Here is a 118156-nt window from a genome sequence, read left to right as displayed (position 1 = left end):
CTATACTATAAAGAGGTGTTCTAAACGTGTTCTAAATATTATATCGTCATCCATCAGATATTCTATAAGAACACGGGTTATAGGAAAAATAATAATAATTCAAACTAACCTCAATAAGCATGTTATCTCGTAAAACATGTTTTTCATGTATGCATTTCTACTATAAAACATGCATTTTAGAAGGGGTCCACTCACAGTACTTAGCCGCCAAAGAGCCATGCAAACTAGTGAACAAGAAAATGTCACCAATAATTGCCCCTAAGCACATAAAGGGTCCAATTAATAAAACTCTATTATATCAATTGAATTTGGAAAAACAGACATTGGAAACGGATTCAGTAAGTCGAATTACCCTAAGAAGGGTCATGGGTAAATTTCGTAAACGAAATTATTTTAAGGTGGTAGATTGTTACACCCCAGCCCTCATTTTTATTTAAAAATAGTTTTGGTTCTTATTTGGTGAGCCCAAGGGGCCCACCCTATGATTTTGTCCCCCATTTTCCCGTGCTATCTCTTCTCCTCCTCCTTTCCCGTACTCCTTCTCAGCTTTCTCACTCACTCATCTCTTTCTCTCGGACTCTTTCCGATCGACACACACACACACACCCAGTCACCCTCACACCCTAAGATCTTCCCTGGCAAGAACTCGAACCCAGGACAGATGTGTGGTACACCACAGTGGCGGAGACCACTGTTCTTTCCCTCTCTCGTCAACTCAGACCGCCCTTTTCAAGGTAATTTCCTGCCAAATCAGGAAGAGTTGTCCAGCGTGCAAGGTATCAATCTATTTGTCTCACTGAGTACTACAAATTTTCTTTTTGTTTCACCCAATTTCATGGAGTATTGAAGAAGTTATACTCATTTGAATCTTACCTAGTTTCCAGCGACCTTTGTGGCTTTCGAGGCATTTTCCGGCCAAACCACGGTGAGTTAGACGTCGTGCGAGGTACCATTCTCTTCGTCTCTTCGAGAACTATAACTTTCATTGTTTCCCTCGATTTCGTTGAGTATTGACAAAGTTATTGATGTTTAAAGGTTGCCCAGAAATTCTGGCGGAAAGCCCAGTTTTCCCGGCGAACCCGTACCTTCCAGGCCATTTTCCAGCCAACTCCGGCCACGATGATGGGAACCAAGGGTATATTTTGATTCCTTACCTTCGGGGCTTCAATTTGGTATATTGAATGACATGTTTTGGTTGAGTTTTGAGCTCCATCGGAGCTTGGGAATTCTCCGGCCGAAATCCGGCCTTCTCCTCCCTTCCGAGCCCAACCCACCCCTTTTCTTTTAATTTTTGTTTTTTTTTTAATTTAAAGGCCTTGGGCCTTACTTGTGAAGGCCCTAAACCCAAACCCAAGTTCCCATTTTAATTTCTTAGAGGCCTTTGGGCCATTTTCCTTTAGGGCCTTAAACTTTAGGCCATGCACTCAAAACCCTAAACCCTAGCCGGCCTGAACCTTTTATGTGGAATATTTCGTTAGGGAATATTCCATTAGAGAATATTCCGTCAGGGAATATTATCTGGAATATTCTATGGACGTTTACGAAATTTACCCGTGACCCTTCTTAGGGTAATTCGACTTATTGAATCCGTTTCCAACGTCCGTTTTCCCAAATTCAATTGATATAATAGATTTTTATTAATTGGACCCTTTATGTGCTTAGGGGCAATTATTGGTGACGTTTTCTTGTTCACTCGTTTGCGTGGCTCTTCGGCGGCTAAGTACTATGAGTGGACCCTTTCTAAAATGCATGTTTTATAGTAGAAATGCATACATGAAAAGCATGTTTTACAAGATAACATGCTTATTGAGGTTAGTTTGAATTATTACTATTTTTCCTATAACCCGTGTTCTTATAGAATATCTAATGGATGACGATATAATATTTAGAACACGTTTAGAACACCTCTTTATAGTATAGATGATGGATGACTTTATACTATGAAGTTGCTTTTCAAATATATATATATATATATATATATATATATATATATATATATATGTGTGTGTGTTCAATGGTTTTGTACTTACCTAGTGGTCCTTATTCTGCTATGGGACGTAGGGATAGATTCCAGTCCGTTCCGGGCGACGGTTTGGTGTTGGCATAGGGCCTGGAGTGTGTTTCCCTTGGCTATTTAGCACAGGGACGGGGAGTCGGCATGGAGCCTGTAGTGTGTTTTCCTTTGACTGTTTGCTCAGAGACGGGGAGCCGGCATGGGGCCTGAAGTGTTATATTGGACATTCACTAGTGATTATTATATATGAGTTATGATTTGAAACATTGCACGGCATGCTAGGTTTTGGAAAACCTATGTTTATTATGATATATGTGTTTTCATAAAACCTGAGGGTTAGTACGTTGATAACTGTTTTATTATATATATATATATATATGTATATCAAATTGGTTCACTCATATTTGTTTTGCGTCCCCTTCAGGACTTAGAATCGAGGCATACAATCTCGGCGTCAAGGCACTTCCGCATTGGTATCTTCGAGTCTTCTTGGTGTAGGACCCATTCCTTGTTTATTCAATTTTATATTATTTCTTTTAGTGTTCTAGTTAGTTGTATGCTCTGAACACGTTTCTTAAATGCATATTCTTTATTCTTTTATATTTATAAGTCTTATCTATCCCTTGTTTTCAGCATTTGCACTCAATAAATGGCTTTCGTCACCCTCAGATGTCGACCAACACCTGCTTATCCTGGTATTTGGGGAATATCAGGATCGGGTCGTGTCAGCAGGGGACTATGATGGTGATAGTGGAGGCATTGCCGATTCTGGGTTTTCGTCTGTTGGCATGGACCATGTCAGGGTTCATCCCAGGATTCTCCATTCAAGTGCCACCATCGTGGGCTTTGGGAGCTTTTGAGGGAGCTCCTAGACAATGCATTAAATGAGGTTTGTAATGGAGCCAATTATGTTTGTGTTGACAATGACATGGTGAGAAACAAGAAAGATGGTAATGAGATGTTGGTGGTTGAAGACAATTGTGGTGAGATGACTCCTGAAAAGATGCGACAATGCATGTCTCTTGGGTATTCTTCAAAAAGAATGGCACATATACCGTTGGTCAATATATTGTATATATGACGACGGGCCTAAGATGAGTACTATTTGATGCTTGGAGCAGACGTAATAGTGTTTCCTCGTTGTGAGGATGAGAGCTGTTATGAGGCACCGCATTCTTCTATTGAACCCCACCAAGATCCTGCTTCAGATGAAAAAGTCCCTCAAATGCTTACGCGTTCACAGTCAAAGACAGCCGCTACAAATGGAGTGGGGTAAGTTTCTACAGATTGCAATATGTTGAGTGTTCAACCAAGTCCAAAAACAATACAAAAAAACAAAAACTGGGCTTTGGGTACATCTGGGCGCTGATAGGAACGAACATTCCAAATCTATTAACTGTAATATTAACATCTGGCGCTGATCAAAATTGTTGATTTCTTTCGATTTAATTCAGAAAAATAAGACCGAATTCATGGAAACCTGAACTCTAAATTAACTGAGATGTTTGCATGCTGGTGGCTAAATAAAGATCGAATTATAGGGCTATATATAAATGTCATCAATTATCTAAACGTATAAAATACATGACCGGTGAATCATAAATATATTACCGGTTCATCTGTACATTTGAATGACTAAATGATCTCCGAATAAAATAATTTTTTGTGGGGGAGATCTTCAAATGAACATTCACGAATTGGAAGGTTACGGTTATTAAATTTGTATAGTCATACGTTATTAGCAAGGGGGAATGTAAGTATTATTCATATATATATATGGAGAGAGAAAGAAAATATACCTGATCTGGTAAATCAAGAATTCGATGATATATTAGAACCATAGGTGACGTAGATCAGGATCTCCAACCCCAGCACCATCATCCTCTTCGCTTTGGCATTCAGACGAGTCACAAACTTTCATCATTTCTCACTCTCACTCTCTAACTCTAAATCCTAATTAATGAGTAATCAGTCTGAACGTGTGGTAACTTTTATAGGCGAAAAGAAGGAGGGGTAGGTGGTAAACCAAACCAATGGGCGGAATACAAATGGGAAATTTGATTTGAATTCATATAATATCTTTCTACACCTAACTTAAATTTTAAATGTGAATTACCTTTTTTACCCTATTACATAATTACAATCAAGTACAAGATGAAATTAACTATAAAATTAAAATTTATCACTAAACCCACTCAATAATGAAACCCTATCATCACATCAAACCCTACCATCACACAATCTTTATCTTCATTCTAGCTAAAATTCTAAGATGCTTTCATAGAGAAAAACATACTATTCCTGACCGAAGGATAGTGATTTTCAAGTTTTGAATTCTCCAATTAAGGTATGAATCGATTTATGCAATTTTTTTTTCTTTTGATTTCAATTTTTTGGTATTTAGAAACAAAATTAGCGCATTCAATGTGACGCACGCCTAGAAGATAAACCTAAGTTAAAGTCGGTAATAAAATAAATGTTCAATTTATAGCCTAGACTAGAGATGTAATTTTTTTGGCCTTTTGGCTAACAACTATAGCATCCCCATAGATGTATGTACTTGTTTTTGGGAAAACGGTGACTTTATGATCAAATACAGTCTCGTATGGAGAGCACACAACAAACTATCTCTATGCTTTCTAAACTGCACGTTGCCTATTTTGTATAACTTAACCATTGATTCATTGAATATAATTTATAAACTCTAAATAATTAAGCTTGAACTTGGAAAATGTAGAGCAAGGATCGAACATTAGTATTGAGATGATACAATTTGTTAAACTTGACTCAATTGTATATCAGAGTGACCAGTATTGCACCATAACCAGTATCCACCAGGTCCTTGCCTTTGTATATCAGAGTAACAAATATGAAGCAAAAAAAGGATTAAGCACAAGACAAATGTGAGAGATATTGCTCTCTTTAAGCCTTGAATGAGTTGTATAACATTGATTTTGGGTTTTTATTTTTTGAATGGGTGCAAAGATAAATTTTATAAATTGAATTGAGTTTGTGAGGGTAATTTAGGTAGTGAGTTTAGGTTTAAAGAGATATTGATAGTTTAATTAAAAGTAATATGGATGTAGAGAGTAAGTTGGGTATAAAAAGAGGTTTTATGAGTTTGTTGACCCTAAAAACTACCAAACCTACGTGGTGCGCAGGCCAAGTTACTAATGAGCTAACTACATCCTTCGGTTATGTGCGGGGCGTGCCAACTGGTCGGCCGAGCTCGGTCAAGGAGTAAAATGTGTTGATGTCACGTTGAGCGCGCTGCTAACTTCTGCGTCTTGCGATTGCGGTCGAGGAAGGAACTCGTCTCGGCCTTTGGGTTCTAGAGCCTGAAGATAAGGCTGCTAGCTCTGCAAATTTCACGGATCGTTGGCGCCGAATTTGGTCACAGTGATTATATTCGAAGTAGATATAAGTCTTGATCGTGAAGGTGGTTCGGCCGTCAGAATGCCGAACTCTAAATCCCACTTGTGAGTATCTAATCATAAACAACTTGGCTTTCAATATGTCGAGTCCTAGTAGGCTTGTAACACCTCACTTCGCCGAGAAGGCTAATGAGATGACCCCTGCCAATAAGGATTCGAAAAACCTTCTCGGCCGAGACTTGGATAGATAATCAGTCGACCTCGATGCAGTGCTGTTTTCCAAACTGAAGGTGCTCCGCGGACGGCTGATTCTACGGCAACAGTGTTGTTTTCCAAACTGAAAGTGTCACCGGTTACCTTCACAATGCTGTATTCCAGACTGAAGATGTGTTGGTAGAAAAATAAAAATCTCAAGGTTGTTGAGAGAATTTGCGCAGGGCAGATTTGTGTGTTGAATTAGAGACTTTTTCCGTTGCCATTGCATCTGTATTTATAGGGTTAGATATTGTCCTCACGATCGAATTAAAACCATACTCGGATTGGGACTTCTTATTCTGATCCAAACTTATCTCGACCAATCCTACTTCCATTAGGACTTCGAATCCGACCCCCTTTTTAGGTTGTATTCATTTCCAGGCTTAAACGCCCTTACCCGACCGAATATCCTTACTGCATTAGAACTCCCCACCTATCCATCCATTTCGCAATAAGACTCACCTTCTTCCTACTCTTCTGGAATACTCTTTTTCTAATAGGACCTGGCCGACCTTGGTTAGGCGGCCCATAAACCGAACGGCTTATATCGATTCTTGAACAAGGCTTTTAGGTTGAGAATAATTATAAATTCGGCCCAAACCAGTAATTTTGGGCCTAAGCAGAGTTCAAATAAAATTTCCCAATACAAATTCAAGGGTTGGGGACTAGGGTTTTGAAATCAGAGATTTGTTCTTATCTGCAAATTTTGGAAATGCGTTTCTTGATACCATAAATGATTACATAGAGGTGTCCAAGTATTACTCGGGCCTTGGTGTTGTACCGACAGTCCATAAAGTTTGTTTTTGTTGTCATGCTTTCTGTCCAGTATGTTATTTTCTTCATCCTTGGATCCAATAGGTTAGTTTCCTTTTTTTCCCTCTCGCTTGCTCTCTCTCTCTCTCTCTTTCTCTCTCTCTCGTTTCTCTTTTATCGATGTCGTATCGAGATAAGAGTGATGTTCGATGTTGCTGGAGTTGGCTATGTCTCCGTATCTGTCTCTGTGAGACTACTTGGGTTAATATTGCATCAATATAATCCCAACATTCTAGCGACTTGACAACGACCTAAATTGGTACTTGTTGAGGAAAAACTTAGAGTACACAAGTAAACAAATTACTTGTATTACACACACAAAATATTACAACACTCAAAAGGACACAAAGACACACTTTAGAAGCAATGACACTCACTCACTTTCTAGAGACAAACTCTAGATCACTCACACTCCTCCTCACAAGACTACTCTTACTTCTCACTTTCACTTGGTTGCTTGCTTGCTTGCTTGATTACTTCTTTCTTGTTGGTTGATTGCTTTCACAACATCACACACCTATTTATAGGTGGTGTTTGCCGACTACAATTCCCCATTGCCTTTGGGCTTTGCATGGCAGCCACACAACTGTACAAGCTGCTAGAGCTTTCTAGCACATGATTATACACACACATCCACCGACTTAATAAGATAATGCTAGAATTATCTAGCATATTGACATGTCTGCATACTACACCGACTTTAGTACTTGGATTTGTGTGGAATGGGCTGGGGTTGGGCTCTTTTAACACTCCCCCTCAACACCAGCTCATTCTTTTCTCCATGCTGAGTTGACGACGAAACTTTTCAAACTTGCCAGTACTCAAACCTTTAGTGAACAAGTCCGCAACTTGGTCATCTGTATTGATTTGTCTCATCTCAATCTCTTCTTGCAAGACCTTCTCTCTAATGAAATGATAATGTACCTCCACATGTTTAGTTCTTGCATGAAATACTGGATTTTCCGCCAAGCGAATTGCCGATTGGTTATCACAGTACAATGGTACTGGATAATCTACTGGTTGATGTAGATCACTCATCAACTGTACCAGCCATGCATTCTCTTGAGCTGCCATTGCTGCTGCTCTATACTCAACTTCAGTGGTTGATAATGATATCGTCGGCTGTCTTTTGCTACACCAAGAAATTGTTTCGGAACCAAGCTTAAACACATACCCAGTTGTTAATCTCCTGGTGTCGTGATCTCCTGCATAGTTAGCATCACAGTAACCAACTAACTTGTAGTCTTCACCTTTCTTGTACAAAAGACCATAGTCAATTGTACTCTTCACATATCTCAGTATTCGTCGAACTGCTTCCAAGTGAGGCTTCTTTGGATTTTGCATGTACCGACTCATCACACCAACTGCATAAGAAATGTCAGGTCGAGTCAAGGTTAAGTAGATCAGACTACCTACCAATTGTCGATACATTGTTGCATCTTCCAAATCCTTTCCTTCATGTGCACACATTTTGGCATTTGGCTCTATCGGCGTCGAAATCAACTTGCATTCGAGCATTCTAAACCTCTTCAACAAATCTTTGGCATACTTCTGTTGACAGAGAAATATTCCTTCTTGTGTGCGATCAACCTCTAGACCAAGGAAGTGCTTGAGTTGACCAAGTTCCTTCATCTGGAAACGGACTGATAAATTCTCCTTCGTCTAAAGAATTTATGCCTCATCATCTCCGGTTATGATTAAGTCATCCACATACACTAGCATGATAGCTAGCTTTCCTTCATTGGCTTTGACAAACAGGCTGGAATCTGCAAGTGTTACTGAATAACCACTTTGTGTTAGAAATTCAGCAATCTTACCATACCACGCCCTGGGTGCTTGTTTCAATCCGTAGAGTGCTTTCCACAGCTTACACACATATTCAGGATGATCTTGGCTCTGAAATCCCATTGGTTGGATCATGTAGATCTCCCGATCCAGCTCTCCATGAAGAAAAGCATTATTCACATCCATCTGCCACAGATTCCAGTCTTTGTTGGTTGCAAGTGCAAGTAGGACTCATACTGTTGTAAGTTTCGCCACTGGACTAAATGTTTCATCATAATCTAGTCTGTACTGTTGAGAGAAACCACGAGCTACCAATCGTGCCTTGTACCTCTCGATTGACCCATCTGGACGGCGCTTTATCTTGTAAACCCACTTGCAGGATATGGGTTTCACATCTCTTGGCTTTGGCACGATATCCCAAGTCTGATTTTGCTGAAGTGCATCGATCTTTTTTTTCATAGCTGTTGTCTACTCAAAACTCTGCGATGCTTCTTTGAACGTCTTAGGCTCTGTTGCTTCTTCAATTATGGCTGCATTGGCGTATTTAGGATTTGGCCTTCGTGTTCTTGTTGACCTTCGGAGTTGAGATTGTGGAGTTGACTCTTCCATTTCACTAGGCCCACCTTCTTCGTTTGGTTGTTGATACACGTCAGTTTGCTAAGGATTCTGAGCCACTATTTGTTCAACATCATCGCCATTTGGATCTCATGCTTCATCTGAACTTGGTTAGAGTTAGATAGTATGCTCATCTATCTTCTATTGCAGGTTTTCTCCAAATTCTCTGGAGTCTGGTAGCACCTCCTTCTCTGAGGACCACCAAGAAGACGCTTCATCAAACATCACATTTCGTGAAGTGTAACATCTTCCACTTGTTGGATCGCAACATTTCCACCCCTTTCTTTGGCTGTCGTATCCCACAAAGATACATCTAACAGCTTTCTTGTCAAATTTGCTCCGTAAATGATTAGGAACAAATACATAACATACACAGCCAAATACTCGAAAGTAGCTAACTGTAAGTTTCATGTTCCATAGTTTCTCAAAGGGCGAAACAAATCCTAACCTCGGTTGAGGAAGTCTGTTGATCACAAAGACTGCAGTCCTCATTGCTTCAGCCCAAAACCTTCCCGGTACGTTCTTTGCATGTAGCATACTTTCACAAACTTCTGCAAGATGTCGGTTCTTTCTTTCATCTACACCATTTTGTTGCGGTGTGTTGGCACACGTGTATTGATGACGTATTCGGTATTCCCTTAGGTATTAAGAGAACTCACTTGAGCTATATTCTCCTCCATTATCTGTGCGCAGGCAACGGATCTTCTTTCCCACTTCTCTTTCGGCTGACTCTCTGAACTCTTTAAACTTTGAGAATGTGTCAGATTTTTCTTTCATAAAGAAGACCCAGACATACCTTGAGAAGTCATCAATGAATGTCACCATGTACCGCATACCACTAATTGACGGTTGCTTAACTGGTCCGAACATATCAGAGTGAACTAACTCTAATGGTTCTCTTGCTTTAAACTTCGATTCCTCATATAGCAATTGGTGTGCTTTACCATACTGGCATCCCGCACATACTGTGTCTGTTCGCACGTCAAGTTGAGGAAGCCCCTTAAGCATCAACTTTTTCACCATCACACTTAGCTTGGAATAGCTAACGTGACCTAACCGCATGTGCCATAGATCTGGTGTCTCATTTTTCCTTGTCCTATCTACATATGTAGATTCTGCTGACATTACGTAGATTGACTCTAATTGTCGCCCCTCCATTGTTGGTATTTCTGAGATTTTGAGGTTACGATACACCTTCACATCTTGTGGACCGAACAAGACATAGTGGCCTGATGATGTCAATTGAGCCGCAGATAGCAAATTTTTTTTCATTCTTGGAACATGATAAACATCTTGAAGTGGCACCTGGTTAGAATTATATTGACGCGTAATTATCGTCTTACCGATGTGAGCTATCGGTAACTTTGAGTTGTCGGCTGTCATTGACAACGGGCGACAGTTCGACAACAATAAGTTCAGGATGTTCTGCTCTAAGTTCAACATCAACTTATGTTTTGCCTCCCCAGCTCATCCCCAGTCTAATGGACAAGTTGAAGTCATCAACAAAATAATCAAGCGAATTTTGAAAACCAGCTTGGATAAGGCTAAAAGTTGTTGGCCAGAATTTGTACCCCAAGTTCTTTGGTCATACCGCACTTCGTATCAAACATCAATAGGAGAAACCTCATTCTCACTTGCCTTTGATATAGAGGCAGTTATCCCAGTTGAGCTTGAGCAAGCAACGTTCCGAGTCCAGAACTACATGCAAAGCGAAAATGACAAACAAGTTACCCTCAACTTAGATCTAGTCGAGGAACACAGAAACCAGGCTCACTTGAGGAATGTCGCCTACAAGCAGCGCATCTCCAACTACTATGACTCAAGGGTCAAACCTCATTCTTTCAAAGTAGAGGACTGGGTATTGAAGAAAATATTACTCTGCGACAAAGTCTCGAGTGAAGAACACTTAGTCCAAACTGGGATGGACCGTTTGAAGTTGTTGGCATCGGTCACCCTGGCTCCTACAAGCTTAGAAGCTCTGATGGCAAAACCCTTGGCCATCCATGGAACGCTGATCACTTGAAGTTCTGTTACAAGTAAACTCACATTGTACAAGTGTTAAGCTTCAACCGTTCGGCATCCTATGTAATGAATACTATTTGGCATGAATTCAATAAAGAAGTGATTTAGACAACTCGGTCCTAATCCTCTTACATACCTAGCAATGAAACACTCGGGTTCCAAGCTTCAACATGAATGCTTCCAACATGAAACAAAGTCTAAGTATATGTCAACAAGACTATACAAATAAACGAACAGCTTCACAGTATATTCGTTCAATCATACATTCCAACACATTCATACATAAGCTAACTGTGCTTTGAAAGGGTTCAACATACTTTGTGTCATTTGACACTTGCTACAATGTGCATAGACACCTTGCCCTTATTCTCACTAACCAGGTGATGAAATGTATAACCCGTACTCTCCTTCATGCCACCAACCAGGTGATGAAATGTACAACCCGTACTTTACTTCATGCCATCAACCAGGTGATGAAATGTACAACCCGTACTCTAATATCATTTGGCAACTGGCCACTCATGCCGCCAACCAAGTGAAAAAGGAACTCATCTTCATGCCACCAACCAGGTGATGAAATGTACAACCCGTACTCTCCTTCATGCCACCAACCAGGTGATGAAATGTACAACCCGTACTCTAATATCATTTGGCAACTTGCCATTCATGCCACCAACCAGGTGAAGAAGGAACTCATCCTCGTGCCACCAACCAGGTGATGAAATGTGATGAAAGGTGATGAAGGAACTCACTTTTGTACCACTAACCAAGTGATGAAAGCAACTCACCATTCATTCCACCTACCAGAAGACGAGTCGTCCAACTTGTACATATGAACTCCTAGCATTCACAAATAATCAAAAACCCTCAAGCTTGACAACTCAACTAGGGGAGCATTTACGCTCAACAAGAGTTATAGTCACCAACAAAGTCTTATTGCAAGCCAACAACAATTTCAATGCATGGCATACGAAGATCAAGCTATTCAGCCCTCTTGCATCTGCTTCAGACATTTCCCCTATGTAACAATGCAAACACTACAACTTGTAGAAAGCTTCACACACTCTTAATCAAGACAGTGTGAAGCAAAACCAATTTATGGTGCCAACAAGAGCTTCATCAAAAGAGTTCAACCACAATTCTCAAAAGCTTCACACACTCTTGATCAAGACAGTGTGAAGCAAAACCATTTTATGGTGCCAACAAAAGCTTCATCAATAGAGGGTAACTACAATTCTCAAACCTCCGAAGCAAATTCAATTTATATGGTTCATCCAAATCTTCGACTACTACAAGGTGTGGCTTGCATCACAATTTCTTGCTCAACAGTATGGAAGCAAAATTTGTATATGTTGTCTCTCCCACATTTTCAAATCTCTAGTTTCCCAAAAAAGAAAAAAAATCGAAAAAAAAATGGGAAATTCAACAAAGCTTCATTAATGGAGGACAACAACAAATTCTCAAAAGCTTCACACTATCTTGATCAAGATAGTGTGAAGCAAAATCAATTCATGGTACCCAACAAAAGCTTCAACTCCAAAGCTTTACCTACAAAGCTTCAACTCCAAAGCTTCACCTACAAATTCAAAGCTTCACCTACAAAGCTTCAACTCCAAAGCTTCACCTACAAAGCTTCAACTTCAAAGCTTCACCTACAAAGCTTCACACACTCTTGCTCCCTTTGATACTGCACAAACAGAAAATTACACATGATATTGTAAAATTGAATCACAATAATGGTGAACAATTTTAGGTAGGTTATTTCTTAATAGAAGGAAAGCCAATATTAACTTTTATAGGTATATAATAACCATTTACTACCCTAAACACTACCATGTACATCACGTGTTTTTATGTAAGTGGTGGGAAATTTTATTTTTTAACTTATTAACTTTTTAACACACATATCACACTATTTATATAACGACACGTGATGTACTATCCCGTGTGACGGTCACATTGAAAAATCTCTCCTACCACATGACCCTTTAATCACTCTTAGTTAACTGAAGCATCAAAGAATCTTTGGCTAGCCCCAAAATGTATTCTATTAAATGGTGTCAAGTAAGGGAGGGGCTTTTAAAAGATTATATTTTTAGACTTTTAAGAATTTTAATTAATTATGATATTACTAATTGCATATTTATTCGCAAAGATTACATTATACTACCCTCTTGCCACACGTATATGCGTGTGGCAATTGACATTTTTATATATCTTTTATTTAAATAATTAATTTACATATTTTTTGAAAAAATTATTTAAAAAAAAAAGAAGAAATGAATTAAAAATGTGAAACCACCCACTAATGTGGGAGGTTTTGTTTTTTTTTTTCTATAATTTTAAATATTAAATTCATTCAAAATAAAAATATGGTTAAATACTTTAGCTTCTTTTGGTTCAATTGTAATTTATGAAATTCTTAAAGGACAATTTATGGTATTTTGAATGTTTCACCATTTTAGGGTACTCACTTTATATATATAGATGAAGTTTTGTTACTTTAGAAGCTTGGCTACTAGCAAGACACCTCCTTGGTCAACTCCCTCGACCGGAGACTTGGGGGACTCCTACCATATGCTACTGCACCTTAATACTCGGAAGTCTCACAACCACTCAGTGACTTGGATTTTTTAAGTCTCCAACTGAGAAGTTTTCCTCACTCGGGAAATTAAGGAAACACTACCTCAAACTACATGCTTCACTCACAAAGCTTCAACATACAAGCTTCAACAAAAGAAAAAATTCAAAGAACTTTTCGAAGAAGGCTTTGGTGTATTTAACACAATACGTTGAAATGAAGCAAAGTTTATTTATTGATATCTCTGATAAGTTACAAATAGGTACATATACATGAGTCAAAATAAACAAACAAGATGGAGCCTTCACAAAGGTTGCTTAGGAGAAGTCTCAGCAGTCGGTAGAGCCCCAAAAAGAGAAGGCACCGGAGGGTGGTTATTTAGAGCCTCAGTACTGGACAGAACCTCAGAAAGAGGAGGCATTGGAGGTTGATCATTTGGAGCTTCATTACGCGGTACAGCCCCAGAAGACGAAGGCAATAAATGCCTTTGGAACAAACCCACAAACCTCTAATGATCAAGTAAAATCTGACCATCAGATTCCTGCATCTGGTCAAGCTTCCTCTTCATGTTTGTAGCATAGTCATGCGCGAGCCTGTGCAACTGTTTATTCTCATGCTTGAGCCCTTTAATCTCCTATTTGAGACTTATCACTTCAGCCGCCAATGATTCAACTTGGTGGGTTCGAGCAAACAGGCGTTGGGCCATATTAGACACAGAACCTGCACACTGAACACTGAGAGCCAGAGAATCCTTAACAGCCAACTCATTAGACCGTTTGGAAAGTAGTCTGTTATCTTTGGGAGTGAGAAGGTTCCTGGCCACCATCGCAGCGGTCATATCATTCTTCATCACAGAGTCCCTAACGGTAAGAAGACCAGTAGGGGATAAGAAAGATGGGCGTCATATGTTGTCTTGAGAAGGCATGGCTGTCTCTTCACCAAAGTTCAAGTCAAAACGACGGTCGAATAAGCTAGACATTCTCAGAAATGATGAAGGAGAAATGAGGTGCAATAAATCTCTGAAGTAAGGGGAAAATTCCTACAAGCAATAACTCTCTGAATGTACTTCTTGCACACAATTGGTGCCCTTATAAAAGAAAAGGGTAACAGGGCCGTTGGTTTAAAAATCGAAGAGGCACCACTCTCCGGATTTCGAAGAGGCACCACTTTCTACACGCAACATCAGCTCATCGGGTACCACAGATAACTTTGCCAAAGATCTCTGACAAAGTTTAGGCACGAGAATTTTGAAGTTCCAGCTACCTTACTATTACCCACAAGGATAAAGGAATAGCACCACTACTTGTTAATTGGGAAATCACTATACGGGTCAATTATGTCCTCCATCGCAAAGCAGACTTGCAAGAATGCTTAATTTTTCCTCATCTCCAAGGACATACCTTCAATAGATCTACTTGTTCAAAAATTGAAGAGGCAACGCTTTTTCGAATTCCGAGAACCAGATCTTCAACAAATTTACTTGGTTTAAAAATCGAATAGGCAATGCTCTCCGCATTTCAAGAGCCAGATCTTCAACATACCTTTTGTTCAAAAATCAAAGAGGCACCGCTCTCCGAATCTTGAAGACCAAATTTCCCTGGATAAAATTTTTCGACACTTCTCACACGCAATGTCAGCTCCTCGGATACCACAGAACACTTTATCAAAAGAGCTCTAACAAAGTTAAAAACACGTGAATCTTGCAACTCCCACTATGTTGCTATGGCCGAGAAGGGTAAAGGAACAGGATTACTACTTGCTATTGGGAAATTCCTATATATGTCGACCTCCCTCCTCCACGAACAGGCAAACCTGCAAAAATGCTCAACCCTTTCTCACATTCGAGAAGGCACCATCAACATAACCTCTCGAAATACTCAACTTTATTTCCCCCCGATGATACCTCAGCAAATAAGCCACACCAAGAACAAGAGTATCTCATATCATCAGGGTCGGAAGCAAGAGTATCCCATATCATGCTTTCCCCCTGTCCTTGTCTTTGTCCTTGTCCTCACCTGCAGGACAAGAAGAAAAAGAGCAGTCAGTCAGAACCTGAAATCAAACTTCCGATCTAGAACTGACTGCCTGGAACCTTTGCCTGGTTGCTTACTTAGCATTGCTTTCGAGTACTCATCCTCAACTGCTATCAAGGTCATGAATTCCTCCGGCAAATACCTCACGACAGTTGATCAGATATTGGCTCTTTACACTGAAGCTGTCAAACATGGATGAGTCGCTGTGAAGGAATGTTCTGGAGGACCATTTAAATGCAAAGGTTGCCCATCACTTCTGCCATGCAAAAGATTGAAGCAGAAGGTTCAATAATGAGCTGAAACAGATCACTACAGCACGACGCATTTCCTGCAGAAGCGCATAATCCAGATAGCGGAGTCTAAGCCAAATCCAAGCTTGGCATCACTGCCCTATCCGAAGAACTCGAAAAGCTTCAATAACCTTTCACTAGCACCGCGCCGAAGAGCAAAACCTCGCCATACCATATTCACTACTTTGTCAACAGCAAGAGTATCCCATATCACCAGGGTCGATCATACTCTAGATTTGATGGACTTGTTTTGACCCTCAAATTCTTGAGTCGACTCACTAAGGTGTCGTGAGCTGCACGTGCTGATTCACCACCCTTGAATCAAATCCTTAAAGATCAAGCCACCAACGGCCCTTGAAGATATCACAAGCCCGATTCAAGATCAAATGTCCACCACCCTGAATCAAATCCAGTTCAAGATTAAGTCTGTGGAAAGTCCTTTGGAGGAAACTAGAAAATCCTCCAGCCCAGTTCAAGAATAAGCTTGTGGAAAGCTACTTTTTTTTTAAAAGCTAAAGTATCTCATATCACCTCTTCTCCATTTGCTTCTCCTTATCCTTGTTGTTGTTTACAACACAAAGAGAAGGAGAACAATCAACCGGAAGCCGAAGTTGAACCTCCGATCCTGGGTTGCTTGCTTGGAAGTTTGACTGCTTACCTTGTCTGTCACCTCTTTCGGCAGATCTCCTCGCTCAGAGACTTGGGGGACTCCTACTATAGGGTTTGTATAGACTTGACCAAGCCCGAAACTACAAAGAAGATACCACATCTACCTATGAGGTGGAGGCAAGTGAAAATGATACCACACTTCGGCACTTAGAAGTTTCGTGATTACTCAGCGACTTGGATCTTGCAAGTCCCCAACCCAGAAGCTTCCCTCACTCGGGAACTTAGGGGAGCACTGTTTGTACCATACTTGATCAATCTCGAAACTACTAAACACCGGTCAACATTATACCGTCAAAGATCCAGAAGAGTTTCCTTCCAACCAGGAGGCCAATCACAGCACGACACGTATCAACACCGGAGGCCAATCACAGCACGACACGTGTCAACATCAGAGGCCAATCACAGCATGACACGTGTCAATGTAAGAACAAAGCTAGAAACTCTCTTCTATAAATAGGGATCATTCTCCCACAATAATCTCTAATGTCATTTGTACTAAACTATTCACTAGAACTCACAAAAGGAGAGCTTGAACCTATGTATTTGTGTAAACCCTTCACAATTAATAAGAACTCCTCTACTCCGTGGACGTAGCCAATCTGGATGAACCACGTACATCTTGTGTTTGCTTCTCTGTCTCTATTCATTTACATACTTATCTTCACTAGTGACCGAAGCAACCAAGCGAAGGTCACAAACCTGACACTTTCTGTTGCCCAAAGTTCTCACTGATTTTGTGCATCAACAACTCTGGTATTGGTCATTTTGCAGTTGGTTATGTTGATTCAGATTATGCAGGTGATATGGATGGAAGGAAGTCTACTACAGGCTATGTGTTTACTATGGCTAAAGGGCCAGTTTGTTGGAGGTCCATTTTGCAGTCGTATGTTGCCTTGTCCACTACAGAGGCTGAATATACGGTAGTTGCTAAAGTTATAAAGGAGGCCATTTGGATACATGGGTTGATTAGAGATTTGGGAGTTGATCAGAAACAGGTGGAGGTACATTGCAATAGTCAGAGTGCCATTTATTTGGCTAAGTATCAGGTTCATCATGCGATGACCAAGCACATAAATGTGCGATATCACTTTGTGCGTGAAGTCGTTGGTGAATGAGAGATCATTCTCCAAAAGATTCCAACTAAAGACAACCCCGCTGATATGTTGACTAAGGTTGTTGGTGTAGCCAAGTTTGTTCATTGTTTAAACTTGGCTCACATTTTGCCTATATAAAGAAGGCGTTGAGCAGTAGGAGTTTTGGAGCATTTGGCTCAGCATGAGTTGTTCTCTTGCTAGTGTTTGAGAGTAATTTTTGTGTTGATTGTGTTGGTTGGCTTATCATGGCGTTTTCGGAACTTGGCCAAGGTGGAGATTGTTGAATTAGTGGCCAAGTGGCCAACTTTTGATTAAATAAAAGAAAAAAAAGTTGGACAACATCACTATGTCCCTTCCTTGTTTTGGGAAGAAAAATAAGGCGCCTTGTCTAAAGTACTTTTTATTTGGCCCTTTGTGAAAGCCACGGGATAGTGGCTAGGTTTTAATTAAGGCAGCAGTTGCCATTTGGGAAAAGTAGCAGAAGAAGAAAGGCAGCCGAAGTAGAAGAAAACTGAAGGGAGCAGCAGAAAGAAAAAGAGAGGTACGCAGCTCCCATATAAGAAAGAAAGGTGATTTTCTTTTTTGGTTAGTTCTCACTCAATCAAAGTTGGATTTGTATATTAGCTTTGAGCTTCGTATAGAGAAGAAATTATTCATTATATTTCTCTCTATTTGTTTCTTTGGCGTGTGAGAGCTATTGGTTGTATTGGGGTTTTGGGTTGTGAGCTTGCCAACACTTTGTAAACTCCCATTTGGTTGATAGTGGATTATTGGGTGAGCTCTTACTGTTCCGAGGACGTACTCCAGTTACATTGACTGTTGAGGAACCTATTTAAAATCTTGGTGTCTTTAATATTTTGTTCTTGCATTCCATTTGATATATTTCCTGTGGGTTAGCTTGAGTTGGTTCCAATTGGTTTGGTGCTATCCTAGCACAACATACAGGAAGCGTGGAAGCCGTCGAATGGGCTCTCAAGTATGTCGTTAAACCTGGTGACGTCTTACTTATTTTAGGAGTTTTCACTGATCACCCTGCCAAGAAGAACTCTTGCTTTCCGGTTAAGTTGCTCATGGGTCTTGGCGCCATCTCTGGAATATGTAAGTTTTTATTTTCCGGGCGATATTTTAATTAATTTAATCAAAGTTACGGTGAGGGGAATTCAAAACTTGGCTACCCCCAGTTCTGCTACAGTGCTACGTATGTACATCTTAAATATCTGTTGGTTTCTTTGCTTATTAATACTATATATATCCTAATATTTACCAGCGTATGTTCTGCAGATGAGGCCTTAGAATTCGTTGATCACGAAGAAGTGGATCCTCTCGAGCTTGAAGAAGAATTTGAGCGAAAAAGAGAAGAATACCGGAGTATCCTCCAGCCTTTATATCGTCAGTGCTCAAAGAATGAGGTTGCTGTTTTTTCTTCTTATTTACCTTTTTACATGTCAGTTTTTGCATATGTTACGAATATGTTATTAATACAATGCTAAAAAACTAGGATGTACTGTATATATACAGGTGAGTTTGGTGCTTAAACTTGCAGCCGGGTTTTGTCCAGCCAGACTGGCAATCAAGGAATCACAGAACCTTATTACACGTTAGATCATATTAGACAGGTATGCCATAGGCTCACTCATATATAGTACCCCGGTGTTCTTCTCTTCTACCTCTATTTTTCTTCTAAATTTTTTTGTTCGGTTGTAAGTCACTTTAAGAAATCGAAAGTTTATCTACGAGGACATGCAACGTGCAATATTGCAGTAGTAAAGGAAAAAGGTTATGCTAGCTTGATGCTATCGAATGATTCAGTAACTCCTGAAGAGCATCCTGGGGAAGAGAATAGTAAAGGTTTCAGTGCTTACGAGTTAAGAAATAAATGTGCACCCGCGCCATATCCTCACAATCCTTGTTTCTATCCTCTGTCTTGGAGAAGTGGTTTTCCTCGAGTGTTTTCTTACACCGAATTGGAAGTGATAATTAATGAACGGCTTTGCTGATGATAACATTAAAGCAGTTGTGGATGGCATAGCAATTCATCAGGGAATATTACAAGATACACCTGTTTTAGTGAAGTCTGTACAGATAACAAACAAAGGTTTCCGGTCAATCCCAGAGATCCTTTCCCGGGTGCGCCACCGCAACATCTTGAACCTTGTTGGGTACTGCAGCACAGGCGTTTCTGCGTTCTTGCTTTTCAACTTCCCTTGTTTGGGTACCGTTGAAATGAATTTGCAATGTAAGAACGACTACTTCTCTAACTGATGCATCCTAGTTTTCGAAAGTCTTGGTTTAGAACTTTAGTAGTCAATGAACTCAAAAACACACTCGCACGTGCACACATGTATTCCTTACCGATTATTCATCTTAAAATAGTTGATTGGTAAATAGAAATCCCTTCTATTATCATGAGCCGCTTGGTGTCCTATTCTTTTTTGGCTCATTTTTAGTTATGCCCCCTGGAACTTCATTTTGATCTCAATTTGCATCCTGTAACTCAAAAGTCACGCACTTTACTCCATGAAACTCAAAATTCGTTCTACTTTGATTTGTGGAATCTCTCTCTTCTCTCATAAACTTATTGGTCGACTCCTAAAACATATGTGGGACCCAACACCTAACAAGACAATGTCACATATGCAATAAATTTGATTATAAATCTCCATTATGCATTAACATTCAACAATCAGATAATATTAAGTTTAAAAGAAATTGAAGAGATGAAAAAATCAAAGAAGAAATTGATTAGCCTGGCACACCCAAATCAAACTCCATAAGAAATTAATAGATCTAAGGTAATGTGCAGCGAATTTTGAGTTTTATAGAGATGGCTTTTAAGTTTCAGGGGGCAAAATAGGATTAAAATCGAGTTTCAGGGGGCAAAGTGAAGCCAACTTGAGTTTCAGGGAGTAAAGTGATGACTTTTGAGTTGCAGGGAGTAAAGTGAGATTAAACTTGAGTTCCAGATAGCATAGCTAAAAATAAGTCTTCTTTTTTTTAGGCTTCCAAAACAGACTACATTGTTTTCAGTTTTGTTCTTGTTGGTATTCAAAGTTTACTAACTCAATACCAAAATATGTGGGTGATAAGTTTACAAATTCTATCACACCCCTCACTTTGCACTCTCAATAAAATTGGACAAAAAGAAAAAAGAAAGGAGGGAAGCAACAAGCTTCGGCAAACAATGCACTTTGATATATTTCAAAGAGTTTCCAAACTCAATTGTTGAAATGGAATGGGAATTGGAATTGGAATGATATTCTAAAGCCTAGCAACAATACAACAACATGCAATGAATGATGGTGTTCACCATCTTTACACCCTTTCATATATGCACCAGCTGCTAGACACTTTCACACACATGCTTTGCATCCTTCCAGCTTGTAATCACCACCTTTTGGTCATCACATGGCAGCAAGCATGTTTGTAGTTGCCGAAAATGTGAATACAACCTGTAAAGCAACTAACAGTTAGTAGCAACCATTTACAACCTGTTTTTATTTGAATTTCCAACAGTTCTTGCATAGAATAGCATATTCAAACTGAGCTCTATCAGTTTGTAGGTGATGGGTTGGCCGAGAAATTGGAGTGGGGAGCAAGGTGGTCTATCGCTCTAGAAATAGGCGGAAGCTTACGCTATCTCCATGAGGAGTGTGTTGATGAACCAATTGTTCACAAAAATGTTCGTGTTTCCAGCATTGCTCTCTCTCATGGTTACTCCGCAATGGTAAGTTATTGAAACCGGTTTGTATGGATGGGTTGTATGTATGAGTTGTCATTCTCACTTTAGTTAAGTCATAGGCTAAAGTCACTTTTATAGCTTGTCATTCACCTTACATTAACCTTTCTTAGTAGCTTGTAAAAGCTTCTTTACTTGTAATTTGGTTTTTTGCTTTTCCACTTGTTAGGGCAGATTTTAGGGATTGTGTTTGTGTAGTTATCCTACAATCTATTGTAGCTTTCTTTTGGCTCTCTATAAGACCATCTCCAACCCTTGGGCTAAAAGCCAAATTTTTTAGCCCGGAAAATTTGGCTTTTAGCCCAGAAACATCTTTTCTGCTCCAACCCTTCTGGCCTAAAATTTTACCTCGGAATTATTAAAGAATGAACTTAGGCTATTTTTTTTCTTAAATCAATTTTAAAAAAAATAAATAAATATGTAGATTATTGTAAATTAATTTTATGAACATTTTAATCTAAAAAAATTTAAATTCCGATAAATATTGAAAAATCGTTAAATTTTTCACAAAGCAAGCTACTTTCACCAACCTTTAAACTTTCACCAACCGTTCATCTTTCACCAACCGTTCAACTCCAAACTTTCAACTTTCACCAACCGTTCAACACAAAATTTTCAACTTTCACCAACCGTTCATCAATCATCCTCAATATAAACACAGGTCCAATATTAGTTGATCACACAATCTTTCAACCTTCAATCATCCTCTATATTCACCAATCTTTCAACTTTCAAAGAGTTTTTGTTTCCTAAAAATTCTCAATATCTCATCAATGGGTGATAGAAGCAGGCATAGCAGGGCAATGGAGATGGCACAATACCAAGCAAGGCTTGACATTAAGGATTTAGAACTGATCAACGCCGAAGCTGAACTTGTAAACTCGTTTATGCAATATGAGCACCATGGCGAATCTAGCCATCGTGGTTCTGCCACGGGACATTCATTCTTGCAGCGTGATAGAGAAGAGTGTCATGACCAAATGATGAAAGATTATTTCATTGAGAGGCCGAGATTTCCTGCTCATGATTTTCGAAGGCGGTTTCGGATGATGAGAGAACTTTTTGAAGGCATCTTGAACGCAGTTGTCAATCATGACCACTACTTTACAAGGAAGATAGATGTCGTAGGCCGACAAAGTTTATCACCTCATCAAAAGTCACATCTGCATTTCGAATGCTAGCTAATGGGTGCTCTGCTGACTTAACTAACGAATATTGCCAACTTGCGGAGAGTACTGCTATTGAGAACCTGAAGCGCTTCTGTCAAGCAATTCAAGCCATCTATGGAGCCACATACCTCCGCAAGCCAACTCATGAAGACTTGAAAAGGCTTCTACGCAAGGCAGACAAAAAAAGCTTCCCGGGCATGATAGGAAGTCTCGATTGTATGCATTGGGAGTGGAAGAATTGTCCTACTGGTTGGGCTGGCCAATTCAAGGGTCGTCATAACAAGCCAACCATCGTGCTGGAGGCTGTGGCATCTTACGACACATGGATTTGGCATGCATTCTTCGGCTCTCCCGGATCAAACAACGTTATCAACGTTCTTTGGTCTTCTCCTCTGTTCGATGAGGTTGTGAATGGATGGGCACCAGAATTTCGATACAAGGTAAATGGTAATATGTATGAGCTAGGTTACTACCTAACTGATGGTATTTATCCTAGTTGGTCTACCTTTGTCAAAAGTTTTTCTCATCCCGATAGTGCAAAGAAGAAATTATTTTTGCAGAGGCAAGAGTCTTACAGGAAGGATGTGGAGAGAGCATTTGGGATCTTACAAGCTCGATGGGCCATTGTTAGAGGGCCTGCACGATTTTGGCAACCCAAAGACCTCCATTCAATCATGATGACGTGCATAATTTTGCACAATATGATTGTGGAAGATGAGTACATCGAATTTGAAGAAGATTCAGACGAAGATGTGGATGATGACCAACCAACACATGCGAGAGTTATTGCAAGAGATGTTGAATATCTCGCTCCAACCACATATGAGACCCGACATGATAGGGTCACCTTGGGTGAGTATATGAGACGTTTAAATAGAATTCAAGCTCCTCAAATTCATGACACACTCCGCAAGGATTTGGTTGAGCATGTGTGGCGCCGAGAAGGTGAACGTTGATGATGTTGGTTGAGCATTTATGTAATAATTTTAAGTGTACTATGTTGTTATTTGTCTACTACGTTGGATAATTTATTGAATGGAGGTTGAAATAATAAGTACAATAATAAGTACAATAGTTATTGAAGACATCTAGATTAAATAGAAACAATAATAATAAGACATAAATTTAATAAAGTACATAAACCACATAATAAACAACATAATAAACAACATAAACTTAATACAAATGACAACATAATAAACAACATAAACTTAATACAAACGAAAATTAATAAACTTAATTAATAAAGCACATAATTCATACACTACATAAACTTAACAATCATATCCACCATCTTCACTTGGTGATGGACTTCGTTGAAATGTTGGGATATAGGGTTCAGAGGATTCATCATCTTGAAACATACTCCTTGAGGCAGACTTTCGCATAATTTCCTTTTGCTTATTACGTAAGAACTTCTTCCTCTCTGGAGTGTATTTGCTGAGGTCCTTCATCATGAATTCAATTTCAAACCTATTTTCCTCCCTATCCGAGATTTCCTTCATTTGCAAACGCAATCGGGCCGCTTCTTCTTGGCTAGCGCTATGAGTTTCGTGCAATTTTGCAATTCCGGTAGCAAAGTCTCCACTCGTCAAATCTTGGGACTTCCCTTTTCTCTTTGCTTCCTTTTGCTTATCTCTTCCCGGGGGCCTTGCTAAAGAAGGAGATGGGGTCATTTCATCGACACCTTCATCGCCACCTTCATTTCTCGGTGCGGCTTCACGTTGAAATAATCTTCCCCATTGTTGGTCTGCATCAGTTGCCCACCTTGGACAATCCTTGAGGACGTCCCAAGCATGTTGCAACTTAAAAACTTGAATTTTTGGTGTTACTCTTGTCTTGTAAATTTCCATTGCTTTGTCACCCTATGCAAAAAATACATAAAAATAATTAGTTGCAAAATAATATTATGTACATGACAAATAAAATATCAAGAAAAAAACTCACAATTTCTATGGCGCTCCTTCCACTAGGCATGCCAACCATGGCTCTCTCTAAGCTTCCCTTCCATAAAGTGCATGCTTTGTTGATAGTCTTCCACCGATCATAAACACCACCACAGTCTCGCCCGCTGCCATTGCAGTTTTCTTGAAACTTTGCAATGATTTTATCCCACAAAACCTTTTTATTTTGATTTGTGCCAACTGCACCATCTTCACTAACAGAAACCCATGCCAAGCATAAAGAAACATCTTCCTCAAAGGTCCAATTACGACCTCTAACATGCTCTCTTGCCATGTTGAACAATTTGGAAATGGAAAGAAATGATAGAAAGATAAATTGGAAGAATTGTAGGAGAAAATTGAATTTTGTGTGGATGTTTGAACAAATACATAGGTATTTATAGAGTTTTTGGGTAAATTTTGTGTTAAATAAATTTATTTAATTGTTTTAGCCGTTGGATTTAAATTTGGGCCGTTAGATTTTTTTTTTACCGTTAGATTTGAGTATATTCAATCTCAACCGTTGGATTCAATGTATTTTAAAATAACATATTTTTTAAAAATAAAGTTTGAATATGGACCGTTGGATCAACCAACGGTCCTTAAATGATGCCCGTCTGATTTTGAAAAGAGCCGTTGGGCTCGGATGAATGGCCGACAAGGCCTGAAGCTGGGCCCCCTTCCTGTCGGGCTCCGGTTGCAAGTTGGGGGCGTGGGGCGCGTGCGCGAGTCCACGGGCCGAGAGTGGCCCAAAACTGGGTGAGTCCACGCAGCTGGGGGGGGGGAGGGGGGAATTTGGCCCCACTTCAGCATTCCCCTTTTAGCCCAATATTTTAGCTTGGGTTGGGGGGTGTTTGGGGGAAAATTTGGGCTAAAATTTTGGCTTGTAGCCCAGGGTTGGAGTTAGTCTAAGAGTTGCCTTCACTCTCTTGTAATCTTCATAATGAAATATACAACAAATATTGAAACCAAAACTCAACATAAGTACATCCTGATACTTCATATGCATATGGGAACAGAAAAATGGTCAAATTATGAGCCAATATAACAAAAAGAAATGGAAGTTCGATAGACTTTGTTCAACGAATTCAACTTTGTTGATCTCATAAATATGGTTTTACAATAATTACAAAATTGGATGAGTTAGTATTGCACACAACTGAGTTTCTTACTGTCATGCTCTTCGACTTATTCCCTATAACTGAATACCAGGTTTTGACTGATGTTCTTCAAGCTCTGCAACTTCATACGTGCTGAGTGGCTTAATGGTATTTTCTCCCCGACTAAAGATTTGATATTCAAGTAAGAGATCTTCGTAATTATGTCTTACATATATCCTGCATAAGCATTTAATTTAATAGGAAAGAAATGTAAAGAATGTTTTAATCCATATTCTCATATAGCTGCTGATTGAAAATTTAAATTAGATACGACGAGAGCCATTTTGGCGACGTATATGATTATGGGAAATTCCTACTGGAGCTTATTACTGGAAAGTGTGTAAGGCCCGTTCACGACCAAGGGAAGGACCCCATGATTGAATGGGTAAGATCTCTCATATGTCCAACCTAAAGCCAGTGATTCTGGCTCAAATGTGACTGGAAAACTTCAAGGACAATTTCTTCTTTTAACTGGAATTGCATCTTCAAAACTGTATCCTGTAACATGTTTCTCATTTGACAAAAAACTCTGAAGCAGGCTACTAATTGGCAAGGACGTGGATTTAATCGTTAAGAAAACCGTTAAGTCCTTTTCTTTTGGTTATCAAGTAGAAATTTGCAGCCTGATGAATGATTTTTCACAACAGGCACTGCCACTTCTAGAAAATAGTGAGTTACGTAAACTGATGGATTGCAGATTGAAGGAAACTGCTGGTGATGCTAGGATGGTCCGGCATATGTCTCACGCTGCGCTGCGCTGCCTAAAAGTTGATTCAGATCACAAACTGTCTATAAGTGAGGTAATTTAGTGTTTTCTTAATTAACTGAATCAAATGCTGTTCTAATTTTATTATCAAATGCATTTCCATTTCTATACACTGCTAATGCAGAATTTGTGTTTTATTCACAGGCCATAGCCATTGTTCGAGGTGATGAACTTGCGATTTCCAACCACTGAAAAATGAAATTAGTCGACGAGTTAAGAATTTGTCTTGTACAAAGTTAAACAATGTGTCTATGATGTATGATAACATGGCTAGTTAAACGCATTCTACTAATTGCTTAGCTAGCAACTTGTAATGATCTTTTGAATAATGGCACTGTTCTTCAATATTTGTTTTTAACTGTTTCTTTTTAGTTTTCGAAAATTTCTATCTGTTAATTTAAAAAAAAAAAAAAAAAAAAGCTTGTCCTCGACATTAACCTGTGTTGGTACTTACCTAGCGAAAAATTCGGTGTTGGATCATCTAGCTTCCAATCACGAATGCTTCTCGCAAACACTCACCAACACGAACCAACACGAACCTTAAGGCAACTTTTGTGTACTTCTCTGAATGTTGGCTACTACAGTCACCCCTCCAACAACAATTTCGCCAGTTATTACAAGGCAATGGGACTAGAGATTGGTTCTGATGGTTTAACTAGCAGGTCATGTTCAACCATAAATGTCTTACAAAAACGAAAATGCTTGCACCCTCAAACTACTATGGCCTTGTTTCTACTCTACTGACAAAATAAAAGAGCATCAATATATAGCCCAGGGCTGTACACATGCTTAAACATTTAATTAATAGAAATGGCTAAATAAGTACTAAACTAGCAAAATATTAATAACTGAATTTGATTCATCGGCAGATTGTAGATTTCTTATTTTTAATCTAGGAGAAGTTGAAAGGCCTTCAAACGAGATCAAACCATCCAGGAACGGAGCCAGAAATTTCTTCTAGTGAGGGCAACCGAAAACAACTAAGAAAACCTTATTATAAAATGGTTATACGCAATATGATATTAAAGATAATTTCAAATGATGATGTATCACAATTCCAATGTTATAAAAATTTCAATATAGTAGTGGAAAGTGGCAAAGTGATGAGAAAAATTATAAGTACATGATAGGCGGGAACAGGGTTTTTTCGGTTTGAATGACAGAACAAGAGCACTATTGCTCATATAATATTTGATATGAAGTATAAGTAGAATGAATATATGTTGGATATTAGATACATATATTTTCTTTAAAGATAACTCGTGTATATTATATAATTGTAGTTTGTAACTAAACAAACGAATTACTTGAGTGAGGGCAGCTACCCCCAATGAGCCTTCATTGGCTCCGTCCATGAGACCACCTAAACTTAAGAAACTCAAAAACCCTAAAATAAAAGGAAACCCATCGAATTTTGAGAAAGATACAGAAACCCTAAAACTTTTTTTTTTTTTTGTCAAACTAAAACTAATTAGTTAACTTATATCAAACTGAAAGGATGGAAAACAAGGTATTCCTTTGAGTCTGTTAGGTTTGGTGACTGGTGCAAGAGGGAGGTTGCAGAGGCCGGCGGAGTGCGTTCGGGTCCCTTCTGGGTATATTTGAGGAACTAACACACAGATTACAGAGTGGTGAGCTAGTGGAGGACAGAGCAGTGGAGAGAGTTGCGGACGGATTTTTCCCGATGAAGAAACGGGCGAGATGGAGGCTCTCTCAAGTTTTGGGCGGTAGAGAGATGATGACAATTACTATGGTAGATCGAAAAAAAAAATAATGCTAAAGAGATTAAATTTGTAGATAAAGTTTTGAAAACTAAAGGACATAGAAGTTGATAATTAGTTTATTATTTAAACATTGATAAACGTGTTTATTCTCATTGATAACATATCATTTAATTTGCAAATTTAGTCTCCAAATTTAGTCTCCAAATTCAATTTTAGGTGACTGAAGCTAAACACCCTTAAACTAGTCCATATCATTTTCAATAATTGTTTTTAGCGGGTTTTGGCCTAGTCCCCCCGTTTGTTCTACTTTTCCTTTTTTCTTCTTATTATTAATAAATTCTTGTAGAGGGGGGATGGGCGGGGGGTTTCTGGGTGCAACGGTCCTTTCTCCTTTGGGAGAGGGTTGGTACCTCGCACGCGACTGTTGACGAAGAGCTAATCTCGCCTAATCCGTCTCTACAAAAAATTTAAAAAAAAAAAAAAAAAAAAAAAAAAATAGAGAGACTAAACTTTTAAACCAGATTTGCAAACCAAATGATATGTCACCAATAAGAAATAAGCACGTTAATCATCACTTGAGAAATAACTCAATTATCAATAACCATATCATTTGGTTTACAAATTTGGTTTAAAAATTTGGTATCCCTAGCATTACCAAAAAAAAATATACAAACGCATTATTGTTTAGTTTTAAGGTTATTAAGTTTAGGAAAACCAAATTTAGAGATTAAGTTTAAAAATTAAATGATGTGTTACCAATAAAAATTAGCACGTTTATCAACGCTTAAGTACTAAACCAATTATCTACTTTCATATTCTTTAATTTTCAAAATCTTGTCTATAAATTTCGTTTTCCTATCATTATCCTTTAATTAATGTTTTAGATGGAAACTTTCTAGACAACCTTTATCAGTATGGTGTCATGTTATCATTGGGAGGTGATTTTTTATATGTACTAAACAGTATTGTATTTGTAATGAATTGAGGGTGTATTATACACACTTTACGAGCAAGCAGTGAGATAAGTTCCAAACAGAACTCATGAAAAGAAAAAACCAACAGATCCTCTCCGGACACTTTTGGTGAGGATTCTGAATATTAGTAAATCGTATCAGTTTATTATACATCATGCGATCAATTTTTCTCATATATGTTTTTGTTTAATTTTAAATAATTTATAGTCGCACGATGTACGATAAACGAATACGATTCATGGACCCTGAGATCCTCACAAAAAGGATCCGACAAAGATCCGACAAGGATCCAGATTCAAGAAAAAACAAAGAGAGCCAGCCAGCATTATTACAAGAAGAAAATAGTTAAGGCCAAGAAAAATATTCCTTTCTTTCAAAAATGAAAAAAATTTAGAAGCTGATGCTGATAGCCTCATCATTGCCAACGATAATAACTAACGAATAACTGACGTCAACCATTTCCTTGGTCGGCTTGGTCTTCTTGTCAATGACGAAATCATCCAAGTCCGGCAAACAAACCCCATATATATCAGACGATAAACAGATTTAGAGCAACACTAAAACCCCCTCTGCTGATCACAAGCAAAAGCTCTCCCTAAACAGTAGCTAAACACAATGAAAAGAGAAAGGGAGATGACTGGTTTGCAGTTGCAGTCATCCCAAAGAGAGGCCGTGATAGTGGCTGTCGATGCAAATAGGACTAAAGGAAGCATGGAAGCCGTGGAATGGGCTCTCAAGCATGTCGTTAAACCTGGTGACATCTTCCTTGTTTTAGGAGTTTTCACTATTGATCACCATGTCAAGAAGAACTCTTGCTTTCCGTTTAAGTTGCTCATGGGTTTCGGCATCTCTGGAATACGTAAGTTTCTTTTTTCTCGACAGATATTTTAATTAATCTAATCACAATTACAGTGGGGGGATTTGAAACTTGGCGACGCCGAGGTGTGCTTCGTGTATATCTGCTTCGTGTGTGTGTGTGTGTATATATATATATATATCTAATATACGTGTTGGTTTCTTTGCTTCTTACTACTATATATATGCCTAATATATACCAGTTTATGTTCCGCAGGGGAGAGAATAGAATCCGTTGACCACGAGGAAGTGGATCCTGTCGAGCTTGGAGAAGAATTCGAGCGAAAAAGAGGACAATACCAGAGTAGCTTCCAGCCTTTATATCGTCAGTGCTCGAAGAATGGGGTAGCTGTTTTTTCTTATTATTTATCTTTTTATATTTCAGTTTTGGCAAGTGTTATGAATATGTGTTACCATGCTAAAAAACTGTGGTGTAATATATATATATATATATATATATATATGCAGGTGAGGTTGGTGCTTAAACTTGCAGCCGGGTTTTGTCCGGCGAGACTGACAATTAAGGAATCACATAACCTCAATACACGTTGGATCGTATTAGACGGGTATGCCATAGGATTCTCTATAGTACCCCGGTATTCTTCTCTTCTCCCTCTATTTTTCTTTTAACTTTTTTTGTGTTCGGTTGTCAGTCACTTTAAGAAATGGAAAGTTTTTCTACGTGGACATGTGACGTGCAATGTTGCAGTGGTAAAGGAAAAATATTTTGCTAGCTTGATGCTATCGAATGATACACAGCTTGCTGAGATTTGTCCGATCAAGCCAAATTATGATTCAGCAGATCCCGAAGAGCATCTTGGGGAAGAGAATAGTAAAGATTTCAATGCTTGCGAGTTGAGAAATAAATCTGCACCCGCGCCATATCCTCAGAATCCTTGTTGCTATCCTCTATCTTGGAGAAATGGTTTTCCTCGAGTGTTTTCTTACAATGAACTTGAAGTGATAACCAATGGCTTTGCTGATGATAACATTTTAGCAGTTGTGAATGGCATAACAGTTCATCAGGGAATATTACAAGAAACCCCTGTTTTAGTAAAGTCTTTAAAGACAACAAACAAAGGCTTCTGGTCAGTCCTAGAGATCCTATCCCGGGTGTGCCACCGCAACATCTTGAATCTTGTTGGGTACTGCAGCACAGGCACTTCTGCATTCTTGCTTTTCGACTTACCTTGTTTGGGTACCGTTGGAATAAACTTGCAATGTAAGAACGACTACTTCTCTAACTGATGCATCCTATTTTTCAAAAGTCTTGGTTTACAAGAACTTTAGTAGCTAGTTTTGACGTCAATGAACTCAAAACACACGCACATGCGCACACATGTATTCCTTACCGATTATTCATCTTATCATAGTTGATTGGTAAATCGATATCCCTTCTATTATGAGCTGCATGATGTTCTTCTTTTTTTTCTTTTTTTCTTTTTTGTTTCGGACTTCCAAAACAGACTACATTGTTTTCAGTTTTGTTCTTGCACAGAATAGAATTCAAACTGAGCTCTATTAGTTTGTAGGGGATGAGTTGGCCGAGAAACTGGATTGGAGAATGAGGTGGTCTATCGCTCTAGAAATAGGTGGAAGCTTGCGCTATCTCCATGAGGAGTGTGTTGATGGACCTATTGTTCACAAAAATGTTTGTGCTTCCAGCGTTGCTCTTTCTCATGGTTACTCCGCAATGGTAAGTACATCCTGATACTTCATATGCATAAGGGAACAGAAACATGGTCAAAAGTTATGAGCCAATATAACAAAAGAAAAAATGGAAGTTCGATAGACTTTTTACAACGAATTCAACTTTGTTGATCTCTTAAATATGGTTTTGCAATAATTACAAAATTGGATGAGTAGTCTAGCACACAACTGAGTTTCTTACTCATCATGCTCTTCGACTTATTGCCTATACCTGAATACTTGGTTTTGACTGATGTTCTTCAAGCTCTGCAACTTCGCATATGCTGAGTGGCTTAAGGGTGACATTCCCCCAACTAAAGATTTGATATCCAAGTAAGAGAACTTCGTAATTCTCTTATATATATCTTGCATAAGCATTTAATTTAATAGGAAATAATTGTAAAGAACATGTTTTAAACCATATTCTTATATACTGCTGATTGATACTTTAAATTAGATACGACAAGCTCCATTTTGGCGACGTACATGATTATGGGAAATTCCTACTGGAGCTTATTACTGGAAAGTGTGTAAGTCCTGTTCACGACCAAGGGAAGGACCAGTCCATGATTGAACGGGTAAGATCTCTCGTATGTCCAACCAAAATCCGGTGATTCTAGCTCAAATGTGACTGGAAAACTTCAAGTACAATTGCTTCTTTTAACTGGAATTGCATCTTCAGAACTGTATTCTGTAACATGTTTCTCATTTGACAGTAAACTCTGAAGCAGGCTATTAATTGGCAAGGATGTAGATTTTTTTTTTTTTTTTAACAAACGATATTATTACTATTAAGAGGAAGGAGGTGGGCTTAGCCTCACAATGGGCTAGCAATAATATGATTCAAACTCGTCTTTGGCGAGAATTGAACCTAAGACTTCTCACTTACAAGTGAAAAGGAATACCACTGGAGCATAGTACTAAGTGGCAGAAAGGACGTAGATTTAACCGTTAAGAAAAACGATAGTCTTTTTCTTTTGGTTATGACGTGGAAATTTGCAAGCCTGACGAATGATTTTTCACAACAGGCACTGTCACTTCTAGAAAATGGTGAGTTTGGCAAACTGAAGGACTCCAGACTTAGGGAAATTGCTGGTGATGCTAGGATGGTCCGGAATATGGCTCACGCAGCATTGCGCTGCCTAAAAGTTGATTCAGATCACAAACTTACTATAAGTGAGGTAATTAGGTGTCTTCTTAATTAACTGAATCAAATGCTGTCCTAATTTTATTATCAAATGCTGTTCTATTTCTATACACTGCTAGTGCATAATTTGTGGAATTTTTCACAGGCCGTAGCCATTGTTCGAGGTGATGAACTTGCGATCTTCAACCACGGAAAATTGAAATAATTCAACGAGATTAATAATTTATCTCGTACAAAGTTAAACAATAATGAGTCTATGATGTATGATAACATGGCTAGTTAAACGCATTCTATTGATTGCTTAGCTAGCAACTTTGTAATGATCTTTTAAATAATAGCACTGTTCTTCAATATTGTTTATAACTGTTTCTTTTTAGTTTTTGAAAAGTTTTTATATCGTATTTTAAAAAGGGAACTTTAACCAAAAGCTCCCCGTACGATTTACTTTAACGAAAAACCACATTTTTACACTAAAAAGTCAATCATGTTACTATTCATTTTACCCTTTATATTGATGTCATGGTCTAAAATATCCATAATATCCCGATATTTCCATCGAAATTTCCGTATTTTTGGATTACCGATATTTCCGATATCATCGATATTTTAGACCTTGCAGTCACTCATGTATCTTACCATGCAATGTATAAAGTGTAAAATATTGTACTAATTCATTATATATAAATGATTATGGTATGTTTAAACTTCTTTCATTAATTACTACATCTTTTTTACACTCACAATGTTTGTCAGCTCGCTATATAATCAGCTTAAATCAGTTATATCTATCATGCAATACATTTCCTTCCAATTTTTTTGTAATAAACTAATAGATAATTGACTAAATAAACATCTTGCAAAGTTTCAATAAAAATTTCCAAGTTTTTCTTACAATTTCTAAGGTTTTTATTCAATTTTTATCAATATCGATAATATCCCGATATTTTCATCGAAATTTTCGTGTTTTTAGATTATCAATATTTCCGATATCATCGATATTTTATACCTTGATTGATGCTTCTTCTCGACATTAACCTGTGTTGGTACTTACCTAGCGAAAAAAATCGTTGTAGGATAGCTTGCAATCACGAACGCTTCTTGCAAACACTCACTGACACGAACCTTAAGACAACTTTTGTGTACTTCTCTCGAACGTTAGCTAGTAAAGCCGCCACTGCAACAACGATTTCGCCAGTTACAAGGCAATGGGACTAGATATAGGTTCTGATGGTTTAACTGGAAGGTCATGTTCAACAATAAATGTCTTGCGGAAAAGAAGCTTGCACCCTCAACCTACTATGGCCTTTTTCTACTCCATTGACCAAAAAAGAGCATTAATATATAGCCCAGGGCTCTACGCATGCTTAAACATTTAATATAAATGGCTATAAAAAAGTACTAAACTAGCAAAATCTTAATATGGTAACTGAATTTGATACATCAGCAGATTGTAGATTTCTTATTTTTAATCTAGAAGAAGTTGGAAGGCCTTCAAACCGGATCAGAATTCAGAACCCCTAAATTTATGAAAACTCGAAAACCCTAAAATAAAAGGAAACCTGTCGAGTGTTAAGGAGGATACAGAAACCTTATGATAAAGTTTGTTTGTTTGGATGATTTTGGTTATAGTTTGAATCGGTTTCTTAGCAGAGAATGGAGAGGACTTGGAGATGTGATTGACTGCTTGATTGGCCGTGTAAAATGCAGCAGCTCAAATTTCATTAAGTAAGGGAAAATGTAGTAAGGTATGGTGCATTGCCATGACCCATACTTGTGTAAAAAGGTGATTGACAAGAGACTTAACAACCATTTTAACTTTACTACCCCAAATTGAATCCTAGCCCTTCATTTGGATTTAAATGATCAATATGGAGTGTACACTTGTCACTCACACATTCATTTAAACAAAAAACTATCCGTTGGAGGCTTTAACCCTTTCTTCTTCTTTCCTCTTTGATGCAGACCGAAACCATGCTTGGGAGCTCCTTGCTACCTTTGATCCTTCGACTTCAGAAGCTGTTTAGCTTCCAACACTCCCTTCTAAACTGCTTCTGGGAGTCATTCCAAACAATCCCCTCAGTTAATTGAATCTCTCCTTCGATAATGCTTTTGTGAAAATGTCTGCGATCTAATCTTTTGTGCTGCAATAGATTAATTTGATTATGTTGTCCTGTAATGCTTCTCTGATGAAATACTGGATTTTTGGTCATGGCGATTGCAGAGGTGTTGTCACACAGTAGTGGTGTGGCATCAACCTGCAGCTCCCCGAAGTTTTAAAGTATGAACCTTAGCCAAATAGCTTGAGCTGTAGCTTCTGATGCACTCACATACTCTGCCTCGGCTGTGGACAGTGCAACACTTTGTTGCTTCACCGAGGCCCACAAGAAAACCCCTCAACCAAAGGTGAAAGCATAGCTCAATGTGCTTCTGCTATCATATTCACTGTCACCCCAGTCACTGTCACAAAATCCAATTAGGATAGTTGACTTCCCTATTTCATACTTGATGCCATAATCAAGTGTTCCTTGCACATATCTTAGAACTCTCTTTGTTGTCCCCATGTGTATCTTGCTAGGATTATGCATAAACCTAGAAAGTAGGCTTGTTGAGAACATTAGATCCGGCCTTGTTGCTGTTAGGTACAATAGACTGCCAACAATGATTTTGTAGAGACTAGCATCTGCATGTTCACCTCCATCATCCTTCTTAAACTTCTCATTTGCAATTAGGGGTGTAAAGACTGGTTTGCAACCCTTCAAACCAAACCTTTCAAGTAAGGTTTCAGCATACTTCCTTTCTGCAATCCCATTCTGTTGTGGTGAATATGCCACTGTGAGTTGCTTCTCCAATCCCACATCTTCACAAAATACATTGAACTCATGTGAGCTGTACTCACATCCCCTATCACTTCTCAATCTTTTGATTTGGTATCCATTTTGCAATTCCACTATTGCCTTGAACTTTTTGAATATTGTGAATACCTCAGACTTAAACCTCATGAAATACACCCAACATATCCGTGAGTAGTCATCAATGAAGATTAGGAAATACCTATTTCCACTTACTGTTGTTGTTTGCATTGGTCCACACACATCCGTTTGAATCAATTCAAGTGGCTTTGTTGCCCTCCAAGCTTTTCCAGCTTCAAATAGATCTCTGTGATGTTTTCCAAACATACACCCTTCACAGGTTTCACTGCATTGATCCATATTTGGTATCCTTTGCACTATTTCATGCTTTTGCAGATTTTCTAGACTTGTCATGTTTAAGTGACCAAGCCTCTTATGTCATAGCTTCATAGAACCTGTCACACTTGTTTTCCTTACCACTTCCTCTAGGTAATTCAACATAAGTGGAAAGCTTCTGTTTTTCACTTTCACTCTAGTCACTAGATTTGATAGGGACCTGTCATCATAGATCTCGACCACAGTTCCCCCAAAGAGTATGAAATGCTTCATCATTTGACCCATGCTAAGTAGATTTTCATCCAATCCAAGCACTAACATCACTTCCCTTATGCATCTTCTTCCTTTCTTGGTGTTAATGACCAGAGTTCCTCTTCCAGTGGCTTTAACAATGTTTCCATCTCCCATTTTCACTTTTCCAGTGAGGTTTGTGTCAAGGTCAATGAGTAATGACTCATGTACAGTCATATGGTTGCTGCAGCCACTGTCAATGTACTATACTTCATTGTTTTTCTCCATTTTTGTACTGAAAGCACATAACACATTTGCTTCTTCTTCCACTTGATTTGTACAGTTCACTTGCTGCACATTCTTTGATCTGCAATCCCTCATGATGTGCCCGAACTTGTTACATTTTTGACATTTAGGTTTGTCCTTGAACTAACACTCCCCAAGATGAAATTTGTCACAGTGCTTGAATTGTTGTTTGGTTCTTGGACCTTCATTTGAGTTGCTACCTTAGTTAGGTCTAGAGTTTGATACCCCTTTCCTTCCCATTTCTTGTTCTTGCCCTTCCACTATGGTTTATGTTTGCTTGCATTGGCTTGACTACTAGATCCAATAAAGAGTGATTGAAATGCTTTCTTAGTGGTAAAATATGCATGCCTCTCGAGCCTTTGGTCAAAAGCTCTTAAGGATGCCACCACATCTTGCACACTAAGAGTTTCAATGTCTTTGGCTTCTTCAATAACACTCACTATTGAATCATAGGGCTTAGTCAAACTGATCAACAGTTTCTGGACAACTCTCTCATTTGGTAGTTCCTCACCATGTGTTTTCATCTTATTTACAACATCAAATAGCCTAGTAACGTAATCTTTCAACAGCTCATTTTCCCTCATTCTTGTATACTCGAAATCTCTCCTAAGGGATTGAAGTTTTACCTTTCTGACTTTGGTGTCTCCTTTTTACTCTTGCTGTAAAACTTCCCAAGCTCCCTTTGCAGTTTCTTCGTTTGCTATCCTCTGGAAAATGGTGTCTGAGACAGCACCTTGGATGATCCAAGTGCTCTAGCATCCTCTATCCAGTTCTGCTTCAGTGTTTTGAGCTGTGTTTCTGTGAGGTCCTCCTCTAGAGCATCGACCTCCATCTCAGGTAGTTCATACCCGTGTTGAACTATATCCCATATATCATAGGACTTGAAAATGGTTGTCATTTTTATTCTCCAAAAATCATAGTTCTCCCCATCAAAGACTGGAGTTTTTAGCTCATCGCTACTGCTTGATCCCTTCATTTGTAGGGTTGTTTGTTGGTTGTTGTTGTTGAGGACACTACGTAGGTGCTCCTAAAGATCTCAACTTGCACAAATTACGCCCAAAAAGTTGTAAGATAAGAAATTGAGCTCCGAGGCCATGATAAAGTTTGTTTGTTTGTTTGGATGATTTTGGTTATAGTCTGAATCGATTTCTTAGCAGAGAATGGAGATGACTTGGAGATGTGATTGACTGCTTGATTGGTTGTGTAAAATGCAGTAGCTTAGATTTCATTAAGTAAGGGAAAATGTAGTAGGGTATGGTGCATTGCCATGACCCATACTTGTGTAAAAAGGTGATTGACAAGAGGCTTAACAACCATTTTAACTTTTCTATCCCATATTAAATCCTAGCCCTTCATTTGGGTTTTAAATGATCTAATCTAGAGTGTACACTTGTCACTCACACACTCACACATTCATTTAAACAAGAAACTAGCCATTAGAGGCTTTAACCCTTTCTTCTTCTTTCCTCTTTGATGCAGACCAAAACCATGCTCGGGAGCTCCTTGCTGCCTTTGATCCTTCGACTTTAGAAGTTGTTTAGCTTCCAACACCCTAAAACAGATTAGTTATATCAAACCGAAAGGATGGAAAACAAGGTATACCTTTGAGTCTGTTAGGTTCGGTGATTGGCGCAAGAAAGAGGTTGCACTTGCAGAGGTCGGCGGAGGGGGTTCGTGGCCTTGGGTTCTGTCCCTTCTGGGTATATTTGACGAACTAGCATACAGAGTGGTGAAGTTAGTCAGTGGAGGAGAGCAGTGGAGAGAGTGGCAGATGGAGTTTTTTCCCGACGAAGAAACCGGCGAGATGGAGACTTTCTCAAGTTTTGTGCGGGAGAGAGAGAGTGACAATTACTATGGAAGATCACCCAAAAAAAAACACACACACACACACATTAATAAGGAACTAAACTATTAACATATTACATAGGGTCCATAAAGTAGACAGACAGTCACATCGTAAATAATATTTACCAAAACAATTTTATTATTGCCACTTAGTACTAAGCTTTGGTAGTATTTTTCTTCAATTGGAAGTGACAAGTATTAGGTTTGAATCTCGTGGATGGCAAATTCGATACCAAATTAGGCTGCTCATTGTGTGGCTTAATTGAACTCCCCCTCCTTTAGTGTAAAAATATCAATGTACTAAAAAAACAACTTTATTATTCACAGATGTCAAACATAAGATCTATTACTTACAAATGAATATTAGTGAGGAGTTCATCCAATAACAGAAGCCAGAAGAATTTATCCAAACAGTTAAGATGGATATTAACTCTATGTTACGACTGGATGAAATACTGTTTTTGTTTTTACCAAAGCCTGAGGTATCCCATGTTGGGTTTTCAGGTATATTATTAGGATAAATATAATTCAAATAATTAAATACATAACAGTAAATATAATAGATAACATACGGTTTATTATCCCAATTATATATCTGGTTGATTATAATCAATAAAGCAACAAAGAAACATGACGAAAAATACTACTTACAAAATTCTTTAGCCATGCGTGTGCCACTTTGTAAGATCATCATTGTGTTTGTGTTCTTCCTCTTCATGGTTGATCATGTTAAGCTCCTCAAGTGTTAAGCCTCTAGGAGTATACACATTGATACACCATTGACGAATGATGGAGTGAGAGATTCAATTGTACTAGCAGAATCACTCACTTGGAACAATTAGGTTGGGCGGTAAACTATAGGGACTTTTCGGCTGGGGTTCCTTTTCTCTTTTCTATGAGGGAAAAATCTTTGCATCGGGGCTTATGAGAGAACACATGAGACTTGTACTTGCCGCACCCTATTAGGGTTTTGACGCCAAAGGCCTTTCCTTGCGTCAGGCACATTTTCATTTGGTCACTTGGGCTTATGACTTTGACCCTTAGCTTTACTTTTAATTAAAATATTGTCCAATAGGCCCAAAAAATTAATACAATATAATTAACAATTAATTATATCTTATCATTATACATGTAACGTCATTAGTACTATCAAAGGCATGTGACCTCTTAGATTCTAACTGAAGCTGGCATTGAAATAAATAAATAACAAGCCATAAGTGGCACCTAACAACATGTCATGGGTAACCGGATCAGATAGAAGTATTCCTGATATAATCATGACACATTTCGAACCTTGATTATAGTTACAATCCAATTCGGTTCTTCCATCATCCATATCCCGATCAAGATTTATGTGAGGATTCACGTTAAATCATATATGGATATCTATAATCACTTTGATGCATCTCATGTTGAAACAGTTCTTGCAAATATAGCTTGATCAACAAGTGCTTCGATCGAAAATTTCTGATATGGATATTCAAGTGGCTTCGAGGGATATCTCCTTCTATTGAACAACAACCAGAAGGTAATAGATTCATTATTTCGCATTCATGCATCTCATAGTCATACATATGAACTCAAGTATCACACTATCGGCCCCTACGAAGTAGTGACGGCTTTAAGGTGAAATCAAAATTCATAACTATAAGCACAAGATACTAATGATACCTCAGATCTGAGAACTATTTGCATTATATAGCCTGAAGTTTTGTAACGTTTGACATGTGGTAAGCATCCATACATTTATGCTTCTTGGGTAGTTAGTATTCAATGAACTTGTTCAACAGACAAGCACCTATATATCCACCAAGTGTCCAACATGCGTATCACGATATCATGCTAACCTTAATGTGATGTACACCGACCTTTTAGGATAGTCAACGGCCAGTTAACTCTCCAAATGGCTAGTAACTTTGTTTAAGGATTAAGAGACAATGGAATACAAGTCTTTTTGCCCTAACCGTCGTTTAGAACATTGCTTCCATATCTTAAACCCTATAGACTCATTCATAGTATATTGTCACCACAATATAAACCTAAAATCATGAACGAATAAAACTTACTCTATGATTAATTAATTAATTAATATGAAGTTGTTATATAATATCTAATATTGAGAAATTGGATTGTAAGGCACAACTCTCCAACACCTCACACCCTGAAAAGTAGGACTAATCCCCAGTGTGATTGAAAAGGCTAAAGGATTTCAACTCACTTTGGCCACAATAAAAAAATTATTTTCTTTGCTAATTGGTTTTCAAGTTTGACATAATAATTCTTGAGAAATTAAAATTATTATTCAATACAATAAGATAAAACCAATTTTTAAAATTAACCTTCTGATTTTATTGAACGGCTCTTAAGCAACCCCACAAAGTATCAAAAAAAAAACAGAAGGAAAACTAATGAAAATGATATGAAAACTTTGAGTTTTAACGATAAGAACAAAATAAAGGGCAAAGTGAATAGTACTATGATTGACTTTTTAGTGTAAAAATATGATTTTTCATTAGAATAAACAGTATCAGGAATTTTTCGTTAAAGTTCCTAAAATAAATTTAGAACATTGATGCTCAGATTTTGACTCAATTGAAGCTTTTTGGTCCGAAACCAGACCAGATGCTGGCCGAAGAAAATAAGTTTTGGGCCAAATAAAAGAGTAAATTTAGCGCGAGGGAAGCCCATTGCCTAAGTTTGTCGGTTTATTAAAAGCTGCCTTGCGGGGCTACACCTTTATATATACACAGCTCCTCACAACTCAGGCGCTTCTCCGATCGTTATATACACTTGACAGATTGATTTTCTAGGGTTTAAGCATCCCTCCCCCGATCGCATCGAAGTAATAAGAGGCTTTCTTCTCCGCAATCAAACAATGGTATCGTATCTTCAATTTCTCTCTCTCCTTCTCTTTCGCTTCGATTGTGTATAAATTCATGGATTCATCTACTCACATGGGTTTCCTTCAATTTTCTGGTTTTCTTTTGTTTGGATTCATCTACTCAAACAATTTGTTGTATGCTAATTGGGTTTTTTGTTGGTTCCTTCGTTTTAAATTAAATATTAATAAACTTGTTGATCCTAATCGAGTCAACGAACCCCATATGCAGAAACCATGATTTGTTTGTGAAATCTGTAAGAAGTGTATAATCTGATGGTGATGATTGTGCATTCCCTGCCTGCTGTTTTGTTTGGTTGATTCATTTTTTGTGTGGTTATGTCTTGTATTTTGACTGAAGAGATTATTCGGGATACGGTTTCTTTGTTCTTTGTTGTAGGTTCTTTTACAGCCGGATCCGTTTCTTAACGAACTTACTAGCATGTTCGAGAAAAGCACCGAGAAAGGTTCCGTTTGGGTTACCTTTAAACGATGTATGTGCACAAGTTTCCTTTTCTTTTTAGCGGGATTTGTGGATATTTGGGTTGTTTTATTGCAATGTGTTAAGTATTTTTCAATCTTGTGTGTATTCAGCATCCATGAAGTCTAAGGTGCAGAGGAATAAAATGAAAACTGCCGGTGAAGAAATTGATTACCGATGCCTTATTCGTGCAACACTTGGGAATAAGACAATTTCTACTTCGGTATGTATTTTTGCCCCTTGGTCGTACGTTTTCCACGTATTTCATGAAACATGAACCACAATTTGATTTAAAACCGAGACGAATTGCCTTTAGATTCCCATTGCGTGTGTGTGTGTGTCTAAGCCCTTGGGGGGTTTTAGTTTTGTTTTATTACCATAGTAAAACGTCCTATATTTATTTTTTCACAGCACGAAGCCTTAAACACACAAGTCCTCTGAAAATCAGTGTAATAGGTTCTTCGGCATCGGCAGGGAAATTATTTTTAGTAGCTAATGGTGGAAACGACTGTGAGCTATATGTTCTGAATTGTGAAGCATTTTCCGTGTGCTTGTTTTCCAGTAAAGCATTTTGATGCATCATTGTTGTCTTGCTGATTTTGCTTATTTTCCAGTAAAGCAATAGTTGAGTCCTGATGCTAAGAGTAAAACAAATGGTAAAAGCCATTCTAAACATGCAACACCATACCAATAGTGGTATAATTTTTTGTTAATTGCCTTAAGTGTCGGCTGTTAATTGCCTCCTTAAAGTGTTAATTACTCTTCCTACTACACAGAAAGCTGGGTCCTTAAAGTGCTAATTGGGTTATATATCCTTAACGCATTGACCGTTAATTGCTGTATTTTTGTAGTTATAAGCTGGGTTCTACTTAATTTGGTGAGAAGCATGATTTTGCTAAAATTAATCAAACATACAATCGTACGAAACTAAACACACATGCTAACTAAAGCATAAATTCAGAAGATGATAGTTCTTGATTTTGGGTTTATATGTTATTGTAATTGGCTAACGTTTTTTAATTGGAATTGGGAAGGTTGGTCCGAAGGAAAAAATTAATAAAACATACAATCGTACGAAACTAAACACACATGCTTACTAAAGCATAAATTCAGAAGACGATAGTTCTTGATTTTGGGTTTATATGTTATTGTAATTGGCTAACGTTTTTTAATTGGAATTGGGAAGGTTGGCCCGAAGGAACACCAGCGCTTCCAATCTTCATATGCAACTGTGCTAAAGGCTCACATGACAGCTTTAAAGAAGCGGGAGAGGAAGGAAAAGAAGAAGGCTGCAGAATCAGATAAGAAAGGTGGTGTAAAGAAACCCAAGAGAGTGTGAAGGAGTCCTTTTCTGTACAGCCCCGTGCGAAACTGGAATTAATTTTTTGCTTATGTTTCGATTTCAACTTTTTTTCGAGGATATAGAATCGGAAAAAAAGGAAAAAGAAAATTTCCCAATTTTTTGTGCTTATAGGAATTGAGCGCAAACTGTAATCTGCTGGATATGGTTCTCATGATTTTGGATGAATCAGAAGGAAGATTTTCGCAGATATATGATCTTTTGTTTTAATCTTGTTGGATGGTAGAGCAGATTGTGGCATGAAATTTCTACAATTTAGCCAAAAAATACACACATGATGGTTATAGCAGCTTATTTCAGGTTTTTGGTTTTTAATTTTCATTTTGTGCTACTTTTTTTAAACGTGTCTTCTTCGTATCTCTTATCCATCCCAGTGTGTTTGGAAGTGTTTAAAAATATGAAAAGCGCTTTTGATGGAAGTGCTTTTGGTAGCAGCTGAATCAGTGGACCACAATGTGGGGTTGCAGAGCTCGTCATTCATGGACGAGAGAATCTGGAAGGCGTCCTCTTCCCTTCTTTCGGACTCTGGTCGGTGACAAATGATTCAGAACAATGTTGTTACTTCAAACAAAATAGACAGCGAAATTTCATCTTCTTATTTCCTTACCGGCACCCAAACAGCAATGCGAGTTCAAATGGGAAGTCGTGGTGTTCATGAAGGAAACAGCTTTTTTCGTGTCGGTGATTTAAGAATGCAAGTTTTTGCGCTGAAATTGAAACATCTTGTGGGTTATTGGCAATAACCTGTACCGCTGCAATAACTTGCGTAAATCAAACAGTCGGACCTGATTTTCAAGCTTGATTGAACGACGACGGAGGAGAGTATGTTCAAAATCTTGCTGCATTGTATTATGAATGCTTGGTAAATGCAGGTTTTGCAGTAAGAGCTATAACTTCATTATTTTAGGATCTCAACTGTCAAAAGCTATAAACAGGAAAATGATTCAATCCTCCGGAATAAATGGGAAATGAAACGTCGAAGGAAAGGGTTTATACAATGTGAATTGGATTATTCATCGTCGTCATCATCTGAATCTGGTTCTAAATTAGATCTAAGAAGATTACGGTACTTTTCAGGCGTATCATATGCAGTTGGCGTAGTGAGAATGGCCTTCTCCAACCAGAACTTATCATATTCCTTCTTCTCAGTCAACGTGCGGAAGAAACTTCCCCACTTTTGCATTGCACGCGTCAAACGGATACTCTTGGACCCTGAAAACACAAACTTGATGTAGTCCTTTGCTAGCCGAGTAATCTCCTCACCGCTAATGATGTAAACATACTGCAAGAAAACCATTTGAGTTTGAAATGTAAATACATATTGGGCAAAAGAATTATCTTAGCTCTTGTTGCAAATATTAGAACTAATAGGCTTTGCACAGAAGCACTCCAGTCAGAAAAATAAAACAGCGTGACAAGGATTATTTTTGAACGCTGAAGACACCAATGCTCTAAATCCAACCCTATCCCACAAGTGATCCACCTCCTCACCCGCTAGCTCCTGCAAAAAAATCATCATATTCCTTTCCATCCACAACACCAAAAAACTTTCCATACAGCATATCATCCCTGCTCCATACCCTTCTTTCTCCCTCCGAAGAACATCTACCTCTCACACAATAAGGACTTGCATGAAAGGGAATATCCAAGCTCATTAGACTCCTAAATGATCTCTGCCATAAGGACAGAGCAATGACCAATAAAGCAGCAAACGATTACACATACACCTATGGAATCAAAGACGCCAAGATGACCATCTCTTCTAAACCGTATCACAAGTATTCATACTCCAACAACAACAACAACAAAGCCTTTTCCCACTAAGTGGGGTCGGCTCAAGATTAGTATCTTAAAAGGTACTAAAAACTTCCAAATGCATGAGAGGGAACCAGTAAAACATTTTATAAACAAGCCAACAACAAATTTATGAAAACACTCAACAATTCTGTTAACAGTCAGAGGACTAGACTAAAACACAACGTTGCATTGAAAGCAGTATCAAAATGAGACAATTTGTATGAGTGACAAAAAAAGGTTACAGAAGCTGTTTCCCCCACCTAACACTCTTCCTAAAGCTTCATTGTTTTCGCATTTCCCACCCTAAATCAACAAAAAAGAGGCGAAAGTGTAAAGGCCTTGAGAAATGTCTTTCCAAGGGAACAACTTGAACCTCTTTAACTAAATCATGTTATTCAAACCATCACGTTGAAGAAATTAAAGCACAAATTGTAATTGTTTTACTCGAATATTCAAACCATCATTGCTTCTTGAAAATCCTAAATAACCAAAAAGGTCGTACCCAGTGCACAAGGCTCCCGCATTACGCAGGGTCTGGGAGAGGTGAATGTCGGCTAGCCTTACCCCCATTTTATGAAAATCCTAAATCACCCTTTGCTAAAAAATCAGTTAGAAGAATATAATTTAGATCAAGAAACAGCAAGAGTGCAGGATTATTACCAGAAAAATAAAACCAACAGTTGCGAGAATCACTTGCAGTGTTTCATCCATGATTCCAGAAAAGCCTTCATCCTCTGATCCACCAGAGCCACCTAAACCATCACCACCACCGCTGCCGCCACCGCCACCTCTGCCCCCGCCCTTCTCTTCAAAGAATTCGTTCTTTTCAATCTGCTGACGTAGCACATCCTCTATTGACCCTTCCTTTTTGAAATTACCCATTGCTTTCTCAAGAGCCTTCCAGGAGGAACCCTGTTTGCATTAAGAAGTGTGCAGTACTGCTGTGAGAATATAGTGTCACTGGGGTGCATTTGCATGCTACAACTTGCAGAAGTTAAAACATGCCTTCTCTTTTATAATTAGGGCCCATATTTTCGTATATATGCCATAAAATAAATAACAATTCATCCCCCACGCCCACACACCAGTTACTCTATAAACTTGAGTTTATTTAGCAAAAAACGAAAAAAATCATGATAAATTCAGTAAAAATGCATATAAAGCACAATCTCAATCCCAAGGAAGAAACATTACAATGATGACCAAGAAGTATGAGAGGAAAATGTAAGATTTTTCTTTTTACTCATACCCCTAAATGAGCAAGGAGCAGACAAAAACTTGTGTGTCTGTGTCTGACCTAGTCAAGTATATATGTATGTTTACTTGAAGACTCAAAGGCGGTTGAATATAGAGAAACAATCAAGATTCATGCATCAAACTACTTGCAAATTTGAAGAATAAATGCCATCAATGCTCACTGAACTTAGAGTGTGTACCATCCGTCTTTGAACTTCAAAAGATCACGTTTATGATTTAATCCCATGAAGTAACTTAAGATCTACATGGCTAATCATGCACAAAACTACTTGCATTCAATGAGGCACCTGAAAGGCACAAAATTGACCCCAATCAGAAGAACACATTAATCTCTACAAGAAAGCACCGGAATCTCAAAAATTTAGGTGGGGCAGATCAGATGGTTCCTAGGGGACATTTGAACCAATATAAATATGGAAAGGCAGAAACTTTGAAGACAGTTAGTTAATCGCATGAAATTACCATTACATTTAAAGGAACACAGTCCAAGCATAAAGGTCTGTTACCTCATCACCACTTTCATTCTTTCCCTTGCCACCCAATAAGCAGACAGGTGCAGATCGGCAGTACTTCGATACGACCCCGCATTGCCGTTTCTTCAATACAGCCACGCATTGTTGCTGAATTCGACCATGAAGTTTTGGTTTCAATGAAGTTCCAAGGAGACATTTAGCACGGTTTGGAAGAAAATACGGGTTAGAAGAGAGACGGAGAGATTGAGATGAGTTCCTGAAATAGTTGCTAGGTTGACAGGATGTTATCTGAACGGTGTTCATCCTCGGAAAATAACCTCCGGGTGCCTTGTAACTCTCACATGAAGCTTCAAACACCTAAACTAACATTCTTCAAGTTTCATTGAACAATTAGCTTATATGAATTTATCGAAAAATTCGAAAACTAATTTAAGAACCGGATAGTATACCATGCCCAATTATATAATAACCAGAAACAATGCAACAAGACCAAGTAAAATTCAAAATATCCACTGCATTGTCCAATGCCCATTCTATCAACACAACCAAATATATGAGAAATAAATCCCAAATTATGAAAGAAAACCACAAAGGGTCCTAAAAATTCAGGGAAAGAAAAAGGTGGGTTTTATGGGTTCTGAAAATCCAAGCAAAAAAAATGGAAACACATGAATTCACCAAAAAGCAAGAAAATTTATTGAAAATTTTGAAGACTTTCAAATTACATTAAAAAACAGGAAAAAATCAGAGAGCAAAATTTATGACATTAATCGCTATGAACACAAAAAGCTGAGAGGAAGATATCGTACCTTGCTGCGTAGAGTTGTAAATTGTGGTAAGAGGAGGAACACAAAGGAGGAGAGGTCACTGCCTCCTTCCTTCTCAACCCTTCTTCTTCTGATGATGAAGCTTTTCGGGTCGCGGTTTGGATAATACGCGGGTTTAAGGGTTTTAGGATCTACGGTCGGTTGCGATGTAATTTCCACAGTCCGGCCCATTTAAAAGAATAAAAATATGGAAAAATTAACGAAAAGTTCAAAAAAAAATTAGTTTTAATTAAAAATGATAAATAAATGTGTAGTAAATAGTACCAGAAAAAGTTTAAAATGTAGTTTTTTGTTAAAAGTGAATAATAACATGAGTATTTCGTTAAAACTCTCTAAAAATATTTCTCTACCATTTCACAATTTTATTTATTTATTTATATTTAAATATAGGACATATCTCAAATTGATAACATACTAATCTTCTTTTTATGCAGCTCTGGTATCACATGAGACGGCAACGAATTTTTAGACCCGAGTCAAATGGTATGTAAAACCTGAGTCAATGGCCCTAAGAAATACAATGAAAGAGGACATTTGTGCGTTCTATTCTAAAAATGATAGTAACGCTCACCGCTTAAAAAAACAGTACACGCATTCCGGGCTACTAAGTAATAGTTTATGAGGGCCAAATAAAATTTGAAAGCCTAAAAGGAAAAGCCCAAATGTTTGCCACCCCACCCCCAGGCATGTAAGCTCAGTGCTCTCCTAAGACCCTCTCTGTATCTGTACGACTGTTCAACTGTGGGTTTGCTGGGTTTAGGTGTTTGGATTGGAATTGGTAGTCTCTTCCCAGCAGCAATAGCAGGTGAATTTCTGTTGTTCTATTTTCTTATTTTGTTTTCGTTAATGGAATATATATGTGTATATATATATCGATGTATAAACGCTATATATATGTATCGATGTATAAACCCTAGATGTTGAAGATGAATTAGGCGCCTTTTGGTTGCAGAAAAATGATGATAAAGTGGCGCTTTCGGGTTCTTAGCGTTTGGTTGATTTGTCAGTAGTTTTGGTGTTTTGTTTTTGATAGATTGAGCTAAATTAGAGGACAAGAACAATGTAGAGAGTAGCATCACATTCAGAAAGGAGATTTATTTAAGATTTGGGATTTATCCTTTTGGTTTTTATTCATTTGGGACAATTATATTTGTTTTCTTTATTACAAGCGATTTTACCACTCTAAGCTACACTAAGGGGCCGTGGGGTTTGGGGGTGGGGGAGTATTTGAATCAGCGCCACACTGGGTTGAAGAGGAAGATCCTAACTACCAAGGCAATCCATTGCTAGAAAATTATATTATTTAAGAAGGATTCTTCCATTGGCGTAAAAAGCCAAGATTGTTTGTATAAATCTAACCTGTAAACCACTTGTTCGAAACTTTCATCAACAGGGTAATCTCTCTTTGACATATACATCTATCAGCTTGCTATGGCAACTGCGGAACCTGCCCCGCTTTTGGATATCTTAGGTACTGAAATCATATGTTTCATTTAGTACTAGGTAGCTATCTGTGTCCTGTATGTCTTATTTTTCTTTCACCTCTATCCCAGTTCGAGGACCAGAAGGATTCTCACTCTGGAATGGGCCACCGTTTAGCAATGGGCAACCCGGTGTCAAGCTTGAAAACGTTTCCTGCTCGAGTACCAAATTCAGTGAAGATGGATCGACGCTCATGGTGATAAAATCTGATTCAGTGATTAGTATATATGACTGTACCAGCTACAGGGAGATCAGATCTTTCCAAATCCCAAATGTTCTTGCAGCTGCCTTGTCCCCACGTGGAACGTATCTTCAAACATTCCAAAAATTCTCAACACCGCAGGAGAAGAATGTCACCTTATGGAGGACGGACACTGGTGATTCCGTTTATCATCAACACCAAAAGAACATGACAAAAGCTACATGGTGTGGTGCTCATTGTTTTACATTGTCTAATAATTCATGTTATAGTATTAGATATATATGTCTTTTTGCTGTCATGTGAAATGTGTGTTAATTGTAAAATTCTATGCTCTTCAGGCCCTCAATTAAATTCAGCTTTGATGAAGCTGTTGCTTGTCGACTGGCGACAAATGAGATACAATTTTTTGATGTTGGGGATTTCTCTAAAGCATTTATAAATCGGCTAAGAGTTCCTGGAGTGGCTGCTCTTGAGCTTTCTAAGGCACCCGGCTCCCATGTGGCAGCTTTTGTTCCAGAATCCAAGGTAGAAGCTCATGCCCTTTGGTCGATAACTTCATTGTAGAGACTACTTTCAATTCAGAGTATTTAACTTTTTAGCATATCAAACATGGAAGGATGCAGTATCAAGAAACTGTGAAATTATGCAGTGTCTTCGATTTGTGACATTTGTCACATCAATGGACGCAATATCATTCATTTAGCAGCAGATATAGTCGCAATATCATTCACTTTTTGGTTCAGCTTTTAAGTTCAGCTTTCTTTATGTAGGGGATTCCTGCCAGTATCCAGATATTTGCTTGTGGAAAAGATCCACAGAGTCAACCTGTTGCTCGACGGAGTTTCTTCCGATGTTCAACAGTACAACTGAACTGGAACAATGGCTCAACTGGGCTTTTAGTTTTGGTGCAGTCAGATGTTGATAAAACCAATCAGAGTTACTATGGGGAATCAAAGCTCAATTACTTAACAACAGATGGGAGCCATGAAGGACTTGTACCTCTTCGTATGTTCCAACTTCAACAGTAAATTAAAATTAGTATTTAACTGCCTGCAGCCTAATTATCCTTAAATATTTGGCAGGTAAAGAAGGGCCTGTTCATGATGTTCAGTGGTCACATTCTGGATCAGAATTTGCCGTAGTTTATGGCTGTATCCTTTTATTTCCCTTTTAGTTGTCTCGAAGAGACAACTTAACAGGAAATTTATTGAAGAGTCAAAATGTTTAATACATATTGTTTGTGACGAAACTAAGCACGCTATTGAGTGTATAATGTCTATCAAAATTTTTAGCATATATTTATTCATAGGCATCTGCATGGGCACTCTAGTGATCAGAATATTGAGGTGAATTTCACTCTAGGGTTTAAATTATTCTTGATGGATCAACATTATCTGGACATGTTAGCAGATATTTTGAGTAGGGGCTCTACTTCTGCATCCCGTTTTCTGAAAAACATTTCATTCAACCTATACTGGTTATTTAGAATTATTTTAACAGCAAGAAGTTTTAGTGCCATATTTCCTTTTGTTCGGGTTTGAATGCTAATTTCTATGTGCATCTTTATTGTAATTTTGTTTATTATTTTCAGCTTACCAGTACTGTAATCTTTTTTTAAATGCTCAGAGTTTGTTTGTTCCTTCAACGGTATTAGTCATGCCTGCAAAAGCTACCGTGTTTGACAAGAAGTGCAATCCTCTTCTTGAGCTTGGAACAGGCCCATACAATACTATCCGATGGAATCCAAAGGGAAAATGTATCCTTGACAATTGTGACTTACTTCTTGAGAACATTAGTAATATGCTAGTTTTGAGTAAGTTCAGTAACTTGTAGACACATGGAAAACAACTAGCAAATGAAAGGGTGGAAAAGGTGACCAAGAACCTGGGAGCATGTCATAACTTAAGAGAATATAATAAGTAATGCGGTATAACGTAAGATAATTATATTTCTTTCTCAGAGGAGACAAAACTGAGAGTCTATATTTGTGGCCTTAATTATCTGGTTTGCAGTTCTGTGTTTGGCAGGCTTTGGTAACTTACCTGGTGATATGGTATGTTATTGATTTAGTACTGTTTGCTGTTTTGAACTTTTGAGATAGCAGTCCTCACCATATTTACATTTTATGCAAGAAATTCATCATATATTTTTACTGGTTTTCACCTTTTTCTGGCCTGCCAAAGATGATAAAGACATCATATGTTCATTATGATTTCTCAAGTCGATTTGTCTTTTGTTTACCGTACAGGCATTTTGGGACTATATAGATAAAAAACAGCTTGGGGCAACTAGAGCCGAACTGTCTGTGACAAGCGAATGGTCTCCAGATGGACGTTATTTCATGACTGCAACAACAGCTCCCAGACTACAAGTTGACAATGGGTAAGTTTACTGTTACGTGGATTTTTGGGGTTTGAAAGAGGGCCAAGTATACAGTACTGCATTTCATTGAACTGCACTAAAACAGTTGTACCATTTGCCTATCTAGAATTTTGCTAGTGTTTTAACAGATTATCAATTTCCAAGTTGTGATTATCATACCATAGTAACCATACTCTTCTATCTATGGGCACAAAATTTGTTCATCTTTATGTTATAGACTACCATCAGCTTCCCGACCCAAAAAAGAAGTCTATTCTAACATTTGTATCAATTTGAAATGTTTCATTTGAGAAAGTGGCTACGGCAGACTGAGAATATTTACTCATCTATTGCATATTATGTTGGTGGTGTGCGCACATTCTTTCATGCCTGTTCGATTGCATACTTAGTCTGCTGTTTCTACTTCAAAGAATCTTATTTACCAGTTAACCATTTCATATTCTTTTTCTCTGCATTGAAGGATTAAGATTTTCCACTACAACGGATCATTATTCTTCAAGAAGATGTTTGACAAGTTGTACCAGGTGAGTTTTGCACCCCACTGGGGATGAATTTTCCTACTTGGTCTATAAACTTGGTATCCTCAAGGAGGATCTAGCCTCCATTGGGGGTACTCTTAAAATACAACTCTGTTATTTTGCTCACACCTGACTGACCTTTTCTTTTCTTTCATGGCGCCAACTATTTGTTCAGGTTGATTGGAAACCGGAGTCACCAGACAGATTCGGTGACATTGCTGAACTTGTCAAGTCTATTGAGTCATTAAAAGTAGTAGAAACGAAACCTCAAGGTTGCTCTCGTGTAGAATTTTCAAACTTAGTTGATTGTGGAGTTGAATTTTTACCTGTAAGTTTTGTGGTTCACTGAAAAACTTGGATAAATTTTTTCAGGAGAAACGTCAAAAAATTCTCAAACTTCTGTAAAAGCTAGCACTAGCAACCCTCCTGCACAAAAGCCAGCTGCATATCGGCCCCCACACGCTAAGGCTGCCGCTGCTGTTCAGGCTCAGGTATACATGATTTGTATTGGTTTCTATCTGTCTAAATTTGTTTCAATCTGTATTGGTTTATTAATTTTTGTCATCATGAACCATTTGCTTGATGTGATGCTGATGGCTTCGATGATTTTTTACCGGCAGCTGTTTGGGGAGAGCCCTACGGAGTAAGTACTCACATAATTTTTCTTGTTTCCTCTTTCCTTAATGAATTGGACTTTCACATTCTCATGAAATGCTGTTCGTGCTAATTTAATGAAGGACCTTGAGCAAGAATGCGTTGCGAAACAAGAAGAAAAGGGAGAAGAAAAAGGCTGGTGAGGCTACCAGTGGCGCTTGATTGAACGCATGATATCTGACTGAGTGATTCATATCAAGCGTCCAACAGGATCAGTTTACAAAGAACTCGAGTTTTAGGCTTGACGGGGGGATTTTACAGTTACCATCCTTACTCGGATCCGAGTGTGGATTTGTTCCTTAAGAGGGATTTTTCGTTTGTTGCCCAAAAAATTCTGAGCTCGTCATAGAACATCTGCGAGTATGAGCATATGTGCTCATATATCATGTATTTTTGCTCAAATTGGATGAAAGAAAGGTGATTTTTTATGACATGTTCTGTTTTACCAAGTTTGTAACATTATGTTTCGTCACCTCCCAAGTAGAATATAACTTAGCATTTCGGGTCCAGCTTCAATATTACGTAGTAATAAAGTGCTATAACTATTTTAGCCGTTAGATTTTATTTCTATAATTGTTTAATATTTCTATTTTTAGTCTAAGCTGTTCATTTTTCATATCGCTCAATACCTAATATTGAAGAAAAATGCTACACTTTCTTAACTTGTTCTTGTATTACTATTAAAAAGACCAGAGAGTCCTTGCCACATTAACGAAGCCAACGCTTGCCCAACCTCAGGCTATCTCCAACCGAAGACTGGTGCCAGATGGCTCATTTTAGCCTTCTGACTCTGTAAGAAATTAATATTTTAATGAACAGTGCAGGGTCATATTTCTTATTATCTCCAACCAAGGGCCAAAATGCCATAGGGCTTGTTTTAGTTGTCACAAAAAAACCATATTCAACCGAGGGCCATAGGGCCAAACATAATTTATTATTTAAATTTAAAAACTACAACAGCTTAAATTAAATGAAATATAAATAAATATTTAAAATAAATTGTGAAAACACTTATTTCGTCGTAGTAATTGGCGCCACTTTCATGTCTACTTGCAACGGTTAACAGTTGTATGTTAAATTAATTTTTTAATTTAAGTGTCCAATTACTAGTACAACTTAGTTTGAGATAGTTACATGTATAAATGCACATTTACCGAGAATTGAGCAAGCAAACGCTTATAAAAAACATCCCCACATAAAACCAATCACCTTTCTGGGTCTTAATTAAATATTCTTTTTAAACTTTTGGCCCAAAAAAAAAAATTCAAAAATAATGGCTCTTGAAACGGTTTTAGGGTTATTTTCGACCATCTGGGCCTCTGGACCCTTTGGTTGGAGATGACCTCAATTGATGGAATAGGGTAAAATGGGCCCCAAAGAAAGTATAGACAGATCTAACCTCAGTTGACAGAAGGAAAGGGATCATCTCCAGATTCCTTCCTCCTAATCCATCAAGTTCGGGGATCCGGATCATTGAAATTTGATCCAACAACTACAAACAGATGCCCATTTTAAAAGTTATAATAATTTTAGTCGTTTAATCAAATTTCAATGGCCTGAATCTCCGAACTTGGTGGATTAAGAGAAAAAAATCCGAAGAGAATCTGTTTCAGAATTGGATAAACTGGGCCACAAAAGAAGAGAGCAAGGAGTAAAGTAAGACAGAACACAGAGTAAGATCCGTGGAGATTTTTTTTTTCCTGGAAAAAAAAAGAAAAAAAATTGTATTCATAACCTCAAAATAAGGACAGGGAGTCGGGGACAGCCCAATAAGATTTCAGAAAAAAAAAATTTATTCATAACCTCAAAATAAGAAGAAATTTTTAATTGTAACAGGAACACAAATGATACATTACGTGTTTTAATAGAAATGATGAGAACTTTTATTTTTTAAGTTATTCACTTTTTAACACACATATCCCACTATTTGTTTAGTGACATGCAATACATCATCCCGTGTACCGATCATACTGAGAAATCTCTCCAAAATAAGGACAGGGAGTCGGGGACAGCCCTACAAGATTAATCCACTGTTGGTGCAAGAGTAAATATTGGAATGTTGAATGAGAGGAAATAAAATGTTTGGGAGAATAGTACTTCGAAATTCACCAGGGTTTTTTCTCGTAAGACATTTTTTAGACTTATTCAACAAGGTTCCAAAAGATGTTAGACGCTAGTCATGTAGTGAGTTAGGGCCTAACGCCTAGTTAGACTTGGCGAATTTAAATAAATATATTATATTTCGTGTAAATAAGTGTCTACTTATACTTAAAATCTATATAATTTCATTATAAATTACAAAATAGAATGACATATATATTATGAAGTATTGAAACATAATGAAAACATAACGAATAAGGATATAATGTGTATTCATTTAAGTATGCAACAAATCTCTTACAATTTTTTATAAAAAATAAAATGCAAAATGAAAGTTATTTATTTTTTATTTAAGAGAGTCGCAATCTAGGCGGTCTAGGCAAGCGTCTCAGCAGGTCTAGACATTTTTTCTTAATTTTCTAACGCCTAGGCATTAATAGGAGGGCGGCCAGCCGCCTAGCGCCTAAACCGGACTTAAGCGGTGCTAGGCGGAGATTTTTACAACAATGTTATTTAGTCCCACATTACCCCGTACACTCCATTGTGTCTCACTATCATCTACGCTCTTGTTTTGTGTCCCACTTTACCTTATTCCGACAAATCTGTATACAAAATGGGCATGTACTAACGTGCCATGGACATTATAGTAGAAATTAATCACAATTAAAAGATCAAAACTAACCGAAGATAAAAACTTAAAAGAATACAACCCACACCTCTTTAAACTTGAACTTCACAATAATGCCCATGTCACGTCAGCTATTAACGATTTTGTTGACTCAAATGCCGGATAGGGTAAACAATGGCATTAGGGTAAAGCAAGATGATATCATAATCTCATAGAGCATCTTCTGAGGTTTAAGTTATTTGACGAGAAACAGAATACCCTATTCATAGTAAACAAACTGCTAAAGTAAACAATCGACTCGACTGCCAATTCGGAACTATAGCCCACAAACTAGGAGCTGTATTTTTGGTTACATTAAACTAAACTGCTCAGAAACACACCGGAAGAAACTGCTTGCGATGCAAATTGTTTCATTGTGCCTCAAAACTTCGTATCTGTTGTCCACGTACCTTGCACGCTAGGATGTTTGGTTACATGTCTAAGTCTTCAGTTTCACCACTTTTCTCCCCAGTTGGTTTCTTAGTCTGTTTGCATACTGAAACAATTCTTCCCCTTATTTAAACAATTATTTCTCTTGCTCGTCGATTTCCCACAACATCCTCGAAGAAGACATTGTAAGAAGGAAGCAGAAACTATGATTAATGATAGAGATTTTGATTTTGATGTGTGATTTCTTAGGATGGATGGTGGGTTATATGGAGGAGAAAGACAAAATTAGGATGTAGATAATGTCACGTGGCATGTCGTCATTCGTTAAAAATCTGATCAAAATCTTTTCTCAAATATTGTAAACATATTGTCACACGTGACGTGACGTGATTGATCAAAAATCTTATCAGAAATTTATCCTCAACGATTCTGAAAATGTAACGACACGTGGCAAGACTGTATTAGATAAAAATCTTATCGAAATCTATCACGAAAAATTGTCTTTTCGGATAATGACACATGAGACAATGAAAACGATTAAAAATCTTATCCGAAATTACAAATAAAATTATTTTGTATTATTTTATAAAATAAAAAATACTAATATTTTATCACCTATTGACATGACTATTCAGTTACAGGTAGAGATGCAAAAAGTAATTACTGTTCATTAAAGATAGTTCCTGTTTATTAAAGACTATTTAGGAAGTTATCCTAGAAGGCTTTGATGCTGGATTTGCTCTTATAAGAAGAGTGCTTTTCTAAAATATTGGGTTCGAACTTCAAAGTGTATTTCTATAAAGTGTAATTGTATCGAGGGTTTCTATGTGAAAATCCCATAAGTTTGGATTTTGCAATTGCCACACTCCTCTCAGTGCCATCTGCCACGCATTCATAAATCATTTCAATCAGAAATTTATACCAACAATTGAAACAAATAATGAGTCGAAATTTTGTTAAATACATACAAAAATTTCTAATCACAACAACCCTAACATTATATCATTTCATAAAAAAATTTAAAAAAAAAATTAGTTGTCCGACTTACCTTTTTCTCGAAGCTCTGTTACGATGAAGCTTGGATACGGCGTCGATAATGAGAGAGGAAGTAGGTGGAGGTGAGATTGTGGAGGCGGATATGGAGTCGCCTCGTGCTTTGGAGTGGTGGTGGACCGGTCGCGGCAGCCCAGCGAACAGAGAGCGAGAGAGAGAAGGAGGAGGAATAGTTGTGTGCCAGGCTTCTTACGTTTTTTTTTTTTTTTTTTTTTTTTTTTAGGGTAAACTTTACCCTTGAACTTTCACCTCACTTTCGACTTCCCCCTGAATTTTCTTTTGGAAAATTAAGGATTCAAACTAATTTTTTTAGCCAATTTGCGCCCTACCGTTAGTTTTTCATATATTCCATCCATATTTCCGTTAAGTAAGACCATGTGCACAACATGTGAGGATAGTTAAGTCATTTCACTTTTAAAAATGATTAAAAACTGAAAATAAATAATAATAAAAATTTTCCCTCTATTTTTTCCCGCTAATTCCTATCCTCAATTTTATTTTTCCCTCTTAGTCCTATGCATGAGAAATGACATATGGTGTTATTGTCTTCATAAGTAGCTAAGTTAATCTTTTTCTTGAAGCATGTACTACCATTTTTCTCTAACAAATTAATATTTGGCAAATGCCCATGGTGTTATTGTCTCCAAAGCAGTACATTAATATAAGAAACATGTCCATAAAAAAGACTAGGGTTTCTTATATTAATGCACTGCTTTGGAGACAATAGTACCATTAGCATTTGTCAAATTATTAATTTGTTAGAGAAAATAAAAATGGTAGACAATAATCTCATATGTCATTTCTCATGCATAGGAATGAGAGGGAAAACATAAAATCGAGGATAGGAATTAGCGGGAAAATATAGAGGGAAAGTTTTGTTTTTTTTTTATCTTCAATTTTTTAATCATTTTAAAAATGAAATGACTTAACTACCCTCACATGTTGTGCACAAAGTCTCACTTAACATAAATATGGATGGAATATATGAAAAACTAACGGTAGGGGGCAAATTGGCTAAAAAAATTAGTTTGAGTCCTTAATTTTCCAATATAAAAGTTCAGGGGGGAAATCGAAAATGAGGTGAAAGTTCAGGGGGTAAACTGACAGTTTACTCTTTTTTTTAAGTATAATGATATATTTTACACTAGACAGAATGAAATGTTCGGCTAAACCACACAATGAGCAACTTAATTTGGTATCGAATTTGTCATCTACGAGATTCGAACCTAAATCTTCTCACTTACATATGAAGAGAAATACTACCAAATCGTAATACTGAGTGGCGGGCTTCTTACTTAATTGAAACGATGGGCTTCTTGGTTTTTGGTTTCCTAGTTTTGGGCCTTTAAGCCTGCATGAGATTGAGCCCACTTAAAATAAACCCCGCCCATTTTATCACTCTGAACTCCCCATCTTTGCCCCCAAAGTGTGAATTCTTATGGAAAGTTATGAGCATGTCATTTGCAATTTATTTATCAAATGACTTGCAACTTCACCATGAAGATCCTCATCTATTAAACTGCATACATTTGAAATAAACAATATACGTCGAGTTTTAGGTAAAGATAATTGAGTTTCAGAGAGCAAAATCATATTTTCTATTAAAATTGTAACTAGTTTATTTGAGATAATTGTCACATTTAACTGACATACAATAGGAAGCAGGACAAGAAAACAGCCAAGTACAAGCTCCAGCATCTTGTCCGAACACACATTTGTTCGAATGACGAAGCATACCAATCTGTCTTCCAGCAACCAGATGAAGCTGGACTTGCAGAGGTTTCAAGGGCTCTTGTACATGCGGCCACCAAAGCTTTAAGAACTAACACATCCAACTTGGGGCCACTTGTCCTACCATATTCCAAGCAGCTGCGATATGGTCCATATGGATGGTCAGTGATCCGCAAGAAACTATTGTTTTTACCAAGGCAGAAGTTAACTTATGCGCCGAATTTCAATAGGCCTCTTCAGCGTTTCTGTATAGATGCTGGTGGAAGGCCAGTGGTTGACGGCATGGTAGATAGTCAAAGCTTTACTACTAGGGAAAATTGGTTGGTTCTTACTCTATTCAGTAGTCAAAGCCTTACTAATTGCCGCTAAGAAAGATTGCGTAAATTTATATAGCCAAAGAATTATGATTGAATTACAGAATCCGATTACATGCATGAAAGGTTATATGATAAACCTAATCCAATTCTCACTGTACAAGGGGTCAGCCAAAACGAGTCAAAGAAGCTGGGGCTCACATATGTGAAGACTACTTATACTAGCAAGCAAGCTTCGACCTCAACCAGACATCAACCAGCATATTGCACTTCACAAAGTGTTGAGCTAGGATGGAATATACCTGGTATTTCCACAGATTTCAAACTCTTTTCTCCTTCTCGCGAGATTTTGAAGCTTTTGAAATCATATGCTGCTTTGAGAGTATCTCCGCAATCTGTTGGCGACCAAACAAGTGAGAGTTTTTCAGTATCACGTTTCTTGTAGCTGAATCAGCAACATAACCTTGTCCTGGCATCCACTGTAGCATTTGAAAAAGCATGTCCTTCTTCTCAGGGAGTGAAACATAGCGAGATATGGCCATCTGAAATAGTCCCTGTGCAATGAAGGAATGAAACTAAGCAATGACTTCAAAAGGTAAAATCTGAAACAGAAGAGGTGTAAAGCTTCCGTTGAGGATTTTATATCCATTGCAGATTTCATTGCTTATGTACATTTTCCCCACAACTTGGTGCACCCATTGTTACCCCGCCCGTCTACTGGGTGTTCACTATTTCTCTCTTTAAGGAATATTGTCCTCACTTATTATATACTAACAAATAAAAAATAGGTAGATCCAAAACAGTAGATGGAATAAAATCCACCATAAAATCACTCCCTTCCCGAAAGGAAAGAGACAGGGCTTGATGACTCCCGCATACTTCCATGACCACCTGGTATCTCATAATAGTCTGAAGCAAGTTGCTTATGGATAAAAGTATAAAATTTCTGAAGAAATTTATTAACACCCATGATAGTTTACCTGATCTATCTTACAGCCAGAAGCATCAACCGCCTTCAAAACATCATTTATCAAGTTGATGTTTCCCAACTTCATAAAGGCAGTTGCAAACTTTTTAATAGCAGGCTTAGAAATTAACCCTGCATTGTCCTGACCAGAAAAGAAAAAAGTAATTACAAGAGTCATAAGATACGCATTGAACAAACGTATCTTTCAAATTATATAGCTCACCTTGACTACTACATAAGCATCTCTGAGAAGCTGTCCTGCTACTAGAATGTGCAGAATCTTCTCATGAAGGGCCTTGCACATTGTCCGCTTGCTATATCTCAGCATATTGTAAACAGAGTATGCTTCTGAATATGCTCTTATCTTACCAAGAAGAAACATTAAGGAGGAACACAGTTCCTGAAATATAAGATACCACCACTATTTCAAAACTCAAGGCTCTTGCATATTCTTTGCACCACAAAGCATTCTGATGTTTTACTTTTGAAGAAAACAAAAACGATGTTTCAGAATCCCCTTGTATGTATTTGTGCATGTATTTTATGCATCATGAATGTGCGTAAATACAAAGAAAACACTTATGGACAAGGATCAGAATCGCGATAAACCCTCACTAGCCAATGAATCAAAATCCAGATCATCTTCAATGTCCATAACGTAGTAATTTGTTGGTTTTGGATCCAACAGTCCATTAGTACGTAAGCAATATGCCAATATACCATATATGCTCGCTTAATGGCTAAAATAGTGCTGCTTTATGATTGTAGTGGCATTGCACAATACAGTCAGTGATGCGTGGTGGTAATAATGATGAAAAATGATACAAAAATTTTCTTAACAATTTCAATATTTGTAAATTATTATATATACCTAAAAGGATTTAATTTATTGGAACTTCAAATTTTTAAGACTAATTTCAAAAATAAAACAACAGTATCATATTGGCAGCAACAAACAAGCTAAAAAGGTATTGACCATTTAACACACCCATCCTCAAGCTTCTTGTTTAAAGAACTCTAAGCAGTGCAAACTTACAAACTAATATGATAAGCATAAAAGTTACATAATAGACTAGAAGTCTACTATTAGGAAAGAACCCTATTAATTCAAGCTTGACTCTTTAAGGCAAACATTTACAGGTGTGTTTTAGGCAAACTCTTTTAGGTAAATATTTAGTGTTCACACAAAATAGCAACAATAACAAAGCCCCAAACCCTGAAGCCTATGCATAATGAAAGTTCTTCCCTACTTGTTTTTAGTTATTTCAAGAGCACTTCTTTTTCTTCGATCTATCAATAATTGCATAAATGACAAAATGTACAATATGTTTCCATTGACTCATACTTTTTAAAGGCAAGTAAATTGACAAGAGATAGTCTGCAAACTTCTACAGTTGCGGAAACTAAACTCACTTAGTTCAACAAGTATAGATGCATCTCGGAAGAATACCTCATCTGGTTGGTGGCCCTTGTTGTGCATGTCCTCCATGGTCTGATAAGCAAGAAGGTATAACTTCTCCTTGCAGAAGTATTTTATGAGGATATGAAAGGTATTATAATCAGGAGTGATTTTTAGTTCATCCATTTTTCTCATCATTTCCATTACACTATCCATATCGCCTGCTCTGCAATAGGCACAGATCATTGTATTCAACATAACTAAATCATATCTATCATGGGTTCCTTCAAAATCCTTTGCCAGCTGCTTTGCATCTTCCAGAAGCCCACCTCGGCAGAAAGCGGAAATCATGATACTGTAAGAATAGCCATCTGCAAGGTGCAAGAATAGATAATCAAAACAATTTCAGTTGTAAAGATAGAAACTTAAACTTCTGTTAGTAAGAAAAATCCTACAAGAAATACAGTGTTCAGTGCAAGTATCTACCAAAACTCCAAAAACATCTATACTTTTCCCAGACTGTCACTTATTTTTTTGGAAAAGGGATTCATGCACAAGTTTTAAGTTACTTAGGGTAACTTAAGAGCTCCTATCTTGTGCATATCATTTGTAAAGACCTGTAGCATTAATAGCTTGGTTGAGAACCTACACGTATGCTTTTGAACATTGGAAGACAATGCATAATTCAGCTTCCCCTGAGGCTTTTAGTGCAGCATGTGTATGATACAATAATATGCATATTTTGAGTACAGAAAAGTTTGAGAATTTGTCTCTGATAAAACTTACCTGATCGGACGGACTTCTCCTTCATTTCTTGAAAAACCAACTTAGCTTCATGTATTCGCCCAGCCTTCGCAAGGGCATCCATCAATAAACAGTACGGCATCTACAAATAAGTCATAGCCACAAATGTTACAAGACCAAAAAGAAAATAAATCAAGTTCCTAGAACTAGAAGTAACAAATGATAGCTGGATTGTCAGATTGTAGGGGTCCAGTATGTGACACGAAAACAACACATTAGTGTAAACAAAATAATCATTACTAGATATTTTTACCAATTCAGCAAGCACAAGATGTTAGGATAAGACACAGAAAGCTCATTCCAAGAGAAAACCACAAAGCATTTTACTCAATATGTTTCATGACCTACTTTAAGGGAATGACTCGAGGGAATAAAATCAATCAGATAAAAGTTAATACTATCTGTGTAAGCAAGCAAACAAAGGTTTCAAATGGTAACTACAAAATCAAACCCCTATAAATTGTATCTATGGTATTAAAGCCTTACAAATGGTATCTACAACGATTTATGGTATTTCATTGTCAAACCACATTGTTGCCCTGAATTTGTTTTTGAGAGTTTCTTACTTAATTTATTAGATTATCTGGTGCAAATTAAATAATATTGACATTCTATAAGCTACTCTATTTGGCTCTAAAGCACTTATTTTCCATAGAGAAAACCATAGCAGGGCAAACTGACAACATCTTGGCTTTTTAAACTAATGAGTTAGATGAAAAGTACTCGTGTACCTCGTCTTCAGCATAACCCAAAGCTTCCAGTTCACCTAATAGTTCTCTTGATTTTTCAAACAGCCCCCCTCTGACATAAACCTTCAATAAAGTTGTCAAAATAACCTGCGAGCACTTGCAGTAGGAGAAGATATTATCACTAAAATCTTTGAAGTACACAAAAATTAAGCAAAGAATAAGAAGTTCTAAGCTTGCACCTTTGCATAAAATAAGTACAACTCTTATTTTATCTTTACCAACCAAGCATTTACAGATCTGCAAGCTAATACTAAATATCCAATATGTTGAGAAGCATGAAGACCAAATGAAGAGTACGTAGGTGAAGACAAAATTGTAGACTGATGAGTGATTAATCAAAATTTTCATGTATAATTTTTTTATAGGAAGAATTTTTACATAAAATCGTGAAGTTGCAATACGAAGTAACAGAGTGAATGAGTTACTATAATCTACTATGCACACTCATTTCCAGCTAGAACCAAAAAGATTAAGACCTGTAACATTGTCAATCAGGGTACTGCTTTTTCGGAGTAAGACTTTTAGTGATCAAGATTGGACCTTATTCTGTATTTGGTGCAACCAAAATGTAGCCATCTCAAACCATGCGTATGTGTTATATGATCTATTCTTACATCCTTTAGTGTAGAACTCTTACAACAAGAGATATCAGTGATAGAAGTAACTAATGAACTTTGGAATGAGGTAATCATGTATAGCAGTTAAACATGAACAAACCTTATTTGGTACTAACCCTGCAGATTTCATATCTTGAACCAAAACATCAGCCTCCTTGTAGTTCCCTCTCATAGAGTACGCATTAAGCAAAGAGCTGTAGTGGTAGACATTTGGTGAATGACCCTCATCCTTCATCTTCTTAAAATAACCTTCTGCTTCCTCCAATTTATTATTAGATGCACAGACAGCTAAAAGTGTACCATAAATTACACTGTCCATCTGCAGCTCATTACGCTGCAATTCTTGAACAAATTCTAATGCCTTATTATAACCATTTTTGAGTTTGCTGCAACCTGCAAGCAGCTAAGATAATAGTAGATTAATAGTAATGCAGGTCAAACATATGAATAAGCAATTTAGTATTGAACAGGTTTTACTTATCAGAAAAACAAACGGATGTTCAGAAAATTAACATGTATTGTTGCTAGCTGGCATTAGACGTTTCTTATTTCGTTTATGAAATTAATGTAGTCATATGTTAATCATGACAGCTCACAATCTTTCAAGTTTCTCTTAGAAAATTTATTAATAAGTGTACTTCATATAAAGTAGGAATTAGGAAATGTCACTGGGAAAGCTTTTATACTTTCGTCTTACACAATATACTAGTAAATCATATAACAATTTCACTTGAAGAAACAAAGAGCTATTCCGAAAATTAACATGTATTGTATAAGTTATTAAGTTGTTAGATTTTTTATATTTCATTCATTTATGATAACTGCTAGTTTATATTTTGAGTTTTAATGATACTTTTTTTGTCAGGAACAGACCTATTCATTAACGGTAAAAGAAAAAAAAGGCAGTCCAAAAGTAGCGAACAAGAAATCCACTTCAGGGAACAAATAAATAAGGAATCTACATCAACAATTCCATCCTAAAGAAGTTGCATCAAGACAACCACATCATTTCCAGAAAACTACCTAATAAATGTTGTCAAATCTGATACAATAAAGGATAGCTCTCTAAACTTTGAAGTTACATCTGCCCACAATAAAAAAAACCCCAAAAACACACCCTATCCCATAAATGCTCCATCTCCTTCCCAAGCACATTCTCAAAGAACCCCTGTATTGCTTCCAATTCATTAAACCCAGAAAATTTCCATCCCAACACATCTCTCCAGACATCTCTACCAAAAATAAATTCCTTGCGTAATGCACTGCAGTCTGCAGGACTCTGGAATAGCACAACATAAGCATTTCTCTTTAAGTAAGTGAGGCCACAAAGAACAAGCCACTGGGAAATTAGTTAAAATGAATCATAATCACAATCACTATGTGTTAATGTTATTCTTACGGAATGCAATTTTGGATGAGAACTCCTTATCCACAAACAGTTCTCTTGTTTTAATAATTTTCATTTTTACGTAGCATCGTCAGCCAAGGACAATTATGATTTCCCAGTAAAACAGTATTTTAATTTTCAATTCTTATCATTGAATTCACTCCTTGATCAAAGATTCAGCGCATATCCTCTGTATGTTATCATTTTGTAAGAAAAAACTTTTGTTTGAAATGCCAAGGAAACCAACATTGCATGATACATTGAAATGCATACCGTACTATATGTGACAGCATCTGGCGTTAAACCATTCTGCTTCATCTGGTCAAATAACTTAAAGCTGACATCAAACTTGCCACTCCTGATCAGACTACCAAGAACAGAATTGCATATGTGAACATTCTTTTTGGTTGATTCATCTTGAATGTTATTGTATATTTCTAGTGCTTTTACAGGATTGAGGCTCTTTCCCATGAACTTTATATAGCTGCTATAGGATGATGCACTGACTTTTTCATTCTGTAGCATCCATTCAAAGAGCTGTAACAATTGCAAATTTATTCTAATATCAAAAACTGGAAAGAGAAACTCAATAATTTTGGGTACAACATTCAAAGACAAAAAGGACAACAACATATATGTTTTGTTAACAGGAGCATGTACACACGACTGGAGAGAGGGAGTGAGAGGAAAACCACCAACATGCTTTTTCTTAGCACACTACTTCTTAGCACACTATTGGAGACATAAGGAATGAAAACTGAATATAAACTGCATGATCGAAAAGCTTAGCAACACAGACAAGTACACTAAAACAGCATACATTACTTGCAAGAAATCATGAAACCAAAAAGAAGTCCGGAAGGCTTTTGCAATCTGATATTGGTGTTAAATAAATATTAAATGTTAAACAGAAATAAATAAAACAGGTTGCACCAAATATAAAATATTCACTAACAAAATATAATAATTATAATAGTAACATTTAGATTTTCAAAGTCATAGCACCTGGGAAAGATCATGCCATCTTTTCTTCGTCCCCAAATGGCGTATAATGGCATTCAAGTCTTGAACCGTCAAACTCCCACCTAATCTGAGGGGGGAAATTAATGTCAGTTACTCTGCATAACCAGAATAGGTGATTCACAGTTCAAAAAGATTACTTCATGATCGAAGGAATCAAGTTACACAATCACAAAAAAAAAAGATATTTCAGTATTGCGAACAAATCTAAAATAAAATAAATCAAAGAATGCAGATAATCCCAGTAGCATTATTAAGAAACAAAATGCAACGGTAAAGATGAAAAATAAAAATTGGATGACATGAACATGAACATGAAAATTAACATATCATTTGGGGAAAATTAACATATCATAGAGGTCGCACTTGGTGCGATGGCAAGTGCCTTCGCCCATGAGCGGTAGGTCTCGGGTTCGAGACTTGGGAGCAGCCTCTCCATAAATGGGGGTAAGGCTAGCCGACATTCACCTCTCCCAGACCCTGCGTAAAGCGGGAGCCTTGTGCACTGGGTACGACCTTTATAGTATACGGTCTCCATAACACTGGCTAAGTATAATCTGAATGATGTCAGATGAAAAATGAAAAAGTAAATTATTTTCGAGAAAACAAAAAGATAAACACTTCATTCCATACAGCACAAGCATCAAAGAGAACCAAAAACAGATAATGGAACAGCACAATGCAGCCCCTTTTTACAAAACCCATTTCGAGTTTCAATTGAAAAAACTTAGCTCATGAAACAAAAACTGTAAACATATAGAAAAAAGACAAGGATGAAACAAAATACAGGATATCATAACACCCAATTCACTCCATTACTTGCAATTCAAACAAAACAATGTAACGGTCAAATTTCGCTACGGACTAAAAACCCGGATACTAATTCAGTCATCATTCACTTGGAAAAACAAAAGAACTCAAGAAAATAAATGTGCAGAAATGGGGCAAAAAATGAACTTATCGAAAAGAAAATTGCAGAGAAGGACCTTGTGAGAGCGGAGCCCAAGTCGGAGGAGTCTTGGACTTGAACAATTGCAGACTGTCTGGCTAAGTAGTGCTTGGAGTGACGCTTCGGGACCCTGTTACTGCCATTGTTGGGAGCCTCCCCCACAAGAGTTGTGGCACAACAGAGATGAGAATTCTTGGCTCTTGCGCTCCTCCATGGAGTCGGAGAGAGAATGGATAGAGAAGAAATGGGCGAGGAGGGGCCGCAGAGGACGTGCTGGACACCGCCGGCGACGCCCTGTACCGACGTCACCTCCATTTTTCACTTTGTGAGGGACTGATGGAAATGGAAATTGAATTGAAGGGACGAGTGTAGAGTTTGTCTGAGTTGGGATTTTTCCAAGGGAAGATAATATTTTTTGGAAAATCTTTAAGGGAAGGAATTCCATTTTTTTATAAAAATGATTTGGGCACTACATCGAACTTTAACGATCCGAATCGTTTATTTTTCAAATTGTACTTTATAAATTATCCTTGTAAAATATTAGCTAAATCGGAAATGTTTAAGATAATTAGGTTCAAAGAAATTAACGAGTATTTTGTTATATAAGAAATAATGAAATTTTATCTTGATAATTAAATAGGAAATGGTTTCGGATTGAATTGAATTTTTGTAAGGATGATCTATGAATCGAGACTTACAAAATAGACGGTTTGGATCGTTGAAGTTCAATGTGGAGTGAGCTCCACACCTAATCCCTATTTTTTGAACAAAAGAAAAACAGGGACCCCTTTGCATAAAGGGCCTGAATATTTTTTAATAATCGGACTAATTTTGTAAATAAATTTTTTTAATTAAATGACATGAAAATCTACTAACATATTATTATTTTAAGTGTTAACGTGTTTATTTTTTATTGGTGTCACATTATTTAATTTACAAATATAATCTACCTAACATTACTTATATCTTTAACTTATTTTTTTCTATCCCTTGAAACTCAATTGTTTTCCCATTTTATTGCTGAAATTCAAAAACTGTTACTTTGCCAATAGAACTCGATTCTCGTTTTACTTTGTCCTTGCATGATATTTTATTTTCGTTAATGTGCTAATATTAGATCAGTCTCAGGGTCGGAATGAGATATACTTATTGAATTTCTAGAGTTTGAAGACGGTACTATTGATTTCATTGATATAAAACAGGACTTTCTTAATGGGCATTCGAGAAGAAGCTGAGGAATTCGATCTTCAGCTAATGGTGGTGATGCATGAGCATCTAGAAGGTTTCTACAAATGTTTAGGTCTGCTTGCTGGTTGGCATAAGGTTTGGGGTAACTTTGATTTGGGTCGAAAAATTTTGAGTTGTTATTAGATATAGCCAGGTGTGATATTTTTCTACTTTAAATAAATTTCTTGATTTAGACATTTTTATTCATATTTTTAATTTAAATATTTAAATATAAATGTAAGATCCCACATCGTCCAGGGGTGATAATCCTATAAGCCTTATATGTACATGTCCACCTCCAATTAGCACGAGACATTTTGAGAGCTCACTGGCTTCGGATTCCATTGGAACTCTGAAGTTAAACGAGTTCGCACGAGAGCAATCCCAAGATGGGTGACTCACTGTGAAGTTCTCGTGTGAGTTCCCAGAAATAAAACCATGAAGGCGTGGTCGGGGCCCAAAGTGGACAATATCGTGCTACGGTGGAGTTAAGCCCAGAATGTGGTGGGGGCCCGGGCCGGGATGTGACAATTTGGTATCAGAGCCAATTCCTGGTCGGAAGTGTGCCGACTAGGACGTCGAGCCTCTAAGGGGGGTGAATTGTTACATCTCACATTGCCCAGGAAAGTGGATCATGTAAGCCTTATATGTATATTCTCATCTCTACCTAGCACGAGACCTTTTGGGAACTCACTAACTTCGGGTTCCGTAGGAACTCCGAAGTTAAGCGAGAATGGGCCAGAGCATTCCCAAGATGGGTGACCTACTGGGAAGTTCTGCTCGAGTGAGTTAAAGAAAAAAAACCGTGAGGGCGTGGTCAGGGCCCAAAGCGGACAATATTGTGCTATAGTGGAGTCGAGCCCGGGATGTGGTCGGAGCCCAGGGCGAGATGTGACAATTTGGTATCATAGCCAATCTCTAGCCCGAAGCGTGCCGACGAGAACGTCGAGCCCCTAAGGGGTGGATTGTAAGATTACACATCGCCTAGGGGTGAGGATCCCGTAAGTCTTATATGTACATGCCCACCTCTAATTAGCACGAGGCCTTTTGGCCCCAGGGGTGAGTATCATGTAAGTCTTATATGTACATGCCGACCTCTAATTAGTACGAGGCCTTTTGGGCCCAGGGGTGAGGATCCTGTAAGTCTTATATGTACATGACCACCTCTAATTAGCACGAGGCATTTTGGGAGCTCACTGGCTTCAGGTTCCATCGAAACTCTGAAGTTAAGCGAGTTCGCGCGAGAGCAATCCCATGATGAGTGACCCACTAGGAAGTTCTCATGTGAGTTCCCATAAACAAAACAGTGAGGGAGTGGTCGGGGCCCAAAGCGGATAATATCGTGCTACGGTAGAGTCGAGCCCGGGATATGGTGGGGGTCCGAGCCGAGACGTGACATAAAGATCTAACCACTTTTCTAAAAAATTGTTAAAAATAAATTTATATGACATCATATATTATACCTACATCATAAATTGATTAAATACATTTAACATGAAAGTAGAATTACAAAAATAAACAAAACTTAAGTTACCTATCATCCATGAAAATTTGATTGGAGGAATTTAATCATCATATATTTATTAACTCATACTAATATAGAACCAACAACGTAAATCAATTAGCACAATTAACATGTGATGGAGGTAGAAGAACAAATTGAGATTCGAATTGGGGTAGGAAAAAAAATATATAATTCTTATATTTAACCCTTAATTAAGTAAATTAATCCTATAAATAAGAGATAATATTTATCATAATTTAATAAACAGATAATAAAAGTAAGATGATGTGGATAATCAATGAACATACATAATCCGACAAAGTGGACTAAACTCAATATAGATTAAAGACTTACAAAATTGAATTTATATCAAGTTTACTCAAGTCATAATGAGAACTGTTATTAGCACTCAAAAAATTTCATTTCGCACTCCTCACAAATGTATTTTTATTTCTAAATATATAATGTTTGGAGTGCAAAATGAGAATGTTAAAGTACCAATAACAATTCCCAGTCATTATGGGCAAAAAATTAAATGGGTAAATTATAGTTGGAATGGAATTTCTTATGAGTGGAATTATGCGCATTCTATTGTCTTATTTTCACATCCACCTAATATTTCCACCCCCTACAAAAAAAGTCAAAAATAAAAATTATAAACTCTTCCCCCACCGCCAGTATTCCCAAAGTAAACCTAAATTTTTTTTTCCTTAATTTTCCTTGCTTTTAAAAAGGTTATTATAATTTAAAAACAATTATCATCAAACAAAATTACCCTAGCGGCCCCATCACGAGAAAACCAAAACCAAATTACGATCATAGCACCACCACATCACCAAAACTGCTCAGGTATACAATCTCTCCTTCGTTACTAATTTGAATTCAGACAACACAAGAGAGGCGACGTCACCGTCCTGGTAGCTAGGTCTTCTTTCTCAATCCAGCTAGGTCTTCCTCCTCAACTCATTATTTTTCGGGTTCACATCCTCATACTCCCATTAGGGTAAGATTAGTGTAGAATATCCAATAAGATCTATAAAATATTATCTATGTACAATTGTATTACTTTTTTTTAATAAATCTACACTATTAAGGTGGGAGAGTGGGCAAATTCTCACAATTGGCTAGAAATAATGTGGTTCAAATTCGTATTTGGCGATGAGTGAACCTAAGACCTCCACTTAATCGATGATGCCTTAGTTCAAAGAACTTACAAACTACAATCTAAAGCTTTATAACTTTTGACATATGGTAAGCATCCATATGTTTAACGCAATCAATGTTCAATGAACTTGTTCAACAGACAAGCACCTGTATATCCACCATGCGTCTATCACACATAGCACAATACCATGTTAACCTTAATGCAATATACAACAGCCTTTCCAAATAGTCCTTTCTAAACGGCTAGAAATTTTGTTTAAAGACTAAGTGACTATGAAATACAAGTCTTACTGCTCTAACCTTGTTTACAACATTGCTTCCATACCTTAAATCTCATGGACTCTTTTATTAGTATATTATCTCTATAATATAAAGCCAAACTCATAAATGAATTAATCTTGCCTTACCATTCATTATTCGTTACCTATTTTGGCAGAAAAGTCTTTTAAAATATCTCATAAGCAACTAAACTACCCAATGAGTCGCCAAAACAAAAGAGGTTTTAGGGCAAAACTCTAACAATCTCCTAGTTGCACGAAAGCCAATAGTCACAATGACGCACTCCAAAACTATTCAAGTGCTGATTAAGCTACTTTTGTGTAATCTCGTTAGTAGTTGGGTTCGTTACGTTCTTCTGCAGCGTTAACTCTTTAAACTTGAATCTTCTTTTTCTTCTTCACAGATTCTCTAATCTTGTGACAATGCTTTTCAATTTTTGTTTGAATGACTCATGAAACCCTAGTTCCTTGGCTTGAGCTAATACCCCATTGTAATCACCTAATAACGACATTATTGATCTAATGATAGAAACATATACAAGCTTAATGATAAACTTCTTTATTCAAAACAGCCTATCAATTAGCATTTGAAGCAAAATCATATTATGTTACTCAGGTGGAGAGCATATGCACTTCTCCATGTCGTTTATCCAACTCACAGCTCTTTCATTCAAAATGAAGACACATCTTTATGTGAATCTACACTTTGTAGATTCTATGTGGTCGAAATCAATATAGCCTTTCACAATCAATTCCGTTCAACGTTTCCTCCATATAGAAACATCATATCCTTAGATCTTCCCAAATACGTAAATATCACATGTGTTTTATCGGTTAGATTTGAATTTCATAACTACTCTATCCTTTATTTTCAGTCTTAATTAAAGAAACATTACTTTGTACGTGTAATAAGGAAATGAAAAAGTGACGTCCGAAGCAAAAAAGTGATCGACGTACTGGTGGGGGAGTCCTTAATAATTTAACGTGGGATGGCCTACAAAAGCGATTTTTCTTGGATACCAATTATTTTTGGCCGTCCGATACGATCCAACGACTCAAATTCATCACCCGTTGACCGGTCAATTCAATTGATCGGTTTAAGAGAGAGAGAGAGAGAGAGAGAGAGAGTAGCCCAATAGAAGACGATAGAGCAAGTTTCACGTAAAAATCTCTCTCTAAACGACCATAACAATTAACAAGCTTGACCTCGAATTTTCCAAAGTCGTCGTGTTTATTGTTTTAATCCTTTAGTTCAGTCAGTCTTCTCTCTTTTTCTGTTTATTTATTTTTGCATACATCTCTCTCTGAAACTCTCTCTCTCTCTCTCTCTCTCTCTCTCTCTCTCTCCCCTCTGAGGAGTTCGAGTGATGACGATGATGATGGAGGATGGCCAGGGCCAAGATTGGAGGAGCTTGGCGAGGACTTTAGAACCCGACCAAATTCTGGAAGTTTTGTCAGGCGGGTTTTGCAGCAACTGCCAGCTCCTTTTGGAGAGTCGAATTCACACCCTCCTCAACAGTAAGAAATACAGATTACAGACACCTTTTACTTCTTCTTTTTTTATTTTTCCTTTTGAATTTTGGAAATTTATTGTATTTGATATTCTCGAATTCTTGGTGTTTCATGTGTAGGGTTTAATTGATTGTGTATTATTATTATTATTTATTATATTTTTTTACCAACGATAGGTTAAACGGTTAAATATCAACGATGATGTGAATTATTACTTTTTGTCACTGCAGTAAAGCACCATGCATGTATGATCTTACTTTATCTCTTAGAATTGCTTAAGCTCATGACTTGGTTTCTATTTTTAATTAATATGTTTTGTTTTAAGTTTATTATTCCTTGCTTTCACATTGTAACAAGCAGATGCCTTTTACTATCCTTTTGCTTTTTGTTTAATTCCTGAATAATTTTACCAAAACCTAATAAGTGCTATATGCTTAATTCAGTGTATCAACAAAAAAAAGTATTTTGTCACCAGTTAGGGGGAGAAATGTTAAAGCATGTTAATTAATCCATGTGAGATCGTTTGAGAGTGTTTTTAAAATGACTCAAAGAGCTTTTAGATAAAATGTTTTTGAGTTTCAAAGCACTTATAAGTGCTTCATGGGAAGCAAGTCTTTATTTTTTTCAAGATTTAATTGCATTTTTACTGAGGATTCATTTCAAAAGCATTTTCATAAAAAACGCTTATAGCCATTATAAAAGCAATTCCGAACGAGCTCATATATGATTGCACAGATATGTTATTATTAACCAGTTAACCCTTAAAAGAAAACCAATTAATCATTTCCTGTTTTTCTTTTTAAATTTTATATACGCAGAAAAAGTAGGTGAGAAGGTATCTTTTTCCAGTGATGATGATAATAATAGTTCTGCACAATTGAAGTCCATGGATGCACAAACCCCTTCACCATGCCAGTGTGTGGACGAACCAATTGTGCCGTCCTCAGAGAATACTACGGAGTCCTTCGATAAAATGCTTGACCAGCAAGAGTGCACTCCAATCCAAACACCTTATCATACAACTCCTGTCCACTCATCAATCCAAATAGAGTGCACGTCTAATTCATCTCCTCCGATGTTATTCGCTGGTGCAAAAAGTGGAGATTCCTCGGAGGATCCAAACGAGCATAACCGAGTATTACAAGTTCGGAGACAGAACTTCGTCCACATTGAGTACAGACATGGCAGACGAATAAATGTCTTACAGGGCCTAGAGCTACATACTCGGGTTTTTGATGCCGAGGAGCAGAAGCAAATTATCGAGTGTGTCTACAATTTACAACGTATGGGGAAAAGTGGACAACTTAGAGGTATGGTAGCATAAACTCTCTTTCTCCTTCGACTTTGCTTAGCTATCCTCAGAAAAGATACCAAAGCATGTTGCTGAGATTGGTTAAGATACATGTGAAATAGAATGAGTAAGATGTGTGCTACTAATTATTTTTGTGTATCTTACAGCGCGTACGTATAGCGAACCTAGGAAGTGGATGCGTGGTAAAGGACGTGTGACCATACAATTTGGCTGTTGTTACAATTATGCAGTGGTACTTTCCTTTTCCCTGACTTAATTGAAATGGCAAGGTACGTCGATAACCTTATTCTGTCTAAAATTACAGGATAAGAATGGGAACCGGCCAGGTATCGTTAGAGATGAAGATGTTGATCCTCTACCTCCTTTGTTCAAGCAAATGATAAAGAGGATGGTTGGTTGGCATATATTACCTTCATCATGCATCCCGGACAGCTGCATTGTGAATATTTATGACGAAGGGGATTGCATTCCTCCTCATATTGACCACGATGATTTTGTTAGACCGTTTTGCACGGTTTCACTTTTGGCCGAATGCAAGATACTCTTCGGTTCAAATCTAAAGGTTGTAGGACCTGGAGACTTTTCAGGACCTTATTCTATACGTTTGCCCGTCGGGTATGCTTTCTGCACTGCTTCTTTGTTCAGTTGATCACTTATGTTTTGATTGTTTAGTTTCGTTGTTACTCTCTCAATGCCCCTTATAGTTGAAATTGATCCTCAGTTATCAGTCAAATAATATGTTCATGTTGGAGCTAGGGAAAAATTGTATGGTGATAAACAGGTTTAGAGAAGTGTATCGTTGTCACTCAATCTTCTTAGTTTTTGATAAGATATAAGGTAAAAAAAAAAGATACAAGACACATTAGTAATAACAAATGGGAGCTATTTGACCACCCAACATTCCGTGCCATAAAACATCGCTGACCTTATTACCGTCCTATAAAAAATTTAGGGAAGTTCAAGTAGTAAATTTATATTTATCTAAGATAATAAACAAACAATTGTTGAAACGATAAAGAGATGTAACACTTTGTTAATGAATAACACGATTTTAAGCAGAAGACATGATGTCGAGTGAAAATCAAAGCTATTTACTAAGAATGAAACACGAAGAAATGGGATTTTGTGAGGATTTAAACTCACAAGGCCGGCCAAAACCTGATTCTTCCACACAAAGTCTCCACATCTTCCCTATATGTTATAACTGCAGAATATCCTTCGATTTCTCTCCATCCCACTACCCAACACGGCATCTCTCTTGCTCTGAACCAAATCAAATGCAAGGATACATATATGCATCAGAAGAGATGAACTTTAGCGGAGTTTTGATATATGTTTTTTGGTTCCGAAACGAAGTGTTGTTAAAGGTTTTCAAATTTTGATAGACTAGCGCTTTGTATGAGTACTATCTGAGACTGTTTTACGTATTTTGTTGTAGTACTGATATAGAATGACCTTGTAATGTTTATAAGCATTGCTGATGCCTTGTTTTCTAAGTAATTATTAAATTTAACGCGTAATGATCTGCAGATCGGTGCTTCTTCTAGATGGTAATGCAGCTAACGTTGCTAAGCATTGCATACCTGGTGTTCCGGCAAGAAGGTAACCTACCGCATTCCCCATTCAGTACAACCATTTTCTAACGTGTATTTCCCGACTTTTCACACTTTGTTATGGTTGCAGGATTTCGATTACATTCAGAAAAATGGATAGTAGCAAGCTACCGCACAATTTTTTCCATGATCCCGAGCTTCAGGGAATTAAACCTTATGCTGTTTCTCCATTTGCCAAATCAAAAACCCAGCAAGATCAACGAGAGAAGCATTATTCCTATCTTCCTAGACGCAACCGTGGTGAATTCAAGAACGCTAAGAAGCGGAACCGCAACTCTTTTCTTCTTGAGAAATATGAGTTCTCTCCACCTGGGAGATTCAGTTCTGGGAACAGACGGATGTTCAACAGACGGTGAGTTGTAGTTTTGATTACTCGTTTCTTTTTTTAGATGCATGTAATTGTAGCGCTTGATTTATTGTATCGGTTAGAATAATTAAATCGTGTGCTTGCGAGTCATCGTTGTGTATCCTTCAATAAACTCTTCGTATTTTTACCTGTATTTTTCAGTAAACTCTTTGTATCTCTTATTCTAACTTCATAAAAGTTTGACAATTGAGGTTTACACCGTTGTGAGAAGTAGTGCAACAACACCAACAAAGCCTTATCCTACTAAGTTGGGTCGGCTACATGAATCTTAGAATGCCAGTACGCTCGGTTTGCTTCAAGTCTTGCCTTAGCTCTAAGTATTTATGTCTTTTTTTAGATTTACTTTCCAAGTTTTCCGTTGGCTTCAAATACGGTATATATTCCTGCTGGAAAGAATTAGAGAGTACGTTATTGACTGCTTGTGGTGCATTTACTCGTCCGCCTTGTATTTGGGTCTCAGGCGACCCAAATTTGGGGTTCAATAACAAAGAATACTTACCGCCGCCTATGCCACGTCACTCTTTGACAAAATTTAGATTTTGTAGACGGACAAGTGATCTGACATGGGCGGTATAAATTTTGCAATAGAGGAACGCCATACATCGAAGAAAATTTTACATGTGCCAAGAACATCGTTCAGTACACAAAGTATCATAATACAATTAGTTGAATTTCTTTTTAAAAAGTTTTCAACCAATTGTATTACTACACTTGATGTATCGGACTGTGCTTCGACAGACTGAAAAATCTCTTCACAAATATGAGATTGTGACCAGAACGTGGATGGTACACCACGTGTTTTTATATAAGTGATGAAAAATTATATTTTTTAAGTTATTAACTTTTTAACACACATATCTCACAATTTGTATAATAACATATATCACTCCGTATTCCGATCATATTAAAAAATCTCTTCACAAATAAAAGTACAACTGTGAGAGAATCTGGTTAGCAAATTGCACAGTAGCAGCTATATACCACATGACTTTTAGGCGTATTAGCGGAAGACTGAAGCGGACCAACCGACGGAATCCAATCCCCACGTGAATGACGTTTCGTTTGCTGCGCCCAGACACACCCGATCGGTCCCCCTCAGTCCTTAGGTACGAGAAATTTTTTATTGTATACGAACATAGATAATACATCACGTGTTTTTATATAAATAGTAAAAAAATTTGTTTATTTTTTAAATTATTAAATTTTTGACATACATATTCCATCATTTGTACAGTAACATGTGACGTTCAATGATACTGAAAAATCTCTCCACCGGTATACTATTTGGTGGCAGTGGACTTGGTCCGTGTCAGCGAGACATACATGCTTTCCTGCTTTTAGAAATCGGGATCGGGTACCGCGCTGGCACACGCTTTCCCCCGACTCCCTCTGCCTGCATGCCTGCCTGTTATCCCATCAAAGTCCACGTGGGTCCCATCTCCCATGTGATGATGCAATGAAGGTAGGAGGAGAGAGAACAAAGCTAGTGGGACCCAAGCCACGGTCGCAACACACGTGGCAAGATTCCCGAAGTACGGAATCAAACCAAAGAGCTCTTTGTATTTCGGATGGTTTTGCCCTTTCCCCTTAGCTTTTCCTTAATTCTGCGTTTTATGCATTCTCCAGCAGGTGAAAAAAAAAAATAAATCAGCAGCTTCAAACCGAATGATCGCGAAAATTTCGGTTCTCGAAAGCCGAAATCCGGTTCGGTGAGCTGAGAGTTCGTCTCGGTTTTCGATTCGAGTTTTTCATCTGAAGTTCTGAACCCAGGTGAGCGGGTGCTGTTCTTCCTCGTTTAACTCACTAATTATTTAATTGTTTGTTTGTTTGTGCATTCATATGTGTCGGAAACCTCGTGAAGTTAAAAAAAAAAAATTTACTATTAATTACTATTAATTACGCATGCGCGTTTTGTATAAAACTCTACACCAATTGGATTGCCACAGGTGGTGGTAAAGTTAAGGTTAATATATCGATGTTGATTATTAGTGGATCACTAGACCGTCCTAGGAACTTTGCCAATAAATAATCTGTTGGATCATTTTTTAAAAAATTATATAAAAATTTCATTAGTGTTTGAAAGGAAAAGAAATTTATTTTCCTGTTGTAAGATACTATGAAGGAGACGATGGTTAGCCGTATAATTCGTTGTGTGGGAAATTAGTAGTTTATATAATTAAAATTATTTGAAATTTAGGTTCTGTCATTTTATAAATTAGTGTCGGATTTGTCAAAGTTTCAGATTTGTTAACGGAAGACATGGTGCAAAACCAAGCACAGTGATGTTCTAAGATTCATACAGCCGACTCCACTTAGTGAGATAAGGCTTGGTTGTTGTCGTTGTATTTGTTGTCAAAGTTTCGGAGACGCTCTGTTGGTAGCTTGTTGCAGATCGTTTCAGTCCAAAAAATTGTAGTCATATAGTGATGTTAAGAAAGATATAAGATCTATGGTTTTTAGCTTGGAAGTAGATGATTACGACAGTGAACCAGTGTTGTGCTTTTTACGTTAAATCCTTAGGGTTTGTTGCTTAACATGGTTTGGAATTCGATGTATGGTAGCTTAATCGCGTTTTCTTTAGACTTGTTTGAGATTCCTTTCTGAAAGCTACGAGCTACCAAAGTTTCTATAAATCAGCATTTTACGCTTTTCAAATGTGCCTCATAATTTAAGACAAAGAAATGAATTTATCCACAACCACAAGTCAGAACAAATGTGTGATGATCTAAGAGGATCCTGCATCTTTTTCTTAGTGCACAAGTGATCAGAATCCTGAAACCATTAGCTTTTCTCTATTTGGCAACACGAAATGTGAATTATGATGTATTGTGCCTATTTATTTGATGTATATACTGAGTCCTGAAACCCGCTTGCCTGCTTCTGTTGTAGATAGTGAAGCCGATTGAGGAGTATTTGTTTTACTACTTGATGATCCGTCTGTCTATAGTTACAAAGCCTGTACGAGATTTAAGTTTGTGAATGATATCCTGGAGAGCTAAGTTGATTTTTATATGCTGTCATGGATTACGCTGTAAGGTAATAATTCTCAGGTTATATCTATGTCTTCTCTCCTCTCATCTATACACCAGGTTCTGTAAATAACATCTTTCGTTTTTTATCTGTTGTGTAGCGAGAAAGCCTTCTCAAATAGAGATGTCTATGTCGGGAACTTTAAGGGAATTCTGCCTCATGGTAACGGTAAATACACTTGGTCTGATGGAACAGTATACGAGGGTGATTGGGAAGAAGGGAAAATGACAGGTAAAGGGAAGCTCATTTGGACATCAGGAGCACAATATGTCGGTGATTTCTCTGGCGGTTACGTTCATGGTTATGGCATTTTTAATGGACCTGATGGTTCTTTCTACCACGGTTCCTGGAGGATGAATGTTCAGCATGGGATGGGAAAAAAACAGTATTGTGATTCAGATATCTATGAAGGATCTTGGAAGGAAGGAGTACAGGAAGGCAGTGGTAGGTATTTGTGGAGTAGTGGGAATACATATATTGGGAGTTGGAAAGGCGGGAAAATGTGTGGAAGAGGGGTCATGAAATGGGAAAATGGTGATCTGTACAATGGCTCTTGGTTAAATGGGTTAAGAGACGGGTCTGGAGTTTACAGGTTTGCTGATGGAGGATATTATTTTGGAACGTGGAGTCGGGGCCTAAAGGATGGAAAAGGAACATTTTATCCAGTAGGAACTAAACATCCATCCCTAAAGAGGTGGTGCAGCTCTGTAGGATATAGCAGTGACGGATCAAGCTCGTTGTCTGGACATTTGCTAAATTCAATGGAAGGCAAGGCTAGACCAACTGTCAAGCGCAGTTTTTCAGAGAAAATATCTATTGGTGGAATTTTAAGAAATTCGAGACGTATATCACACAAGGCTATGTCATTAGATAAAAATTGGACTGCTTGTGATCCTTCTGGAGAGTTTATACGTTATGACTCCTTATGCTCATTGTCCCAAGCCTCTGAGGATGTTCAACATGAGACGCGAGATAATAACACTTCGGTTTATGAGAGAGAATACATGCAAGGGGTGCTGATCAAAGAGAGAGAGAGGAATCATACTGAGATATCCCGGAAAAATAAACAACGAAATAAAATTTCAGTGACACCAAAGAGTTCATGTATTGACATGTTTGGAGCCCACAGAAGCTATTATCTAATGCTTAATTTGCAACTCGGTATCAGGTAAATCGGTTGACCCACATCTTTGTAGTCTTAAATTCTAATACTACTATGTTCACAAAAGTGGCCGTTTGATACTCAACAACTGGTTTGCATGTGTGTTCAATGTTTCTTATTTCATGCATATTCACTGGCACTGAGCTCAATATTTTGCCTGACGTCTGCAAGTACAGAAATTTAAAATATTGACGTTGTAGAACATTGGATTGTATAAATCCTTGGCTTCCAGTAATTTGTCAACTGAAAATTACTCCACAAGTAGCTTGAATATGTCATACCTTTTCCTTTTTGGTTATAAATTGTTGCCGCCTGTAAGTTTTGGTCATTGTCATCATTGTGCAACATAACTCTGGTTAAAAAAGAAGAACAAAAAAGGTCCTTAAGTTTTATGAAATTTAGTTTTTGCCTTTGATGTATTTTCTGCTGAAGTCATTATTATTTTGATAGGAGTTTTCACACTTACTAGATATTGTGTTTGAAGCTTACAGGTACACTGTTGGGAAGATCACACCAGTTCCTGTACGTGAAGTTCGATCTTCTGACTTTGGAGAACGAGCCAGAATAAGGATGTATTTCCCCAGAAGAGGTTCTCAGTTTACACCTCCGCATTATTCAGTTGATTTCTATTGGAAAGATTATTGCCCGATGGTCTTCAGGTAATAGTTGTCTTATCCACGTTTCCTAACCTCTGAAAGTGAGTGACATAATGAGCACCATGCATTTGGATTGTTTGGTTTCTAATGAGTGCATATTTGTCTGCATATGTCTCAGTGAATGGAAAATCTTATGTCTCAACTCTCAATGAATGGAAAATCTTAAACTCTGATTCGTTATCTTTCATCCATCGCAGCAGATAGAGTCAGCTCTCAGTTTTTGTTTTGGTTTGATCCTCCCAACTTTGTGCTTTTGCCGTTTGGAAAAGAACCTAATATATGAACTTGAGATTTGAACATTTTGGCGATATAGATAAATAGTGTAAATTTGGTAAAATACGCATCTGTCGACTACAACAGTTGTTCTCTCGGCATTTCTCTCTTTTTGAATGTCATATAACTTTCTTCTGTGCTGCTCCTACTTTTTCTCTGAGTGTCCATCAGCCACAGTTGATCACTTTTAAATTTACTTGAGTAAATTACTTTGATTTCTGGGGCTTATGAAAAATAAAGAAACTTCACACTATTTGTAAAAAAACACTAGCCTTCTCCGTCACAGTGGATTTTAGCAGAGCTTTTAGTACTGGATTTATGCGCTTGAATAAGGTAAGTATGGGATGCTACCTCTACTTAATGATTCCCTGGCCTCTAAAGTACCAAGTAGCCCTTATATCCGATCTTGCTTGCAGACTTCCAGAATATAATAATTGTTGGGTGTTGGCTCAAGCTCTAATAGGTTAAGCGTTTCGTAATGTGCTTGTTGTACCAGCATATTACATGGTGGGCCTCCATAATTGTGATAGTTCTGGAGAATCTGGAGATATGGAATTTCAAAAAATGACGCTATTTCTGTTAAATGTATCAATTTGATTCATTTGTATGTTCAACTTATTATCTTGTTTAATTGGAATCATATTCAAATATGTTCAAGTTTAATTAGAGTCATACATGTCTTAATCATATAGACATTGTATCCTTGCAAGTTTATGTTTCGGCTGTATCCTGTGCAAATAAGCATATGGATTTCCTTCTGCCTAATGAAACTTTCACATTTCAGGAATTTAAGGGAAATGTTTAAATTAGATGCTGCCGAGTACATGATGTCCATTTGTGGCGATGATGGTTTAAGAGAGCTTTCTTCTCCGGGGAAAAGTGGCAGTATCTTCTATCTTTCTCATGATGACAGATTTGTGATCAAAACTTTAAGAAAAACAGAACTGAAGGTTTGAACGCATGAAAACTTCTATGCTACACGCACAGACACACGATAACTTCTTTGTACTCAAAATGCCTGGCACACCAAACCATTTACTTATCTTATTAAATAAACTAAGTAGTTGGCTAATTCTTATTCACGCGCTCCATCTTTCTTTCGAAGGTAGTTTCTTAATTTCTTAGTTAATTTATGTTTACCAAATTTATAGGGCTCATGTTATAGAATCCCAGCTGAGTGATGGTTTTATCAGTGTTGCATTCATATGATATTTAATTACCCTTTATACTCCTTTTGCTTCTTACTTGAACAGAACGATCAATCAACTCCGAATGAGGACTTAGATTTTGCTTTTCCCTGATTGTTTTATTATTAGCTTCATCTTCGGCAACTAGCTCATTTAGTCCAAGTTTGAGAAGGATGTTAAAATGAATTATGAATCATTTTCTTCTTCCCAATTCACATGCAGGTTCTGCTCAAGATGCTGCCTAGCTATTATTGCCATGTAGGAAAACATGAAAACACTCTCATCACAAAATTTTTTGGGCTCCATCGGATAACATTAAAAGGTGGAAAAAAGGTATCGAGCTACTTATCACTCTCCCAGATTGCGGTTCTGCATTGGATATCACCTTGGTTGGTGTGACTTATTTTAAATGCATTGTTTTTAGGTACGGTTTATGGTCATGGGGAATATGTTTTGCACTGAATTACGAATTCATCGCCGTTATGATTTGAAGGGTTCATCTATTGGAAGATGTACAGACAAAAATAAAATTAGAGAGAATACCACATTGAAAGATCTGGATCTGTCATTTGAATTTCATATGGACAAACTGTTGCGAGAATCCCTTTTCAAGTAAGTCCTGAGTTTTTATTGGTAGTGAGTTTTTGAAGGTATTTGTGATTACCTGTGAAATGTGCTTTTCATTGTTTAAGCATCCTTATGGACTAACTTTTTCTTTTTTTTGTTACAATCTTTCAGGAATAACTTCATTGTTCGTAAGATTAATAAACATTTGCAATATAACATACTGGGTCCGAGATCTAATCGTTAAAAACCACTTGCAAGAGAACCTAACACACTCTAATTCTCCAAAATCTCCTGAGATATCTGATCTTAAATCTAGCTAAAGTTTTGCTATGGATACTTAAGACATTTTGGGGGGCTGGTGAGGGTTCCTCTATGTGGTACGCTAAGATATTTGTCCTGCATTAGTTTCTCCTTCCAGTCCTCTGCATCTGGTCTTTGGATTCTGACCTGTAAAAAAGCTTGCCTTGAGGAAGAGCCAAGCCGGTTGAAGAGATATTTCAACCTCACCCCTAAAATTGTATCATGCTTCTTTCCCTTGTTGATTTGTAAGATAACAATGCCTGATATCTTCTGTGGTTGATTAGTTTATTTGATTTCGATGTTGTATAGTGGGAGGGGTTCTTGGTCACTAGTTTGACTGAAGATGGGAAACGTAAAAAATGTTCCGAATGCTTTTGGTCAATTTAATAAGCTTCAAGTCGATTTTAGATTTCCGATCAAAATGGATTTGAGATAAGAATTCACTTTTTTTCTTTCTTTCTGTTTCTGCAATACACGTCGTTGTTTTCCTTATCGATTATGCATGAGTCCCAAAAAGATAATGTTAATAAGAATTGGTTGAGTAAGCCCTTACACATTTTAACGTCTTTAGGAATCTTTCCTCCTCCTTGTTTTGCAGGCAAATATCACTAGACTGCATGTTTCTACAATCTCAGCAGATTATCGATTATAGCCTTCTGTTGGGCCTACATTTTAGAGCTCCCGAGAATCTGAAGGGATTTTCGCAACCTCCTGCTGCAATGCACAACGATGAGAGTTTACCTACTAATGATGGTAGGCATCTCTTTCTGATTAAAAATACTTTTAAAGTGAACTTGTAACTGTTTTACGTATGTTCTGATATCTTTTCTATTTGGTGATGTGAATAATTTTCTTATTAATGATTTCTTCCGTACAGTAAAATCATGATGAAAATGACATAGAATGGAACAATATTGTCTTTCCTTCTTGCCATGATTCTAAGACCGACGATTTCCTATATCTCGCACTTTTAAGTACTGAATATCTCAACTTATATTCAAATTTGAATAGGTGTGACTTCCCAAGGGGAGCTTTTGATTCCTCCTAAAGGTCTTCTGCTGGTAACCCATGAGCCTGGCTCTGTCAGTACCGCACCAGGTCCTCACATCAGAGGAAGTACATTGAAAGCTTATTCTCTCGGTGACAAAGAAGTTGATCTTCTAGTCCCCGGTACAGGAAGGTACTTCATACTTTTGCACTTTGATATATTTTGAAGTTTGACGCCATAAGCATTTGCATCTTCTGTTACCTTCTAATCAACTTTCATCTGATTTGGATAGTTATGCTGATGTGAGTAACTTAGGGCTCATTTGGAAGTGTTTTTAAAATGACTGAAAGCACTTATAGAGAAAATGTTTTTGGGTTCCAAAAGGATTCACTTGCATTTTTGCTAAGACTGGTACCAAAAGCACTTTCAGCCAGTTTAAAAGCACTTCCAAACGAGCCCTTAGTAGCACATCTGCCCTGCAACGCTAGTTAGACTGCCGAAAACATAGAAATTCATAGCTTGAAAACTGTTGTTGGATTCAGCACTTCATTTATTTTCTGCTGAGTCTTACCAATTTATTGTTTGAGCACCACATCGTTACTGTCATTTGATTTTTTTGCTCAGGTTAAGAGTGCAATTAGGTGTAAACATGCCAGCCCAGGCCTATCATAAGCTTACACAGGACGAGGTCGATTCAACAGAAGTAGAACTTTTTGAATTTTACGACGTGGTTCTTTATATGGGGATAATCGATATACTGCAGGAATACAACACGAAGAAGAAATTTGAGCATGCTTACAAATCATTGCAGTTTGATCCTCAATGCATTTCTGCTGTGGAACCGAAGCTGTACGCTAAGCGTTTCATCAATTTCTTGGAGAAGGTTTTTCCGGACCTGCCATAACGTTTTCTTACCTTCTTTCGTGTTCATACTCATTTCTCCGAGCAACACGCGATTCTTGTGTAATCATTTGTAAAGTGTTGTGATCTAAGATTTCAATGTATGATATCTAGTTGTTTTAAGAATAAAAGTATACATCCGTTGTTGGCACAAGGTGGATAATGAGGCCAGAACCCAATTACTGAATGCTGATTAGCATTTTAATCTGGTTCACTTTGTGGAGATATTTTTAACGTGCCCAGAACACGAGACTTTACGTCATACATAATTATACAATTGAAGGAATGGAATTTTATTTTTCTTTTCCGAGTGTTCCTCTACTTGTACTGGTGATCCGGACGCATTGAAAAATCGCTCCATTTTGTAAATGTTCCACCAAATTCAACTCTCAGATATTAATTTTTTTTTTTTTTTTTTTTTTTTTAGTTGTGGTATTAATTACTTGGGAGCAGCCTCTCCATAAATGGGGGTAAGGCTAGCCGACATTCACCTCTCCCAGACCCTGCGTAAAGCGGGAGCCTTGTGCACTGGGTACGACCTTTTAGTTGTGGTATTAATTACTTAGCAATGGGGAGAAATGGGAGGAATATATAAACATTAGTGACAACAACTCACTAATCAGGTTGATAAATAACACACAAAGATTCCTCCATTTATGGATAAAATATTTCGACTAATTTGGTTTCAAATTGCTGGATTCCTCAATACTTGGTCAATCTAGCAGCTTTTTTGTTATTAAAAAGAAAGGATGGTAAACTTTATTGATTTCACAGATCAATATAAATTATAACTTAGATCATGGAGAAGGACATCCCCTACTAAATAAGGGATTGGTAAGCTTACCTGCTACAATCAACATCTTTTGGAGACAAACTACGTTATGACACGTGGTGTTCCGAGCAGTAACGTACTCCTCGCTTAGAAGTGAGAGGGGAAGTGGTCAAATGTTTAAAAACCACAGACGAACATAGGGGAATGCATTTCGCCGAAACCATGAGAGGGAGATTGAAACCGCTCGTGTTCGAAAACAAAAACCCCACAATAAACAACATTGCAACTGGTTGCAGCTACTTTTTGACAATTGGGGAATTGATAACATTGTAACACCAAAAACTGTTTTGACCAAAAATATTTTTAGATTACAAGTACAGGCGCAGCAATCAAGTCCAGGGACGGCCATAGTCAAAAGGAACCAAGCGGAGTTCCATAAAAAAAATAAACTATTTGGACCCGAATGCAAATGACAATTTTGGCCGGGATTTGTTCTTACCCAACAGTTTCATTTGATTCAACCGTGCTTCCTCCTCCTCTTGTTTCTTCCTTCGCAACGCCTCTTCTTTCTGTCTCTGGAGCTCTTCCAGTTCCCTGTATCGCTCCTCCTCCCTCCGCTGCTGCTCCAAAGCCTCCCTTCTTTGAGCTTCTTCCACTCTCCTCCGGTTCTCTTCAAGCATCCCTTCTAGCTCTTCTTTCTCTTTTCGAGCTTGTTCCTGTAGGACACACAAACACACATAACTTACTTTGATTTGTTCCAATAATATAGAGGTAGGAAAAGCAGGTGCAGACTAAAATAACATCCCATCTGGAATTGTGATTGTTTAAAATAATTACAAAGCCGAGTAATGCAATGTCTAGGTCTTGGATGCTCCCTGCCCCAATGTCTAGGTCTTCCAGCACCATCACCCTTTGCAGATGAAAAATACATACTTACGGTAATGATTTTCCATTATCTTAAAAACACCTATCCTGTGTACTTATACCACATCTGCTATTTTACTCTTTTTTTTGCGTAAGCTCTGAACCATGTCACTTTCCCGAACAGAACAATTGTTCATAAAAGTAATAACTCAAAAGACGAACGGTAACAATAACAAAAAATATTTTCAAGAACACAGAAGATGCGCATCCAACAACACCAAATGGTGAAAACACATCATGACCGATACATGTGCCTCTGCAACAAGAGAAAGTGAGAATGCCAGAGGCAACATGGTAGCCTAAATATTACCTCCTTATGCCTAGCCTCAACCAGAGCTGCTTCCTTTTCTTTCTCAAGTTGCGCTGCCACTTCAGTAAGAAGCTTCTTCCGTCCTTCCTCCAACTGCCTCTGTATTTCCACTTTAATCTCATCGGAGTTTAAGCTCTCCTCAACTTTCCTACGAATTGCTTCTTCCACCCTCCTTGAAGTCTCTTCTTCTAGCAGTTTCAATTCTGCTTCTTGTTGCCGCCTGAGAGTACAAGCAAAAATGTTAAGCAATAAAGTGGTCTCTCATATCAAGAGGGGAACTGCCGCCTGAGTACAAATAAAATTCCAATTCACATATACTGCTTCCCTTTTTTTACCCCTCCCCTTCTCTCTCGTCATTATCTGACTGAATAAATGGCAAACTAACCTTCATGAGGACAAAGGCACTATAGATACGCTTATGCTTTTAAGGCATACCTCTAACGTATCCTGATCCAAACAAATGAGTTTCAAAACTGGTGAACAGTAGACAAACGATGCACCCATTTTGATCATCAAATATAACAAGTTGAACTAAAGCAGTATCATCCTTCAGAAAAGCCTTTGGAGGAGAATGTCAAGTATACCTGCTGCATTTTTAAAACTAATTATCGTGTTACTTCAAATTTAAACTAAATGCATTCTTGACATGATATGACTACAGTTCTATATATATGGCCTAAGCAGTGTGTCTTGAGTGTGATAAACACTAAATGACGAGACATTGAAAAACATTCACATGTCAGAAACGGCAGTTCAACACTGATGGAGACATACGGTTGCCACGTGGCAGAATGGAGTACAATCAGAAGCCAACAAAGTCCAAATCTTAAGGAACAAGTTTACTAAGGCCTCGTTTGATAGAGAGGATTAGCGTGGATAGGACTAGACACTATATTGCAGGCATTTTGAAGGGAGAAATGGATGACAACTTCCCTATTTTGTCCAAGTTGAAGATAACTCATGAAGAAAAATGTCCCTTACAATCCTACCATTTTTGTGGGGACTGGTAGGGATAGAAACCTTCAACTTGGACAATATATGAAAGTTCTCATCCATTTTTTCCTTCAAAATGCCTTCAATGTAGTGAATAGTCCTATCCAAGTTAGTCCTCCTTAACGAGGCCTAAATGATTTGGTAAACAAAAGTTAACCAGGACTTTTCAGTCTACCCAACTGTTGCATGGCTCAGCTTCTTAGGTTAGGCACAACAGGTACTTCTAAAGAATCTCCAAACACTTAGGTCTACCATATGGTTGGTCTCGTACACCAAATGGACAGACTAGATATCTCCGAATACTCCAATAATGAACTTATGCAGGAAGATGATCGTGTCCTGTAGAAGCATATGTCTGAACGAGTAACGGAAAGTAAATCAGCTGTGACCAATAATTTGTGGATGTGAGGAGAGCCACTGATTTATGAATGTGAAGAAAAGTATCATGTGTTGACAGGACACTGTGCTTTAAAATTTAAGTTAGAGTGCATTTATTCTTGATAAACCACTAAATTCTGTACAGATCTTATTGACTAGTTTTCACATAACCAGACCTCCTCAGCCCCATTGTACTCAACCCACCCCCGATGATCCTTAAAAGGTGCTTGACTGCATTACTTACCGTCATAAGAAGATTAACAATACTTAGAATCAGAATAGATGTATCTGGGATCAGCTGCGTACAATCTGGAGTCTAACTAAATTTCGTATTATTGACTTCTGAAATAAACAAATAATTAGTGCATCTCAATTATGAATAAGTAAACAGCAGCCATCCTTAATTTAATTGTCAGAGAAAGTACCATATAAAACTGAAATGTTAACAAACAAGCATGTGCCACAAAGTTAGGCTAGGCTAATTCAAACATCAACAGGAGGTTCTTTCCCTAAAACTAATTACGCTACGGTTTTAATGAACAAAACACAACAGTAAGCATCCAAAAATACTACATTAACTTTCAGGAGAGCTACTATTCATGTAGAAATCACTACTCTTAAATTTGAGGGTAGCAATGAAAACAATCCCACATTACATCTTAGCGCAAAACTCAGGCAAAGAGTTAAAACTGTCAGTCTACTCTAAAAGATGAGCTTAGAAAAAGGTTAAAAAGAAAAATTATATCATAAAACAATTGATGTTCCATAATTGTTATACCTTTTCTTCTCTTCTTCTTCTTCCTTTCTCAATTTCTCAGTAGCATTTTTCTGGTCCAACAATCCAAGACTTGAACTAGAAGATTTACGAATAGGAGACAAGGAGGAGCTCCTACTTCTTTGCCTCTTATAACGCCTCAATACTGGAGAACGACTTTTACGGCGTCTTGGGGTTGGAGAACGACTTTTACGGCGTCTTGGGGTTGGAGAACGACTTTTACGACGTCTTGGGGTAGGAGAACGACTTTTACGTCGTCTTGGAGTCGGAGAACGACTTCTTCGACGCTTAGGGGTAATTGAACGACTTTTCCGTCTGTATAGTAAAAACATACCAATTAGCAACGACAATTAAAATTGCACATGACTACACATAATCAATAACTATCAAGTCAGTCCACCATGTAGCACAAAGTATATAGAAACATGTACGGTTACCTCATACATTGTTAAGTATAACCTTTGTGTGCTCCATCTTTTATCACATGAAGAAGCAAAGGTCACAATCGAGCAACAAAAGAACAGCCAACGACAACCATCACCTGCTCACTTCCCTTTTGACGGGAAGAATCTGAATTCTTTTAAATTCTTAGGAAGAGCATGCAACCTTATATCACTCTGGAAACTCCATATTTTAATCCATATCTTCTTACTAGACTCTTATCCAATTATTTAGAAAGATAAAAAAAAATTAAAAAAAATTAAAAAAAAAAATATTCCATAGGTCACATGTCCATCAATGTTATATCGAAACTAAGCCAATCATCAGATTTTATAACAACATCAGCAATTCTTTGGCATTGGCATGACAGCAACAAAGCCTAAGGTGTACAAACCACAACTGTAGTTGAAGATCGGAAAAGCAAACTCAGAACATCAAATGTCAAAGCATACCAAATTTAGGCAATGGAACTACCAATTCCTGTCCACTTGAAGGTTTGAAGCAAAAAAGTCAAATATTAGCAATTAGCATACAGAATTTCAACTCAAAGCGATATTTCATGAGAATGCCCCATTTAGCTGTGACACCAACATCAACATAGTAGGTACCAGGTAAACTTCAAAGCACATATTCATTTTCTATAAGAAAAAGATTTACAAGACTTCATGATTGGAAAATGTACCACCAGATCTAAAAAGAAGGATAAGAAGATGCGTACAGAAACTCGAACATTATGTAAATCCAAATCCCATGAGCGATATGTAACGCCTCAATCTTTCCAAAAATTGATTGAGAATCAGTTAAATTAGCACAAGAAAGGGGGAATATTAACGGGATCACCTGCTATGAGAATACGAAGAATATGGAGACCGGCTTCTGTCTCTGCGGCTTCTCCTGCTAGACCGATGCCCCACTGGAGATGGCGAACGCCTTCGCCTATAAGAAGGTGATCGTGATTGTGACCGTGCCAAGTCACGAGGCATCCTTCCGCCTCAACTTTAAGCCTATTAGAAATATTTCTTAGAATGGAACTTGAACACTAACAACAATTTGTGCTACTGTGCCCTATAAAACCAAAATAAATCAATCATTAACGGTTCGTTTGCAGCCGGGAAACTGTCAAATGATCAATTAAGCAATACCAAAAACAACAACAATGATCCTTAACGGGTTCGTATTCAGCTGAGAAACTGTCACAAAAGACAATAAAATGAATATACAAAATTTGTCATGTAAACAATTAAGCAGAATATTGAAAATACAACAAATTAAAATAATAAAACACCAAAAAAAAAATCCAAATGAATAAGCATAAAATAAAACAACGGTGTCTGATTTGAGGCCTAATTAGGAACTGATTAATCAGCGAAGAACAATCTATATACAAATTCATATATAAAAATTGAGGATTTTACTGACAATTTAATCGCCGAGAAACTGCAAAGATAATCAAAATTTATCATCAATCGCGCAATAAGCATCCCAAAATTTAAAAAAATAAATAAAAAATAAAAAATATACCTGTGAAGCACAGAGCAGAGCAGATGGGGTACCTACGGCAAGAGAACAATCAGGGAGATCGGAAACCGCCCAACGCCGCCTTGACCAAAACCCTAATTCCTAACAGAGAGCAATTTGGTGCGACAGACAGACAGATATTATGATTAATTTAGGTATTTGATAAGAGTTTTGGGCTTCGGATGAAAATACGAAAGACGATGAGGGCCTTTTTCGTATTTTCATAAATGAAAAATAAAATAAAATAATAAAACATGACAAACCCAAAAGCACTGCGCACCAACACCTCCTAAATCCCCAACCCCGCCGCACCACTGACACCCCTAAAATTCCAACCCAGCCCCGCCGCAGCAACACCCAGGGTCCCACTCCGGTCGCCAACCATCGCAGCACCACCACCGCCCCAAACTACCCCACCTCCGCCACCCATCTAACCTTCCCTCTACACAGTCTCTCTCTCTCCCCCAAAGCTCGAAAGTTTTCAGTGATGGGGAAGCCAGGTTCACGGTAAGACCTTACCTCCATGGCGCACAACACAAGCCCTTCTCTCTCTCTCTCTCTCTCTCTCTCTCTCTCTCTCCTGAGCTTTTAATTTTTTGGTGGCAGATCAGAATCGTCGACCAAAGCAGACCGCAAGTTCGAAAAGAAGCTCGAATTTTATGCCAGTAAGTTTGGATTTTCGCCTCACTTTTACCTTAATTGTACTCTGTGTCTCTTGAAAATGAATCATATGAGTAATCCCGTTACTGGTTTTCATCTCCGATTAGTTTCTCACCGAAAAATTATTGCTTTTTGATGTATAGCTTTTCGGAAAATTAATTTTCTCAATGAACAATGCAGAGGTTAGAGATGCAGTTTCTTCCTTGGGTGCTCAGAAGGCTATTGTTAAGGTGAGGATCTCTAATTCATCAACTTTCCTTCTGTTTAACTCAATACCAATGACTTCACCGGCATTCTGTGTAGCGGGATTTGTTGTGTTACATAGTTTTTCTTGGTAGTTTAGGTATGTCATTGACGAGGCGATATTGGAGGAGGTCTGTAATGTCTCCTGGTATTTGATGTCTTGGAGTTTTTAGACTCCAGAGCCATCAATTTGGGGTGACAACATTTTGTGTTCATGTGTTTTCCGGTTGATTGTTTTGAGCTCATTTTTAGGTATTGATGGTTTGCTTGTCGTATTCTGAATCTGAGGCCATTTTTGATATGGAGGATTAGACTAGACTCGCTAAATGACTGGATTTTATGTGCAATCGAGGAAGACTATGAATGTTGTGTTCTAATTTGGAGGAGTAAATTGAAGTAATCATAAGAGGTTGATGCCTGAATCATATCCCTACTAATTCCACCATTTTCAAGGTGATTAATGGGGATAAGATAAGCTTTAGGCATCAACCTCTTAGGAATAGTCCATCTTAATCCTCTAAGTTAGATTACCACATCCATGTACTTCCTTGATTGCACATGAAAATCTAGTCATTTAGCTACTCTGGTGTAGTCCCCCGTATCAAACGTGGTCCTAGAAGTACATGTTTTGTTGTAGTGGAGCCGAAATTGTTATAGCAGGTTGATGACTACTCATGGTGTGGGCGTGGGTGTGGGTGTAGGGTCATTGAATGAAACTGAATAAGAAGCTACACCATGAATACAGACATAGGATTGTGTATTAAGCAAATGCCTCATGGAAGATCGGCACAAATTTTCAGGAGTTACTTTAGTAGTTTCTTACAGGTTTGAAGGGAGAGAGACAGTAATCATAGAGGCACATTTGTAGTCATGTATCAAAGACTGGGTTCTGGGAAGTTTAGAACTAACCCAATCTGTCAGATTGAGCTACCATAGGCCTCCCAACTCATGGAACCTGTGCGATTTACAGCCCTATTTGTAGTGGATGGAAAAAATATAGTTGTAACATTTTTGAATAATCAAGGATTTATGAGAGGGAGGGACCCTTCCGAGTTCTCTTTGGATAGAAGGGTGACCAACCATTTGGTGACAACACATGGCAAGTTGTGAGAGAGCATCCTTACACCGTCTATTGAAGCCCTAAGCTCTTCTGCAAAAACTAGGTTGTTTCATAAGAATGGACAAGTCTTGTGCTTGGAGGAATGGAGGTCACTGATTAAGAGAAAGGGGAAGCATTGTTGTTTGGGATGAAAAACAATGGGAGGTTGGGGATAAAGTAGCAGATTCAACATTCAAAAAGAAACCAGAAGATAAATGAATTAGAAATGGGGTCTTCGATTTAGTTTTCTGGGATATTTAAAGCTAATTACGGACTGCAAAATGGGTCTAGACAAGGAATAATAGGATGTCAGTGTTGCCTTCTTTTAGCATACATTGCTCTACATGAAGTTGGGGTCGCTTAAGGAAGGAAAAATGCAAGATCAGAAAAAATTGTCACTGCGTTGAAGTTCTTGAAATTCTGGATTCATTTTTCTTCAAATATTCCCCCAGCCCAAACAAAATGCTATATCAAGCCTTCCACTTGACATTCTGTTCATTGCAATAACAATATTTTTTGGATTTTTTATTAATTCTGTTACTGATATTACTTGAACATTTGTCATTATGTTTTAGTGTTTTTTTACAGTCCGTTGTATGTTAATGACTTAACTTTATCTTCTACCAGAAGAAGAAACTACGTAGCCGACAGAAGAAACTGAAGGCATATGATCTCTCTTCTTTTTCAGAATTCCTTCCTGAGCTGAAAGAGAAGCAACCCACTGCTGCTTCAGAGTTCAAGATAAATTGTAAATCCAAGAAAAAGCTAGTGTAAGTCATCCAGTTCTTCGATTCTAAATCCGGTTGCAATCTTTACCTTTCATTTTCACATTGTCCTATGGAATTTCAGTAAAGTAATAGTGGATTTCATTTTCATCAGATTGAAGGAAGGAAAGCAGTTGACTACAGTTCTTAATCATCCCACTTTCAAGTCGAATCCCCTGGCTGCCATTCATCAACACTTACAGAGCACTCAGCCAGTCGAAGATGTCAAACCAGAGAAAAGGAAAAACAAAAGTGGAAGCAAGAAGAGGAAAGAAAAGAAATCTAAGGCATCAGCCGGACCCCAAGCTATGGATATGTGAGTCGATACACAGACCCTCATCTATCTACCTTGCTGAGTCGGTTTTGTTCATATATCATCATGAATGTTCCAATGCTCAAACTTTGAATTTGCAATTTTGTTAGTCTCACTGGAACTTGTAACAGATTATATTTCAACAAAACAATCTGAATGCTGTATGTCAGGAAATTTTGAGCTCAAAATAATGTTAATTGTGACCATGCATTTATCGGCATGTACTGTTTTACTCACGGACGAGTCAATAAAACTGTCTTTGGACGCGCCGGGAGAGATCTTCTTGTGACATAAGATATATTGTCAGGTTTCAAGGACCATCTTGAAATTGGTTAATGGGAATAGTGTGCTAAATTTTGCCTAGCTGTTTGTTTACCAGCCATTGAGATTATTGTATGTCTTGTGATTTTTCAAAAAAAGAAAAAAAGAAAGTGCTTCTTTTTCCCCAGCTGGCCAATTCAGGATTCAGGCTGATTATTTTAAACTGTGGGTGGTACTATCCACATAATCGAGATGATCACCGGATCTCGCAGTTTGGAGTTGACGTACAAAGAAATCGGACCACTCATTTAAATCTTACGGTCTCTATTAGCTTATTCTACCAGCTCACCTCACAAATTAAGGGTTCATATTTCTCTCTCTCTCTCTTAAACGGTCTGGATTCTTCGGTCTGTTGACACCGAACTGCGAGATCTAAATTCCTACCCATATTTTACGTTCAAATTAATTGAATGCTGAAATGAAAGCAATTGGTGAGGGCAAAAAAGAAATAAAGTAATTTAGGTTAACGGTACAATTTTTCTTCAGCCCTACTCAATTATTGATGTCCAAAGTAGTCAACAATGAACAACAATCCACCATCAACCGGCTACCCACTTTTGTTTCTTCTCTTTCTCCAAATAAGAATTAAAATAAGTGCCACAAATAAAACGATAACAATTTACATAAAACGAATTCACCGTAATTATAACATTCTGATTCAATAATGTCATGTCATTAGTAAGTACTTCGCATGACATAATACTATATTATCAAAACACCGCATAAACAGTGAACTCGTTTCATACAAATTATTCTCCGAACAAAAACTTCCATATTCGAAAGGTTGTTCCTTTATGCCATGATCTTTTTCTCACCGTCTGCTCAAGTTAGAATCAGCCTCCCCGTACATAATTACAGCAGTTTTAGATATCGTTTCGCAAAAGAAAAAAAATAATAATAGAGGAATTTATATGAGGTGGATCTGATTCATTCATCCAAAACAAAAACACAATTCCAGAAGGTAATTTATTCTCAAATGTATTTTGTTTTGTGGAAGATTAAGCAAATACAAAGGCAGTAATTATACTTAGAATCTAATTAATACATGATTAATCAAGAAGGGTGAACCTTCTTGGTAGAAATGCCCTTCCAAGCCGATTTCATGGAAGCAGTGGCGGAGTTGAGTGCAGCCTCAATGTACCTCTTGGAAGCAACAGTTGCTGCATTTTCCATCAACTTCCCCATCCTCCTAGCCCCTTCCGCCGTCGCAACCAGGCTGTCCATTTCCTCTTTCGACATGCGTTCCATCTCCTCCTCGAAGCGTCGGAACTCGTCCATGGCGCTCTCCATCACCGAGTCCATGTAGTCCTCGGCTTCCTGCATGGCAGTCTCGGCTTCTTCCACCTCCTGTTGCTGTTCGAGCTCGACCGCGGCCCACGATCTGTAGGCTTCGATCTCGAACAGCTTCATGAGGTCCTCGACCGTGGAGGGGTCGAAGGATTTGTCATGCAAGGCTTCGTTGGAGAGGAAGCTGAATTGAGCAATGAGATCTTCCATGTTGTTGGAAACTTGTTGTTGGTGATTTGGTGTTGTGGGAGAAAGAATAGATCTAGCTTTAAGATTATGCTAAACCTAAAATGTGGGTAAAAAGTAGATGGGGTATGAAGGAACCTTCAACTTTATGTAATGGATTCATGGACTCATGGTGGGGATAGAATTTTGCCATATGGTCACGTGCATGATGAGACAAGCATGGCCAAAATAGTCCGTTGGAGGGACAAGAATTGTCTGCCCTCCCACTTTCGATGCCCTCCTTGCTCTTCTGTTTTGTGTGATCATGGTTAAGTCATGTCAACATTTTATATTATTTTTTTATAGAGATAATAAGACAAAAATGAATAGTAATATAAAATGTTGACATGGCGTAACTGTGACCACACAAACAGGAGGGCACGGGAGGGCACCGGAAGTGGAGGGTAGACAATCCTTATCCCCGTTGGAGAAAATGTGAAGGATGGGAGATCGAATCTTCAACACTCATTTTGTGTGTGGTTTCTGTTATTGATTGATACGTATTAAGTTTATAGCAATAAAGTTAAGAAAAATTAAATTTATTAACATGTGTTAATGAATAATAGAGGCCACATAAATACTACATGCAAAATAGATACAGAAGATTTGAACTCGAAGGATAGGAGGGGATTATCACACGCTATGATTGTAATCAAACAAAAATAATGGTCTAAGACTAAATAAGAGTGCGTTTATTATTTTTGTAAATAATACTGATGAGCTCTTTGAGCATATCTAATGTGTTAGGCAAGAGTCGGAGGCTAGAGGCCACACTAAAATGATGATAAAGCCTATCAATATTTTTTTAATTCGAGTGGTGAAGGGCTAGTGGCTAGGATTCTATATGTTAAATTGGGTTTCAGGCTACTCAAGGCTTGGGCTGAGCCTAGTTTGAGCTCGTGCCTAGGCTTCAATTTGAATTGGCAAATTTTACTCAATTAGAAGTTATTTTCCAATTTTAAGGCTAGATTATCAATTTGCCTAGGCCACATTACAATTTGGCACAAATATAAATTAAATATATTAAATTGTGATTTGTCTTCCTCATTGAAAATTCTCCATCCAAATTCGTCAAAGTGATGAATTTCTTATCGGATATTAGTGATCTAAAATATCTTAATTTTAATACTTCTTATTTTTCATTTAAGTGAGTTGAATCTGACACTTTCTTATTTACAAATTTACCTTCTCTCTATATATATAGATATAAATACTAGTGGTATTTCTCTTCACTAGAAAATGAAAGGTTTTAGGTTCGATTCTCGCTAAAGAATAATTTAAACGACATTATTGCTAGTCTATTTTAAGGCTAAGTCACCCTCTTATTTCAGTGTATACAATATCAATTGTTAAAAAAAACAATAAAAAAAATCACTAGAAGGTAATTGGCCGGCCCATATCAATCCATTATTAAGTTTCCAGTTCCGAAAAGGCCCAGTCTACCTCGCTCAAAAAACCAAAAAAAAAAAAACCTTGAGCCCAAAACCGAGAATTCACAAAACACTTTCCTCCCTTCCTCTGAAAAAGTCGACACAGAGAAAACCATCTTCGTTTGCTGAGCATCGGTATCTCCGCTTCGAAAACCAAGCAAGCACAAAACGTCGTCGTTTGGAGGGGAAACAGAGAGGGAGGGGGGGAGAGAGAGAGAGAGAGAGCAGAGGAGTTACGATGATGACGAGGAGGAGTTGGGGTGGGAGTGCGGTTGCTGCCGCCATCTTGCTGGTCCTGTGCTTGGCACGGACTGGTCAAGCCATCTGGGTCACCTTACCTTCCTCCGGCACGAAGTGCGTCTCGGAAGAAATCCAGAACAACGTCGTCGTTTTGGCCGATTACGTCGTCATCCCCGATGATCACTCCCACTCCCCCACCATCTCCGCCAAGGTCTGCTCTAATTCCCCTCTTTAACGTCGTCGTTTTGGATTCCTCATTTTATTGCAATAGGCAGATACATAGATTAGCAGACAAACCCAGTATTTAGTTTATCGGATTTTAAGCCCTTTGGGTAAAATTTAAGTAGAAAAGTGGATCTAAAACTTAAAGTTTGGATCTTTGTATCCTGCTTGGATGTTTTTCTTGCTCAAATTAGTTGATTTGTAGATTTTCACGTATGCCCTCCTATTATTTAAGAGCATAATAAATGAAACTCCTGCTGTAGAATGCTAAACGGGAAAGAACCCGAGAATTGGAAATTAAGTTTTTATTATCGAAAAAAAGTAATTACATCGACGGGCGAGATTGAATGAGTTAATGAGATAATCCTTCTATGTCTCACATGGCAGATAACTCAGTTAGATAAAGGTAGTTTACTTGCTTAGTGCGAAACCCTGCCTGTCCCATGATAGAACGAATTGGGTAACCTTAGCAGCTTCTTCTTGTTTAGCGAGGAAAGCCTGTTATGAGTAAGTGGAGGGGCACATAAATTCTGTCATTTGACTTGCATATCATGGGATCGTTTGGTGATTAAGATTCGGATTGCTCGTAAAATTCAAGGTATGTTGAAGGTAGGGTTTTCGTTTTGCTGGGTATACAAGGGATTAGACATGTTGGAAATTTATCCCTTCGAGTCCTACCATTTTGTGGGGATTCAAAAGTATGTGTAATTCATCTTCTACCTTCAAGCTACACAATTTCTTCATTCCTTCCATTAGTATACCCTGAGTATGGGTATAGTGATTAGTGAGTTATCCAATCCAATCATGGGCACCAAACAAGCAATGTGTTTTCGTCTTAGGTTTTTTATTCTTGTTTTTTCTTTGGGTGACATCACCTCATGGGAGCGTTCTTTGTCACAGGGAGAATGCAGCTTTAAGCCTGCCAACCATTACCCAATGTTTAGTTCATTGGCTTTTGTCTTTGTGTAAAAGTTAACGAAAAGGGAAATTTAATATGTAGTAATGATAATTTGTGTTGGAATATGTTCTACTCTTATGTTTTGTTGCTTGTCAAACCTTTTTTAATGTGGTTATCATTTGTGTTGGAATATGTTCTACTCTTATGTTTTGTTGCTTGTCAAACCTTTTTTAATGTGGTCAGTCCTTTACCTTTCTATGCTCTAGAAATGGGGTTTCACTGTCAAGGCCATTGCTTTGATCTGCATGTTGGGCTGCAGAGTCACGTTAACACCTTTTGCTGGGGTAGACCAATAATTACATTTGTTAACAATAAGACCATTGGCCATCTAAGTCATTTCTAGTAAATGTAAAGGTGGTCTATCCGCTGTATTTGGATTTTTTCTATATTAACATTTATTTGTTTTTCTTCTCTAAAGTTCTAATAGTAGCACTTGGCAAAGTTATATTAGTTTACTACCTCAAATATTTGCACGTGATTCAAACTTGTAAGTTGATGTCGGAGTGGGTGGTTAAGCATTATAAGTGACTTTGAGGGCGAAGTGCCTATTGTAGTCAAGTTAATTGAGCATTATATTTCCCAATATGATAACTCCTTTGGATCTTTAAAGGAAACAGTACTGGAAAATTACAAATTAGGTTCAAAAGCATTGACAAGTGCTCTACCGTCTTGTATAATTATCTTTTCGTCTTAGATTTTGTTCTGCTTTCTTAGCACATTTCATAGTACTTCTTGTTTCTTCTTTAGGTGACATCACCGTATGGGAACAATCTTCATCAAAGGGAGAATGCAACACACGGTCAGTTTGCATTCACAACTCATGAGGCTGGAAACTACTTGGCATGCTTTTGGGTTGATGGTAACAATCCTGGAGGTGGAGGGGTGAGTGTCAACCTTGACTGGAAAACTGGAATTGCAGCTAAGGATTGGGAATCAGTAGCAAGAAAAGAGAAAATTGAGGTAAGCACTGCCATAATTTATAGAGTTTACTTAGATATGTAAGTGTATAGAACATTCATCATTCATTGTTTTCTATTGTTTCTATTATTGGTAACACTTTATAATCCCTGGGACATGGACATGAACTGAGTATTATGTTTAAAGGTTTTTAAAACTTGGTGTCTGAAATAATATTAGAAATGAATTTGTGAGTTAAAAGTTGTTGATACATGTGACTACATATCTGTAATCTGAAGATTCTGAACTGCTTTACAAGAGTATTTAAGTTTCAAAAATGCCTGCTGAGCACAATCATGTCCGCAGAATTCAGAACATTTCATTAATATCAAAAGTTGTGTTGTGATAATTTAGAATATATCAATTATAAATTTATAATATAGGGAGGAACTTGATATGTCGAACTTTGGTAGAAAGGAGTAAAGTTTCATTTTATACTCACGAACTTTCTTTAGTTCTTATGCAACCTGAAGCACATACATGTATTTTGGGATAATGGATGCAGTAACTACTAATTGGTTGAAAAAGCCATATCCTCTTTAGAAGCCCAAGACTAAGCTCACTGGCCCAAATTAGAAAAATAGGGGATTTCTGGTCTAAAGAGAATTGCGCGTGTTAGTAAGAATCAGAAAAGGAAATATGATAATTAATAAATATTTCAAGTTTAGAGTATTTAGTGGATCGATTGTTATCTATAAGTCTATTTATTTGGGCCTAAGAAAACACAGCCTTTAAAGTTTCAGAGGTTTCCTATGATTTATGAGTCCTTGGGATTAAACGGATTGGTATGTGAAAGTTATGTACTGTTCAACGGTTGGTGCCTTGTTACCACCTGCACCTCTCCTCTTCCTTGTTAAATTCTTCTCCATCTTCTCTGCATTCTCTGAAAGAATTATATTTCTTCAAAATTTTCTTCCGAAGCCCACCATAACCATACTCAACAGCCACCCTTGCGCAATGCTGTATCTGTAATGGTGTATGTATGCTGAGTACCTAGAAGGTTGGTCCCTTGGGTGCAAGGTATACTACCTAGAGACCATTAGCTGGGCTTGTCGATGCAGTCATATGGTTATTGTTACTAAAGTTTTTATAGATCCTTGTTAAATTTTCTTTTGCATCCTTACCCTTGCTTCGGCTTCTTTAAATTTATCCACCCACATCTGCTTGAAATTTCCGCATTTGTTGCATATTGCTATCAATAAGTCTATAACCAGCCTAGCTAGGGTAGGTTTTTTTAGCAGAATTCTTACTCTGAAACACAATATTAACTAATCTAATTGGCATCAAATCAACCAAACACATGTATGTAACTGGGCAATGGGCATCCAACTTAACATGCAATGGAGTTCATCCAAGACCATATGCATGTTAGAAACATGTAGACAAAAGCTTAATTTGCTCGACTCACACGGTCAATCCCTGAGAAGTAATGTGCACAAGCAAGTTCTACGCGGACAACCTAATGGGGTCTTGAGCTTCTCCACAGTTCTTCGAATTCAACTTAACTCTGGCCAAAACATAAATGCCACTATGAGAATAACAGCCATACATAACTCTGACATATGTACTTTCCCACATATAAATAACAACCATACATAACTCCACACTTTCCCACATATAGGGTCTTGAGCTTGAGCTGCGGAAACTCGAAGGAGCAGTTGAGGCCATCCACGAGAATCTACTTTATCTCAAGGGCAGGTAAGATTTGCATAATAATAAGGATACATTCAACATTTTATGTGCTTCACTTGTGCAGTCATTTATTCCTTGTTTCTGTTTTGGATTTATACGCAGAGAATCAGAGATGAGGGACGTGAGCGAAAGAACAAATGCCCGGGTGGCGTGGTTTAGCATGATGTCGTTGGCCGTCTGCATTATTGTTTCGACCCTTCAGTTATGGCACCTGAAGAATTTTTTCCAAAAGAAGAAGCTTATTTAAGTGATGTTACTCCAGGTTTTTTTTTTTTTTTGTAGATGAAAAATGATATTGAGAAAGCAAAATTTGAATGTCATGTAATGTAAACTACGACTTCACGTACTCTCAGTTTTCGTGTTTTCCTTTACGGAAGAGAACTATGAAACGCAAAACAGTAGCAGATTTTAGTTTAACTTGGAAATTGATATCCATTCGTTTAAGTAGTATCTGATTATTTTGCTAATTACAGAATTGTGTCTCAGCGTGAGTTGTGATGTTATAGGCACTCTCTAAAAAGGATCGCACCCAAAACAACCATCCAACACAGTCAAAGTCCATGAATACCGCATTAGCAATGAGTTTTGTGTTGATGGTAACATATTATTTAGGGTTCGTTTGGAAGCGTATTTAAAAATTAAAAAAAAAAGTTTTTAGAGAAAAATGTGTTTAGGTTTTAAAGGTAGCACTTCAAGTGCAATTTTAGGATTCACTTGCGTTTCTAAGGATTGATTCTAGAAACATTTTTCATCAAAAGCACTTTCAGCTGTTTTAAAAACACTTTCGAACGGGCCATTTGACTTTTGGGTCTTTAGTTGACAATTTTTTTTCCGTGACATGTGCTACCGAGTGGTTTTGAAAATTAACAATTAGATCTTGTATATAGGTTTCTAGTGGATCTTTATAACTATTTGAGTGTGCATACAGAGATCTAATAAATTTTTGCAATGGTTTAATCTTTCATACAATTTATATCATTGAGTGAGACATCACATTGTAGCCGGATCTTTTAATTGAGAGAGAAATTCTCAAATGGAATGTTAGGATTAGAGGAGTCGTCCAACCATAATAGGATTTTCTCCCCTCTAAATTTCCTTCCCTCCCTTCCCCTCTTCTCACTTTTCCTTTTTTTCCCTTTCTATAAAGAAGTAACATCAGATACTGACGTGACTTAATATTGACCATTTAAATAATAGAATACTGAAGGAGAGAGAAACTTGGAGGGTGGAAGAGAAATACACCTTGTCCCACCTACACGAGAGATTTTTCAGTGTGACCGTCACACGAGGTGGTACACCACGTGTCCCTATATAAATTGTGAGTTATGTGTGTTAAAAGGTTAATAACTTAAAAATTAAAATTTTTCACTACTTACATAAAAACATGTCTTTTACCATCTGTGTTTCTATCACAACTAAAAATTTCTTCACCTACACTATTTTCTCCTGTAGTCACTTTAAGACGACCAATAAATATTGAACACGTGTTCAAAAATTTAATACGTGTCAAATAGATGCATGCGACGTAGTTTTTTTTGTCATTCGGTGGGCCCAAACGTAGCCCTTTCCGAACAAGAGCGGGAGAGCTAGCAGTACAAGTAGTTCCTCCGTTTTGAAAAACAAGCAAACCCAAAATTTAATACACGTTGATTTCTTGGGGATCAAGTCAAAGGTGTTACGACGGCGATGCCGACGAGAACAAGTGCGACAGTGTTGGCCGCGGCCCTCTTGTTGATCGCGTGCTCGGTGGTGCCGACTGGTGAAGCCATTTGGATGAAATTACCCTCCTCCGACACCAAGTGCGTCTCTGAAGAAATCCAGAACAACGTCGTCGTTTTGGGCGATTACGGCGTTATCTCCCATGATCACAACCACTCCTCCACCATCTCCGTCAATGTCTGCTTCAACTCCAATTCTCCCCTTTTACTTTTAAAATATTCTTACTGGAAAATTTATACGACTGAGATTTTTTTTATTTTTAGGTTTATGGTTTATGGTTTAGGGTTTAGGGTTTAGGGTTTAGGGTTTAAGGTTTAGGGTTTAGGGAGAAATTCAAATTTTTATGCAATGTGATGATGAGTTAGCTCGTGTCACATTTGTCGACTCGATGCGCTTTTTTGCTAAAAAAAATGGAAGCAACTGGTGCATCATAGTGTGGATGTATATATATATATATTTTTGCAGTAGTTGTGATTTTTGGTTCGACGGTATCTTTCACTTTGAGCATTGTCTGCTGAAACGTAAACAGATTCCGGTACATCAAGCTGCCAACGCTTACTGCACCGGTAATTTAACGCGAACAATTATGTGTTTTTGTGTCAAGATAATCGCTTTGTTCCGCAATTGTCTATGCAGGGTTCGTTGGACATTGACCTTGCACAATGACTAGTAGCTACTAGCTAGGCTAAACTGTAAATAAAATTTTCGAAGTTAGTGAACATGAAAAAAATGGTGTATCTTTTTCATGTTCACTAAAAATGTCGTACCCAGTGCACAAGGCTCCCGTTTTATTCACCTCTCCCAGACCCTGCGTAAAACGGGAGTCTTGTGCACTGGGTACGACCTTTTTAGTGAACATGAAAAAGATACACCATTTTTTTTCAGAACAGTAGATGATTCAGATTGTTACACTGAAGAAATCAAACATTTTACCACGTGATGTTTGGTGAGAGAGACTTAGCCGGAAAATTATTTTGTGGCTGTCAAGTGAATCAAGCTGTAGATTTTTCACTTGTTTATAAGTGCTCTAAAATGAAAAGGGGAAATTAGTGAACTAGAAGTGAAGCTTTTGTTGGGAAAGCGATTGCATTGACGAGTTCTCTGTCATTTGGCTTGCATAGTTATATTTTCATATTTGATCTAGTGTGATTTTCGTGTGACTTGCGGTTCATGTTCTTTCTTCTTTAGGTGACATCGCCATATGGGAACAATCTTCATCACAGGGAGAATGCAACAGATGGTCAGTTTGCCTTCACAACTCAAGAGTCTGGCACCTACCTGGCTTGTTTTTCGGTTGATGGTAACAAACATGAAGGTAGTTCAGTAAGTCTCAACCTTGACTGGAAAATTGGAATTGCGGCTCAGGATTGGGATTCAGTAGCAAGAAAAGAGAAGATTGAGGTGAGCGCTCGAAGAACACTTTTTCTTATAATAACTTACATACATATATGATATATCACAAATGTTTTTGCACATATTATTTTTCATTTATACTTAACTGTTTTCTGTGATTGGTAAGATTTTAGCAACAGTGAACTCCCAACTGTTTTGAAAAGTTAATCAAAACCTAATGTTTCTGATGGCCAATGAAATGGATTTCTAATTTGAACCTGTAAATAGGGATGAGAGTTTCCATAAATGGGGGTAAGGCTAGCCGACATTCACCTCTCCCAGACCCTGCGTAAAGCGGGAGCCTTGTGCACTGGGTACGACCTTTTAAATAGGGATGAGAGTTTCCGTTTGATACGTGAACGATGTTACAAACTAGAAAGGACCGAATGTCACATTATATGCAGAATTTCAGTTGGAAGCTGATGCATACACATTTTTGGGGTAATAGTGTATATGGATTCAATACATACGTGGTGTTTAGGAGAGTTGTTATGCTCGTCCATGTCATCGTTACTTAAATTTCCGCAAACCCTACCTCCTAATGTCTTCTATATTTTCCTTGCATCGTTATCTTTAATTGTACTTATTCCGAGTATCCGCCCACATACAGGGTGTTGAGCTTGAACTACGGAAACTTGAACAACTAGTGATTGCTGTCATCCTGTATCAACGCTTTCTCAAGGCCAGGTAAATGTTATCTTCCTAATAAGAATGCATTGAAATTCCAGTCGATTTCTGTGGTGATTTATTTTGGATATACACAGAGAAGTGGAAAGGAGGAATTTGAGCGAACAAACTAACTCGAGGGTGGCACGGTATAGCATGATGTCGTTGAGCCTCTGCATTGGAGTTTCATGTCTGCAGCTATGGCACTTGAAGAGATTTTTCCGAAAGAAGAAGATTATTTGAAGTACTCAACTCCGATCATCTTTGTAGACAGAAGAAAGGTAAATAGTAAATGCAAATTTTAATACAAACGTAATGTAAACTATGATCAGATAGACGGCCAGTTTTCGTCGAAAGAAAGTATTGAGAAAGGAAAAGCAATATTATTGATAGTTTGAGCTTCTTGTAGTGTTTAAAATATTCACAAAATTGTCGATATTTTCATCCAAGTATCCGAAAAATCAAGGATAGATATTGTATGAGGGTGAAATGCAAACTTCACTCTATATCGACAAGATATAAGAAAGTTAATAAATATCGGCAATATTTACTAATTCATTACATAAATTGGAAACCAATGCATATTTCGAATTTTTTAATTGTTTTTGAGAAAATTTTCTTTAATTTGGACTAAATCTGAATAAGTTGATATACACACCCCATTGAAACTTTCATAGTTTCCGTAAGGGCAACTGATATCAATACCGATAATCCATCGATATTTTCATAACTTTGCATATTGATATTTTCACCTATATCGATATTTTAAATACTAATTTCTTGTGTTTACTTGGTAATTGAGAATTTGATAGGCATTCGCTACATGGTTTTGTTAAAGGTTCATAAATGTGTCGTGTTGGCCAAGAAATCAAGCATGCTTTGTCAAAGAATAACTACTTAATGAACCTTAATTGTGATAGAACGGTACTCCGTCCTATATAACGGCATAAACCTAAGATTTCGCTACGATAAGATTTGGCGGCTTAGCGTGATTGTTTGCCACAAATCTGTTTTCAGTTTCGAGTTTTGATATCATTACGAGAGAATGAAAATTCAAATTTGGAACTTCTTTCATCGAAAAATAAAGTACGATTAAATTAAAAACTAATTGGAACACCTTATGACCTGGGCCAAATGAAATTATTGAAAACTCTCAAACTGAAGTCATTCATAGGGAAGATTCATAATTTGCCTTCAACTTTAGTCGCGACAAGATAAAATGAAACGACATGGTATAAAAACGCTCGAGATATTGTGCAAGCCAATCAACTCGCTCTTAGTCTAGCGGTACTACTCTTTTTTTCCAATGGAAGAAGAGGCGGATAAACAAGACATCACACAGTGGTGGCTAATTCAAACCCTTCGGGTAAAATAAGAACAGCCCCGACATTCAAAGCTCCTTTTTTACCATTAGCAAGAACTTGTTTCAATTGCAAATCATAAGGAATTCAAACAACTGCTTCAAATACAGTATCAGGAAGTACCGCTTGTGGAACCTCGATATCCACGGGTTTATTAGCTAAATGGCAATTGGCACATACAATACAGCCAGTCGCTTCTCGTGGATTCAACTTCCCAACAGAGAACTATTACGTCCATAACTTGCATGAAAAATATAGCAAACGCATACATATAAAATTTAAGACAGCAAAATCATACGCAAAGTTGATTAATGAGTTCAATCTGAATTTTGAAATTTGAATCCATTCAATCAATGACGAGCACGGTTCAACCAAATTAGCAGTCATGCTGTAATCAATCGGAGAATTAAAGCAATGGTATGAATTAAGAAGGAAAATTGAGTAAGTTCCCAAAGGAAGCTGTTATTCTATTCTAACGATCTTTCGGTTCATGTGTCTAAACCTGCAAATCTCGTCGAAGAAATCATCTGCACTGCTATGACTGCTCTTCATCTGAAGAATCTTTATCACCATTGTCTTCAGATTCTTCGCGTACTTCAACAAGGACTCAAGAGTGCTCATTTTCTGTTCAGCATTCAGCGGTGATCTCACTGTGATCATCACTTCTTCCAGGCAAGGAATTGAAAATCCTGAATCAACCTGAAAAAAAAAAGTATATATAAACTCAATTGTAATTTGAGGATCGACCTAAATTAAAATACTAAAATTACAAAATAGTATCAACTTACATTTTTCAGGCTGTTTTTCTGACAAAGGGCAGCAAACATGGCTCCATGGATATCAAACTTTTGCAGCTTGGGATGGTTATTGAAGAAATCAACGAAGTCAACCTCTGGAAAGGGTTGAAGGATCTCAGAATCCCCTGTGAATTCCACCTTCATGAAAAGGTGTTTCACTTCACTTGCACATTGAAGCATATTTCTTATTGCGTCCCAACACCACTGGACTCCCCTAATTGATAAGAACTCTAGAGCGACAAGTTTCTCAAAATCAACCATGTAGACTCTCCCTAAACACACACCAGAAAACACAAAGATAATGAGCGATTGTTATGATTCACACAATTAGGGAACAAGACACTAAACGCACCCGATATATACTGCACTTTTCAAGTCATCAAAGGTGAGCTTGTAACAACTCATTACCTGCATTATTGGCAATAGAAAGATTTTTCAAAAGCTTTGTGTCACGAACCCGAATCCAGCTACAGCCTTGCACCTCAAGGAATTTAATTTTTGGGCACCCCATGGAAAATGAGCAGTTGCCCAAGCCATAAAAGTCCAGCTTACACTGCTCCAAATATGGCAACTCAATTGAAACCGATCTCACTCCTTCACAACCAAGTAACACCAAATTGGTAAGATTCGGACAGGCCTGAAGCACAGTTGACAATGCAGGATCCTCCAGTTTCGCTCCAACAATTTCAAGGTTCCTGAGTTTCTGGAAGACATCCCACTTTGGGGAACGGGCCACTAAAACTCCCCAAAGTTTTAAAGACTCCAAATTTTCTGCAGCACTTAAGTAGTCCAGTTTTGAAGGGCTTTCAAGAGAGGTCTGATATTCAGCAATATTGTCCATTCGAAGCTCCAGATACTTAAGAGAGGGACCTATGATCAATAACCAAGAAGCAAGGCCAGCACCCGAGAAGGGACTATAAACAACAAGATTTTCTAATCGTTCAATCATTGAAACCATCTTCAATACAATGTCATCAGGACTGTCTCCACCCATATGGCTATCAAAGGAGCTTCTGGGGAAGTAAAGGCTCCTTATATAAGGCATTGAGTCCTTCCATCGCTTGGATACACAATTACAAATTGCAACGTCTTTGGCGTTTTCCATATACGACAATATGTATTGAACAACAGCATCAGGCAGAGGGTCCATTCTGTGAGGACAGCAATCAAACAGTTAGCGGTCATTATGAAAACATAATAAAATCAAGGAAAATAATTCGACAAAAGCTTACAGTTTTACACAATTAGTAAAATTTGAGAAAGAAACTAGATTGGTTAAGTATAGCCAGTTATTATGAAGGGCAAGGCGATTCACATGACATCGAAGCTATCTAAGGCTAGCCCTTGAGGTCAGTTATTTGTGCTCAACAATCAAACAATGCTCCCTGTCTTGGGAATTCATTTGAGATAAACATCAACAACAAAAAAGGGGGAATCCAACAAGGGTTTATCCGAAAATCAGAAAAAGAATATGACTTGGTAATTGAAACAAGATTCTGAAAAGCAAAAATAAATTATTGAAACTACACATTGTGAGACTTGTAGCCGAAACCAAGGAAGCTAATAACACAATTAGGAAATTAACTATATTTCAAATGATAAATTACATCAATTAGGCAGACTGGATTAAGCTCAGATTAGAACTTATAAAACCCGGATAAAAGGCTATGATTTAGAACACTTCGGCATGAACCCAAATTAGGGTTCCACCTTAAGTGATTAACAAAATCAAAACCCATTCAAAAATTAGCTCACAAAACAACTATCCAATCTGATTAGCAATGTTAGAAGCAGTAGCAGTAAATCTGTGAAACAAATAAACCATACAAGAATCTTGATCTTAATTAAACAGATAAGAGGGACGAGGAGGGAGGGAGCTTACAGATGGAAATTTGAATTGAAATTTGCAACGGATCTGAGAGCGTTTGCCAATTTCCGCTTGCTCTCTCTCAACGTCTCTGGTGCTTCACAACAAACCATTTATATACATACCACGGAGAGAGATACAGGCTTTTTGTGGGGAGGCGCGCTTATACTGTCGATGTTTGGGGGGTTATTTCAAAATTCAAAAAGTTTCTGTTTAAACGTTTTTGCCTTTTGTTTTGTAGTTTTATGTTTAAAATTGAAATTGAAAATTGTGTTTTTCAACTGAACTACTGAAGAGAATTGCCAAGTTGAATAGACTCGATTTGTTCAGTTGGTTATAGTTGTGTGTCTGCCGTTTTACGTTTTTATGTTTAAATTTTCGCGCTTAAAATAACGGTCATTTAAACTAAAATTCTACATTGTCAAAAACGAATTAAATTTCTCTACACTAAAAACCATAACAAGGTTATTATCAAAAGATATTTTACCAAATAAGACCATATATGTTTCCCTTAATGTTGTTGCTTTTGATATTGTTGTTGCTATATATAATATGGAAAACTATCCAAAACCCCCAAGAAACTTTCCTTTTAATCATCGGGATAAATTTTTTTGATAATACCCAAACTGGGCATAAGAAATGTGACAAAAGAAGGCTCCAGGGAGACAAAACATGCAGCAACCTTTGAAAACCTTTAGACAACAATTGAATGCAAAATGATAAAGTAAGGGCACGGGCTCCAGAAGACAAACCATGCAGGAAGATTCATATAGGTTCACATGGCCTTTATGAAAGCAAAATAAAGAAAAGACAAGATCCCGTAAGAATCATAAACAATGTCTACAGATTTAGAAACAGTGTCAAAAAGTGGAAGATAATGCACATCATTCAATTGTAAAGAATTTTGTATGTTAGTATCATCATTCAGTGTATATAAAGAAAAATTCCTTTCATTGTAAAAATCATCTCTCAACATCTCAACACCTGAACATTCTACTCTCACCATATACTCACCCCATCTTCACCTGTAGCCTTCATAGCATCCTTGTAAACACTTCCTTGTAAACACTTTATTGTAAACAATTATCTTTGTAAACATTTTATATATCAATAAAAGTTAAAGTGTACATATTCAAGCAATCTTCAAGTCTTAAGTAAGTTTTCTTTTCTTTCTTTAGTGTGTTTGTTTAATTAGACTTCTAGTCCAAAACAGGAAAACACTATTGTAGTTATATTATTAATATGCTAAACTAACGATCATACTTTGTTCGAGCACTCTGTTATAGTTTAATGTTTGTCATACAAATAACTGGACATTAACTAGGGTACCTCTGAGTTCTTCGTACCTTTGAGTTCAGTCGTTGAGGCCTTATACTTGTATTATGAGTGGTCGTCATACTGAAACATGTCGAGTTCCATGTGCAAGGTTTTATGTCTAGTTGTTATAATGGTCATCCCACTATTTAAACGAGCATGATGTCCGAATCTGGTATTAGAGCCAAGTTTAGCATTTTATTAGTATAATTATAATAGTAAAGTACCTTGAGGACGGAAATCATTTATACAATTGATATTACACACTTGTTTATTTTGTATGAACAACATATATTATTGTCCTTGTAGACCTTGTCAACCACAACCACCAAGTATTTATTATACCAAACACCCAACTATAATTAGCATAAAGAGAAGATTAGCATATATATCCAAAAGAATTAGAAGGACCTTGAAGAAGCAGAAGTTTTATCTTGATTTTCTTGAACATTCTTCATTTATTCGTAAATATAACAACACAGATGTGCAGCATAGAGTTTTAGAAGCAAAAAGAGCAACATATCAAGTTTTAGAGACCTTGAGAGAAGAAAAGGAGTTTTTAAGAAAGCAATCAGCCGTAACTTTAGAGAAATGTATACTGTAGTTTATGATAGATTATCTTAATTTAGAAATTAGTGAACCTCAAAAAAGAAAAATAACCTTAGACCAAAATAGTTTAGTTTGTTATTTACCACTGAGAAAGCATAATCATATTTTGCATAGTGAAGAAAATTCACAAGCCAATAGTATAGTAGATCTTATTATTAGTCAAGCATAAAATATAAAATTAGAAAATCATAAGCATGATCATTTGTTAAACCAATTGTTAGAGCATTTTCAGATAAATTCCATAAAAACAATTAGACAAAATTTAGACTAAATTACATCTCAGTTAGAAGATAATAATAAAAATATTCAAAGGTTTCCTAGCAAGAGAGAGATAAAGGAGTTTATTGACCTCATAGATAGTAAGCCTAAACAAGTAGAACTTAAATCACTAGAAATAGTTGAGCAGTTAAAATTAGAAGTTCAAAAAATTCAATTAGTGCAAAAAGAGTTGAATGAACAAGTAGTTAAGTTGCATAATAAAATAGAAAAATTATTAGTTTAATGACCGATTCTATAACTAGCAGAAAATATATCCAAGCTTTGAAAGAAATTAGTAAGTTAGATAAAGAACCAGTAGTTTAACCAATTTTTCAACACAAGTAGCTAGTAGTAATATTCTCATTAGGCAAAATAATTTAATTATTCAATTAGTTTTAAGTTTGGCTGAAAAAATTAGATCAAGTTGAAGAACAAATAGCAGAAATAAATCAAGTTTTACATAACGCATCTTCATCACTTCCACCATCTTTGCTAGAAAAATTAGAAAATTTAACTTTAAGTACAAATAATCATATTAGAAGACCTAAGATAAATCATTTTGATAATATAAAATGGAACTTTTTAGGAAAAAATGAAAAAAAGTAGTTACAACTGAAGATATTTATCTAAATAAAGAAGAAGCATAAGAATTTATTAGAAGAGGTTTTAAGAGGACATAGAACAATAAATATAATTTGTATCAATTAGGTTTGTTTGAAAATATAAGCAGAATTGTAAATAGCATAAGTCAACATGAAATTAGTTGTATTGATAAAGAAGTTACACTTAATTTAATTAGTAAATAAACAATTACTCATTTAAGAAAATCACATTTTAGTTAGATTCATATAAGAGCAATATTAATTAGAATAGCAAGATTAACCAGAGCACAAGTAGGCACAAAAGTTTTAGTATACATTTATGATGATAGATGGGATAATCACCAACAAGCAACAATAGCAATAGCTGAAGTAAACTTAAGTTCAGACTTAGCATTCATAGGATGTATTCAAAATTATGTTAAGACAATTAATGAATTTAGTAAATATATTAAAGTAAGCATAAGAACAAAAAATTATAATATGAAAGGAGAATAAAAAAATTTGTGTATTAGCTTAATATATATTGGTAAAGTGTCTGATAAATATAAGTTTAATCTAGAGTTTCAAAATTTAGCTCAAACATTTGGTAATAAACGTGTAAATATGATATAAGCAAAACTCGTAGATAATAGCTTTTTAGAAAGAACTCAGTGCACATTACCTAATTTACAAGTAGCAAGAAATAGACAACCAAATAAAGTACAAATATATGAAACTAGTACAAGTCAAGCAACAATTAGGTTTAGTAATTACAAGCAACTAGAAAAAATAGAAGAAGATGAGAGTGAGATAAAAAATGAGAGTATACATATGGCTTTTGATAATTTAGATATTAATCTAGTTGAGAAAAAATTATAAGCTTATAGAAGATATTGATCATTTAGATGAAGAAGAGTACTTAGAAAAATATAAGATATATGATTTAGGACTACACAGAATTTTAGATGAAGAGATGAAAATTTTAATTTTAGAAATAGGAGTATAACATATTTTAGGATCAAAATAATATAATAATTTATTAGAATTGAAAACATAATGTAATATAGCAGAAGAAAATAGCACATCAAGAGTAGAAAATTCAAATCCAGGATACACAGGTAAAACTAACCAACAATTTTTGAGACCAACAAATGAAAAATATAATGAAAAAGCAATAGTAGATTACATAGAAGAAAGTATGATAAAATCATCTAGAAAAAATAGGATTCCATATTTGAGAGAGTTAGAACAAATCAATATAGCAAGAAATATATTAAACTTAAATAACGCAGATCCACAAGATTAGGAGAGAATAATTGAAAAATGGGAAAAATGTTGCGTACATACAACATTAATGTTAGATTTTAGTAATTCACAAAATATGTTAGATTATTTTGAACATACTTTAAACGGTTTAGTTTTTTATTATCTGGAAAGTTCAAAATCCAGAACAGCATTAGGCAGCCAAAACACATTTTAATATTGATGGTTTTGTTACTTTGATTAAACAAGAATTTTTAGATCATAATAAGTTAGATGGCAGAAGCGAATAAGAACAAATAAGAGCAATTAGAAATTTAGAACAATTACAAATTTGTGACTTACAGTATATAGCTGAGTATATCACAGATTTCTTTAAATATTTAGGAAGAACATGTAGAATTATTGATATTAATTTATTAGATAATTATATGAAAAAAAATAAAAGGACCAATAGGTGAAAAGATTTTGAATGAATGGCAAAAGCATTCAAAGAAAAACGATGTTGCAATAGGACCTAGAATTCAACATGTATATGATATTCTTAGACAAAAGTGTAGTGAAATAAAAGTTAAGAAACAAATTAGGAAGCAATTTTATATGAGTTGTAAAAATATAGATTTACCATAACAGTATGATTGTTATAAGAAGAATAAGCATAAGAAAATATACAAAAAGAAATATAAGTCATACAAACCATACAAATAACATAAGAATTTCAACATAAGACATTCAAGAACATATAGAAAGAGAAAATATATTTCAAAACAATTTAGAAAAAGAAGTGGCATGCCTTGGATTAGAAAATATAAAGCGCCAAAATATAAGAGTAGTTGTAAATGTTATTCATGTGAAGAAGTTTGACATATTAGACCTAAATATCCAAAATTAGGAAAACAGCAGAAAGAAAAAATACGTTTGATGGAGTTGTTTAAGTTAGAAGATGATGATGATATTCAGTCAATATACAGTCTAGATGATTTAAGTGATAATGAAGTTATTTATAGTTTAGAAAGTATAAATATGATAGATTCAGACTCAGACGATTCAAGTAGTTCAAATAGTGATTTAGAAGAGTATATGTGCTCATTCAGAGAAGAACAACATGAAGAAGAATATAAATACATTAATTTAGGTTGGCCAGAAAAATGTCATAAGTGTAGCAAGTTAGTTGCAAATAAATATTATAATACATATTCAATATTATGTGAAAAGTGTTATAGTAATAGGTTATTAGAAGTTAATTCAGCAGAATCACAAGAAAATACTGAAATATTATGAAATATTGTTCATAGTATAGAAAAGTCAAAAAATAATTCTTTAATTATCATAAATTGTGAAATAGAATTAGGAAAGGAACATAATATACAAACAACAACTATGATATATACATGGAGTACAAAGAGTGTCATAAAAGAAGAATTAGTACCAGAAAAAATATAGACAAAGATTAGCAAAACCAGTAAGAATAACACAGTTTGATGAGAGACCAGTTTGTTTAACAGATTGTATTAATAATGAGTCTATTAAAGTAGAAAAAACAACAATTTAATTTACCATTAACATTTGTTTCACCAGTAGGATCATACCCATTCATTTTAGGTTTAAACGTTTTGAAAACTTTACAAGGTTTTTTATTTATGAATCCTAACATAACATTTTTCAAAAGAGGCATTACAATAGTTGACCAAAGTAATATTGTACAAGCATACAAAAGCATAAGTATAGAACAGTCTAGTGGCCAAGATAGTTATTATTTAGAAAACTCAAAAGGAAAGGATGAGCACAATAATATAAAAGAGTTTGATGAAAAAATATTTGAATATGAATATCTGATTTTAGAAGAAGAAGGAAACTGTATAGAAATATTACAATTAGATAAACCAAATAGTTTAAAATAATTATTGCAATTAGCAGAACAAGTTAAGATTATAGGAGAAGACCCACAATTACATTGAAATAAAAATAAAATACTAGCAAAATTATATATAATTAACCCAAATTTAACCATTAAGACATTTGATATGCCTTGTAGTTTATTAGATAAGCAAGAGTTTGAGAAACAAATTAAAGAGTTGTTAAATTTAAAAGTCATTAGACCATATAAGTCTAGACATAGATCAGCAACATTTATTGTGAGAAAACATTCAGAGCTTAAGAGAGATAAGGCTATAATAGTTTATAATTACAAGAGATTAAATGATAATACATATGAAGATAGTTATAAGTTACCAAATAAAGATGGGCTTATAAATAAAATTTAAGAGAGTAAATATTTTAGTAAATTTGATTGTAAATCAGGATTTTGGCAAATACGATTAGCAAAAGAATCAATTGAGTTGACAACTTTTACTTGTCCAGAATGACATTTTGAGTGGCTTGTTGTGCCCGTTTGGACTTAAAAATGCTCCATCAATCTTTCAAAGAAAGATGGACCAAATTTTCAAGAAATATGATAAATTTTGTAGTGTTTATGTAGATGATATTTTAGTACATAGTAAAAATAGAAATGAACATAGGAAGCACTTAGAGATAGTTTTACAAAAATTTATCAATAATGAAATTGTGATTAGCAAAAACAAAATAGCATTAGAATAGCAAGATATAGAATTTTTAGAAATATATATCAAGTCAGGTACAATACAATTACAATATCATATGGCTAAAAAATGTTTTAGAATTTTCAGATAAGTTAGAAGACAAAAAACAGTTACAAGCATTCTTAGGATTGTTAAATTAAGCAAGAAATTTTATCCTTGATTTAGGAAGAAAAATAGCAGTATTACACAGTAAAACTAGCAAAACTGGACAAACGTATTTTAATAGTGAAGATATTAAATTAGTTCAAAATATAAATGAAGAAATTACTAAACTTAAGTCATTAACATTACCATTAGATGATAGTTACAAAATAGTTGAAATAGATGCTTCATCATTAGGATGGACATGTATACTATACTAGAAAAAGCATAAGGAGTCACCAAAGTTTGACGAACAAGTTTGTAGATATTCATCAGAAAAATTTATTGATGTACAGTCAAGATTACCATCAACAGATTTAGAGATTTTAGGAATAATTAACTCACTTGAAGCATTCTCTTTATTTTTACATAATGAAGTATTTACGATTAGAACATATTGTCAAAATATAGTTTCTCATTATAACAAAATACATGTTAATAAACAGGCAGTCCGAAGATGAGTTAATTTTATTGATTCAATTACAAGAAATAGTTTTAAACCAAATTTTGAACATAGAAAAGGTAATTACAATACATTAGCTGATATCTAATTTGTTGAATAAGAATGGAATATCGTGGACCATCATCATCAAATAGCACAAGACCATAAGGCAGAAGAGCACACTTCAACAGCATAATGTTGTACCATGGACCTCCACCATTCAATGAATTTCAAAATAGTATAAGCAGACAATCATCACCACCAATACCTACTTTCAACTTTAATGGCAATATTATTGAAGGAATCAGAAATTCAACCCTGAGATATAGTATAGGTTAAGAGTACCAGGACTTTCTGATAGGCAACATGTTCTCTTAGATAATTTTTGGAATATCCAAATCAAACAACCAATCATGAGGTTAGGTCATCAAAATTTAATTAGAGCTTTAGAACAAGAGTTTGATAGTTTTAATTTTAATTTCCATCAAAGCCAGCAACATATTCATTATCTTAAGCACAAACTTCAAGCAATTTCTAGAGACCATGAATCATTACTTGGTAAGTTTACCAAAATGAATCAAGAACTTCAATATCTTAAAATGCAGCAAAAGAATAAAGAAAAATAGTTTATTGAACTCATAGAATAAGAGGCTAATGAGCCCATAGGAGAGATTAAAATTGAGTTCTTAGAAGAAGACATTGAAATGGAGTAGCATCAAAATAATGAGCAGCATTAACATTTGAGTGACAAAGAAAAACAAGAAAGATATGAAAGTTTTCTTAGGAATTTACCTTTAAACTTAATAATAGATGACATCCTATTAGAAGAAATATCAAAAGCAAAATTAAGAATAATGCCACCATATATGCAAAATGAGATCATGAGCAGAGCATCACAGTCCATGAAAGAGTTACAATTACAATGTGTTTTGTATCAGTCAATTTTTGATCCAAAACCAAATATGGATATTATTACAAAGATGTATCTACCATGTCTTTGTGATAGTACAGAGAATTATATTTATAAACCAGATGTTAGCATAGTTGTGGTTATGATTAACATGAGAGATTTTAGATCATGACATTTTAGTTATGAGTATCAGAAAAAGCATAATGTGGTAGAAGTTACCTATGCTTTACTATTAGAGTTTGGCTATCTTGATAAAAAATTCATTAACCATATTTCCCAACCATAATTTTTTCCTAAAAAACTTATAAAAGTAGCAGAAGATTATATAGAAAAGTGGAAATAAATTTGCATAAGTTTTATTAGTAGTCATCCAGATTGGTATGTACATATGTATAAGGAGAAAGTTAGGGCATGATTAATGAAGAGTCATTTAGACTATCATCTATCACCTCACATAGGTGGACTCATTCATACAAAAATATTCTAAAATTTCGAGGGATCTAAATGTTTACCTTAGATAAGTTTGAAGATTTTAGGTTTGATATGATATTAGTAGCAGAAGAAAAAGAAATGCATATTTACAGTAAGTCAAAAGCCCGTCATCAGCCATATTGGAAGCCTCAAAATTACAAAGGAGAAACGTAAAATATGTATTACAAGGTGAAAAAAGATAGAGAAAGAGATGCAGACCTAGTAGAAGGCGATGAAAAGTACTGGAACAATTTGACAGAAGAAGAGTTGCATAACATCGATAACATGATGGAAGCATGAATAGCTGACAACAAATTAGCATAAGTTGAATAACATCATGCAACATAATGTATTTTGATCAGACAAAAATGTCAACATCATTGTGGACCCCGCTACAATAATGAAATAATGACATAAGAGTAGATAAAGAAAAGAGATTGATCAATTATGAACTTTTCATATACAAAATGTCA

General features: G+C 36.8%; 16 protein-coding genes and 1 long non-coding RNA gene across 26 annotated transcripts; 10 read left to right on the top strand and 7 right to left on the bottom strand.

The window, feature by feature from the left end:
• The first annotated feature begins 22054 nt into the window (after positions 1-22054).
• Positions 22055-23406, top strand: LOC126603090 (uncharacterized). Its single transcript, XM_050269843.1, has 3 exons — positions 22055-22349; positions 22463-22933; positions 23165-23406. Exons 1-3 carry the CDS (start codon positions 22055-22057, stop codon positions 23404-23406), a joined length of 1008 nt encoding a protein of 335 aa, XP_050125800.1.
• Positions 23407-23724: 318 nt separating this feature from the next.
• On the bottom strand, positions 23725-24771 carry LOC126603089 (uncharacterized). Its single transcript, XM_050269842.1, has 2 exons — positions 24398-24771; positions 23725-24315 (listed from the first exon to the last, which is right to left on the bottom strand). Exons 1-2 carry the CDS (start codon positions 24686-24688, stop codon positions 23725-23727), a joined length of 882 nt encoding a protein of 293 aa, XP_050125799.1. The 5' UTR covers positions 24689-24771.
• Positions 24772-25615: 844 nt separating this feature from the next.
• Positions 25616-26511, top strand: LOC126603088 (protein kinase STUNTED-like). The gene is made up of 4 exons (XM_050269840.1): positions 25616-25695; positions 25821-25938; positions 26201-26353; positions 26464-26511. Exons 1-4 carry the CDS (start codon positions 25616-25618, stop codon positions 26509-26511), a joined length of 399 nt encoding a protein of 132 aa, XP_050125797.1.
• A 3121-nt stretch (positions 26512-29632) lies between these two features.
• Positions 29633-32950, top strand: LOC126603087 (proline-rich receptor-like protein kinase PERK14). Its single transcript, XM_050269839.1, has 8 exons — positions 29633-29876; positions 30090-30197; positions 30582-31094; positions 31405-31568; positions 31827-31894; positions 32019-32139; positions 32590-32742; positions 32854-32950. Exons 1-8 carry the CDS (start codon positions 29633-29635, stop codon positions 32911-32913), a joined length of 1431 nt encoding a protein of 476 aa, XP_050125796.1. The 3' UTR covers positions 32914-32950.
• An 8048-nt stretch (positions 32951-40998) lies between these two features.
• Positions 40999-43186, top strand: LOC126604469 (signal recognition particle 14 kDa protein-like). Its single transcript, XM_050271738.1, has 4 exons — positions 40999-41153; positions 41554-41647; positions 41748-41857; positions 42821-43186. Exons 1-4 carry the CDS (start codon positions 41151-41153, stop codon positions 42971-42973), a joined length of 360 nt encoding a protein of 119 aa, XP_050127695.1. The 5' UTR covers positions 40999-41150; the 3' UTR covers positions 42974-43186.
• Positions 43187-43867: 681 nt separating this feature from the next.
• On the bottom strand, positions 43868-47496 carry LOC126604467 (uncharacterized). 3 transcript variants are annotated; one of them, XM_050271729.1, is made up of 4 exons: positions 47331-47496; positions 46555-46891; positions 45452-45703; positions 43868-44276 (listed from the first exon to the last, which is right to left on the bottom strand). In XM_050271729.1, exons 2-4 carry the CDS (start codon positions 46822-46824, stop codon positions 44004-44006), a joined length of 795 nt encoding a protein of 264 aa, XP_050127686.1. In that variant the 5' UTR covers positions 46825-46891; positions 47331-47496; the 3' UTR covers positions 43868-44003. The 3 variants fall into 3 exon arrangements, with proteins under 3 accessions (XP_050127686.1, XP_050127687.1, XP_050127688.1); XM_050271730.1 differs by having other exon boundaries at positions 46555-46883; positions 47331-47491; XM_050271731.1 differs by having other exon boundaries at positions 46555-46878; positions 47331-47491.
• A 509-nt stretch (positions 47497-48005) lies between these two features.
• LOC126604758 (uncharacterized) lies at positions 48006-53035 on the top strand. Its single transcript, XM_050272065.1, has 14 exons — positions 48006-48153; positions 48742-48819; positions 48902-49256; positions 49371-49557; positions 49803-50037; positions 50115-50183; positions 50687-50788; positions 51045-51085; positions 51281-51414; positions 51875-51938; positions 52108-52204; positions 52305-52423; positions 52553-52575; positions 52670-53035. Exons 2-14 carry the CDS (start codon positions 48780-48782, stop codon positions 52746-52748), a joined length of 1545 nt encoding a protein of 514 aa, XP_050128022.1. The 5' UTR covers positions 48006-48153; positions 48742-48779; the 3' UTR covers positions 52749-53035.
• A 3356-nt stretch (positions 53036-56391) lies between these two features.
• On the bottom strand, positions 56392-57047 carry LOC126605652 (uncharacterized). Its single transcript, XR_007617021.1, has 2 exons — positions 56792-57047; positions 56392-56624 (listed from the first exon to the last, which is right to left on the bottom strand). It is a non-coding gene; the product is annotated as an uncharacterized LOC126605652 (long non-coding RNA).
• Positions 57048-58169: 1122 nt separating this feature from the next.
• On the bottom strand, positions 58170-67133 carry LOC126605354 (pentatricopeptide repeat-containing protein At1g10910, chloroplastic). 3 transcript variants are annotated; one of them, XM_050272731.1, is made up of 11 exons: positions 66771-67133; positions 65770-65854; positions 65038-65301; positions 63478-63780; positions 62743-62847; positions 61994-62093; positions 61259-61578; positions 60032-60208; positions 59822-59950; positions 59144-59395; positions 58170-58315 (listed from the first exon to the last, which is right to left on the bottom strand). In XM_050272731.1, exons 1-10 carry the CDS (start codon positions 67046-67048, stop codon positions 59162-59164), a joined length of 1995 nt encoding a protein of 664 aa, XP_050128688.1. In that variant the 5' UTR covers positions 67049-67133; the 3' UTR covers positions 58170-58315; positions 59144-59161. The 3 variants fall into 3 exon arrangements, with proteins under 3 accessions (XP_050128688.1, XP_050128687.1, XP_050128686.1); XM_050272730.1 differs by lacking the exon at positions 58170-58315 and adding an exon at positions 58371-58665; XM_050272729.1 differs by lacking the exon at positions 58170-58315 and having other exon boundaries at positions 58371-59395.
• Positions 67134-72049: 4916 nt separating this feature from the next.
• On the top strand, positions 72050-75906 carry LOC126605812 (RNA demethylase ALKBH9B-like). Its single transcript, XM_050273255.1, has 6 exons — positions 72050-72424; positions 73237-73728; positions 73877-73962; positions 74035-74345; positions 75261-75332; positions 75414-75906. The coding sequence occupies exons 1-6, from the start codon at positions 72274-72276 to the stop codon at positions 75697-75699; spliced, it is 1398 nt and encodes a 465-aa protein (XP_050129212.1). The 5' UTR covers positions 72050-72273; the 3' UTR covers positions 75700-75906.
• Positions 75907-77290: 1384 nt separating this feature from the next.
• Positions 77291-85076, top strand: LOC126605811 (phosphatidylinositol 4-phosphate 5-kinase 7-like). Its single transcript, XM_050273254.1, has 10 exons — positions 77291-77480; positions 78600-78746; positions 78841-79908; positions 80394-80561; positions 81616-81781; positions 82241-82351; positions 82443-82630; positions 83484-83638; positions 83897-84065; positions 84498-85076. The coding sequence occupies exons 2-10, from the start codon at positions 78730-78732 to the stop codon at positions 84775-84777; spliced, it is 2322 nt and encodes a 773-aa protein (XP_050129211.1). The 5' UTR covers positions 77291-77480; positions 78600-78729; the 3' UTR covers positions 84778-85076.
• Positions 85077-85845: 769 nt separating this feature from the next.
• On the bottom strand, positions 85846-91040 carry LOC126605813 (uncharacterized protein At1g10890). Of its 5 annotated transcripts, none has more exons than XM_050273257.1 (5): positions 90888-91040; positions 90207-90431; positions 88929-89240; positions 86780-86999; positions 85846-86261 (listed from the first exon to the last, which is right to left on the bottom strand). In XM_050273257.1, exons 2-5 carry the CDS (start codon positions 90347-90349, stop codon positions 85995-85997), a joined length of 942 nt encoding a protein of 313 aa, XP_050129214.1. In that variant the 5' UTR covers positions 90350-90431; positions 90888-91040; the 3' UTR covers positions 85846-85994. The 5 variants fall into 5 exon arrangements, with proteins under 5 accessions (XP_050129214.1, XP_050129215.1, XP_050129218.1 ...); XM_050273258.1 differs by having other exon boundaries at positions 90207-90370; positions 90888-91031; XM_050273261.1 differs by lacking the exon at positions 90888-91040 and adding an exon at positions 89363-89478 and having other exon boundaries at positions 90207-90346.
• A 131-nt stretch (positions 91041-91171) lies between these two features.
• LOC126605815 (uncharacterized) lies at positions 91172-94195 on the top strand. Of its 2 annotated transcripts, none has more exons than XM_050273264.1 (5): positions 91172-91391; positions 91491-91549; positions 91725-91774; positions 93517-93656; positions 93766-94195. In XM_050273264.1, the coding sequence occupies exons 1-5, from the start codon at positions 91372-91374 to the stop codon at positions 93968-93970; spliced, it is 474 nt and encodes a 157-aa protein (XP_050129221.1). In that variant the 5' UTR covers positions 91172-91371; the 3' UTR covers positions 93971-94195. The 2 variants fall into 2 exon arrangements, with proteins under 2 accessions (XP_050129221.1, XP_050129220.1); XM_050273263.1 differs by having other exon boundaries at positions 91174-91391; positions 93514-93656.
• A 1041-nt stretch (positions 94196-95236) lies between these two features.
• Positions 95237-95896, bottom strand: LOC126605816 (uncharacterized). The gene has a single exon (XM_050273266.1). It carries the CDS (start codon positions 95779-95781, stop codon positions 95338-95340), a length of 444 nt encoding a protein of 147 aa, XP_050129223.1. The 5' UTR covers positions 95782-95896; the 3' UTR covers positions 95237-95337.
• Positions 95897-97281: 1385 nt separating this feature from the next.
• Positions 97282-101745, top strand: LOC126605814 (transmembrane emp24 domain-containing protein p24delta3-like). Its single transcript, XM_050273262.1, has 4 exons — positions 97282-97677; positions 99394-99606; positions 101225-101301; positions 101398-101745. Exons 1-4 carry the CDS (start codon positions 97465-97467, stop codon positions 101540-101542), a joined length of 648 nt encoding a protein of 215 aa, XP_050129219.1. The 5' UTR covers positions 97282-97464; the 3' UTR covers positions 101543-101745.
• A 1236-nt stretch (positions 101746-102981) lies between these two features.
• On the top strand, positions 102982-105315 carry LOC126602434 (transmembrane emp24 domain-containing protein p24delta4-like). Its single transcript, XM_050269298.1, has 4 exons — positions 102982-103191; positions 104203-104415; positions 105017-105093; positions 105171-105315. The coding sequence occupies exons 1-4, from the start codon at positions 102982-102984 to the stop codon at positions 105313-105315; spliced, it is 645 nt and encodes a 214-aa protein (XP_050125255.1).
• Positions 105316-106741: 1426 nt separating this feature from the next.
• On the bottom strand, positions 106742-109279 carry LOC126602432 (F-box protein At1g10780-like). Its single transcript, XM_050269296.1, has 4 exons — positions 109113-109279; positions 107639-108381; positions 107222-107502; positions 106742-107132 (listed from the first exon to the last, which is right to left on the bottom strand). The coding sequence occupies exons 1-4, from the start codon at positions 109208-109210 to the stop codon at positions 106896-106898; spliced, it is 1359 nt and encodes a 452-aa protein (XP_050125253.1). The 5' UTR covers positions 109211-109279; the 3' UTR covers positions 106742-106895.
• Between the last annotated feature and the right edge of the window lie 8877 nt (positions 109280-118156).

The sequence above is a fragment of the Malus sylvestris genome, chromosome 15 (assembly GCF_916048215.2).
Source record: "Malus sylvestris chromosome 15, drMalSylv7.2, whole genome shotgun sequence".
Taxonomy (NCBI): Eukaryota; Viridiplantae; Streptophyta; class Magnoliopsida; order Rosales; family Rosaceae; genus Malus; species Malus sylvestris.
Note: the sequence above shows the minus strand (reverse complement) of the source record. Positions and strands in the feature narration are given on the sequence as shown.

What these genes read in the sequence shown, in the direction of transcription:
- LOC126603090 (XM_050269843.1), top strand. Translation starts at nt 22,055, where the DNA reads ATGGGTGATAGAAGCAGGCATAGCAGGGCAATGGAGATGGCACAATAC. An exon ending in GATGAGAGAACTTTTTGAAG is followed by an intron (nt 22,350 to 22,462) that starts GCATCTTGAACG and finishes TTCGAATGCTAG; the next exon opens with CTAATGGGTGCTCTGCTGAC. An exon ending in AGGTTACTACCTAACTGATG is followed by an intron (nt 22,934 to 23,164) that starts GTATTTATCCTA and finishes TGATTGTGGAAG; the next exon opens with ATGAGTACATCGAATTTGAA.
- LOC126603089 (XM_050269842.1), bottom strand. Translation starts at nt 24,688, where the DNA reads ATGGCAAGAGAGCATGTTAGAGGTCGTAATTGGACCTTTGAGGAAGAT. An exon ending in GAAGGAGCGCCATAGAAATT is followed by an intron (nt 24,316 to 24,397) that starts GTGAGTTTTTTT and finishes TTTTTTGCATAG; the next exon opens with GGTGACAAAGCAATGGAAAT.
- LOC126603088 (XM_050269840.1), top strand. Translation starts at nt 25,616, where the DNA reads ATGTTCTTCAAGCTCTGCAACTTCATACGTGCTGAGTGGCTTAATGGT. An exon ending in AGGACCCCATGATTGAATGG is followed by an intron (nt 25,939 to 26,200) that starts GTAAGATCTCTC and finishes TTTTCACAACAG; the next exon opens with GCACTGCCACTTCTAGAAAA. An exon ending in ACAAACTGTCTATAAGTGAG is followed by an intron (nt 26,354 to 26,463) that starts GTAATTTAGTGT and finishes TTTTATTCACAG; the next exon opens with GCCATAGCCATTGTTCGAGG.
- LOC126603087 (XM_050269839.1), top strand. Translation starts at nt 29,633, where the DNA reads ATGAAAAGAGAAAGGGAGATGACTGGTTTGCAGTTGCAGTCATCCCAA. An exon ending in TAGCTTCCAGCCTTTATATC is followed by an intron (nt 30,198 to 30,581) that starts GTCAGTGCTCGA and finishes GCAATGTTGCAG; the next exon opens with TGGTAAAGGAAAAATATTTT. An exon ending in ACCAGTCCATGATTGAACGG is followed by an intron (nt 32,140 to 32,589) that starts GTAAGATCTCTC and finishes TTTTCACAACAG; the next exon opens with GCACTGTCACTTCTAGAAAA.
- LOC126604469 (XM_050271738.1), top strand. An exon ending in TTGGGTTACCTTTAAACGAT is followed by an intron (nt 41,648 to 41,747) that starts GTATGTGCACAA and finishes GTGTGTATTCAG; the next exon opens with CATCCATGAAGTCTAAGGTG. An exon ending in ATAAGACAATTTCTACTTCG is followed by an intron (nt 41,858 to 42,820) that starts GTATGTATTTTT and finishes GGAATTGGGAAG; the next exon opens with GTTGGCCCGAAGGAACACCA.
- LOC126604467 (XM_050271729.1), bottom strand. Translation starts at nt 46,824, where the DNA reads ATGAACACCGTTCAGATAACATCCTGTCAACCTAGCAACTATTTCAGG. An exon ending in AGAATGAAAGTGGTGATGAG is followed by an intron (nt 45,704 to 46,554) that starts GTAACAGACCTT and finishes TAATGCAAACAG; the next exon opens with GGTTCCTCCTGGAAGGCTCT. An exon ending in CTGTTGGTTTTATTTTTCTG is followed by an intron (nt 44,277 to 45,451) that starts GTAATAATCCTG and finishes GTTTTCTTGCAG; the next exon opens with TATGTTTACATCATTAGCGG.
- LOC126604758 (XM_050272065.1), top strand. Translation starts at nt 48,780, where the DNA reads ATGGCAACTGCGGAACCTGCCCCGCTTTTGGATATCTTAG. An exon ending in ATTTGCCGTAGTTTATGGCT is followed by an intron (nt 50,184 to 50,686) that starts GTATCCTTTTAT and finishes CAACGGTATTAG; the next exon opens with TCATGCCTGCAAAAGCTACC. An exon ending in AGTAGAAACGAAACCTCAAG is followed by an intron (nt 52,205 to 52,304) that starts GTTGCTCTCGTG and finishes AAATTTTTTCAG; the next exon opens with GAGAAACGTCAAAAAATTCT.
- LOC126605354 (XM_050272731.1), bottom strand. Translation starts at nt 67,048, where the DNA reads ATGGAGGTGACGTCGGTACAGGGCGTCGCCGGCGGTGTCCAGCACGTC. An exon ending in TTGGGCTCCGCTCTCACAAG is followed by an intron (nt 65,855 to 66,770) that starts GTCCTTCTCTGC and finishes TTCCCCCCTCAG; the next exon opens with ATTAGGTGGGAGTTTGACGG. An exon ending in ATGCTGTCACATATAGTACG is followed by an intron (nt 63,781 to 65,037) that starts GTATGCATTTCA and finishes CTATTATCTTAG; the next exon opens with CTGCTTGCAGGTTGCAGCAA.
- LOC126605812 (XM_050273255.1), top strand. Translation starts at nt 72,274, where the DNA reads ATGACGATGATGATGGAGGATGGCCAGGGCCAAGATTGGAGGAGCTTG. An exon ending in AATTCACACCCTCCTCAACA is followed by an intron (nt 72,425 to 73,236) that starts GTAAGAAATACA and finishes TTATATACGCAG; the next exon opens with AAAAAGTAGGTGAGAAGGTA. An exon ending in CCTGGTGTTCCGGCAAGAAG is followed by an intron (nt 75,333 to 75,413) that starts GTAACCTACCGC and finishes TTATGGTTGCAG; the next exon opens with GATTTCGATTACATTCAGAA.
- LOC126605811 (XM_050273254.1), top strand. An exon ending in AATTTGCAACTCGGTATCAG is followed by an intron (nt 79,909 to 80,393) that starts GTAAATCGGTTG and finishes TGAAGCTTACAG; the next exon opens with GTACACTGTTGGGAAGATCA. An exon ending in TATTGCCCGATGGTCTTCAG is followed by an intron (nt 80,562 to 81,615) that starts GTAATAGTTGTC and finishes TTCACATTTCAG; the next exon opens with GAATTTAAGGGAAATGTTTA.
- LOC126605813 (XM_050273257.1), bottom strand. Translation starts at nt 90,349, where the DNA reads ATGCCTCGTGACTTGGCACGGTCACAATCACGATCACCTTCTTATAGG. An exon ending in TCTTCGTATTCTCATAGCAG is followed by an intron (nt 89,241 to 90,206) that starts GTGATCCCGTTA and finishes TTTACTATACAG; the next exon opens with ACGGAAAAGTCGTTCAATTA. An exon ending in GAAGAAGAAGAGAAGAAAAG is followed by an intron (nt 87,000 to 88,928) that starts GTATAACAATTA and finishes TTGTACTCTCAG; the next exon opens with GCGGCAACAAGAAGCAGAAT.
- LOC126605815 (XM_050273263.1), top strand. Translation starts at nt 91,372, where the DNA reads ATGGGGAAGCCAGGTTCACG. An exon ending in ATGGGGAAGCCAGGTTCACG is followed by an intron (nt 91,392 to 91,490) that starts GTAAGACCTTAC and finishes TTTTGGTGGCAG; the next exon opens with ATCAGAATCGTCGACCAAAG. An exon ending in CTCAGAAGGCTATTGTTAAG is followed by an intron (nt 91,775 to 93,513) that starts GTGAGGATCTCT and finishes ATCTTCTACCAG; the next exon opens with AAGAAGAAACTACGTAGCCG.
- LOC126605816 (XM_050273266.1), bottom strand. Translation starts at nt 95,781, where the DNA reads ATGGAAGATCTCATTGCTCAATTCAGCTTCCTCTCCAACGAAGCCTTG.
- LOC126605814 (XM_050273262.1), top strand. Translation starts at nt 97,465, where the DNA reads ATGATGACGAGGAGGAGTTGGGGTGGGAGTGCGGTTGCTGCCGCCATC. An exon ending in CCCCCACCATCTCCGCCAAG is followed by an intron (nt 97,678 to 99,393) that starts GTCTGCTCTAAT and finishes TTTCTTCTTTAG; the next exon opens with GTGACATCACCGTATGGGAA. An exon ending in CTACTTTATCTCAAGGGCAG is followed by an intron (nt 101,302 to 101,397) that starts GTAAGATTTGCA and finishes ATTTATACGCAG; the next exon opens with AGAATCAGAGATGAGGGACG.
- LOC126602434 (XM_050269298.1), top strand. Translation starts at nt 102,982, where the DNA reads ATGCCGACGAGAACAAGTGCGACAGTGTTGGCCGCGGCCCTCTTGTTG. An exon ending in CCTCCACCATCTCCGTCAAT is followed by an intron (nt 103,192 to 104,202) that starts GTCTGCTTCAAC and finishes TTTCTTCTTTAG; the next exon opens with GTGACATCGCCATATGGGAA. An exon ending in CAAGAAAAGAGAAGATTGAG is followed by an intron (nt 104,416 to 105,016) that starts GTGAGCGCTCGA and finishes GCCCACATACAG; the next exon opens with GGTGTTGAGCTTGAACTACG.
- LOC126602432 (XM_050269296.1), bottom strand. Translation starts at nt 109,210, where the DNA reads ATGGTTTGTTGTGAAGCACCAGAGACGTTGAGAGAGAGCAAGCGGAAA. An exon ending in TTCAATTCAAATTTCCATCT is followed by an intron (nt 108,382 to 109,112) that starts GTAAGCTCCCTC and finishes CTGTCCTCACAG; the next exon opens with AATGGACCCTCTGCCTGATG. An exon ending in AGAAAAACAGCCTGAAAAAT is followed by an intron (nt 107,133 to 107,221) that starts GTAAGTTGATAC and finishes TTTTTTTTTCAG; the next exon opens with GTTGATTCAGGATTTTCAAT.